The 144179-nt window shown below is 36.6% G+C and overlaps 8 long non-coding RNA genes across 8 annotated transcripts in view; all 8 read right to left on the bottom strand.

The window, feature by feature from the left end:
• Positions 1 to 30896: 30896 nt before the first annotated feature.
• On the bottom strand, positions 30897 to 35093 carry LOC146785687 (uncharacterized). The gene is made up of 9 exons (XR_014970716.1): positions 34975 to 35093; positions 34465 to 34583; positions 33958 to 34076; positions 33445 to 33568; positions 32935 to 33056; positions 32428 to 32546; positions 31918 to 32036; positions 31404 to 31528; positions 30897 to 31015 (listed from the first exon to the last, which is right to left on the bottom strand). It is a non-coding gene; the product is annotated as an uncharacterized LOC146785687 (long non-coding RNA).
• A 1405-nt stretch (positions 35094 to 36498) lies between these two features.
• Positions 36499 to 43704, bottom strand: LOC146785686 (uncharacterized). Its single transcript, XR_014970715.1, has 15 exons — positions 43628 to 43704; positions 43121 to 43239; positions 42614 to 42731; positions 42101 to 42224; positions 41591 to 41712; positions 41083 to 41204; positions 40576 to 40694; positions 40063 to 40186; positions 39557 to 39674; positions 39046 to 39167; positions 38539 to 38657; positions 38029 to 38147; positions 37522 to 37640; positions 37009 to 37132; positions 36499 to 36620 (listed from the first exon to the last, which is right to left on the bottom strand). It is a non-coding gene; the product is annotated as an uncharacterized LOC146785686 (long non-coding RNA).
• Positions 43705 to 48790: 5086 nt separating this feature from the next.
• LOC146785685 (uncharacterized) lies at positions 48791 to 54456 on the bottom strand. The gene is made up of 12 exons (XR_014970714.1): positions 54338 to 54456; positions 53828 to 53949; positions 53321 to 53439; positions 52811 to 52929; positions 52297 to 52421; positions 51790 to 51908; positions 51277 to 51400; positions 50765 to 50887; positions 50259 to 50376; positions 49753 to 49870; positions 49243 to 49364; positions 48791 to 48854 (listed from the first exon to the last, which is right to left on the bottom strand). It is a non-coding gene; the product is annotated as an uncharacterized LOC146785685 (long non-coding RNA).
• A 2482-nt stretch (positions 54457 to 56938) lies between these two features.
• On the bottom strand, positions 56939 to 66180 carry LOC146785684 (uncharacterized). The gene is made up of 19 exons (XR_014970713.1): positions 66055 to 66180; positions 65545 to 65666; positions 65038 to 65156; positions 64528 to 64646; positions 64014 to 64138; positions 63507 to 63625; positions 62994 to 63117; positions 62482 to 62604; positions 61976 to 62093; positions 61470 to 61587; positions 60960 to 61081; positions 60453 to 60571; positions 59940 to 60063; positions 59430 to 59551; positions 58923 to 59041; positions 58413 to 58531; positions 57899 to 58023; positions 57392 to 57510; positions 56939 to 57002 (listed from the first exon to the last, which is right to left on the bottom strand). It is a non-coding gene; the product is annotated as an uncharacterized LOC146785684 (long non-coding RNA).
• An 8026-nt stretch (positions 66181 to 74206) lies between these two features.
• Positions 74207 to 86029, bottom strand: LOC146785683 (uncharacterized). The gene is made up of 24 exons (XR_014970757.1): positions 85922 to 86029; positions 85409 to 85532; positions 84903 to 85020; positions 84391 to 84514; positions 83883 to 84002; positions 83370 to 83493; positions 82858 to 82980; positions 82351 to 82469; positions 81841 to 81959; positions 81329 to 81452; positions 80822 to 80940; positions 80315 to 80432; positions 79809 to 79926; positions 79299 to 79420; positions 78788 to 78910; positions 78282 to 78399; positions 77770 to 77892; positions 77264 to 77381; positions 76754 to 76875; positions 76243 to 76365; positions 75736 to 75854; positions 75223 to 75346; positions 74714 to 74835; positions 74207 to 74324 (listed from the first exon to the last, which is right to left on the bottom strand). It is a non-coding gene; the product is annotated as an uncharacterized LOC146785683 (long non-coding RNA).
• A 4015-nt stretch (positions 86030 to 90044) lies between these two features.
• On the bottom strand, positions 90045 to 97758 carry LOC146785682 (uncharacterized). The gene is made up of 16 exons (XR_014970758.1): positions 97636 to 97758; positions 97125 to 97247; positions 96614 to 96735; positions 96101 to 96224; positions 95592 to 95713; positions 95085 to 95202; positions 94572 to 94695; positions 94061 to 94182; positions 93554 to 93672; positions 93042 to 93165; positions 92529 to 92652; positions 92023 to 92140; positions 91511 to 91634; positions 91005 to 91122; positions 90498 to 90616; positions 90045 to 90108 (listed from the first exon to the last, which is right to left on the bottom strand). It is a non-coding gene; the product is annotated as an uncharacterized LOC146785682 (long non-coding RNA).
• A 1916-nt stretch (positions 97759 to 99674) lies between these two features.
• LOC146785681 (uncharacterized) lies at positions 99675 to 127796 on the bottom strand. The gene is made up of 56 exons (XR_014970756.1): positions 127678 to 127796; positions 127165 to 127288; positions 126659 to 126776; positions 126147 to 126270; positions 125640 to 125758; positions 125127 to 125250; positions 124621 to 124738; positions 124109 to 124232; positions 123597 to 123719; positions 123090 to 123207; positions 122577 to 122700; positions 122067 to 122188; positions 121555 to 121678; positions 121042 to 121165; positions 120536 to 120653; positions 120024 to 120147; positions 119518 to 119635; positions 119011 to 119129; positions 118498 to 118621; positions 117992 to 118109; positions 117485 to 117603; positions 116979 to 117096; positions 116467 to 116590; positions 115959 to 116078; positions 115452 to 115570; positions 114939 to 115062; positions 114433 to 114550; positions 113926 to 114044; positions 113413 to 113536; positions 112907 to 113024; positions 112400 to 112518; positions 111887 to 112010; positions 111381 to 111498; positions 110874 to 110992; positions 110368 to 110485; positions 109856 to 109979; positions 109348 to 109467; positions 108841 to 108959; positions 108328 to 108451; positions 107822 to 107939; positions 107315 to 107433; positions 106802 to 106925; positions 106296 to 106413; positions 105784 to 105907; positions 105276 to 105395; positions 104763 to 104886; positions 104251 to 104373; positions 103744 to 103862; positions 103234 to 103352; positions 102722 to 102845; positions 102215 to 102333; positions 101708 to 101825; positions 101202 to 101319; positions 100692 to 100813; positions 100181 to 100303; positions 99675 to 99792 (listed from the first exon to the last, which is right to left on the bottom strand). It is a non-coding gene; the product is annotated as an uncharacterized LOC146785681 (long non-coding RNA).
• An 11599-nt stretch (positions 127797 to 139395) lies between these two features.
• The window catches only part of LOC146785680 (uncharacterized), a 7750-nt gene continuing 2966 nt past the window's right edge, over positions 139396 to 144179 (bottom strand). Inside the window, exons 7-16 of the long non-coding RNA XR_014970755.1 lie at positions 143992 to 144109; positions 143481 to 143603; positions 142970 to 143091; positions 142458 to 142581; positions 141951 to 142069; positions 141439 to 141561; positions 140932 to 141050; positions 140419 to 140542; positions 139907 to 140030; positions 139396 to 139518 (exon numbers count right to left, since the gene is read on the bottom strand). This is a non-coding gene — a long non-coding RNA (uncharacterized LOC146785680). The remainder of the gene's footprint in view (positions 139519 to 139906; positions 140031 to 140418; positions 140543 to 140931; positions 141051 to 141438; positions 141562 to 141950; positions 142070 to 142457; positions 142582 to 142969; positions 143092 to 143480; positions 143604 to 143991; positions 144110 to 144179) is intronic.

The following is a 144179-nucleotide window of genomic DNA, read 5'->3' as shown; positions in this document are numbered from 1 at the left end:
GTCTTTTATTGTGAAAATCAAAAGCTCATTAGAAAATCAAATCTCAATTTTAGTTTTTAACCTCACATACTTCTCTGCAACATTGCTAGTTCCAGGATATAAAGCAGGGTTTAGTAGCGTTGGAGGCAGCCAGGCTTTTATGAACTATCATGACCAACACAATGTGATCCATATTACTCTCATCTTGACAGAAATTATGTTCAGGCACAGTCTCCCACTATAAGGTAGTGAGGACATGCTGATGCTGTGAGCGTCTTTTTAATGCATAAAGGAATTATTGTGAGTTAAACTTGCCTTGTATATTGGTAAAATGATGCCGTATGCCGGAAGACTTCCTTGTTTTTTTTTGTTCTTCAGTCTCGGCAATTCAGAGAAACTCGGTTGTGAAACACTGCCACCTCTGGTCATTCAGTATAATCTGTAGATGGAAAAGTCCACTGTTAGCACATTTTCTATAAGCAATACAAAAAAAATCTTGATTTTTAGAAAGGGTAAACAGATCAATACTATGGAGTCTTTTATTGTGAAAATCAAAAGCTCATTAGAAAATCAAATCTCAATTTTAGTTTTTAACCTCACATACTTCTCTGCAACATTGCTAGTTCCAGGATATAAAGCAGGGTTTAGTAGCGTTGGAGGCAGCCAGGCTTTTATGAACTATCATGACCAACACAATGTGATCCATATTACTCTCATCTTGACAGAAATTATGTTCAAGCTCAGTCTCACACTATAAGGTAGTGAGGACATGCTGATGCTGTGAGCGTCTTTTTAATGCATAAAGGAATTATTGTGAGTTTTACTTGCCTTATAAGTTGGTAAAATGATCCCGTATGCCGGAAGACTTCCTTTTTTTGTTCTTCAGTCTCGGCAATTCAGAGAAACTCGGTTGTGAAACACTGCCACCTCTGGTCATTCAGTATAATCTGTAGATGGAAAAGTCTACTGTTAGCACATTTTCTGTAAGCAATACAAAAAAATCTTGATTTTTAGAAAGGGTAAACAGATCAATACTATGGAGACTTTTATTGTGAAAATCAACAGCTCATTAGAAAATCAAATCTCAATTTTAGTTTTAAACCTCACATACTTCTCTGCAACATTGCTAGCTCCAGGATATAAAGCAGGCTTTAGTAGCGTTGGAGGCAGCCAGGCTTTTATGAACTATCATGACCAACACAATGTGATCCATATTACTCTCATCTTGACAGAAATTATGTTCAGGCACAGTCTCCCACTATAAGGTAGTGAGGACATGCTGATGCTGTGAGCGTCTTTTTAATGCATAAAGGAATTATTGTGAGTTAAACTTGCCTTGTATATTGGTAAAATGATGCCGTATGCCGGAAGACTTCCTTTTTTTTTTTTGTTCTTCAGTCTCGGCAATTCAGAGAAACTCGGTTGTGAAACACTGCCACCTCTGGTCATTCAGTATAATCTGTAGATGGAAAAGTCCACTGTTAGCACATTTTCTATAAGCAATACAAAAAAATCTTGATTTTTAGAAAGGGTAAACAGATCAATACTATGGAGTCTTTTATTGTGAAAATCAACAGCTCATTAGAAAATCAAATCTCAATTTTAGTTTTTAACCTCACATACTTCTCTGCAACATTGCTAGTTCCAGGATATAAAGCAGGCTTTAGTAGCGTTGGAGGCAGCCAGGCTTTTATGAACTATCATGACCAACACAATGTGATCCATATTACTTTCATCTTGATAGAAATTATGTTCAGGCACAGTCTCCCACTGTAAGGTAGTGAGGACATGCTGATGCTGTGAGCGTCTTTTTAATGCATAAAGGAATTATTGTGAGTTTTACTTGCCTTATAAATTGGTAAAATGATGCCGTATGCCGGAAGACTTCCTTTTTTTTTTGTTCTTCAGTCTCGGCAATTCAGAGAAACTCGGTTGTGAAACACTGCCACCTCTGGTCATTCAGTATATTCTGTAGATGGAAAAGTCCACTGTTAGCACATTTTCTATAAGCAATACAATAAAATCTTGATTTTTAGAAAGGGTAAACAGATCAATACTATGGAGTCTTTTATTGTGAAAATCAAAAGCTCATTAGAAAATCAAATCTCAATTTTAGTTTTTAACCTCACATACTTCTCTGCAACATTGCTAGTTCCAGGATATAAAGCAGGGTTTAGTAGCGTTGGAGGCAGCCAGGCTTTTATGAACTATCATGACCAACACAATGTGATCCATATTACTCTCATCTTGACAGAAATTATGTTCAGGCACAGTCTCCCACTATAAGGTAGTGAGGACATGCTGATGCTGTGAACGTCTTTTTAATGCATAAAGGAATTATTGTGAGTTAAACTTGCCTTGTATATTGGTAAAATGATGCCGTATGCCGGAAGACTTCATTTTTTTTTTTTGTTCTTCAGTCTCGGCAATTCAGAGAAACTCGGTTGTGAAACACTGCCACCTCTGGTCATTCAGTATAATCTGTAGATGGAAAAGTCCACTGTTAGCACATTTTCTATAAGCAATACAAAAAAATCTTGATTTTTAGAAAGGGTAAACAGATCAATACTATGGAGTCTTTTATTGTGAAAATCAAAAGCTCATTAGAAAATCAAATCTCAATTTTAGTTTTTAACCTCACATACTTCTCTGCAACATTGCTAGTTCCAGGATATAAAGCAGGGTTTAGTAGCGATGGAGGCAGCCAGGCTTTTATGAACTATCATGACCAACACAATGTGATCCATATTACTCTCATCTTGACAGAAATTATGTTCAGGCACAGTCTCCCACTATAAGGTAGTGAGGACATGCTGATGCTGTGAGCGTCTTTTTAATGCATAAAGGAATTATTGTGAGTTAAACTTGCCTTGTATATTGGTAAAATGATGGCGTATGCCGGAAGACTTCCTTTTTTTTTTTTGTTCTTCAGTCTCGGCAATTCAGAGAAACTCGGTTGTGAAACACTGCCACCTCTGGTCATTCAGTATAATCTGTAGATGGAAAAGTCCACTGTTAGCACATTTTCTATAAGCAATACAAAAAAAATCTTGATTTTTAGAAAGCGTAAACAGATCAATACTATGGAGTCTTTTATTGTGAAAATCAACAGCTCATTAGAAAATCAAATCTCAATATTAGTTTTTAACCTCACATACTTCTCTGCAACATTGCTAGTTCCAGGATATAAAGCAGGCTTTAGTAGCGTTGGAGGCAGCCAGGCTTTTATGAACTATCATGACCAACACAATGTGATCCATATTACTCTCATCTTGACAGAAATTATGTTCAGGCACAGTCTCCCACTGTAAGGTAGTGAGGACATGCTGATGCTGTGAGCGTCTTTTTAATGCATAAAGGAATTATTGTGAGTTTTACTTGCCTTATAAATTGGTAAAATGATGCCGTATGCCGGAAGACTTCCTTTTTTTTTTGTTCTTCAGTCTCGGCAATTCAGAGAAACTCGGTTGTGAAACACTGCCACCTCTGGTCATTCAGTATAATCTGTAGATGGAAAAGTCCACTGTTAGCACATTTTCTATAAGCAATACAATAAAATCTTGATTTTTAGAAAGGGTAAACAGATCAATACTATGGAGTCTTTTATTGTGAAAATCAAAAGCTCATTAGAAAATCAAATCTCAATTTTAGTTTTTAACCTCACATACTTCTCTGCAACATTGCTAGTTCCAGGATATAAAGCAGGGTTTAGTAGCGTTGGAGGCAGCCAGGCTTTTATGAACTATCATGACCAACACAATGTGATCCATATTACTCTCATCTTGACAGAAATTATGTTCAGGCACAGTCTCCCACTATAAGGTAGTGAGGACATGCTGATGCTGTGAACGTCTTTTTAATGCATAAAGGAATTATTGTGAGTTAAACTTGCCTTGTATATTGGTAAAATGATGCCGTATGCCGGAAGACTTCATTTTTTTTTTTTGTTCTTCAGTCTCGGCAATTCAGAGAAACTCGGTTGTGAAACACTGCCACCTCTGGTCATTCAGTATAATCTGTAGATGGAAAAGTCCACTGTTAGCACATTTTCTATAAGCAATACAAAAAAATCTTGATTTTTAGAAAGGGTAAACAGATCAATACTATGGAGTCTTTTATTGTGAAAATCAAAAGCTCATTAGAAAATCAAATCTCAATTTTAGTTTTTAACCTCACATACTTCTCTGCAACATTGCTAGTTCCAGGATATAAAGCAGGGTTTAGTAGCGATGGAGGCAGCCAGGCTTTTATGAACTATCATGACCAACACAATGTGATCCATATTACTCTCATCTTGACAGAAATTATGTTCAGGCACAGTCTCCCACTATAAGGTAGTGAGGACATGCTGATGCTGTGAGCGTCTTTTTAATGCATAAAGGAATTATTGTGAGTTTTACTTGCCTTGCATATTGGTAAAATGATGGCGTATGCCGGAAGACTTCCTTTTTTGTTCTTCAGTCTCGGCAATTCAGAGAAACTCGGTTGTGAAACACTGCCACCTCTGGTCATTCAGTATAATCTGTAGATGGAAAAGTCCACTGTTAGCACATTTTCTATAAGCAATACAAAAAAATCTTGATTTTTAGAAAGGGTAAACAGATCAATACTATGGAGTCTTTTATTGTGAAAATCAAAAGCTCATTAGAAAATCAAATCTCAATTTTAGTTTTTAACCTCACATACTTCTCTGCAACATTGCTAGTTCCAGGATATAAAGCAGGGTTTAGTAGCGATGGAGGCAGCCAGGCTTTTATGAACTATCATGACCAACACAATGTGATCCATATTACTCTCATCTTGACAGAAATTATGTTCAGGCACAGTCTCCCACTATAAGGTAGTGAGGACATGCTGATGCTGTGAGCGTCTTTTTAATGCATAAAGGAATTATTGTGAGTTAAACTTGCCTTGTATATTGGCAAAATGATGGCGTATGCCGGAAGACTTCCTTTTTTTTTTTTTGTTCTTCAGTCTCGGCAATTCAGAGAAACTCGGTTGTGAAACACTGCCACCTCTGGTCATTCAGTATAATCTGTAGATGGAAAAGTCCACTGTTAGCACATTTTCTATAAGCAATACAAAAAAAATCTTGATTTTTAGAAAGCGTAAACAGATCAATACTATGGAGTCTTTTATTGTGAAAATCAACAGCTCATTAGAAAATCAAATCTCAATTTTAGTTTTTAACCTCACATACTTCTCTGCAACATTGCTAGTTCCAGGATATAAAGCAGGCTTTAGTAGCGTTGGAGGCAGCCAGGCTTTTATGAACTATCATGACCAACACAATGTGATCCATATTACTCTCATCTTGACAGAAATTATGTTCAGGCACAGTCTCCCACTATAAGGTAGTGAGGACATGCTGATGCTGTGAGCGTCTTTTTAATGCATAAAGGAATTATTGTGAGTTTTACTTGCCTTGCATATTGGTAAAATGATGGCGTATGCCGGAAGACTTCCTTTTTTGTTCTTGAGTCTCGGCAATTCAGAGAAACTCGGTTGTGAAACACTGCCACCTCTGGTCATTCAGTATAATCTGTAGATGGAAAAGTCCACTGTTAGCACATTTTCTATAAGCAATACAAAAAAATCTTGATTTTTAGAAAGGGTAAACAGATCAATACTATGGAGTCTTTTATTGTGAAAATCAAAAGCTCATTAGAAAATCAAATCTCAATTTTAGTTTTTAACCTCACATACTTCTCTGCAACATTGCTAGTTCCAGGATATAAAGCAGGGTTTAGTAGCGATGGAGGCAGCCAGGCTTTTATGAACTATCATGACCAACACAATGTGATCCATATTACTCTCATCTTGACAGAAATTATGTTCAGGCACAGTCTCCCACTATAAGGTAGTGAGGACATGCTGATGCTGTGAGCGTCTTTTTAATGCATAAAGGAATTATTGTGAGTTAAACTTGCCTTGCATATTGGTAAAATGATGCCGTATGCCGGAAGACTTCCTTTTTTTTTTTGTTCTTCAGTCTCGGCAATTCAGAGAAACTCGGTTGTGAAACACTGCCACCTCTGGTCATTCAGTATAATCTGCAGATGGAAAAGTCCACTGTTAGCACATTTTCTATAAGCAATACAAAAAAAATCTTGATTTTTAGAAAGCGTAAACAGATCAATACTATGGAGCCTTTTATTGTGAAAATCAACAGCTAATTAGAAAATCAAATCTCAATTTTAGTTTTTAACCTCACATACTTCTCTGCAACATTGCTAGTTCCAGGATATAAAGCAGGCTTTAGTAGCGTTGGAGGCAGCCAGATTTTTATGAACTATCATGACCAACACAATGTGATCCATATTACTCTCATCTTGACAGAAATTATGTTCAGGCACAGTCTCCCACTATAAGGTAGTGAGGACATGCTGATGCTGTGAGCGTCTTTTTAATGCATAAAGGAATTATTGTGAGTTTTACTTGCCTTGCATATTGGTAAAATGATGCCGTATGCCGGAAGACTTCCTTTTTTTTTTTTTTTCTTCAGTCTCGGCAATTCAGAGAAACTCGGTTGTGAAACACTGCCACCTCTGGTCATTCAGTATAATCTGCAGATGGAAAAGTCCACTGTTAGCACATTTTCTATAAGCAATACAAAAAAATCTTGATTTTTAGAAAGGGTAAACAGATCAATACTATGGAGTCTTTTATTGTGAAAATCAACAGCTCATTAGAAAATCAAATCTCAATTTTAGTTTTTAACCTCACATACTTCTCTGCAACATTGCTAGTTCCAGGATATAAAGCAGGCTTTAGTAGCGTTGGAGGCAGCCAGGCTTTTATGAACTATCATGACCAACACAATGTGATCCATATTACTCTCATCTTGACAGAAATTATGTTCAGGCACAGTCTCCCACTATAAGGTAGTGAGGACATGCTGATGCTGTGAGCGTCTTTTTAATGCATAAAGGAATTATTGTGAGTTTTACTTGCCTAGCATATTGGTAAAATGATGGCGTATGCCGGAAGACTTCCTTTTTTGTTCTTCAGTCTCGGCAATTCAGAGAAACTCGGTTGTGAAACACTGCCACCTCTGGTCATTCAGTATAATCTGTAGATGGAAAAGTCCACTGTTAGCACATTTTCTATAAGCAATACAAAAAAATCTTGATTTTTAGAAAGGGTAAACAGATCAATACTATGGAGTCTTTTATTGTGAAAATCAAAAGCTCATTAGAAAATCAAATCTCAATTTTAGTTTTTAACCTCACATACTTCTCTGCAACATTGCTAGTTCCAGGATATAAAGCAGGGTTAGGTAGCGATGGAGGCAGCCAGGCTTTTATGAACTATCATGACCAACACAATGTGATCCATATTACTCTCATCTTGACAGAAATTATGTTCAGGCACAGTCTCCCACTATAAGGTAGTGAGGACATGCTGATGCTGTGAGCGTCTTTTTAATGCATAAAGGAATTATTGTGAGTTAAACTTGCCTTGTATATTGGTAAAATGATGGCGTATGCCGGAAGACTTCCTTTTTTTTTTTTGTTCTTCAGTCTCGGCAATTCAGAGAAACTCGGTTGTGAAACACTGCCACCTCTGGTCATTCAGTATAATCTGTAGATGGAAAAGTCCACTGTTAGCACATTTTCTATAAGCAATACAAAAAAATCTTGATTTTTAGAAAGGGTAAACAGATCAATACTATGGAGTCTTTTATTGTGAAAATCAACAGCTCATTAGAAAATCAAATCTCAATTTTAGTTTTTAACCTCACATACTTCTCTGCAACATTGCTAGTTCCAGGATATAAAGCAGGCTTTAGTAGCGATGGAGGCAGCCAGGCTTTTATGAACTATCATGACCAACACAATGTGATCCATATTACTCTCATCTTGACAGAAATTATGTTCAGGCACAGTCTCCCACTATAAGGTAGTGAGGACATGCTGATGCTGTGAGCGTCTTTTTAATGCATAAAGGAATTATTGTGAGTTTTACTTGCCTTGCATATTGGTAAAATGATGGCGTATGCCGGAAGACTTCCTTTTTTTTTTTTGTTCTTCAGTCTCGGCAATTCAGAGAAACTCGGTTGTGAAACACTGCCACCTCTGGTCATTCAGTATAATCTGTAGATGGAAAAGTCCACTGTTAGCACATTTTCTATAAGCAATACAAAAAAATCTTGATTTTTAGAAAGGGTAAACAGATCAATACTATGGAGTCTTTTATTGTGAAAATCAAAAGCTCATTAGAAAATCAAATCTCAATTTTAGTTTTTAACCTCACATACTTCTCTGCAACATTGCTAGTTCCAGGATATAAAGCAGGGTTTAGTAGCGATGGAGGCAGCCAGGCTTTTATGAACTATCATGACCAACACAATGTGATCCATATTACTCTCATCTTGACAGAAATTATGTTCAGGCACAGTCTCCCACTATAAGGTAGTGAGGACATGCTGATGCTGTGAGCGTCTTTTTAATGCATAAAGGAATTATTGTGAGTTAAACTTGCCTTGTATATTGGTAAAATGATGGCGTATGCCGGAAGACTTCCTTTTTTTTTTTGTTCTTCAGTCTCGGCAATTCAGAGAAACTCGGTTGTGAAACACTGCCACCTCTGGTCATTCAGTATAATCTGTAGATGGAAAAGTCCACTGTTAGCACATTTTCTATAAGCAATACAAAAAAAATCTTGATTTTTAGAAAGCGTAAACAGATCAATACTATGGAGTCTTTTATTGTGAAAATCAACAGCTCATTAGAAAATCAAATCTCAATTTTAGTTTTTAACCTCACATACTTCTCTGCAACATTGCTAGTTCCAGGATATAAAGCAGGCTTTAGTAGCGTTGGAGGCAGCCAGGCTTTTATGAACTATCATGACCAACACAATGTGATCCATATTACTCTCATCTTGACAGAAATTATGTTCAGGCACAGTCTCCCACTATAAGGTAGTGAGGACATGCTGATGCTGTGAGCGTCTTTTTAATGCATAAAGGAATTATTGTGAGTTAAACTTGCCTTGTATATTGGTAAAATGATGCCGTATGCCGGAAGACTTCCTTTTTTTTTTTTGTTCTTCAGTCTCGGCAATTCAGAGAAACTCGGTTGTGAAACACTGCCACCTCTGGTCATTCAGTATAATCTGTAGATGGAAAAGTCCACTGTTAGCACATTTTCTATAAGCAATACAAAAAAATCTTGATTTTTAGAAAGGGTAAACAGATCAATACTATGGAGTCTTTTATTGTGAAAATCAACAGCTCATTAGAAAATCAAATCTCAATTTTAGTTTTTAACCTCACATACTTCTCTGCAACATTGCTAGTTCCAGGATATAAAGCAGGCTTTAGTAGTGTTGGAGGCAGCCAGGCTTTTATGAACTATCATGACCAACACAATGTGATCCATATTACTCTCATCTTGACAGAAATTATGTTCAGGCACAGTCTCCCACTATAAGGTAGTGAGGACATGCTGATGCTGTGAGCGTCTTTTTAATGCATAAAGGAATTATTGTGAGTTTTACTTGCCTTATAAATTGGTAAAATGATGCCGTATGCCGGAAGACTTCCTTTTTTTTTTTTCTTCAGTCTCGGCAATTCAGAGAAACTCGGTTGTGAAACACTGCCACCTTTGGTCATTCAGTATAATCTGTAGATGGAAAAGTCCACTGTTAGCACATTTTCTATAAGCAATACAAAAAAATCTTGATTTTTAGAAAGGGTAAACAGATCAATACTATGGAGTCTTTTATTGTGAAAATCAACAGCTCATTAGAAAATCAAATCTCAATTTTAGGTTTTAACCTCACATACTTCTCTGCAACATTGCTAGTTCCAGGATATAAAGCAGGCTTTAGTAGCGTTGGAGGCAGCCAGGCTTTTATGAACTATCATGACCAACACAATGTGATCCATATTACTCTCATCTTGACAGAAATTATGTTCAGGCACAGTCTCCCACTATAAGGTAGTGAGGACATGCTGATGCTGTGAGCGTCTTTTTAATGCATAAAGGAATTATTGTGAGTTTTACTTGCCTTGTATATTGGTAAAATGATGGCGTATGCCGGAAGACTTCCTTTTTTGTTCTTTAGTCTCGGCAATTCAGAGAAACTCGGTTGTGAAACACTGCCACCTCTGGTCATTCAGTATAATCTGTAGATGGAAAAGTCCACTGTTAGCACATTTTCTATAAGCAATACAAAAAAAATCTTGATTTTTAGAAAGCGTAAACAGATCAATACTATGGAGTCTTTTATTGTGAAAATCAACAGCTCATTAGAAAATCAAATCTCAATTTTAGTTTTTAACCTCACATACTTCTCTGCAACATTGCTAGTTCCAGGATATAAAGCAGGCTTTAGTAGCGTTGGAGGCAGCCAGGCTTTTATGAACTATCATGACCAACACAATGTGATCCATATTACTCTCATCTTGACAGAAATTATGTTCAGGCACAGTCTCCCACTATAAGGTAGTGAGGACATGCTGATGCTGTGAGCGTCTTTTTAATGCATAAAGGAATTATTGTGAGTTTTACTTGCCTTATAAATTGGTAAAATGATCCCGTATGCCGGAAGACTTCCTTTTTTTTTTCTTCAGTCTCGGCAATTCAGAGAAACTCGGTTGTGAAACACTGCCACCTCTGGTCATTCAGTATAATCTGTAGATGGAAAAGTCTACTGTTAGCACATTTTCTATAAGCAATACAAAAAAATCTTGATTTTTAGAAAGGGTAAACAGATCAATACTATGGAGTCTTTTATTGTGAAAATCAACAGCTCATTAGAAAATCAAATGTCAATTTTAGTTTTAAACCTCACATACTTCTCTGCAACATTGCTAGCTCCAGGATATAAAGCAGGCTTTAGTAGCGTTGGAGGCAGCCAGGCTTTTATGAACTATCATGACCAACACAATGTGATCCATATTACTTTCATCTTGATAGAAATTATGTTCAGGCACAGTCTCCCACTGTAAGGTAGTGAGGACATGCTGATGCTGTGAGCGTCTTTTTAATGCATAAAGGAATTATTGTGAGTTTTACTTGCCTTATAAATTGGTAAAATGATCCCGTATGCCGGAAGACTTCCTTTTTTTTTTCTTCAGTCTCGGCAATTCAGAGAAACTAGGTTGTGAAACACTGCCACCTCTGGTCATTCAGTATAATCTGTAGATGGAAAAGTCCACTGTTAGCACATTTTCTATAAGCAATACAAAAAAATCTTGATTTTTAGAAAGCGTAAACAGATCAATACTATGGAGTCTTTTATTGTGAAAATCAAAAGCTCATTAGAAAATCAAATCTCAATTTTAGTTTTTAACCTCACATACTTCTCTGCAACATTGCTAGTTCCAGGATATAAAGCAGGGTTTAGTAGCGTTGGAGGCAGCCAGGCTTTTATGAACTATCATGACCAACACAATGTGATCCATATTACTCTCATCTTGACAGAAATTATGTTCAGGCACAGTCTCCCACTATAAGGTAGTGAGGACATGCTGATGCTGTGAGCGTCTTTTTAATGCATAAAGGAAATATTGTGAGTTAAACTTGCCTTGTATATTGGTAAAATGATGCCGTATGCCGGAAGACTTCCTTTTTTTTTTTGTTCTTCAGTCTCGGCAATTCAGAGAAACTCGGTTGTGAAACACTGCCACCTCTGGTCATTCAGTATAATCTGTAGATGGAAAAGTCCACTGTTAGCACATTTTCTATAAGCAATACAAAAAAATCTTGATTTTTAGAAAGGGTAAACAGATCAATACTATGGAGTCTTTTATTGTGAAAATCAACAGCTCATTAGAAAATCAAATGTCAATTTTAGTTTTAAACCTCACATACTTCTCTGCAACATTGCTAGTTCCAGGATATAAAGCAGGCTTTAGTAGCGTTGGAGGCAGCCAGGCTTTTATGAACTATCATGACCAACACAATGTGATCCATATTACTTTCATCTTGATAGAAATTATGTTCAGGCACAGTCTCCCACTGTAAGGTAGTGAGGACATGCTGATGCTGTGAGCGTCTTTTTAATGCATAAAGGAATTATTGTGAGTTTTACTTGCCTTATAAATTGGTAAAATGATGCCGTATGCCGGAAGACTTCCTTTTTTTTTTGTTCTTCAGTCTCGGCAATTCAGAGAAACTCGGTTGTGAAACACTGCCACCTCTGGTCATTCAGTATAATCTGTAGATGGAAAAGTCCACTGTTAGCACATTTTCTATAAGCAATACAAAAAAATCTTGATTTTTAGAAAGGGTAAACAGATCAATACTATGGAGTCTTTTATTGTGAAAATCAAAAGCTCATTAGAAAATCAAATCTCAATTTTAGTTTTTAACCTCACATACTTCTCTGCAACATTGCTAGTTCCAGGATATAAAGCAGGGTTTAGTAGCGATGGAGGCAGCCAGGCTTTTATGAACTATCATGACCAACACAATGTGATCCATATTACTCTCATCTTGACAGAAATTATGTTCAGGCACAGTCTCCCACTATAAGGTAGTGAGGACATGCTGATGCTGTGAGCGTCTTTTTAATGCATAAAGGAATTATTGTGAGTTAAACTTGCCTTGTATATTGGTAAAATGATGGCGTATGCCGGAAGACTTCCTTTTTTTTTTTTGTTCTTCAGTCTCGGCAATTCAGAGAAACTCGGTTGTGAAACACTGCCACCTCTGGTCATTCAGTATAATCTGTAGATGGAAAAGTCCACTGTTAGCACATTTTCTATAAGCAATACAAAAAAAAATCTTGATTTTTAGAAAGTGTAAACAGATCAATACTATGGAGTCTTTTATTGTGAAAATCAACAGCTCATTAGAAAATCAAATCTCAATTTTAGTTTTTAACCTCACACACTTCTCTGCAACATTGCTAGTTCCAGGATATAAAGCAGGCTTTAGTAGTGTTGGAGGCAGCCAGGCTTTTATGAACTATCATGACCAACACAATGTGATCCATATTACTCTCATCTTGACAGAAATTATGTTCAGGCACAGTCTCCCACTATAAGGTAGTGAGGACATGCTGATGCTGTGAGCGTCTTTTTAATGCATAAAGGAATTATTGTGAGTTTTACTTGCCTTGCATATTGGTAAAATGATGCCGTATGCCGGAAGACTTCCTTTTTTTTTTTTGTTCTTCAGTCTCGGCAATTCAGAGAAACTCGGTTGTGAAACACTGCCACCTCTGGTCATTCAGTATAATCTGTAGATGGAAAAGTCCACTGTTAGCACATTTTCTATAAGCAATACAAAAAAATCTTGATTTTTAGAAAGGGTAAACAGATCAATACTATGGAGTCTTTTATTGTGAAAATCAAAAGCTCATTAGAAAATCAAATCTCAATTTTAGTTTTTAACCTCACATACTTCTCTGCAACATTGCTAGTTCCAGGATATAAAGCAGGGTTTAGTAGCGATGGAGGCAGCCAGGCTTTTATGAACTATCATGACCAACACAATGTGATCCATATTACTCTCATCTTGACAGAAATTATGTTCAGGCACAGTCTCCCACTATAAGGTAGTGAGGACATGCTGATGCTGTGAGCGTCTTTTTAATGCATAAAGGAATTATTGTGAGTTAAACTTGCCTTGTATATTGGTAAAATGATGGCGTATGCCGGAAGACTTCCTTTTTTTTTTGTTCTTCAGTCTCGGCAATTCAGAGAAACTCGGTTGTGAAACACTGCCACCTCTGGTCATTCAGTATAATCTGTAGATGGAAAAGTCCACTGTTAGCACATTTTCTATAAGCAATACAAAAAAAAAATCCTGATTTTTAGAAAGCGTAAACAGATCAATACTATGGAGTCTTTTATTGTGAAAATCAACAGCTCATTAGAAAATCAAATCTCAATTTTAGTTTTAAACCTCACATACTTCTCTGCAACATTGCTAGCTCCAGGATATAAAGCAGGCTTTAGTAGCGTTGGAGGCAGCCAGGCTTTTATGAACTATCATGACCAACACAATGTGATCCATATTACTTTCATCTTGATAGAAATTATGTTCAGGCACAGTCTCCCACTGTAAGGTAGTGAGGACATGCTGATGCTGTGAGCGTCTTTTTAATGCATAAAGGAATTATTGTGAGTTTTACTTGCCTTATAAATTGGTAAAATGATCCCGTATGCCGGAAGACTTCCTTTTTTTTTTCTTCAGTCTCGGCAATTCAGAGAAACTAGGTTGTGAAACACTGCCACCTCTGGTCATTCAGTATAATCTGCAGATGGAAAAGTCCACTGTTAGCACATTTTCTATAAGCAATACAAAAAAATCTTGATTTTTAGAAAGGGTAAACAGATCAATACTATGGAGTCTTTTATTGTGAAAATCAAAAGCTCATTAGAAAATCAAATCTCAATTTTAGTTTTTAACCTCACATACTTCTCTGCAACATTGCTAGTTCCAGGATATAAAGCAGGGTTTAGTAGCGTTGGAGGCAGCCAGGCTTTTATGAACTATCATGACCAACACAATGTGATCCATATTACTCTCATCTTGACAGAAATTATGTTCAGGCACAGTCTCCCACTATAAGGTAGTGTGGACATGCTGATGCTGTGAGCGTCTTTTTAATGCATAAAGGAATTATTGTGAGTTTTACTTGCCTTATAAATTGGTAAAATGATCCCGTATGCCGGAAGACGTCCTTTTTTTTTTCTTCAGTCTCGGCAATTCAGAGAAACTCGGTTGTGAAACACTGCCACCTCTGGTCATTCAGTATAATCTGTAGATGGAAAAGTCCACTGTTAGCACATTTTCTATAAGCAATACAAAAAAAAAATCCTGATTTTTAGAAAGCGTAAACAGATCAATACTATGGAGTCTTTTATTGTGAAAATCAACAGCTCATTAGAAAATCAAATCTCAATTTTAGTTTTAAACCTCACATACTTCTCTGCAACATTGCTAGCTCCAGGATATAAAGCAGGCTTTAGTAGCGTTGGAGGCAGCCAGGCTTTTATGAACTATCATGACCAACACAATGTGATCCATATTACTTTCATCTTGATAGAAATTATGTTCAGGCACAGTCTCCCACTGTAAGGTAGTGAGGACATGCTGATGCTGTGAGCGTCTTTTTAATGCATAAAGGAATTATTGTGAGTTTTACTTGCCTTATAAATTGGTAAAATGATCCCGTATGCCGGAAGACTTCCTTTTTTTTTTCTTCAGTCTCGGCAATTCAGAGAAACTAGGTTGTGAAACACTGCCACCTCTGGTCATTCAGTATAATCTGTAGATGGAAAAGTCCACTGTTAGCACATTTTCTATAAGCAATACAAAAAAATCTTGATTTTTAGAAAGGGTAAACAGATCAATACTATGGAGTCTTTTATTGTGAAAATCAAAAGCTCATTAGAAAATCAAATCTCAATTTTAGTTTTTAACCTCACATACTTCTCTGCAACATTGCTAGTTCCAGGATATAAAGCAGGGTTTAGTAGCGATGGAGGCAGCCAGGCTTTTATGAACTATCATGACCAACACAATGTGATCCATATTACTCTCATCTTGACAGAAATTATGTTCAGGCACAGTCTTCCACTATAAGGTAGTGAGAACATGCTGATGCTGTGAGCGTCTTTTTAATGCATAAAGGAATTATTGTGAGTTAAACTTGCCTTGTATATTGGTAAAATGATGGCGTATGCCGGAAGACTTCCTTTTTTTTTTGTTCTTCAGTCTCGGCAATTCAGAGAAACTCAGTTGTGAAACACTGCCACCTCTGGTCATTCAGTATAATCTGTAGATGGAAAAGTCCACTGTTAGCACATTTTCTATAAGCAATACAAAAAAAATCTTGATTTTTAGAAAGCGTAAACAGATCAATACTATGGAGTCTTTTATTGTGAAAATCAACAGCTCATTAGAAAATCAAATCTCAATTTTAGTTTTTAACCTCACATACTTCTCTGCAACATTGCTAGTTCCAGGATATAAAGCAGGCTTTAGTAGCGTTGGAGGCAGCCAGATTTTTATGAACTATCATGACCAACACAATGTGATCCATATTACTCTCATCTTGACAGAAATTATGTTCAGGCACAGTCTCCCACTATAAGGTAGTGAGGACATGCTGATGCTGTGAGCGTCTTTTTAATGCATAAAGGAATTATTGTGAGTTTTACTTGCCTTGCATATTGGTAAAATGATGCCGTATGCCGGAAGACTTCCTTTTTTTTTTTTTTTCTTCAGTCTCGGCAATTCAGAGAAACTCGGTTGTGAAACACTGCCACCTCTGGTCATTCAGTATAATCTGCAGATGGAAAAGTCCACTGTTAGCACATTTTCTATAAGCAATACAAAAAAATCTTGATTTTTAGAAAGGGTAAACAGATCAATACTATGGAGTCTTTTATTGTGAAAATCAACAGCTCATTAGAAAATCAAATCTCAATTTTAGTTTTTAACCTCACATACTTCTCTGCAACATTGCTAGTTCCAGGATATAAAGCAGGCTTTAGTAGCGTTGGAGGCAGCCAGGCTTTTATGAACTATCATGACCAACACAATGTGATCCATATTACTCTCATCTTGACAGAAATTATGTTCAGGCACAGTCTCCCACTATAAGGTAGTGAGGACATGCTGATGCTGTGAGCGTCTTTTTAATGCATAAAGGAATTATTGTGAGTTTTACTTGCCTTGCATATTGGTAAAATGATCCCGTATGCCGGAAGACTTCCTTTTTTTTTTCTTCAGTCTCGGCAATTCAGAGAAACTAGGTTGTGAAACACTGCCACCTCTGGTCATTCAGTATAATCTGTAGATGGAAAAGTCCACTGTTAGCACATTTTCTATAAGCAATACAAAAAAATCTTGATTTTTAGAAAGGGTAAACAGATCAATACTATGGAGTCTTTTATTGTGAAAATCAAAAGCTCATTAGAAAATCAAATTTCAATTTTAGTTTTTAACCTCACATACTTCTCTGCAACATTGCTAGTTCCAGGATATAAAGCAGGGTTTAGTAGCGTTGGAGGCAGCCAGGCTTTTATGAACTATCATGACCAACACAATGTGATCCATATTACTCTCATCTTGACAGAAATTATGTTCAGGCACAGTCTCCCACTATAAGGTAGTGAGGACATGCTGATGCTGTGAGCGTCTTTTTAATGCATAAAGGAATTATTGTGAGTTAAACTTGCCTTGTATATTGGTAAAATGATGCCGTATGCCGGAAGACTTCCTTTTTTTTTTTTGTTCTTCAGTCTCGGCAATTCAGAGAAACTCGGTTGTGAAACACTGCCACCTCTGGTCATTCAGTATAATCTGTAGATGGAAAAGTCCACTGTTAGCACATTTTCTATAAGCAATACAAAAAAAAAATCCTGATTTTTAGAAAGCGTAAACAGATCAATACTATGGAGTCTTTTATTGTGAAAATCAACAGCTCATTAGAAAATCAAATCTCAATTTTAGTTTTAAACCTCACATACTTCTCTGCAACATTGCTAGCTCCAGGATATAAAGCAGGCTTTAGTAGCGTTGGAGGCAGCCAGGCTTTTATGAACTATCATGACCAACACAATGTGATCCATATTACTTTCATCTTGATAGAAATTATGTTCAGGCACAGTCTCCCACTGTAAGGTAGTGAGGACATGCTGATGCTGTGAGCGTCTTTTTAATGCATAAAGGAATTATTGTGAGTTTTACTTGCCTTATAAATTGGTAAAATGATCCCGTATGCCGGAAGACTTCCTTTTTTTTTTCTTCAGTCTCGGCAATTCAGAGAAACTAGGTTGTGAAACACTGCCACCTCTGGTCATTCAGTATAATCTGCAGATGGAAAAGTCCACTGTTAGCACATTTTCTATAAGCAATACAAAAAAATCTTGATTTTTAGAAAGGGTAAACAGATCAATACTATGGAGTCTTTTATTGTGAAAATCAAAAGCTCATTAGAAAATCAAATCTCAATTTTAGTTTTTAACCTCACATACTTCTCTGCAACATTGCTAGTTCCAGGATATAAAGCAGGGTTTAGTAGCGTTGGAGGCAGCCAGGCTTTTATGAACTATCATGACCAACACAATGTGATCCATATTACTCTCATCTTGACAGAAATTATGTTCAGGCACAGTCTCCCACTATAAGGTAGTGTGGACATGCTGATGCTGTGAGCGTCTTTTTAATGCATAAAGGAATTATTGTGAGTTTTACTTGCCTTATAAATTGGTAAAATGATCCCGTATGCCGGAAGACGTCCTTTTTTTTTTCTTCAGTCTCGGCAATTCAGAGAAACTCGGTTGTGAAACACTGCCACCTCTGGTCATTCAGTATAATCTGTAGATGGAAAAGTCCACTGTTAGCACATTTTCTATAAGCAATACAAAAAAAAAATCCTGATTTTTAGAAAGCGTAAACAGATCAATACTATGGAGTCTTTTATTGTGAAAATCAACAGCTCATTAGAAAATCAAATCTCAATTTTAGTTTTAAACCTCACATACTTCTCTGCAACATTGCTAGCTCCAGGATATAAAGCAGGCTTTAGTAGCGTTGGAGGCAGCCAGGCTTTTATGAACTATCATGACCAACACAATGTGATCCATATTACTTTCATCTTGATAGAAATTATGTTCAGGCACAGTCTCCCACTGTAAGGTAGTGAGGACATGCTGATGCTGTGAGCGTCTTTTTAATGCATAAAGGAATTATTGTGAGTTTTACTTGCCTTATAAATTGGTAAAATGATCCCGTATGCCGGAAGACTTCCTTTTTTTTTTCTTCAGTCTCGGCAATTCAGAGAAACTAGGTTGTGAAACACTGCCACCTCTGGTCATTCAGTATAATCTGTAGATGGAAAAGTCCACTGTTAGCACATTTTCTATAAGCAATACAAAAAAATCTTGATTTTTAGAAAGGGTAAACAGATCAATACTATGGAGTCTTTTATTGTGAAAATCAAAAGCTCATTAGAAAATCAAATCTCAATTTTAGTTTTTAACCTCACATACTTCTCTGCAACATTGCTAGTTCCAGGATATAAAGCAGGGTTTAGTAGCGATGGAGGCAGCCAGGCTTTTATGAACTATCATGACCAACACAATGTGATCCATATTACTCTCATCTTGACAGAAATTATGTTCAGGCACAGTCTTCCACTATAAGGTAGTGAGAACATGCTGATGCTGTGAGCGTCTTTTTAATGCATAAAGGAATTATTGTGAGTTAAACTTGCCTTGTATATTGGTAAAATGATGGCGTATGCCGGAAGACTTCCTTTTTTTTTTGTTCTTCAGTCTCGGCAATTCAGAGAAACTCAGTTGTGAAACACTGCCACCTCTGGTCATTCAGTATAATCTGTAGATGGAAAAGTCCACTGTTAGCACATTTTCTATAAGCAATACAAAAAAAATCTTGATTTTTAGAAAGCGTAAACAGATCAATACTATGGAGTCTTTTATTGTGAAAATCAACAGCTCATTAGAAAATCAAATCTCAATTTTAGTTTTTAACCTCACATACTTCTCTGCAACATTGCTAGTTCCAGGATATAAAGCAGGCTTTAGTAGCGTTGGAGGCAGCCAGATTTTTATGAACTATCATGACCAACACAATGTGATCCATATTACTCTCATCTTGACAGAAATTATGTTCAGGCACAGTCTCCCACTATAAGGTAGTGAGGACATGCTGATGCTGTGAGCGTCTTTTTAATGCATAAAGGAATTATTGTGAGTTTTACTTGCCTTGCATATTGGTAAAATGATGCCGTATGCCGGAAGACTTCCTTTTTTTTTTTTTTTCTTCAGTCTCGGCAATTCAGAGAAACTCGGTTGTGAAACACTGCCACCTCTGGTCATTCAGTATAATCTGCAGATGGAAAAGTCCACTGTTAGCACATTTTCTATAAGCAATACAAAAAAATCTTGATTTTTAGAAAGGGTAAACAGATCAATACTATGGAGTCTTTTATTGTGAAAATCAACAGCTCATTAGAAAATCAAATCTCAATTTTAGTTTTTAACCTCACATACTTCTCTGCAACATTGCTAGTTCCAGGATATAAAGCAGGCTTTAGTAGCGTTGGAGGCAGCCAGGCTTTTATGAACTATCATGACCAACACAATGTGATCCATATTACTCTCATCTTGACAGAAATTATGTTCAGGCACAGTCTCCCACTATAAGGTAGTGAGGACATGCTGATGCTGTGAGCGTCTTTTTAATGCATAAAGGAATTATTGTGAGTTTTACTTGCCTTGCATATTGGTAAAATGATCCCGTATGCCGGAAGACTTCCTTTTTTTTTTCTTCAGTCTCGGCAATTCAGAGAAACTAGGTTGTGAAACACTGCCACCTCTGGTCATTCAGTATAATCTGTAGATGGAAAAGTCCACTGTTAGCACATTTTCTATAAGCAATACAAAAAAATCTTGATTTTTAGAAAGGGTAAACAGATCAATACTATGGAGTCTTTTATTGTGAAAATCAAAAGCTCATTAGAAAATCAAATTTCAATTTTAGTTTTTAACCTCACATACTTCTCTGCAACATTGCTAGTTCCAGGATATAAAGCAGGGTTTAGTAGCGTTGGAGGCAGCCAGGCTTTTATGAACTATCATGACCAACACAATGTGATCCATATTACTCTCATCTTGACAGAAATTATGTTCAGGCACAGTCTCCCACTATAAGGTAGTGAGGACATGCTGATGCTGTGAGCGTCTTTTTAATGCATAAAGGAATTATTGTGAGTTAAACTTGCCTTGTATATTGGTAAAATGATGCCGTATGCCGGAAGACTTCCTTTTTTTTTTTTGTTCTTCAGTCTCGGCAATTCAGAGAAACTCGGTTGTGAAACACTGCCACCTCTGGTCATTCAGTATAATCTGTAGATGGAAAAGTCCACTGTTAGCACATTTTCTATAAGCAATACAAAAAAAAAATCCTGATTTTTAGAAAGCGTAAACAGATCAATACTATGGAGTCTTTTATTGTGAAAATCAACAGCTCATTAGAAAATCAAATCTCAATTTTAGTTTTAAACCTCACATACTTCTCTGCAACATTGCTAGCTCCAGGATATAAAGCAGGCTTTAGTAGCGTTGGAGGCAGCCAGGCTTTTATGAACTATCATGACCAACACAATGTGATCCATATTACTTTCATCTTGATAGAAATTATGTTCAGGCACAGTCTCCCACTGTAAGGTAGTGAGGACATGCTGATGCTGTGAGCGTCTTTTTAATGCATAAAGGAATTATTGTGAGTTTTACTTGCCTTATAAATTGGTAAAATGATCCCGTATGCCGGAAGACTTCCTTTTTTTTTTCTTCAGTCTCGGCAATTCAGAGAAACTAGGTTGTGAAACACTGCCACCTCTGGTCATTCAGTATAATCTGCAGATGGAAAAGTCCACTGTTAGCACATTTTCTATAAGCAATACAAAAAAATCTTGATTTTTAGAAAGGGTAAACAGATCAATACTATGGAGTCTTTTATTGTGAAAATCAAAAGCTCATTAGAAAATCAAATCTCAATTTTAGTTTTTAACCTCACATACTTCTCTGCAACATTGCTAGTTCCAGGATATAAAGCAGGGTTTAGTAGCGTTGGAGGCAGCCAGGCTTTTATGAACTATCATGACCAACACAATGTGATCCATATTACTCTCATCTTGACAGAAATTATGTTCAGGCACAGTCTCCCACTATAAGGTAGTGTGGACATGCTGATGCTGTGAGCGTCTTTTTAATGCATAAAGGAATTATTGTGAGTTTTACTTGCCTTATAAATTGGTAAAATGATCCCGTATGCCGGAAGACGTCCTTTTTTTTTTCTTCAGTCTCGGCAATTCAGAGAAACTCGGTTGTGAAACACTGCCACCTCTGGTCATTCAGTATAATCTGTAGATGGAAAAGTCCACTGTTAGCACATTTTCTATAAGCAATACAAAAAAAAAATCCTGATTTTTAGAAAGCGTAAACAGATCAATACTATGGAGTCTTTTATTGTGAAAATCAACAGCTCATTAGAAAATCAAATCTCAATTTTAGTTTTAAACCTCACATACTTCTCTGCAACATTGCTAGCTCCAGGATATAAAGCAGGCTTTAGTAGCGTTGGAGGCAGCCAGGCTTTTATGAACTATCATGACCAACACAATGTGATCCATATTACTTTCATCTTGATAGAAATTATGTTCAGGCACAGTCTCCCACTGTAAGGTAGTGAGGACATGCTGATGCTGTGAGCGTCTTTTTAATGCATAAAGGAATTATTGTGAGTTTTACTTGCCTTATAAATTGGTAAAATGATCCCGTATGCCGGAAGACTTCCTTTTTTTTTTCTTCAGTCTCGGCAATTCAGAGAAACTAGGTTGTGAAACACTGCCACCTCTGGTCATTCAGTATAATCTGTAGATGGAAAAGTCCACTGTTAGCACATTTTCTATAAGCAATACAAAAAAATCTTGATTTTTAGAAAGGGTAAACAGATCAATACTATGGAGTCTTTTATTGTGAAAATCAAAAGCTCATTAGAAAATCAAATCTCAATTTTAGTTTTTAACCTCACATACTTCTCTGCAACATTGCTAGTTCCAGGATATAAAGCAGGCTTTAGTAGCGTTGGAGGCAGCCAGATTTTTATGAACTATCATGACCAACACAATGTGATCCATATTACTCTCATCTTGACAGAAATTATGTTCAGGCACAGTCTCCCACTATAAGGTAGTGAGGACATGCTGATGCTGTGAGCGTCTTTTTAATGCATAAAGGAATTATTGTGAGTTTTACTTGCCTTGCATATTGGTAAAATGATGCCGTATGCCGGAAGACTTCCTTTTTTTTTTTTTTTCTTCAGTCTCGGCAATTCAGAGAAACTCGGTTGTGAAACACTGCCACCTCTGGTCATTCAGTATAATCTGCAGATGGAAAAGTCCACTGTTAGCACATTTTCTATAAGCAATACAAAAAAATCTTGATTTTTAGAAAGGGTAAACAGATCAATACTATGGAGTCTTTTATTGTGAAAATCAACAGCTCATTAGAAAATCAAATCTCAATTTTAGTTTTTAACCTCACATACTTCTCTGCAACATTGCTAGTTCCAGGATATAAAGCAGGCTTTAGTAGCGTTGGAGGCAGCCAGGCTTTTATGAACTATCATGACCAACACAATGTGATCCATATTACTCTCATCTTGACAGAAATTATGTTCAGGCACAGTCTCCCACTATAAGGTAGTGAGGACATGCTGATGCTGTGAGCGTCTTTTTAATGCATAAAGGAATTATTGTGAGTTTTACTTGCCTTGCATATTGGTAAAATGATCCCGTATGCCGGAAGACTTCCTTTTTTTTTTCTTCAGTCTCGGCAATTCAGAGAAACTAGGTTGTGAAACACTGCCACCTCTGGTCATTCAGTATAATCTGTAGATGGAAAAGTCCACTGTTAGCACATTTTCTATAAGCAATACAAAAAAATCTTGATTTTTAGAAAGGGTAAACAGATCAATACTATGGAGTCTTTTATTGTGAAAATCAAAAGCTCATTAGAAAATCAAATCTCAATTTTAGTTTTTAACCTCACATACTTCTCTGCAACATTGCTAGTTCCAGGATATAAAGCAGGGTTTAGTAGCGTTGGAGGCAGCCAGGCTTTTATGAACTATCATGACCAACACAATGTGATCCATATTACTCTCATCTTGACAGAAATTATGTTCAGGCACAGTCTCCCACTATAAGGTAGTGAGGACATGCTGATGCTGTGAGCGTCTTTTTAATGCATAAAGGAATTATTGTGAGTTAAACTTGCCTTGTATATTGGTAAAATGATGCCGTATGCCGGAAGACTTCCTTTTTTTTTTTTGTTCTTCAGTCTCGGCAATTCAGAGAAACTCGGTTGTGAAACACTGCCACCTCTGGTCATTCAGTATAATCTGCAGATGGAAAAGTCCACTGTTAGCACATTTTCTATAAGCAATACAAAAAAATCTTGATTTTTAGAAAGGGTAAACAGATCAATACTATGGAGTCTTTTATTGTGAAAATCAACAGCTCATTAGAAAATCAAATCTCAATTTTAGTTTTTAACCTCACATACTTCTCTGCAACATTGCTAGTTCCAGGATATAAAGCAGGCTTTAGTAGCGTTGGAGGCAGCCAGGCTTTTATGAACTATCATGACCAACACAATGTGATCCATATTACTCTCATCTTGACAGAAATTATGTTCAGGCACAGTCTCCCACTATAAGGTAGTGAGGACATGCTGATGCTGTGAGCGTCTTTTTAATGCATAAAGGAATTATTGTGAGTTTTACTTGCCTTGCATATTGGTAAAATGATCCCGTATGCCGGAAGACGTCCTTTTTTTTTTCTTCAGTCTCGGCAATTCAGAGAAACTCGGTTGTGAAACACTGCCACCTCTGGTCATTCAGTATAATCTGTAGATGGAAAAGTCCACTGTTAGCACATTTTCTATAAGCAATACAAAAAAATCTTGATTTTTAGAAAGGGTAAACAGATCAATACTATGGAGTCTTTTATTGTGAAAATCAACAGCTCATTAGAAAATCAAATCTCAATTTTAGTTTTTAACCTCACATACTTCTCTGCAACATTGCTAGTTCCAGGATATAAAGCAGGCTTTAGTAGCGTTGGAGGCAGCCAGGCTTTTATGAACTATCATGACCAACACAATGTGATCCATATTACTCTCATCTTGACAGAAATTATGTTCAGGCACAGTCTCCCACTATAAGGTAGTGAGGACATGCTGATGCTGTGAGCGTCTGTTTAATGCATAAAGGAATTATTGTGAGTTAAACTTGCCTTGCATATTGGTAAAATGATGCCGTATGCCGGAAGACTTCCTTTTTTTTTTTTGTTCTTCAGTCTCGGCAATTCAGAGAAACTCGGTTGTGAAACACTGCCACCTCTGGTCATTCAGTATAATCTGTAGATGGAAAAGTCCACTGTTAGCACATTTTCTATAAGCAATACAAAAAAATCTTGATTTTTAGAAAGGGTAAACAGATCAATACTATGGAGTCTTTTATTGTGAAAATCAACAGCTCATTAGAAAATCAAATCTCAATTTTAGTTTTTAACCTCACATACTTCTCTGCAACATTGCTAGTTCCAGGATATAAAGCAGGCTTTAGTAGCGTTGGAGGCAGCCAGGCTTTTATGAACTATCATGACCAACACAATGTGATCCATATTACTCTCATCTTGACAGAAATTATGTTCAGGCACAGTCTCCCACTATAAGGTAGTGAGGACATGCTGATGCTGTGAGCGTCTTTTTAATGCATAAAGGAATTATTGTGAGTTTTACTTGCCTTGCATATTGGTAAAATGATGGCGTATGCCGGAAGACTTCCTTTTTTGTTCTTCAGTCTCTGCAATTCAGAGAAACTCGGTTGTGAAACACTGCCACCTCTGGTCATTCAGTATAATCTGTAGATGGAAAAGTCCACTGTTAGCACATTTTCTATAAGCAATACAAAAAAATCTTGATTTTTAGAAAGGGTAAACAGATCAATACTATGGAGTCTTTTATTGTGAGAATCAAAAGCTCATTAGAAAATCAAATCTCAATTTTAGTTTTTAACCTCACATACTTCTCTGCAACATTGCTAGTTCCAGGATATAACGCAGGGTTTAGTAGCGATGGAGGCAGCCAGGCTTTTATGAACTATCATGACCAACACAATGTGATCCATATTACTCTCATCTTGACAGAAATTATGTTCAGGCACAGTCTCCCACTATAAGTTAGTGAGGACATGCTGATGCTGTGAGCGTCTTTTTAATGCATAAAGGAATTATTGTGAGTTAAACTTGCCTTGTATATTGGTAAAATGATGGCGTATGCCGGAAGACTTCCTTTTTTTTTTTTTGTTCTTCAGTCTCGGCAATTCAGAGAAACTCGGTTGTGAAACACTGCCACCTCTGGTCATTCAGTATAATCTGTAGATGGAAAAGTCCACTGTTAGCACATTTTCTATAAGCAATACAAAAAAAATCTTGATTTTTAGAAAGGGTAAACAGATCAATACTATGGAGTCTTTTATTGTGAAAATCAACAGCTCATTAGAAAATCAAATCTCAATTTTAGTTTTTAACCTCACATACTTCTCTGCAACATTGCTAGTTCCAGGATATAAAGCAGGCTTTAGTAGCGTTGGAGGCAGCCAGGCTTTTATGAACTATCATGACCAACACAATGTGATCCATATTACTCTCATCTTGACAGAAATTATGTTCAGGCACAGTCTCCCACTATGAGGTAGTGAGGACATGCTGATGCTGTGAGCGTCTTTTTAATGCATAAAGGAATTATTGTGAGTTTTACTTGCCTTGCATATTGGTAAAATGATCCCGTATGCCGGAAGACTTCCTTTTTTTTTTCTTCAGTCTCGGCAATTCAGAGAAACTAGGTTGTGAAACACTGCCACCTCTGGTCATTCAGTATAATCTGTAGATGGAAAAGTCCACTGTTAGCACATTTTCTATAAGCAATACAAAAAAATCTTGATTTTTAGAAAGGGTAAACAGATCAATACTATGGAGTCTTTTATTGTGAAAATCAAAAGCTCATTAGAAAATCAAATCTCAATTTTAGTTTTTAACCTCACATACTTCTCTGCAACATTGCTAGTTCCAGGATATAAAGCAGGGTTTAGTAGCGTTGGAGGCAGCCAGGCTTTTATGAACTATCATGACCAACACAATGTGATCCATATTACTCTCATCTTGACAGAAATTATGTTCAGGCACAGTCTCCCACTATAAGGTAGTGAGGACATGCTGATGCTGTGAGCGTCTTTTTAATGCATAAAGGAATTATTGTGAGTTAAACTTGCCTTGTATATTGGTAAAATGATGCCGTATGCCGGAAGACTTCCTTTTTTTTTTTTGTTCTTCAGTCTCGGCAATTCAGAGAAACTCGGTTGTGAAACACTGCCACCTCTGGTCATTCAGTATAATCTGTAGATGGAAAAGTCCACTGTTAGCACATTTTCTATAAGCAATACAAAAAAATCTTGATTTTTAGAAAGGGTAAACAGATCAATACTATGGAGTCTTTTATTGTGAAAATCAAAAGCTCATTAGAAAATCAAATCTCAATTTTAGTTTTTAACCTCACATACTTCTCTGCAACATTGCTAGTTCCAGGATATAAAGCAGGGTTTAGTAGCGTTGGAGGCAGCCAGGCTTTTATGAACTATCATGACCAACACAATGTGATCCATATTACTCTCATCTTGACAGAAATTATGTTCAGGCACAGTCTCCCACTATAAGGTAGTGTGGACATGCTGATGCTGTGAGCGTCTTTTTAATGCATAAAGGAATTATTGTGAGTTTTACTTGCCTTATAAATTGGTAAAATGATCCCGTATGCCGGAAGACGTCCTTTTTTTTTTCTTCAGTCTCGGCAATTCAGAGAAACTCGGTTGTGAAACACTGCCACCTCTGGTCATTCAGTATAATCTGTAGATGGAAAAGTCCACTGTTAGCACATTTTCTATAAGCAATACAAAAAAATCTTGATTTTTAGAAAGGGTAAACAGATCAATACTATGGAGTCTTTTATTGTGAAAATCAACAGCTCATTAGAAAATCAAATCTCAATTTTAGTTTTTAACCTCACATACTTCTCTGCAACATTGCTAGTTCCAGGATATAAAGCAGGCTTTAGTAGCGTTGGAGGCAGCCAGGCTTTTATGAACTATCATGACCAACACAATGTGATCCATATTACTCTCATCTTGACAGAAATTATGTTCAGGCACAGTCTCCCACTATAAGGTAGTGAGGACATGCTGATGCTGTGAGCGTCTGTTTAATGCATAAAGGAATTATTGTGAGTTAAACTTGCCTTGCATATTGGTAAAATGATGCCGTATGCCGGAAGACTTCCTTTTTTTTTTTGTTCTTCAGTCTCGGCAATTCAGAGAAACTCGGTTGTGAAACACTGCCACCTCTGGTCATTCAGTATAATCTGTAGATGGAAAAGTCCACTGTTAGCACATTTTCTATAAGCAATACAAAAAAATCTTGATTTTTAGAAAGGGTAAACAGATCAATACTATGGAGTCTTTTATTGTGAAAATCAACAGCTCATTAGAAAATCAAATCTCAATTTTAGTTTTTAACCTCACATACTTCTCTGCAACATTGCTAGTTCCAGGATATAAAGCAGGCTTTAGTAGCGTTGGAGGCAGCCAGGCTTTTATGAACTATCATGACCAACACAATGTGATCCATATTACTCTCATCTTGACAGAAATTATGTTCAGGCACAGTCTCCCACTATAAGGTAGTGAGGACATGCTGATGCTGTGAGCGTCTTTTTAATGCATAAAGGAATTATTGTGAGTTTTACTTGCCTTGCATATTGGTAAAATGATGGCGTATGCCGGAAGACTTCCTTTTTTGTTCTTCAGTCTCTGCAATTCAGAGAAACTCGGTTGTGAAACACTGCCACCTCTGGTCATTCAGTATAATCTGTAGATGGAAAAGTCCACTGTTAGCACATTTTCTATAAGCAATACAAAAAAATCTTGATTTTTAGAAAGGGTAAACAGATCAATACTATGGAGTCTTTTATTGTGAGAATCAAAAGCTCATTAGAAAATCAAATCTCAATTTTAGTTTTTAACCTCACATACTTCTCTGCAACATTGCTAGTTCCAGGATATAACGCAGGGTTTAGTAGCGATGGAGGCAGCCAGGCTTTTATGAACTATCATGACCAACACAATGTGATCCATATTACTCTCATCTTGACAGAAATTATGTTCAGGCACAGTCTCCCACTATAAGTTAGTGAGGACATGCTGATGCTGTGAGCGTCTTTTTAATGCATAAAGGAATTATTGTGAGTTAAACTTGCCTTGTATATTGGTAAAATGATGGCGTATGCCGGAAGACTTCCTTTTTTTTTTTTTGTTCTTCAGTCTCGGCAATTCAGAGAAACTCGGTTGTGAAACACTGCCACCTCTGGTCATTCAGTATAATCTGTAGATGGAAAAGTCCACTGTTAGCACATTTTCTATAAGCAATACAAAAAAAATCTTGATTTTTAGAAAGCGTAAACAGATCAATACTATGGAGTCTTTTATTGTGAAAATCAACAGCTCATTAGAAAATCAAATCTCAATTTTAGTTTTAAACCTCACATACTTCTCTGCAACATTGCTATCTCCAGGATATAAAGCAGGCTTTAGTAGCGTTGGAGGCAGCCAGGCTTTTATGAACTATCATGACCAACACAATGTGATCCATATTACTTTCATCTTGATAGAAATTATGTTCAGGCACAGTCTCCCACTGTAAGGTAGTGAGGACATGCTGATGCTGTGAGCGTCTTTTTAATGCATAAAGGAATTATTGTGAGTTTTACTTGCCTTATAAATTGGTAAAATGATCCCGTATGCCGGAAGACTTCCTTTTTTTTTTCTTCAGTCTCGGCAATTCAGAGAAACTAGGTTGTGAAACACTGCCACCTCTGGTCATTCAGTATAATCTGTAGATGGAAAAGTCCACTGTTAGCACATTTTCTATAAGCAATACAAAAAAATCTTGATTTTTAGAAAGGGTAAACAGATCAATACTATGGAGTCTTTTATTGTGAAAATCAAAAGCTCATTAGAAAATCAAATCTCAATTTTAGTTTTTAACCTCACATACTTCTCTGCAACATTGCTAGTTCCAGGATATAAAGCAGGGTTTAGTAGCGTTGGAGGCAGCCAGGCTTTTATGAACTATCATGACCAACACAATGTGATCCATATTACTCTCATCTTGACAGAAATTATGTTCAGGCACAGTCTCCCACTATAAGGTAGTGAGGACATGCTGATGCTGTGAGCGTCTTTTTAATGCATAAAGGAATTATTGTGAGTTAAACTTGCCTTGTATATTGGTAAAATGATGCCGTATGCCGGAAGACTTCCTTTTTTTTTTTTGTTCTTCAGTCTCGGCAATTCAGAGAAACTCGGTTGTGAAACACTGCCACCTCTGGTCATTCAGTATAATCTGTAGATGGAAAAGTCCACTGTTAGCACATTTTCTATAAGCAATACAAAAAAAATCTTGATTTTTAGAAAGCGTAAACAGATCAATACTATGGAGTCTTTTATTGTGAAAATCAACAGCTCATTAGAAAATCAAATCTCAATTTTAGTTTTTAACCTCACATACTTCTCTGCAACATTGCTAGTTCCAGGATATAAAGCAGGCTTTAGTAGCGTTGGAGGCAGCCAGGCTTTTATGAACTATCATGACCAACACAATGTGATCCATATTACTCTCATCTTGACAGAAATTATGTTCAGGCACAGTCTCCCACTATAAGGTAGTGTGGACATGCTGATGCTGTGAGCGTCTTTTTAATGCATAAAGGAATTATTGTGAGTTTTACTTGCCTTATAAATTGGTAAAATGATCCCGTATGCCGGAAGACTTCCTTTTTTTTTTCTTCAGTCTCGGCAATTCAGAGAAACTCGGTTGTGAAACACTGCCACCTCTGGTCATTCAGTATAATCTGTAGATGGAAAAGTCCACTGTTAGCACATTTTCTATAAGCAATACAAAAAAAAAATCCTGATTTTTAGAAAGCGTAAACAGATCAATACTATGGAGTCTTTTATTGTGAAAATCAACAGCTCATTAGAAAATCAAATCTCAATTTTAGTTTTAAACCTCACATACTTCTCTGCAACATTGCTAGCTCCAGGATATAAAGCAGGCTTTAGTAGCGTTGGAGGCAGCCAGGCTTTTATGAACTATCATGACCAACACAATGTGATCCATATTACTTTCATCTTGATAGAAATTATGTTCAGGCACAGTCTCCCACTGTAAGGTAGTGAGGACATGCTGATGCTGTGAGCGTCTTTTTAATGCATAAAGGAATTATTGTGAGTTTTACTTGCCTTATAAATTGGTAAAATGATCCCGTATGCCGGAAGACTTCCTTTTTTTTTTCTTCAGTCTCGGCAATTCAGAGAAACTAGGTTGTGAAACACTGCCACCTCTGGTCATTCAGTATAATCTGTAGATGGAAAAGTCCACTGTTAGCACATTTTCTATAAGCAATACAAAAAAATCTTGATTTTTAGAAAGGGTAAACAGATCAATACTATGGAGTCTTTTATTGTGAAAATCAAAAGCTCATTAGAAAATCAAATCTCAATTTTAGTTTTTAACCTCACATACTTCTCTGCAACATTGCTAGTTCCAGGATATAAAGCAGGGTTTAGTAGCGTTGGAGGCAGCCAGGCTTTTATGAACTATCATGACCAACACAATGTGATCCATATTACTCTCATCTTGACAGAAATTATGTTCAGGCACAGTCTCCCACTATAAGGTAGTGAGAACATGCTGATGCTGTGAGCGTCTTTTTAATGCATAAAGGAATTATTGTGAGTTAAACTTGCCTTGTATATTGGTAAAATGATGCCGTATGCCGGAAGACTTCCTTTTTTTTTTTTTGTTCTTCAGTCTCGGCAATTCAGAGAAACTCGGTTGTGAAACACTGCCACCTCTGGTCATTCAGTATAATCTGTAGATGGAAAAGTCCACTGTTAGCACATTTTCTATAAGCAATACAAAAAAAATCTTGATTTTTAGAAAGGGTAAACAGATCAATACTATGGAGTCTTTTATTGTGAAAATCAAAAGCTCATTAGAAAATCAAATCTCAATTTTAGTTTTTAACCTCACATACTTCTCTGCAACATTGCTAGTTCCAGGATATAAAGCAGGGTTTAGTAGCGTTGGAGGCAGCCAGGCTTTTATGAACTATCATGACCAACACAATGTGATCCATATTACTCTCATCTTGACAGAAATTATGTTCAGGCACAGTCTCCCACTATAAGGTAGTGTGGACATGCTGATGCTGTGAGCGTCTTTTTAATGCATAAAGGAATTATTGTGAGTTTTACTTGCCTTATAAATTGGTAAAATGATCCCGTATGCCGGAAGACGTCCTTTTTTTTTTCTTCAGTCTCGGCAATTCAGAGAAACTCGGTTGTGAAACACTGCCACCTCTGGTCATTCAGTATAATCTGTAGATGGAAAAGTCCACTGTTAGCACATTTTCTATAAGCAATACAAAAAAAAAATCCTGATTTTTAGAAAGCGTAAACAGATCAATACTATGGAGTCTTTTATTGTGAAAATCAACAGCTCATTAGAAAATCAAATCTCAATTTTAGTTTTAAACCTCACATACTTCTCTGCAACATTGCTAGCTCCAGGATATAAAGCAGGCTTTAGTAGCGTTGGAGGCAGCCAGGCTTTTATGAACTATCATGACCAACACAATGTGATCCATATTACTTTCATCTTGATAGAAATTATGTTCAGGCACAGTCTCCCACTGTAAGGTAGTGAGGACATGCTGATGCTGTGAGCGTCTTTTTAATGCATAAAGGAATTATTGTGAGTTTTACTTGCCTTATAAATTGGTAAAATGATCCCGTATGCCGGAAGACTTCCTTTTTTTTTTCTTCAGTCTCGGCAATTCAGAGAAACTAGGTTGTGAAACACTGCCACCTCTGGTCATTCAGTATAATCTGTAGATGGAAAAGTCCACTGTTAGCACATTTTCTATAAGCAATACAAAAAAATCTTGATTTTTAGAAAGGGTAAACAGATCAATACTATGGAGTCTTTTATTGTGAAAATCAAAAGCTCATTAGAAAATCAAATCTCAATTTTAGTTTTTAACCTCACATACTTCTCTGCAACATTGCTAGTTCCAGGATATAAAGCAGGGTTTAGTAGCGATGGAGGCAGCCAGGCTTTTATGAACTATCATGACCAACACAATGTGATCCATATTACTCTCATCTTGACAGAAATTATGTTCAGGCACAGTCTCCCACTATAATGTAGTGAGAACATGCTGATGCTGTGAGCGTCTTTTTAATGCATAAAGGAATTATTGTGAGTTAAACTTGCCTTGTATATTGGTAAAATGATGGCGTATGCCGGAAGACTTCCTTTTTTTTTTGTTCTTCAGTCTCGGCAATTCAGAGAAGCTCAGTTGTGAAACACTGCCACCTCTGGTCATTCAGTATAATCTGTAGATGGAAAAGTCCACTGTTAGCACATTTTCTATAAGCAATACAAAAAAATCTTGATTTTTAGAAAGGGTAAACAGATCAATACTATGGAGTCTTTTATTGTGAAAATCAAAAGCTCATTAGAAAATCAAATCTCAATTTTAGTTTTTAACCTCACATACTTCTCTGCAACATTGCTAGTTCCAGGATATAAAGCAGGGTTTAGTAGCGATGGAGGCAGCCAGGCTTTTATGAACTATCATGACCAACACAATGTGATCCATACTACTCTCATCTTGACAGAAATTATGTTCAGGCACAGTCTCCCACTATAAGGTAGTGAGGACATGCTGATGCTGTGAGCGTCTTTTTAATGCATAAAGGAATTATTGTGAGTTAAACTTGCCTTGTATATTGGTAAAATGATGGCGTATGCCGGAAGACTTCCTTTTTTTTTTTTGTTCTTCAGTCTCGGCAATTCAGAGAAACTCGGTTGTGAAACACTGCCACCTCTGGTCATTCAGTATAATCTGTAGATGGAAAAGTCCACTGTTAGCACATTTTCTATAAGCAATACAAAAAAAATCTTGATTTTTAGAAAGCGTAAACAGATCAATACTATGGAGTCTTTTATTGTGAAAATCAACAGCTCATTAGAAAATCAAATCTCAATTTTAGTTTTAAACCTCACATACTTCTCTGCAACATTGCTATCTCCAGGATATAAAGCAGGCTTTAGTAGCGTTGGAGGCAGCCAGGCTTTTATGAACTATCATGACCAACACAATGTGATCCATATTACTTTCATCTTGATAGAAATTATGTTCAGGCACAGTCTCCCACTGTAAGGTAGTGAGGACATGCTGATGCTGTGAGCGTCTTTTTAATGCATAAAGGAATTATTGTGAGTTTTACTTGCCTTATAAATTGGTAAAATGATCCCGTATGCCGGAAGACTTCCTTTTTTTTTTCTTCAGTCTCGGTAATTCAGAGAAACTAGGTTGTGAAACACTGCCACCTCTGGTCATTCAGTATAATCTGTAGATGGAAAAGTCCACTGTTAGCACATTTTCTATAAGCAATACAAAAAAATCTTGATTTTTAGAAAGGGTAAACAGATCAATACTATGGAGTCTTTTATTGTGAAAATCAAAAGCTCATTAGAAAATCAAATCTCAATTTTAGTTTTTAACCTCACATACTTCTCTGCAACATTGCTAGTTCCAGGATATAAAGCAGGGTTTAGTAGCGTTGGAGGCAGCCAGGCTTTTATGAACTATCATGACCAACACAATGTGATCCATATTACTCTCATCTTGACAGAAATTATGTTCAGGCACAGTCTCCCACTATAAGGTAGTGTGGACATGCTGATGCTGTGAGCGTCTTTTTAATGCATAAAGGAATTATTGTGAGTTTTACTTGCCTTATAAATTGGTAAAATGATCCCGTATGCCGGAAGACGTCCTTTTTTTTTTCTTCAGTCTCGGCAATTCAGAGAAACTCGGTTGTGAAACACTGCCACCTCTGGTCATTCAGTATAATCTGTAGATGGAAAAGTCCACTGTTAGCACATTTTCTATAAGCAATACAAAAAAAAAATCCTGATTTTTAGAAAGCGTAAACAGATCAATACTATGGAGTCTTTTATTGTGAAAATCAACAGCTCCTTAGAAAATCAAATCTCAATTTTAGTTTTAAACCTCACATACTTCTCTGCAACATTGCTAGCTCCAGGATATAAAGCAGGCTTTAGTAGCGTTGGAGGCAGCCAGGCTTTTATGAACTATCATGACCAACACAATGTGATCCATATTACTTTCATCTTGATAGAAATTATGTTCAGGCACAGTCTCCCACTGTAAGGTAGTGAGGACATGCTGATGCTGTGAGCGTCTTTTTAATGCATAAAGGAATTATTGTGAGTTTTACTTGCCTTATAAATTGGTAAAATGATCCCGTATGCCGGAAGACTTCCTTTTTTTTTTCTTCAGTCTCGGCAATTCAGAGAAACTAGGTTGTGAAACACTGCCACCTCTGGTCATTCAGTATAATCTGTAGATGGAAAAGTCCACTGTTAGCACATTTTCTATAAGCAATACAAAAAAATCTTGATTTTTAGAAAGGGTAAACAGATCAATACTATGGAGTCTTTTATTGTGAAAATCAAAAGCTCATTAGAAAATCAAATCTCAATTTTAGTTTTTAACCTCACATACTTCTCTGCAACATTGCTAGTTCCAGGATATAAAGCAGGGTTTAGTAGCGTTGGAGGCAGCCAGGCTTTTATGAACTATCATGACCAACACAATGTGATCCATATTACTCTCATCTTGACAGAAATTATGTTCAGGCACAGTCTCCCACTATAAGGTAGTGTGGACATGCTGATGCTGTGAGCGTCTTTTTAATGCATAAAGGAATTATTGTGAGTTTTACTTGCCTTATAAATTGGTAAAATGATCCCGTATGCCGGAAGACGTCCTTTTTTTTTTCTTCAGTCTCGGCAATTCAGAGAAACTCGGTTGTGAAACACTGCCACCTCTGGTCATTCAGTATAATCTGTAGATGGAAAAGTCCACTGTTAGCACATTTTCTATAAGCAATACAAAAAAAAAATCCTGATTTTTAGAAAGCGTAAACAGATCAATACTATGGAGTCTTTTATTGTGAAAATCAACAGCTCATTAGAAAATCAAATCTCAATTTTAGTTTTAAACCTCACATACTTCTCTGCAACATTGCTAGCTCCAGGATATAAAGCAGGCTTTAGTAGCGTTGGAGGCAGCCAGGCTTTTATGAACTATCATGACCAACACAATGTGATCCATATTACTTTCATCTTGATAGAAATTATGTTCAGGCACAGTCTCCCACTGTAAGGTAGTGAGGACATGCTGATGCTGTGAGCGTCTTTTTAATGCATAAAGGAATTATTGTGAGTTTTACTTGCCTTATAAATTGGTAAAATGATCCCGTATGCCGGAAGACTTCCTTTTTTTTTTCTTCAGTCTCGGCAATTCAGAGAAACTAGGTTGTGAAACACTGCCACCTCTGGTCATTCAGTATAATCTGTAGATGGAAAAGTCCACTGTTAGCACATTTTCTATAAGCAATACAAAAAAATCTTGATTTTTAGAAAGGGTAAACAGATCAATACTATGGAGTCTTTTATTGTGAAAATCAAAAGCTCATTAGAAAATCAAATCTCAATTTTAGTTTTTAACCTCACATACTTCTCTGCAACATTGCTAGTTCCAGGATATAAAGCAGGGTTTAGTAGCGATGGAGGCAGCCAGGCTTTTATGAACTATCATGACCAACACAATGTGATCCATATTACTCTCATCTTGACAGAAATTATGTTCAGGCACAGTCTCCCACTATAATGTAGTGAGAACATGCTGATGCTGTGAGCGTCTTTTTAATGCATAAAGGAATTATTGTGAGTTAAACTTGCCTTGTATATTGGTAAAATGATGGCGTATGCCGGAAGACTTCCTTTTTTTTTTGTTCTTCAGTCTCGGCAATTCAGAGAAGCTCAGTTGTGAAACACTGCCACCTCTGGTCATTCAGTATAATCTGTAGATGGAAAAGTCCACTGTTAGCACATTTTCTATAAGCAATACAAAAAAATCTTGATTTTTAGAAAGGGTAAACAGATCAATACTATGGAGTCTTTTATTGTGAAAATCAAAAGCTCATTAGAAAATCAAATCTCAATTTTAGTTTTTAACCTCACATACTTCTCTGCAACATTGCTAGTTCCAGGATATAAAGCAGGGTTTAGTAGCGATGGAGGCAGCCAGGCTTTTATGAACTATCATGACCAACACAATGTGATCCATATTACTCTCATCTTGACAGAAATTATGTTCAGGCACAGTCTCCCACTATAAGGTAGTGAGGACATGCTGATGCTGTGAGCGTCTTTTTAATGCATAAAGGAATTATTGTGAGTTAAACTTGCCTTGTATATTGGTAAAATGATGGCGTATGCCGGAAGACTTCCTTTTTTTTTTTTGTTCTTCAGTCTCGGCAATTCAGAGAAACTCGGTTGTGAAACACTGCCACCTCTGGTCATTCAGTATAATCTGTAGATGGAAAAGTCCACTGTTAGCACATTTTCTATAAGCAATACAAAAAAAATCTTGATTTTTAGAAAGCGTAAACAGATCAATACTATGGAGTCTTTTATTGTGAAAATCAACAGCTCATTAGAAAATCAAATCTCAATTTTAGTTTTAAACCTCACATACTTCTCTGCAACATTGCTATCTCCAGGATATAAAGCAGGCTTTAGTAGCGTTGGAGGCAGCCAGGCTTTTATGAACTATCATGACCAACACAATGTGATCCATATTACTTTCATCTTGATAGAAATTATGTTCAGGCACAGTCTCCCACTGTAAGGTAGTGAGGACATGCTGATGCTGTGAGCGTCTTTTTAATGCATAAAGGAATTATTGTGAGTTTTACTTGCCTTATAAATTGGTAAAATGATCCCGTATGCCGGAAGACTTCCTTTTTTTTTTCTTCAGTCTCGGTAATTCAGAGAAACTAGGTTGTGAAACACTGCCACCTCTGGTCATTCAGTATAATCTGTAGATGGAAAAGTCCACTGTTAGCACATTTTCTATAAGCAATACAAAAAAATCTTGATTTTTAGAAAGGGTAAACAGATCAATACTATGGAGTCTTTTATTGTGAAAATCAAAAGCTCATTAGAAAATCAAATCTCAATTTTAGTTTTTAACCTCACATACTTCTCTGCAACATTGCTAGTTCCAGGATATAAAGCAGGGTTTAGTAGCGTTGGAGGCAGCCAGGCTTTTATGAACTATCATGACCAACACAATGTGATCCATATTACTCTCATCTTGACAGAAATTATGTTCAGGCACAGTCTCCCACTATAAGGTAGTGTGGACATGCTGATGCTGTGAGCGTCTTTTTAATGCATAAAGGAATTATTGTGAGTTTTACTTGCCTTATAAATTGGTAAAATGATCCCGTATGCCGGAAGACGTCCTTTTTTTTTTCTTCAGTCTCGGCAATTCAGAGAAACTCGGTTGTGAAACACTGCCACCTCTGGTCATTCAGTATAATCTGTAGATGGAAAAGTCCACTGTTAGCACATTTTCTATAAGCAATACAAAAAAAAAATCCTGATTTTTAGAAAGCGTAAACAGATCAATACTATGGAGTCTTTTATTGTGAAAATCAACAGCTCCTTAGAAAATCAAATCTCAATTTTAGTTTTAAACCTCACATACTTCTCTGCAACATTGCTAGCTCCAGGATATAAAGCAGGCTTTAGTAGCGTTGGAGGCAGCCAGGCTTTTATGAACTATCATGACCAACACAATGTGATCCATATTACTTTCATCTTGATAGAAATTATGTTCAGGCACAGTCTCCCACTGTAAGGTAGTGAGGACATGCTGATGCTGTGAGCGTCTTTTTAATGCATAAAGGAATTATTGTGAGTTTTACTTGCCTTATAAATTGGTAAAATGATCCCGTATGCCGGAAGACTTCCTTTTTTTTTTCTTCAGTCTCGGCAATTCAGAGAAACTAGGTTGTGAAACACTGCCACCTCTGGTCATTCAGTATAATCTGTAGATGGAAAAGTCCACTGTTAGCACATTTTCTATAAGCAATACAAAAAAATCTTGATTTTTAGAAAGGGTAAACAGATCAATACTATGGAGTCTTTTATTGTGAAAATCAAAAGCTCATTAGAAAATCAAATCTCAATTTTAGTTTTTAACCTCACATACTTCTCTGCAACATTGCTAGTTCCAGGATATAAAGCAGGGTTTAGTAGCGATGGAGGCAGCCAGGCTTTTATGAACTATCATGACCAACACAATGTGATCCATATTACTCTCATCTTGACAGAAATTATGTTCAGGCACAGTCTTCCACTATAAGGTAGTGAGAACATGCTGATGCTGTGAGCGTCTTTTTAATGCATAAAGGAATTATTGTGAGTTAAACTTGCCTTGTATATTGGTAAAATGATGGCGTATGCCGGAAGACTTCCTTTTTTTTTTGTTCTTCAGTCTCGGCAATTCAGAGAAACTCAGTTGTGAAACACTGCCACCTCTGGTCATTCAGTATAATCTGTAGATGGAAAAGTCCACTGTTAGCACATTTTCTATAAGCAATACAAAAAAAATCTTGATTTTTAGAAAGCGTAAACAGATCAATACTATGGAGTCTTTTATTGTGAAAATCAACAGCTCATTAGAAAATCAAATCTCAATTTTAGTTTTTAACCTCACATACTTCTCTGCAACATTGCTAGTTCCAGGATATAAAGCAGGCTTTAGTAGCGTTGGAGGCAGCCAGGCTTTTATGAACTATCATGACCAACACAATGTGATCCATATTACTCTCATCTTGACAGAAATTATGTTCAGGCACAGTCTCCCACTATAAGGTAGTGAGGACATGCTGATGCTGTGAGCGTCTTTTTAATGCATAAAGGAATTATTGTGAGTTTTACTTGCCTTGCATATTGGTAAAATGATGGCGTATGCCGGAAGACTTCCTTTTTTGTTCTTCAGTCTCTGCAATTCAGAGAAACTCGGTTGTGAAACACTGCCACCTCTGGTCATTCAGTATAATCTGTAGATGGAAAAGTCCACTGTTAGCACATTTTCTATAAGCAATACAAAAAAATCTTGATTTTTAGAAAGGGTAAACAGATCAATACTATGGAGTCTTTTATTGTGAGAATCAAAAGCTCATTAGAAAATCAAATCTCAATTTTAGTTTTTAACCTCACATACTTCTCTGCAACATTGCTAGTTCCAGGATATAAAGCAGGGTTTAGTAGCGATGGAGGCAGCCAGGCTTTTATGAACTATCATGACCAACACAATGTGATCCATATTACTCTCATCTTGACAGAAATTATGTTCAGGCACAGTCTCCCACTATAAGTTAGTGAGGACATGCTGATGCTGTGAGCGTCTTTTTAATGCATAAAGGAATTATTGTGAGTTAAACTTGCCTTGTATATTGGTAAAATGATGGCGTATGCCGGAAGACTTCCTTTTTTTTTTTTGTTCTTCAGTCTCGGCAATTCAGAGAAACTCGGTTGTGAAACACTGCCACCTCTGGTCATTCAGTATAATCTGTAGATGGAAAAGTCCACTGTTAGCACATTTTCTATAAGCAATACAAAAAAAATCTTGATTTTTAGAAAGCGTAAACAGATCAATACTATGGAGTCTTTTATTGTGAAAATCAACAGCTCATTAGAAAATCAAATCTCAATTTTAGTTTTAAACCTCACATACTTCTCTGCAACATTGCTATCTCCAGGATATAAAGCAGGCTTTAGTAGCGTTGGAGGCAGCCAGGCTTTTATGAACTATCATGACCAACACAATGTGATCCATATTACTTTCATCTTGATAGAAATTATGTTCAGGCACAGTCTCCCACTGTAAGGTAGTGAGGACATGCTGATGCTGTGAGCGTCTTTTTAATGCATAAAGGAATTATTGTGAGTTTTACTTGCCTTATAAATTGGTAAAATGATCCCGTATGCCGGAAGACTTCCTTTTTTTTTTCTTCAGTCTCGGCAATTCAGAGAAACTAGGTTGTGAAACACTGCCACCTCTGGTCATTCAGTATAATCTGTAGATGGAAAAGTCCACTGTTAGCACATTTTCTATAAGCAATACAAAAAAATCTTGATTTTTAGAAAGGGTAAACAGATCAATACTATGGAGTCTTTTATTGTGAAAATCAAAAGCTCATTAGAAAATCAAATCTCAATTTTAGTTTTTAACCTCACATACTTCTCTGCAACATTGCTAGTTCCAGGATATAAAGCAGGGTTTAGTAGCGTTGGAGGCAGCCAGGCTTTTATGAACTATCATGACCAACACAATGTGATCCATATTACTCTCATCTTGACAGAAATTATGTTCAGGCACAGTCTCCCACTATAAGGTAGTGAGAACATGCTGATGCTGTGAGCGTCTTTTTAATGCATAAAGGAATTATTGTGAGTTAAACTTGCCTTGTATATTGGTAAAATGATGCCGTATGCCGGAAGACTTCCTTTTTTTTTTGTTCTTCAGTCTCGGCAATTCAGAGAAACTCAGTTGTGAAACACTGCCACCTCTGGTCATTCAGTATAATCTGTAGATGGAAAAGTCCACTGTTAGCACATTTTCTATAAGCAATACAAAAAAAAATCTTGATTTTTAGAAAGCGTAAACAGATCAATACTATGGAGTCTTTTATTGTGAAAATCAACAGCTCATTAGAAAATCAAATGTCAATTTTAGTTTTAAACCTCACATCTCTGCAACATTGCTAGCTCCAGGATATAAAGCAGGCTTTAGTAGCGTTGGAGGCAGCCAGGCTTTTATGAACTATCATGACCAACACAATGTGATCCATATTACTTTCATCTTGATAGAAATTATGTTCAGGCACAGTCTCCCACTGTAAGGTAGTGAGGACATGCTGATGCTGTGAGCGTCTTTTTAATGCATAAAGGAATTATTGTGAGTTTTACTTGCCTTATAAATTGGTAAAATGATGCCGTATGCCGGAAGACTTCCTTTTTTTTTTGTTCTTCAGTCTCGGCAATTCAGAGAAACTCGGTTGTGAAACACTGCCACCTCTGGTCATTCAGTATAATCTGTAGATGGAAAAGTCCACTGTTAGCACATTTTCTATAAGCAATACAAAAAAATCTTGATTTTTAGAAAGGGTAAACAGATCAATACTATGGAGTCTTTTATTGTGAAAATCAAAAGCTCATTAGAAAATCAAATCTCAATTTTAGTTTTTAACCTCACATACTTCTCTGCAACATTGCTAGTTCCAGGATATAAAGCAGGGTTTAGTAGCGATGGAGGCAGCCAGGCTTTTATGAACTATCATGACCAACACAATGTGATCCATATTACTCTCATCTTGACAGAAATTATGTTCAGGCACAGTCTCCCACTATAAGGTAGTGAGGACATGCTGATGCTGTGAGCGTCTTTTTAATGCATAAAGGAATTATTGTGAGTTAAACTTGCCTTGTATATTGGTAAAATGATGGCGTATGCCGGAAGACTTCCTTTTTTTTTTTTGTTCTTCAGTCTCGGCAATTCAGAGAAACTCGGTTGTGAAACACTGCCACCTCTGGTCATTCAGTATAATCTGTAGATGGAAAAGTCCACTGTCAGCACATTTTCTATAAGCAATACAAAAAAAATCTTGATTTTTAGAAAGGGTAAACAGATCAATACTATGGAGTCTTTTATTGTGAAAATCAACAGCTCATTAGAAAATCAAATCTCAATTTTAGTTTTTAACCTCACATACTTCTCTGCAACATTGCTAGTTCCAGGATATAAAGCAGGCTTTAGTAGCGTTGGAGGCAGCCAGGCTTTTATGAACTATCATGACCAACACAATGTGATCCATATTACTCTCATCTTGACAGAAATTATGTTCAGGCACAGTCTCCCACTATAAGGTAGTGAGGACATGCTGATGCTGTGAGCGTCTTTTTAATGCATAAAGGAATTATTGTGAGTTTTACTTGCCTTGCATATTGGTAAAATGATGGCGTATGCCGTAAGACTTCCTTTTTTGTTCTTCAGTCTCGGCAATTCAGAGAAACTCGGTTGTGAAACACTGCCACCTCTGGTCATTCAGTATAATCTGTAGATGGAAAAGTCCACTGTTAGCACATTTTCTATAAGCAATACAAAAAAAATCTTGATTTTTAGAAAGCGTAAACAGATCAATACTATGGAGTCTTTTATTGTGAAAATCAACAGCTCATTAGAAAATCAAATCTCAATTTTAGTTTTTAACCTCACATACTTCTCTGCAACATTGCTAGTTCCAGGATATAAAGCAGGCTTTAGTAGCGTTGGAGGCAGCCAGGCTTTTATGAACTATCATGACCAACACAATGTGATCCATATTACTCTCATCTTGACAGAAATTATGTTCAGGCACAGTCTCCCACTATAAGGTAGTGAGGACATGCTGATGCTGTGAGCGTCTTTTTAATGCATAAAGGAATTATTGTGAGTTTTACTTGCCTTATAAATTGGTAAAATGATCCCGTATGCCGGAAGACTTCCTTTTTTTTTTCTTCAGTCTCGGCAATTCAGAGAAACTAGGTTGTGAAACACTGCCACCTCTGGTCATTCAGTATAATCTGCAGATGGAAAAGTCCACTGTTAGCACATTTTCTATAAGCAATACAAAAAAATCTTGATTTTTAGAAAGGGTAAACAGATCAATACTATGGAGTCTTTTATTGTGAAAATCAAAAGCTCATTAGAAAATCAAATCTCAATTTTAGTTTTTAACCTCACATACTTCTCTGCAACATTGCTAGTTCCAGGATATAAAGCAGGGTTTAGTAGCGATGGAGGCAGCCAGGCTTTTATGAACTATCATGACCAACACAATGTGATCCATATTACTCTCATCTTGACAGAAATTATGTTCAGGCACAGTCTCCCACTATAAGGTAGTGAGGACATGCTGATGCTGTGAGCGTCTTTTTAATGCATAAAGGAATTATTGTGAGTTAAACTTGCCTTGTATATTGGTAAAATGATGGCGTATGCCGGAAGACTTCCTTTTTTTTTTGTTCTTCAGTCTCGGCAATTCAGAGAAACTCGGTTGTGAAACACTGCCACCTCTGGTCATTCAGTATAATCTGTAGATGGAAAAGTCCACTGTTAGCACATTTTCTATAAGCAATACAAAAAAAATCTTGATTTTTAGAAAGCGTAAACAGATCAATACTATGGAGTCTTTTATTGTGAAAATCAACAGCTCATTAGAAAATCAAATCTCAATTTTAGTTTTTAACCTCACATACTTCTCTGCAACATTGCTAGTTCCAGGATATAAAGCAGGCTTTAGTAGCGTTGGAGGCAGCCAGGCTTTTATGAACTATCATGACCAACACAATGTGATCCATATTACTCTCATCTTGACAGAAATTATGTTCAGGCACAGTCTCCCACTATAAGGTAGTGAGGACATGCTGATGCTGTGAGCGTCTTTTTAATGCATAAAGGAATTATTGTGAGTTAAACTTGCCTTGTATATTGGTAAAATGATGGCGTATGCCGGAAGACTTCCTTTTTTTTTTTTGTTCTTCAGTCTCGGCAATTCAGAGAAACTCGGTTGTGAAACACTGCCACCTCTGGTCATTCAGTATAATCTGTAGATGGAAAAGTCCACTGTCAGCACATTTTCTATAAGCAATACAAAAAAAATCTTGATTTTTAGAAAGGGTAAACAGATCAATACTATGGAGTCTTTTATTGTGAAAATCAACAGCTCATTAGAAAATCAAATCTCAATTTTAGTTTTTAACCTCACATACTTCTCTGCAACATTGCTAGTTCCAGGATATAAAGCAGGCTTTAGTAGCGTTGGAGGCAGCCAGGCTTTTATGAACTATCATGACCAACACAATGTGATCCATATTACTCTCATCTTGACAGAAATTATGTTCAGGCACAGTCTCCCACTATAAGGTAGTGAGGACATGCTGATGCTGTGAGCGTCTTTTTAATGCATAAAGGAATTATTGTGAGTTTTACTTGCCTTGCATATTGGTAAAATGATGGCGTATGCCGTAAGACTTCCTTTTTTGTTCTTCAGTCTCGGCAATTCAGAGAAACTCGGTTGTGAAACACTGCCACCTCTGGTCATTCAGTATAATCTGTAGATGGAAAAGTCCACTGTTAGCACATTTTCTATAAGCAATACAAAAAAAATCTTGATTTTTAGAAAGCGTAAACAGATCAATACTATGGAGTCTTTTATTGTGAAAATCAACAGCTCATTAGAAAATCAAATCTCAATTTTAGTTTTTAACCTCACATACTTCTCTGCAACATTGCTAGTTCCAGGATATAAAGCAGGCTTTAGTAGCGTTGGAGGCAGCCAGGCTTTTATGAACTATCATGACCAACACAATGTGATCCATATTACTTTCATCTTGATAGAAATTATGTTCAGGCACAGTCTCCCACTGTAAGGTAGTGAGGACATGCTGATGCTGTGAGCGTCTTTTTAATGCATAAAGGAATTATTGTGAGTTTTACTTGCCTTATAAATTGGTAAAATGATGCCGTATGCCGGAAGACTTCCTTTTTTTTTTGTTCTTCAGTCTCGGCAATTCAGAGAAACTCGGTTGTGAAACACTGCCACCTCTGGTCATTCAGTATAATCTGTAGATGGAAAAGTCCACTGTTAGCACATTTTCTATAAGCAATACAAAAAAATCTTGATTTTTAGAAAGGGTAAACAGATCAATACTATGGAGTCTTTTATTGTGAAAATCAAAAGCTCATTAGAAAATCAAATCTCAATTTTAGTTTTTAACCTCACATACTTCTCTGCAACATTGCTAGTTCCAGGATATAAAGCAGGGTTTAGTAGCGATGGAGGCAGCCAGGCTTTTATGAACTATCATGACCAACACAATGTGATCCATATTACTCTCATCTTGACAGAAATTATGTTCAGGCACAGTCTCCCACTATAAGGTAGTGAGGACATGCTGATGCTGTGAGCGTCTTTTTAATGCATAAAGGAATTATTGTGAGTTAAACTTGCCTTGTATATTGGTAAAATGATGGCGTATGCCGGAAGACTTCCTTTTTTTTTTTTGTTCTTCAGTCTCGGCAATTCAGAGAAACTCGGTTGTGAAACACTGCCACCTCTGGTCATTCAGTATAATCTGTAGATGGAAAAGTCCACTGTTAGCACATTTTCTATAAGCAATACAAAAAAAATCTTGATTTTTAGAAAGCGTAAACAGATCAATACTATGGAGTCTTTTATTGTGAAAATCAACAGCTCATTAGAAAATCAAATCTCAATTTTAGTTTTTAACCTCACATACTTCTCTGCAACATTGCTAGTTCCAGGATATAAAGCAGGCTTTAGTAGCGTTGGAGGCAGCCAGGCTTTTATGAACTATCATGACCAACACAATGTGATCCATATTACTCTCATCTTGACAGAAATTATGTTCAGGCACAGTCTCCCACTATAAGGTAGTGAGGACATGCTGATGCTGTGAGCGTCTTTTTAATGCATAAAGGAATTATTGTGAGTTTTACTTGCCTTGCATATTGGTAAAATGATGGCGTATGCCGGAAGACTTCCTTTTTTTTTTTGTTCTTCAGTCTCGGCAATTCAGAGAAACTCGGTTGTGAAACACTGCCACCTCTGGTCATTCAGTATAATCTGTAGATGGAAAAGTCCACTGTTAGCACATTTTCTATAAGCAATACAAAAAAATCTTGATTTTTAGAAAGGGTAAACAGATCAATACTATGGAGTCTTTTATTGTGAAAATCAACAGCTCATTAGAAAATCAAATGTCAATTTTAGTTTTAAACCTCACATACTTCTCTGCAACATTGCTAGCTCCAGGATATAAAGCAGGCTTTAGTAGCGTTGGAGGCAGCCAGGCTTTTATGAACTATCATGACCAACACAATGTGATCCATATTACTTTCATCTTGACAGAAATTATGTTCAGGCACAGTCTCCCACTATAAGGTAGTGAGGACATGCTGATGCTGTGAGCGTCTTTTTAATGCATAAAGGAATTATTGTGAGTTAAACTTGCCTTGTATATTGGTAAAATGATGGCGTATGCCGGAAGACTTCCTTTTTTTTTTTGTTCTTCAGTCTCGGCAATTCAGAGAAACTCGGTTGTGAAACACTGCCACCTCTGGTCATTCAGTATAATCTGTAGATGGAAAAGTCCACTGTTAGCACATTTTCTATAAGCAATACAAAAAAATCTTGATTTTTAGAAAGGGTAAACAGATCAATACTATGGAGTCTTTTATTGTGAAAATCAAAAGCTCATTAGAAAATCAAATCTCAATTTTAGTTTTTAACCTCACATACTTCTCTGCAACATTGCTAGTTCCAGGATATAAAGCAGGGTTTAGTAGCGATGGAGGCAGCCAGGCTTTTATGAACTATCATGACCAACACAATGTGATCCATATTACTCTCATCTTGACAGAAATTATGTTCAGGCACAGTCTCCCACTATAAGGTAGTGAGGACATGCTGATGCTGTGAGCGTCTTTTTAATGCATAAAGGAATTATTGTGAGTTAAACTTGCCTTGTATATTGGTAAAATGATGGCGTATGCCGGAAGACTTCCTTTTTTTTTTTTTCTTCAGTCTCGGCAATTCAGAGAAACTCGGTTGTGAAACACTGCCACCTCTGGTCATTCAGTATAATCTGTAGATGGAAAAGTCCACTGATAGCACATTTTCTATAAGCAATACAAAAAAATCTTGATTTTTAGAAAGGGTAAACAGATCAATACTATGGAGTCTTTTATTGTGAAAATCAACAGCTCATTAGAAAATCAAATCTCAATTTTAGTTTTTAACCTCACATACTTCTCTGCAACATTGCTAGTTCCAGGATATAAAGCAGGCTTTAGTAGCGTTGGAGGCAGCCAGGCTTTTATGAACTATCATGACCAACACAATGTGATCCATATTACTCTCATCTTGACAGAAATTATGTTCAGGCACAGTCTCCCACTATAAGGTAGTGAGGACATGCTGATGCTGTGAGCGTCTTTTTAATGCATAAAGGAATTATTGTGAGTTTTACTTGCCTTGCATATTGGTAAAATGATGGCGTATGCCGGAAGACTTCCTTTTTTGTTCTTCAGTCTCGGCAATTCAGAGAAACTCGGTTGTGAAACACTGCCACCTCTGGTCATTCAGTATAATCTGTAGATGGAAAAGTCCACTGTTAGCACATTTTCTATAAGCAATACAAAAAAATCTTGATTTTTAGAAAGGGTAAACAGATCAATACTATGGAGTCTTTTATTGTGAAAATCAAAAGCTCATTAGAAAATCAAATCTCAATTTTAGTTTTTAACCTCACATACTTCTCTGCAACATTGCTAGTTCCAGGATATAAAGCAGGCTTTAGTAGCGTTGGAGGCAGCCAGGCTTTTATGAACTATCATGACCAACACAATGTGATCCATATTACTCTCATCTTGACAGAAATTATGTTCAGGCACAGTCTCCCACTATAAGGTAGTGAGGACATGCTGATGCTGTGAGCGTCTTTTTAATGCATAAAGGAATTATTGTGAGTTAAACTTGCCTTGCATATTGGTAAAATGATGCCGTATGCCGGAAGACTTCCTTTTTTTTTTTGTTCTTCAGTCTCGGCAATTCAGAGAAACTAGGTTGTGAAACACTGCCACCTCTGGTCATTCAGTATAATCTGTAGATGGAAAAGTCCACTGTTAGCACATTTTCTATAAGCAATACAAAAAAAATCTTGATTTTTAGAAAGCGTAAACAGATCAATACTATGGAGCCTTTTATTGTGAAAATCAACAGCTAATTAGAAAATCAAATCTCAATTTTAGTTTTTAACCTCACATACTTCTCTGCAACATTGCTAGTTCCAGGATATAAAGCAGGCTTTAGTAGCGTTGGAGGCAGCCAGGCTTTTATGAACTATCATGACCAACACAATGTGATCCATATTACTTTCATCTTGACAGAAATTATGTTCAGGCACAGTCTCCCACTATTAGGTAGTGAGGACATGCTGATGCTGTGAGCGTCTTTTTAATGCATAAAGGAATTATTGTGAGTTAAACTTGCCTTGTATATTGGTAAAATGATGGCGTATGCCGGAAGACTTCCTTTTTTTTTTTGTTCTTCAGTCTCGGCAATTCAGAGAAACTCGGTTGTGAAACACTGCCACCTCTGGTCATTCAGTATAATCTGTAGATGGAAAAGTCCACTGTTAGCACATTTTCTATAAGCAATACAAAAAAATCTTGATTTTTAGAAAGGGTAAACAGATCAATACTATGGAGTCTTTTATTGTGAAAATCAAAAGCTCATTAGAAAATCAAATCTCAATTTTAGTTTTTAACCTCACATACTTCTCTGCAACATTGCTAGTTCCAGGATATAAAGCAGGGTTTAGTAGCGATGGAGGCAGCCAGGCTTTTATGAACTATCATGACCAACACAATGTGATCCATATTACTCTCATCTTGACAGAAATTATGTTCAGGCACAGTCTCCCACTATAAGGTAGTGAGGACATGCTGATGCTGTGAGCGTCTTTTTAATGCATAAAGGAATTATTGTGAGTTAAACTTGCCTTGTATATTGGTAAAATGATGGCGTATGCCGGAAGACTTCCTTTTTTTTTTGTTCTTCAGTCTCGGCAATTCAGAGAAACTCGGTTGTGAAACACTGCCACCTCTGGTCATTCAGTATAATCTGTAGATGGAAAAGTCCACTGTTAGCACATTTTCTATAAGCAATACAAAAAAATCTTGATTTTTAGAAAGGGTAAACAGATCAATACTATGGAGTCTTTTATTGTGAAAATCAACAGCTCATTAGAAAATCAAATCTCAATTTTAGTTTTTAACCTCACATACTTCTCTGCAACATTGCTAGTTCCAGGATATAAAGCAGGCTTTAGTAGCGTTGGAGGCAGCCAGGCTTTTATGAACTATCATGACCAACACAATGTGATCCATATTACTCTCATCTTGACAGAAATTATGTTCAGGCACAGTCTCCCACTATAAGGTAGTGAGGACATGCTGATGCTGTGAGCGTCTTTTTAATGCATAAAGGAATTATTGTGAGTTTTACTTGCCTTGCATATTGGTAAAATGATGGCGTATGCCGGAAGACTTCCTTTTTTGTTCTTCAGTCTCGGCAATTCAGAGAAACTCGGTTGTGAAACACTGCCACCTCTGGTCATTCAGTATAATCTGTAGATGGGAAAGTCCACTGTTAGCACATTTTCTATAAGCAATACAAAAAAATCTTGATTTTTAGAAAGGGTAAACAGATCAATACTATGGAGTCTTTTATTGTGAAAATCAACAGCTCATTAGAAAATCAAATCTCAATTTTAGTTTTTAACCTCACATACTTCTCTGCAACATTGCTAGTTCCAGGATATAAAGCAGGCTTTAGTAGCGTTGGAGGCAGCCAGGCTTTTATGAACTATCATGACCAACACAATGTGATCCATATTACTCTCATCTTGACAGAAATTATGTTCAGGCACAGTCTCCCACAATAAGGTAGTGAGGACATGCTGATGCTGTGAGCGTCTTTTTAATGCATAAAGGAATTATTGTGAGTTTTACTTGCCTTGCATATTGGTAAAATGATGGCGTATGCCGGAAGACTTCCTTTTTTGTTCTTCAGTCTCGGCAATTCAGAGAAACTAGGTTGTGAAACACTGCCACCTCTGGTCATTCAGTATAATCTGTAGATGGAAAAGTCCACTGTTAGCACATTTTCTATAAGCAATACAAAAAAATCTTGATTTTTAGAAAGGGTAAACAGATCAATACTATGGAGTCTTTTATTGTGAAAATCAAAAGCTCATTAGAAAATCAAATCTCAACTTTAGTTTTTAACCTCACATACTTCTCTGCAACATTGCTAGTTCCAGGATATAAAGCAGGCTTTAGTAGCGTTGGAGGCAGCCAGGCTTTTATGAACTATCATGACCAACACAATGTGATCCATATTACTCTCATCTTGACAGAAATTATGTTCAGGCACAGTCTCCCACTATAAGGTAGTGAGGACATGCTGATGCTGTGAGCGTCTTTTTAATGCATAAAGGAATTATTGTGAGTTAAACTTGCCTTGCATATTGGCAAAATGATGCCGTATGCCGGAAGACTTCCTTTTTTTTTTTGTTCTTCAGTCTCGGCAATTCAGAGAAACTCGGTTGTGAAACACTGCCACCTCTGGTCATTCAGTATAATCTGCAGATGGAAAAGTCCACTGTTAGCACATTTTCTATAAGCAATACAAAAAAAATCTTGATTTTTAGAAAGCGTAAACAGATCAATACTATGGAGTCTTTTATTGTGAAAATCAACAGCTCATTAGAAAATCAAATCTCAATTTTAGTTTTTAACCTCACATACTTCTCTGCAACATTGCTAGTTCCAGGATATAAAGCAGGCTTTAGTAGCGTTGGAGGCAGCCAGATTTTTATGAACTATCATGACCAACACAATGTGATCCATATTACTCTCATCTTGACAGAAATTATGTTCAGGCACAGTCTCCCACTATAAGGTAGTGAGGACATGCTGATGCTGTGAGCGTCTTTTTAATGCATAAAGGAATTATTGTGAGTTTTACTTGCCTTGCATATTGGTAAAATGATGCCGTATGCCGGAAGACTTCCTTTTTTTTTTTTGTTCTTCAGTCTCGGCAATTCAGAGAAACTTGGTTGTGAAACACTGCCACCTCTGGTCATTCAGTATAATCTGTAGACGGAAAAGTCCACTGTTAGCACATTTTCTATAAGCAATACAAAAAAAATCTTGATTTTTAGAAAGCGTAAACAGATCAATACTATGGAGTCTTTTATTGTGAAAATCAACAGCTCATTAGAAAATCAAATCTCAATTTTAGTTTTTAACCTCACATACTTCTCTGCAACATTGCTAGCTCCAGGATATAAAGCAGGCTTTAGTAGCGTTGGAGGCAGCCAGGCTTTTATGAACTATCATGACCAACACAATGTGATCCATATTACTTTCATCTTGATAGAAATTATGTTCAGGCACAGTCTCCCACTGTAAGGTAGTGAGGACATGCTGATGCTGTGAGCGTCTTTTTAATGCATAAAGGAATTATTGTGAGTTTTACTTGCCTTATAAATTGGTAAAATGATCCCGTATGCCGGAAGACTTCCTTTTTTTTTTCTTCAGTCTCGGCAATTCAGAGAAACTAGGTTGTGAAACACTGCCACCTCTGGTCATTCAGTATAATCTGTAGATGGAAAAGTCCACTGTTAGCACATTTTCTATAAGCAATACAAAAAAATCTTGATTTTTAGAAAGGGTAAACAGATCAATACTATGGAGTCTTTTATTGTGAAAATCAAAAGCTCATTAGAAAATCAAATCTCAATTTTAGTTTTTAACCTCACATACTTCTCTGCAACATTGCTAGTTCCAGGATATAAAGCAGGGTTTAGTAGCGTTGGAGGCAGCCAGGCTTTTATGAACTATCATGACCAACACAATGTGATCCATATTACTCTCATCTTGACAGAAATTATGTTCAGGCACAGTCTCCCACTATAAGGTAGTGAGAACATGCTGATGCTGTGAGCGTCTTTTTAATGCATAAAGGAATTATTGTGAGTTAAACTTGCCTTGTATATTGGTAAAATGATGCCGTATGCCGGAAGACTTCCTTTTTTTTTTTTTGTTCTTCAGTCTCGGCAATTCAGAGAAACTCGGTTGTGAAACACTGCCACCTCTGGTCATTCAGTATAATCTGTAGATGGAAAAGTCCACTGTTAGCACATTTTCTATAAGCAATACAAAAAAAATCTTGATTTTTAGAAAGGGTAAACAGATCAATACTATGGAGTCTTTTATTGTGAAAATCAAAAGCTCATTAGAAAATCAAATCTCAATTTTAGTTTTTAACCTCACATACTTCTCTGCAACATTGCTAGTTCCAGGATATAAAGCAGGGTTTAGTAGCGTTGGAGGCAGCCAGGCTTTTATGAACTATCATGACCAACACAATGTGATCCATATTACTCTCATCTTGACAGAAATTATGTTCAGGCACAGTCTCCCACTATAAGGTAGTGTGGACATGCTGATGCTGTGAGCGTCTTTTTAATGCATAAAGGAATTATTGTGAGTTTTACTTGCCTTATAAATTGGTAAAATGATCCCGTATGCCGGAAGACGTCCTTTTTTTTTTCTTCAGTCTCGGCAATTCAGAGAAACTCGGTTGTGAAACACTGCCACCTCTGGTCATTCAGTATAATCTGTAGATGGAAAAGTCCACTGTTAGCACATTTTCTATAAGCAATACAAAAAAAAAATCCTGATTTTTAGAAAGCGTAAACAGATCAATACTATGGAGTCTTTTATTGTGAAAATCAACAGCTCATTAGAAAATCAAATCTCAATTTTAGTTTTAAACCTCACATACTTCTCTGCAACATTGCTAGCTCCAGGATATAAAGCAGGCTTTAGTAGCGTTGGAGGCAGCCAGGCTTTTATGAACTATCATGACCAACACAATGTGATCCATATTACTTTCATCTTGATAGAAATTATGTTCAGGCACAGTCTCCCACTGTAAGGTAGTGAGGACATGCTGATGCTGTGAGCGTCTTTTTAATGCATAAAGGAATTATTGTGAGTTTTACTTGCCTTATAAATTGGTAAAATGATCCCGTATGCCGGAAGACTTCCTTTTTTTTTTCTTCAGTCTCGGCAATTCAGAGAAACTAGGTTGTGAAACACTGCCACCTCTGGTCATTCAGTATAATCTGTAGATGGAAAAGTCCACTGTTAGCACATTTTCTATAAGCAATACAAAAAAATCTTGATTTTTAGAAAGGGTAAACAGATCAATACTATGGAGTCTTTTATTGTGAAAATCAAAAGCTCATTAGAAAATCAAATCTCAATTTTAGTTTTTAACCTCACATACTTCTCTGCAACATTGCTAGTTCCAGGATATAAAGCAGGGTTTAGTAGCGATGGAGGCAGCCAGGCTTTTATGAACTATCATGACCAACACAATGTGATCCATATTACTCTCATCTTGACAGAAATTATGTTCAGGCACAGTCTCCCACTATAATGTAGTGAGAACATGCTGATGCTGTGAGCGTCTTTTTAATGCATAAAGGAATTATTGTGAGTTAAACTTGCCTTGTATATTGGTAAAATGATGGCGTATGCCGGAAGACTTCCTTTTTTTTTTGTTCTTCAGTCTCGGCAATTCAGAGAAGCTCAGTTGTGAAACACTGCCACCTCTGGTCATTCAGTATAATCTGTAGATGGAAAAGTCCACTGTTAGCACATTTTCTATAAGCAATACAAAAAAATCTTGATTTTTAGAAAGGGTAAACAGATCAATACTATGGAGTCTTTTATTGTGAAAATCAACAGCTCATTAGAAAATCAAATCTCAATTTTAGTTTTAAACCTCACATACTTCTCTGCAACATTGCTATCTCCAGGATATAAAGCAGGCTTTAGTAGCGTTGGAGGCAGCCAGGCTTTTATGAACTATCATGACCAACACAATGTGATCCATATTACTTTCATCTTGATAGAAATTATGTTCAGGCACAGTCTCCCACTGTAAGGTAGTGAGGACATGCTGATGCTGTGAGCGTCTTTTTAATGCATAAAGGAATTATTGTGAGTTTTACTTGCCTTATAAATTGGTAAAATGATCCCGTATGCCGGAAGACTTCCTTTTTTTTTTCTTCAGTCTCGGCAATTCAGAGAAACTCGGTTGTGAAACACTGCCACCTCTGGTCATTCAGTATAATCTGTAGATGGAAAAGTCCACTGTTAGCACATTTTCTATAAGCAATACAAAAAAATCTTGATTTTTAGAAAGGGTAAACAGATCAATACTATGGAGTCTTTTATTGTGAAAATCAAAAGCTCATTAGAAAATCAAATCTCAATTTTAGTTTTTAACCTCACATACTTCTCTGCAACATTGCTAGTTCCAGGATATAAAGCAGGGTTTAGTAGCGATGGAGGCAGCCAGGCTTTTATGAACTATCATGACCAACACAATGTGATCCATATTACTCTCATCTTGACAGAAATTATGTTCAGGCACAGTCTCCCACTATAAGGTAGTGAGGACATGCTGATGCTGTGAGCGTCTTTTTAATGCATAAAGGAATTATTGTGAGTTAAACTTGCCTTGTATATTGGTAAAATGATGGCGTATGCCGGAAGACTTCCTTTTTTTTTTGTTCTTCAGTCTCGGCAATTCAGAGAAACTCGGTTGTGAAACACTGCCACCTCTGGTCATTCAGTATAATCTGTAGATGGAAAAGTCCACTGTTAGCACATTTTCTATAAGCAATACAAAAAAATCTTGATTTTTAGAAAGGGTAAACAGATCAATACTATGGAGTCTTTTATTGTGAAAATCAACAGCTCATTAGAAAATCAAATCTCAATTTTAGTTTTTAACCTCACATACTTCTCTGCAACATTGCTAGTTCCAGGATATAAAGCAGGCTTTAGTAGCGTTGGAGGCAGCCAGGCTTTTATGAACTATCATGACCAACACAATGTGATCCATATTACTCTCATCTTGACAGAAATTATGTTCAGGCACAGTCTCCCACTATAAGGTAGTGAGGACATGCTGATGCTGTGAGCGTCTTTTTAATGCATAAAGGAATTATTGTGAGTTTTACTTGCCTTGCATATTGGTAAAATGATGGCGTATGCCGGAAGACTTCCTTTTTTGTTCTTCAGTCTCGGCAATTCAGAGAAACTCGGTTGTGAAACACTGCCACCTCTGGTCATTCAGTATAATCTGTAGATGGGAAAGTCCACTGTTAGCACATTTTCTATAAGCAATACAAAAAAATCTTGATTTTTAGAAAGGGTAAACAGATCAATACTATGGAGTCTTTTATTGTGAAAATCAACAGCTCATTAGAAAATCAAATCTCAATTTTAGTTTTTAACCTCACATACTTCTCTGCAACATTGCTAGTTCCAGGATATAAAGCAGGCTTTAGTAGCGTTGGAGGCAGCCAGGCTTTTATGAACTATCATGACCAACACAATGTGATCCATATTACTCTCATCTTGACAGAAATTATGTTCAGGCACAGTCTCCCACAATAAGGTAGTGAGGACATGCTGATGCTGTGAGCGTCTTTTTAATGCATAAAGGAATTATTGTGAGTTTTACTTGCCTTGCATATTGGTAAAATGATGGCGTATGCCGGAAGACTTCCTTTTTTGTTCTTCAGTCTCGGCAATTCAGAGAAACTAGGTTGTGAAACACTGCCACCTCTGGTCATTCAGTATAATCTGTAGATGGAAAAGTCCACTGTTAGCACATTTTCTATAAGCAATACAAAAAAATCTTGATTTTTAGAAAGGGTAAACAGATCAATACTATGGAGTCTTTTATTGTGAAAATCAAAAGCTCATTAGAAAATCAAATCTCAACTTTAGTTTTTAACCTCACATACTTCTCTGCAACATTGCTAGTTCCAGGATATAAAGCAGGCTTTAGTAGCGTTGGAGGCAGCCAGGCTTTTATGAACTATCATGACCAACACAATGTGATCCATATTACTCTCATCTTGACAGAAATTATGTTCAGGCACAGTCTCCCACTATAAGGTAGTGAGGACATGCTGATGCTGTGAGCGTCTTTTTAATGCATAAAGGAATTATTGTGAGTTAAACTTGCCTTGCATATTGGCAAAATGATGCCGTATGCCGGAAGACTTCCTTTTTTTTTTTGTTCTTCAGTCTCGGCAATTCAGAGAAACTCGGTTGTGAAACACTGCCACCTCTGGTCATTCAGTATAATCTGCAGATGGAAAAGTCCACTGTTAGCACATTTTCTATAAGCAATACAAAAAAAATCTTGATTTTTAGAAAGCGTAAACAGATCAATACTATGGAGTCTTTTATTGTGAAAATCAACAGCTCATTAGAAAATCAAATCTCAATTTTAGTTTTTAACCTCACATACTTCTCTGCAACATTGCTAGTTCCAGGATATAAAGCAGGCTTTAGTAGCGTTGGAGGCAGCCAGATTTTTATGAACTATCATGACCAACACAATGTGATCCATATTACTCTCATCTTGACAGAAATTATGTTCAGGCACAGTCTCCCACTATAAGGTAGTGAGGACATGCTGATGCTGTGAGCGTCTTTTTAATGCATAAAGGAATTATTGTGAGTTTTACTTGCCTTGCATATTGGTAAAATGATGGCGTATGCCGGAAGACTTCCTTTTTTTTTTTTGTTCTTCAGTCTCGGCAATTCAGAGAAACTTGGTTGTGAAACACTGCCACCTCTGGTCATTCAGTATAATCTGTAGACGGAAAAGTCCACTGTTAGCACATTTTCTATAAGCAATACAAAAAAAATCTTGATTTTTAGAAAGCGTAAACAGATCAATACTATGGAGTCTTTTATTGTGAAAATCAACAGCTCATTAGAAAATCAAATCTCAATTTTAGTTTTTAACCTCACATACTTCTCTGCAACATTGCTAGCTCCAGGATATAAAGCAGGCTTTAGTAGCGTTGGAGGCAGCCAGGCTTTTATGAACTATCATGACCAACACAATGTGATCCATATTACTTTCATCTTGATAGAAATTATGTTCAGGCACAGTCTCCCACTGTAAGGTAGTGAGGACATGCTGATGCTGTGAGCGTCTTTTTAATGCATAAAGGAATTATTGTGAGTTTTACTTGCCTTATAAATTGGTAAAATGATCCCGTATGCCGGAAGACTTCCTTTTTTTTTTCTTCAGTCTCGGCAATTCAGAGAAACTAGGTTGTGAAACACTGCCACCTCTGGTCATTCAGTATAATCTGTAGATGGAAAAGTCCACTGTTAGCACATTTTCTATAAGCAATACAAAAAAATCTTGATTTTTAGAAAGGGTAAACAGATCAATACTATGGAGTCTTTTATTGTGAAAATCAAAAGCTCATTAGAAAATCAAATCTCAATTTTAGTTTTTAACCTCACATACTTCTCTGCAACATTGCTAGTTCCAGGATATAAAGCAGGGTTTAGTAGCGTTGGAGGCAGCCAGGCTTTTATGAACTATCATGACCAACACAATGTGATCCATATTACTCTCATCTTGACAGAAATTATGTTCAGGCACAGTCTCCCACTATAAGGTAGTGAGAACATGCTGATGCTGTGAGCGTCTTTTTAATGCATAAAGGAATTATTGTGAGTTAAACTTGCCTTGTATATTGGTAAAATGATGCCGTATGCCGGAAGACTTCCTTTTTTTTTTTTTGTTCTTCAGTCTCGGCAATTCAGAGAAACTCGGTTGTGAAACACTGCCACCTCTGGTCATTCAGTATAATCTGTAGATGGAAAAGTCCACTGTTAGCACATTTTCTATAAGCAATACAAAAAAAATCTTGATTTTTAGAAAGGGTAAACAGATCAATACTATGGAGTCTTTTATTGTGAAAATCAAAAGCTCATTAGAAAATCAAATCTCAATTTTAGTTTTTAACCTCACATACTTCTCTGCAACATTGCTAGTTCCAGGATATAAAGCAGGGTTTAGTAGCGTTGGAGGCAGCCAGGCTTTTATGAACTATCATGACCAACACAATGTGATCCATATTACTCTCATCTTGACAGAAATTATGTTCAGGCACAGTCTCCCACTATAAGGTAGTGTGGACATGCTGATGCTGTGAGCGTCTTTTTAATGCATAAAGGAATTATTGTGAGTTTTACTTGCCTTATAAATTGGTAAAATGATCCCGTATGCCGGAAGACGTCCTTTTTTTTTTCTTCAGTCTCGGCAATTCAGAGAAACTCGGTTGTGAAACACTGCCACCTCTGGTCATTCAGTATAATCTGTAGATGGAAAAGTCCACTGTTAGCACATTTTCTATAAGCAATACAAAAAAAAAATCCTGATTTTTAGAAAGCGTAAACAGATCAATACTATGGAGTCTTTTATTGTGAAAATCAACAGCTCATTAGAAAATCAAATCTCAATTTTAGTTTTAAACCTCACATACTTCTCTGCAACATTGCTAGCTCCAGGATATAAAGCAGGCTTTAGTAGCGTTGGAGGCAGCCAGGCTTTTATGAACTATCATGACCAACACAATGTGATCCATATTACTTTCATCTTGATAGAAATTATGTTCAGGCACAGTCTCCCACTGTAAGGTAGTGAGGACATGCTGATGCTGTGAGCGTCTTTTTAATGCATAAAGGAATTATTGTGAGTTTTACTTGCCTTATAAATTGGTAAAATGATCCCGTATGCCGGAAGACTTCCTTTTTTTTTTCTTCAGTCTCGGCAATTCAGAGAAACTAGGTTGTGAAACACTGCCACCTCTGGTCATTCAGTATAATCTGTAGATGGAAAAGTCCACTGTTAGCACATTTTCTATAAGCAATACAAAAAAATCTTGATTTTTAGAAAGGGTAAACAGATCAATACTATGGAGTCTTTTATTGTGAAAATCAAAAGCTCATTAGAAAATCAAATCTCAATTTTAGTTTTTAACCTCACATACTTCTCTGCAACATTGCTAGTTCCAGGATATAAAGCAGGGTTTAGTAGCGATGGAGGCAGCCAGGCTTTTATGAACTATCATGACCAACACAATGTGATCCATATTACTCTCATCTTGACAGAAATTATGTTCAGGCACAGTCTCCCACTATAATGTAGTGAGAACATGCTGATGCTGTGAGCGTCTTTTTAATGCATAAAGGAATTATTGTGAGTTAAACTTGCCTTGTATATTGGTAAAATGATGGCGTATGCCGGAAGACTTCCTTTTTTTTTTGTTCTTCAGTCTCGGCAATTCAGAGAAGCTCAGTTGTGAAACACTGCCACCTCTGGTCATTCAGTATAATCTGTAGATGGAAAAGTCCACTGTTAGCACATTTTCTATAAGCAATACAAAAAAATCTTGATTTTTAGAAAGGGTAAACAGATCAATACTATGGAGTCTTTTATTGTGAAAATCAAAAGCTCATTAGAAAATCAAATCTCAATTTTAGTTTTTAACCTCACATACTTCTCTGCAACATTGCTAGTTCCAGGATATAAAGCAGGGTTTAGTAGCGATGGAGGCAGCCAGGCTTTTATGAACTATCATGACCAACACAATGTGATCCATATTACTCTCATCTTGACAGAAATTATGTTCAGGCACAGTCTCCCACTATAAGGTAGTGAGGACATGCTGATGCTGTGAGCGTCTTTTTAATGCATAAAGGAATTATTGTGAGTTAAACTTGCCTTGTATATTGGTAAAATGATGGCGTATGCCGGAAGACTTCCTTTTTTTTTTTTGTTCTTCAGTCTCGGCAATTCAGAGAAACTCGGTTGTGAAACACTGCCACCTCTGGTCATTCAGTATAATCTGTAGATGGAAAAGTCCACTGTTAGCACATTTTCTATAAGCAATACAAAAAAAATCTTGATTTTTAGAAAGCGTAAACAGATCAATACTATGGAGTCTTTTATTGTGAAAATCAACAGCTCATTAGAAAATCAAATCTCAATTTTAGTTTTAAACCTCACATACTTCTCTGCAACATTGCTATCTCCAGGATATAAAGCAGGCTTTAGTAGCGTTGGAGGCAGCCAGGCTTTTATGAACTATCATGACCAACACAATGTGATCCATATTACTTTCATCTTGATAGAAATTATGTTCAGGCACAGTCTCCCACTGTAAGGTAGTGAGGACATGCTGATGCTGTGAGCGTCTTTTTAATGCATAAAGGAATTATTGTGAGTTTTACTTGCCTTATAAATTGGTAAAATGATCCCGTATGCCGGAAGACTTCCTTTTTTTTTTCTTCAGTCTCGGTAATTCAGAGAAACTAGGTTGTGAAACACTGCCACCTCTGGTCATTCAGTATAATCTGTAGATGGAAAAGTCCACTGTTAGCACATTTTCTATAAGCAATACAAAAAAATCTTGATTTTTAGAAAGGGTAAACAGATCAATACTATGGAGTCTTTTATTGTGAAAATCAACAGCTCATTAGAAAATCAAATGTCAATTTTAGTTTTAAACCTCACATACTTCTCTGCAACATTGCTAGCTCCAGGATATAAAGCAGGCTTTAGTAGCGTTGGAGGCAGCCAGGCTTTTATGAACTATCATGACCAACACAATGTGATCCATATTACTTTCATCTTGACAGAAATTATGTTCAGGCACAGTCTCCCACTATAAGGTAGTGAGGACATGCTGATGCTGTGAGCGTCTTTTTAATGCATAAAGGAATTATTGTGAGTTAAACTTGCCTTGTATATTGGTAAAATGATGGCGTATGCCGGAAGACTTCCTTTTTTTTTTGTTCTTCAGTCTCGGCAATTCAGAGAAACTCGGTTGTGAAACACTGCCACCTCTGGTCATTCAGTATAATCTGTAGATGGAAAAGTCCACTGTTAGCACATTTTCTATAAGCAATACAAAAAAATCTTGATTTTTAGAAAGGGTAAACAGATCAATACTATGGAGTCTTTTATTGTGAAAATCAACAGCTCATTAGAAAATCAAATCTCAATTTTAGTTTTTAACCTCACATACTTCTCTGCAACATTGCTAGTTCCAGGATATAAAGCAGGCTTTAGTAGCGTTGGAGGCAGCCAGGCTTTTATGAACTATCATGACCAACACAATGTGATCCATATTACTCTCATCTTGACAGAAATTATGTTCAGGCACAGTCTCCCACTATAAGGTAGTGAGGACATGCTGATGCTGTGAGCGTCTTTTTAATGCATAAAGGAATTATTGTGAGTTTTACTTGCCTTGCATATTGGTAAAATGATGGCGTATGCCGGAAGACTTCCTTTTTTGTTCTTCAGTCTCGGCAATTCAGAGAAACTCGGTTGTGAAACACTGCCACCTCTGGTCATTCAGTATAATCTGTAGATGGGAAAGTCCACTGTTAGCACATTTTCTATAAGCAATACAAAAAAATCTTGATTTTTAGAAAGGGTAAACAGATCAATACTATGGAGTCTTTTATTGTGAAAATCAACAGCTCATTAGAAAATCAAATCTCAATTTTAGTTTTTAACCTCACATACTTCTCTGCAACATTGCTAGTTCCAGGATATAAAGCAGGCTTTAGTAGCGTTGGAGGCAGCCAGGCTTTTATGAACTATCATGACCAACACAATGTGATCCATATTACTCTCATCTTGACAGAAATTATGTTCAGGCACAGTCTCCCACAATAAGGTAGTGAGGACATGCTGATGCTGTGAGCGTCTTTTTAATGCATAAAGGAATTATTGTGAGTTTTACTTGCCTTGCATATTGGTAAAATGATGGCGTATGCCGGAAGACTTCCTTTTTTGTTCTTCAGTCTCGGCAATTCAGAGAAACTAGGTTGTGAAACACTGCCACCTCTGGTCATTCAGTATAATCTGTAGATGGAAAAGTCCACTGTTAGCACATTTTCTATAAGCAATACAAAAAAATCTTGATTTTTAGAAAGGGTAAACAGATCAATACTATGGAGTCTTTTATTGTGAAAATCAAAAGCTCATTAGAAAATCAAATCTCAACTTTAGTTTTTAACCTCACATACTTCTCTGCAACATTGCTAGTTCCAGGATATAAAGCAGGCTTTAGTAGCGTTGGAGGCAGCCAGGCTTTTATGAACTATCATGACCAACACAATGTGATCCATATTACTCTCATCTTGACAGAAATTATGTTCAGGCACAGTCTCCCACTATAAGGTAGTGAGGACATGCTGATGCTGTGAGCGTCTTTTTAATGCATAAAGGAATTATTGTGAGTTAAACTTGCCTTGCATATTGGCAAAATGATGCCGTATGCCGGAAGACTTCCTTTTTTTTTTTGTTCTTCAGTCTCGGCAATTCAGAGAAACTCGGTTGTGAAACACTGCCACCTCTGGTCATTCAGTATAATCTGCAGATGGAAAAGTCCACTGTTAGCACATTTTCTATAAGCAATACAAAAAAAATCTTGATTTTTAGAAAGCGTAAACAGATCAATACTATGGAGTCTTTTATTGTGAAAATCAACAGCTCATTAGAAAATCAAATCTCAATTTTAGTTTTTAACCTCACATACTTCTCTGCAACATTGCTAGTTCCAGGATATAAAGCAGGCTTTAGTAGCGTTGGAGGCAGCCAGATTTTTATGAACTATCATGACCAACACAATGTGATCCATATTACTCTCATCTTGACAGAAATTATGTTCAGGCACAGTCTCCCACTATAAGGTAGTGAGGACATGCTGATGCTGTGAGCGTCTTTTTAATGCATAAAGGAATTATTGTGAGTTTTACTTGCCTTGCATATTGGTAAAATGATGCCGTATGCCGGAAGACTTCCTTTTTTTTTTTTGTTCTTCAGTCTCGGCAATTCAGAGAAACTTGGTTGTGAAACACTGCCACCTCTGGTCATTCAGTATAATCTGTAGACGGAAAAGTCCACTGTTAGCACATTTTCTATAAGCAATACAAAAAAAATCTTGATTTTTAGAAAGCGTAAACAGATCAATACTATGGAGTCTTTTATTGTGAAAATCAACAGCTCATTAGAAAATCAAATCTCAATTTTAGTTTTTAACCTCACATACTTCTCTGCAACATTGCTAGCTCCAGGATATAAAGCAGGCTTTAGTAGCGTTGGAGGCAGCCAGGCTTTTATGAACTATCATGACCAACACAATGTGATCCATATTACTTTCATCTTGATAGAAATTATGTTCAGGCACAGTCTCCCACTGTAAGGTAGTGAGGACATGCTGATGCTGTGAGCGTCTTTTTAATGCATAAAGGAATTATTGTGAGTTTTACTTGCCTTATAAATTGGTAAAATGATCCCGTATGCCGGAAGACTTCCTTTTTTTTTTCTTCAGTCTCGGCAATTCAGAGAAACTAGGTTGTGAAACACTGCCACCTCTGGTCATTCAGTATAATCTGTAGATGGAAAAGTCCACTGTTAGCACATTTTCTATAAGCAATACAAAAAAATCTTGATTTTTAGAAAGGGTAAACAGATCAATACTATGGAGTCTTTTATTGTGAAAATCAAAAGCTCATTAGAAAATCAAATCTCAATTTTAGTTTTTAACCTCACATACTTCTCTGCAACATTGCTAGTTCCAGGATATAAAGCAGGGTTTAGTAGCGTTGGAGGCAGCCAGGCTTTTATGAACTATCATGACCAACACAATGTGATCCATATTACTCTCATCTTGACAGAAATTATGTTCAGGCACAGTCTCCCACTATAAGGTAGTGAGAACATGCTGATGCTGTGAGCGTCTTTTTAATGCATAAAGGAATTATTGTGAGTTAAACTTGCCTTGTATATTGGTAAAATGATGCCGTATGCCGGAAGACTTCCTTTTTTTTTTTTTGTTCTTCAGTCTCGGCAATTCAGAGAAACTCGGTTGTGAAACACTGCCACCTCTGGTCATTCAGTATAATCTGTAGATGGAAAAGTCCACTGTTAGCACATTTTCTATAAGCAATACAAAAAAAATCTTGATTTTTAGAAAGGGTAAACAGATCAATACTATGGAGTCTTTTATTGTGAAAATCAAAAGCTCATTAGAAAATCAAATCTCAATTTTAGTTTTTAACCTCACATACTTCTCTGCAACATTGCTAGTTCCAGGATATAAAGCAGGGTTTAGTAGCGTTGGAGGCAGCCAGGCTTTTATGAACTATCATGACCAACACAATGTGATCCATATTACTCTCATCTTGACAGAAATTATGTTCAGGCACAGTCTCCCACTATAAGGTAGTGTGGACATGCTGATGCTGTGAGCGTCTTTTTAATGCATAAAGGAATTATTGTGAGTTTTACTTGCCTTATAAATTGGTAAAATGATCCCGTATGCCGGAAGACGTCCTTTTTTTTTTCTTCAGTCTCGGCAATTCAGAGAAACTCGGTTGTGAAACACTGCCACCTCTGGTCATTCAGTATAATCTGTAGATGGAAAAGTCCACTGTTAGCACATTTTCTATAAGCAATACAAAAAAAAAATCCTGATTTTTAGAAAGCGTAAACAGATCAATACTATGGAGTCTTTTATTGTGAAAATCAACAGCTCATTAGAAAATCAAATCTCAATTTTAGTTTTAAACCTCACATACTTCTCTGCAACATTGCTAGCTCCAGGATATAAAGCAGGCTTTAGTAGCGTTGGAGGCAGCCAGGCTTTTATGAACTATCATGACCAACACAATGTGATCCATATTACTTTCATCTTGATAGAAATTATGTTCAGGCACAGTCTCCCACTGTAAGGTAGTGAGGACATGCTGATGCTGTGAGCGTCTTTTTAATGCATAAAGGAATTATTGTGAGTTTTACTTGCCTTATAAATTGGTAAAATGATCCCGTATGCCGGAAGACTTCCTTTTTTTTTTCTTCAGTCTCGGCAATTCAGAGAAACTAGGTTGTGAAACACTGCCACCTCTGGTCATTCAGTATAATCTGTAGATGGAAAAGTCCACTGTTAGCACATTTTCTATAAGCAATACAAAAAAATCTTGATTTTTAGAAAGGGTAAACAGATCAATACTATGGAGTCTTTTATTGTGAAAATCAAAAGCTCATTAGAAAATCAAATCTCAATTTTAGTTTTTAACCTCACATACTTCTCTGCAACATTGCTAGTTCCAGGATATAAAGCAGGGTTTAGTAGCGATGGAGGCAGCCAGGCTTTTATGAACTATCATGACCAACACAATGTGATCCATATTACTCTCATCTTGACAGAAATTATGTTCAGGCACAGTCTCCCACTATAATGTAGTGAGAACATGCTGATGCTGTGAGCGTCTTTTTAATGCATAAAGGAATTATTGTGAGTTAAACTTGCCTTGTATATTGGTAAAATGATGGCGTATGCCGGAAGACTTCCTTTTTTTTTTGTTCTTCAGTCTCGGCAATTCAGAGAAGCTCAGTTGTGAAACACTGCCACCTCTGGTCATTCAGTATAATCTGTAGATGGAAAAGTCCACTGTTAGCACATTTTCTATAAGCAATACAAAAAAATCTTGATTTTTAGAAAGGGTAAACAGATCAATACTATGGAGTCTTTTATTGTGAAAATCAAAAGCTCATTAGAAAATCAAATCTCAATTTTAGTTTTTAACCTCACATACTTCTCTGCAACATTGCTAGTTCCAGGATATAAAGCAGGGTTTAGTAGCGATGGAGGCAGCCAGGCTTTTATGAACTATCATGACCAACACAATGTGATCCATATTACTCTCATCTTGACAGAAATTATGTTCAGGCACAGTCTCCCACTATAAGGTAGTGAGGACATGCTGATGCTGTGAGCGTCTTTTTAATGCATAAAGGAATTATTGTGAGTTAAACTTGCCTTGTATATTGGTAAAATGATGGCGTATGCCGGAAGACTTCCTTTTTTTTTTTTGTTCTTCAGTCTCGGCAATTCAGAGAAACTCGGTTGTGAAACACTGCCACCTCTGGTCATTCAGTATAATCTGTAGATGGAAAAGTCCACTGTTAGCACATTTTCTATAAGCAATACAAAAAAAATCTTGATTTTTAGAAAGCGTAAACAGATCAATACTATGGAGTCTTTTATTGTGAAAATCAACAGCTCATTAGAAAATCAAATCTCAATTTTAGTTTTAAACCTCACATACTTCTCTGCAACATTGCTATCTCCAGGATATAAAGCAGGCTTTAGTAGCGTTGGAGGCAGCCAGGCTTTTATGAACTATCATGACCAACACAATGTGATCCATATTACTTTCATCTTGATAGAAATTATGTTCAGGCACAGTCTCCCACTGTAAGGTAGTGAGGACATGCTGATGCTGTGAGCGTCTTTTTAATGCATAAAGGAATTATTGTGAGTTTTACTTGCCTTATAAATTGGTAAAATGATCCCGTATGCCGGAAGACTTCCTTTTTTTTTTCTTCAGTCTCGGTAATTCAGAGAAACTAGGTTGTGAAACACTGCCACCTCTGGTCATTCAGTATAATCTGTAGATGGAAAAGTCCACTGTTAGCACATTTTCTATAAGCAATACAAAAAAATCTTGATTTTTAGAAAGGGTAAACAGATCAATACTATGGAGTCTTTTATTGTGAAAATCAAAAGCTCATTAGAAAATCAAATCTCAATTTTAGTTTTTAACCTCACATACTTCTCTGCAACATTGCTAGTTCCAGGATATAAAGCAGGGTTTAGTAGCGTTGGAGGCAGCCAGGCTTTTATGAACTATCATGACCAACACAATGTGATCCATATTACTCTCATCTTGACAGAAATTATGTTCAGGCACAGTCTCCCACTATAAGGTAGTGTGGACATGCTGATGCTGTGAGCGTCTTTTTAATGCATAAAGGAATTATTGTGAGTTTTACTTGCCTTATAAATTGGTAAAATGATCCCGTATGCCGGAAGACGTCCTTTTTTTTTTCTTCAGTCTCGGCAATTCAGAGAAACTCGGTTGTGAAACACTGCCACCTCTGGTCATTCAGTATAATCTGTAGATGGAAAAGTCCACTGTTAGCACATTTTCTATAAGCAATACAAAAAAAAAATCCTGATTTTTAGAAAGCGTAAACAGATCAATACTATGGAGTCTTTTATTGTGAAAATCAACAGCTCATTAGAAAATCAAATCTCAATTTTAGTTTTAAACCTCACATACTTCTCTGCAACATTGCTAGCTCCAGGATATAAAGCAGGCTTTAGTAGCGTTGGAGGCAGCCAGGCTTTTATGAACTATCATGACCAACACAATGTGATCCATATTACTTTCATCTTGATAGAAATTATGTTCAGGCACAGTCTCCCACTGTAAGGTAGTGAGGACATGCTGATGCTGTGAGCGTCTTTTTAATGCATAAAGGAATTATTGTGAGTTTTACTTGCCTTATAAATTGGTAAAATGATCCCGTATGCCGGAAGACTTCCTTTTTTTTTTCTTCAGTCTCGGCAATTCAGAGAAACTAGGTTGTGAAACACTGCCACCTCTGGTCATTCAGTATAATCTGTAGATGGAAAAGTCCACTGTTAGCACATTTTCTATAAGCAATACAAAAAAATCTTGATTTTTAGAAAGGGTAAACAGATCAATACTATGGAGTCTTTTATTGTGAAAATCAAAAGCTCATTAGAAAATCAAATCTCAATTTTAGTTTTTAACCTCACATACTTCTCTGCAACATTGCTAGTTCCAGGATATAAAGCAGGGTTTAGTAGCGATGGAGGCAGCCAGGCTTTTATGAACTATCATGACCAACACAATGTGATCCATATTACTCTCATCTTGACAGAAATTATGTTCAGGCACAGTCTCCCACTATAATGTAGTGAGAACATGCTGATGCTGTGAGCGTCTTTTTAATGCATAAAGGAATTATTGTGAGTTAAACTTGCCTTGTATATTGGTAAAATGATGGCGTATGCCGGAAGACTTCCTTTTTTTTTTGTTCTTCAGTCTCGGCAATTCAGAGAAGCTCAGTTGTGAAACACTGCCACCTCTGGTCATTCAGTATAATCTGTAGATGGAAAAGTCCACTGTTAGCACATTTTCTATAAGCAATACAAAAAAATCTTGATTTTTAGAAAGGGTAAACAGATCAATACTATGGAGTCTTTTATTGTGAAAATCAAAAGCTCATTAGAAAATCAAATCTCAATTTTAGTTTTTAACCTCACATACTTCTCTGCAACATTGCTAGTTCCAGGATATAAAGCAGGGTTTAGTAGCGATGGAGGCAGCCAGGCTTTTATGAACTATCATGACCAACACAATGTGATCCATATTACTCTCATCTTGACAGAAATTATGTTCAGGCACAGTCTCCCACTATAAGGTAGTGAGGACATGCTGATGCTGTGAGCGTCTTTTTAATGCATAAAGGAATTATTGTGAGTTAAACTTGCCTTGTATATTGGTAAAATGATGGCGTATGCCGGAAGACTTCCTTTTTTTTTTTTGTTCTTCAGTCTCGGCAATTCAGAGAAACTCGGTTGTGAAACACTGCCACCTCTGGTCATTCAGTATAATCTGTAGATGGAAAAGTCCACTGTTAGCACATTTTCTATAAGCAATACAAAAAAAATCTTGATTTTTAGAAAGCGTAAACAGATCAATACTATGGAGTCTTTTATTGTGAAAATCAACAGCTCATTAGAAAATCAAATCTCAATTTTAGTTTTAAACCTCACATACTTCTCTGCAACATTGCTATCTCCAGGATATAAAGCAGGCTTTAGTAGCGTTGGAGGCAGCCAGGCTTTTATGAACTATCATGACCAACACAATGTGATCCATATTACTTTCATCTTGATAGAAATTATGTTCAGGCACAGTCTCCCACTGTAAGGTAGTGAGGACATGCTGATGCTGTGAGCGTCTTTTTAATGCATAAAGGAATTATTGTGAGTTTTACTTGCCTTATAAATTGGTAAAATGATCCCGTATGCCGGAAGACTTCCTTTTTTTTTTCTTCAGTCTCGGTAATTCAGAGAAACTAGGTTGTGAAACACTGCCACCTCTGGTCATTCAGTATAATCTGTAGATGGAAAAGTCCACTGTTAGCACATTTTCTATAAGCAATACAAAAAAATCTTGATTTTTAGAAAGGGTAAACAGATCAATACTATGGAGTCTTTTATTGTGAAAATCAAAAGCTCATTAGAAAATCAAATCTCAATTTTAGTTTTTAACCTCACATACTTCTCTGCAACATTGCTAGTTCCAGGATATAAAGCAGGGTTTAGTAGCGTTGGAGGCAGCCAGGCTTTTATGAACTATCATGACCAACACAATGTGATCCATATTACTCTCATCTTGACAGAAATTATGTTCAGGCACAGTCTCCCACTATAAGGTAGTGTGGACATGCTGATGCTGTGAGCGTCTTTTTAATGCATAAAGGAATTATTGTGAGTTTTACTTGCCTTATAAATTGGTAAAATGATCCCGTATGCCGGAAGACGTCCTTTTTTTTTTCTTCAGTCTCGGCAATTCAGAGAAACTCGGTTGTGAAACACTGCCACCTCTGGTCATTCAGTATAATCTGTAGATGGAAAAGTCCACTGTTAGCACATTTTCTATAAGCAATACAAAAAAAAAATCCTGATTTTTAGAAAGCGTAAACAGATCAATACTATGGAGTCTTTTATTGTGAAAATCAACAGCTCCTTAGAAAATCAAATCTCAATTTTAGTTTTAAACCTCACATACTTCTCTGCAACATTGCTAGCTCCAGGATATAAAGCAGGCTTTAGTAGCGTTGGAGGCAGCCAGGCTTTTATGAACTATCATGACCAACACAATGTGATCCATATTACTTTCATCTTGATAGAAATTATGTTCAGGCACAGTCTCCCACTGTAAGGTAGTGAGGACATGCTGATGCTGTGAGCGTCTTTTTAATGCATAAAGGAATTATTGTGAGTTTTACTTGCCTTATAAATTGGTAAAATGATCCCGTATGCCGGAAGACTTCCTTTTTTTTTTCTTCAGTCTGGGCAATTCAGAGAAACTAGGTTGTGAAACACTGCCACCTCTGGTCATTCAGTATAATCTGTAGATGGAAAAGTCCACTGTTAGCACATTTTCTATAAGCAATACAAAAAAATCTTGATTTTTAGAAAGGGTAAACAGATCAATACTATGGAGTCTTTTATTGTGAAAATCAAAAGCTCATTAGAAAATCAAATCTCAATTTTAGTTTTTAACCTCACATACTTCTCTGCAACATTGCTAGTTCCAGGATATAAAGCAGGGTTTAGTAGCGATGGAGGCAGCCAGGCTTTTATGAACTATCATGACCAACACAATGTGATCCATATTACTCTCATCTTGACAGAAATTATGTTCAGGCACAGTCTTCCACTATAAGGTAGTGAGAACATGCTGATGCTGTGAGCGTCTTTTTAATGCATAAAGGAATTATTGTGAGTTAAACTTGCCTTGTATATTGGTAAAATGATGGCGTATGCCGGAAGACTTCCTTTTTTTTTTGTTCTTCAGTCTCGGCAATTCAGAGAAACTCAGTTGTGAAACACTGCCACCTCTGGTCATTCAGTATAATCTGTAGATGGAAAAGTCCACTGTTAGCACATTTTCTATAAGCAATACAAAAAAAATCTTGATTTTTAGAAAGCGTAAACAGATCAATACTATGGAGTCTTTTATTGTGAAAATCAACAGCTCATTAGAAAATCAAATCTCAATTTTAGTTTTTAACCTCACATACTTCTCTGCAACATTGCTAGTTCCAGGATATAAAGCAGGCTTTAGTAGCGTTGGAGGCAGCCAGGCTTTTATGAACTATCATGACCAACACAATGTGATCCATATTACTCTCATCTTGACAGAAATTATGTTCAGGCACAGTCTCCCACTATAAGGTAGTGAGGACATGCTGATGCTGTGAGCGTCTTTTTAATGCATAAAGGAATTATTGTGAGTTTTACTTGCCTTGCATATTGGTAAAATGATGGCGTATGCCGGAAGACTTCCTTTTTTGTTCTTCAGTCTCTGCAATTCAGAGAAACTCGGTTGTGAAACACTGCCACCTCTGGTCATTCAGTATAATCTGTAGATGGAAAAGTCCACTGTTAGCACATTTTCTATAAGCAATACAAAAAAATCTTGATTTTTAGAAAGGGTAAACAGATCAATACTATGGAGTCTTTTATTGTGAAAATCAAAAGCTCATTAGAAAATCAAATCTCAATTTTAGTTTTTAACCTCACATACTTCTCTGCAACATTGCTAGTTCCAGGATATAAAGCAGGGTTTAGTAGCGATGGAGGCAGCCAGGCTTTTATGAACTATCATGACCAACACAATGTGATCCATATTACTCTCATCTTGACAGAAATTATGTTCAGGCACAGTCTCCCACTATAAGGTAGTGAGGACATGCTGATGCTGTGAGCGTCTTTTTAATGCATAAAGGAATTATTGTGAGTTAAACTTGCCTTGTATATTGGTAAAATGATGGCGTATGCCGGAAGACTTCCTTTTTTTTTTTTGTTCTTCAGTCTCGGCAATTCAGAGAAACTCGGTTGTGAAACACTGCCACCTCTGGTCATTCAGTATAATCTGTAGATGGAAAAGTCCACTGTCAGCACATTTTCTATAAGCAATACAAAAAAAATCTTGATTTTTAGAAAGGGTAAACAGATCAATACTATGGAGTCTTTTATTGTGAAAATCAACAGCTCATTAGAAAATCAAATCTCAATTTTAGTTTTTAACCTCACATACTTCTCTGCAACATTGCTAGTTCCAGGATATAAAGCAGGCTTTAGTAGCGTTGGAGGCAGCCAGGCTTTTATGAACTATCATGACCAACACAATGTGATCCATATTACTCTCATCTTGACAGAAATTATGTTCAGGCACAGTCTCCCACTATAAGGTAGTGAGGACATGCTGATGCTGTGAGCGTCTTTTTAATGCATAAAGGAATTATTGTGAGTTTTACTTGCCTTGCATATTGGTAAAATGATGGCGTATGCCGTAAGACTTCCTTTTTTGTTCTTCAGTCTCGGCAATTCAGAGAAACTCGGTTGTGAAACACTGCCACCTCTGGTCATTCAGTATAATCTGTAGATGGAAAAGTCCACTGTTAGCACATTTTCTATAAGCAATACAAAAAAAATCTTGATTTTTAGAAAGCGTAAACAGATCAATACTATGGAGTCTTTTATTGTGAAAATCAACAGCTCATTAGAAAATCAAATCTCAATTTTAGTTTTTAACCTCACATACTTCTCTGCAACATTGCTAGTTCCAGGATATAAAGCAGGCTTTAGTAGCGTTGGAGGCAGCCAGGCTTTTATGAACTATCATGACCAACACAATGTGATCCATATTACTCTCATCTTGACAGAAATTATGTTCAGGCACAGTCTCCCACTATAAGGTAGTGAGGACATGCTGATGCTGTGAGCGTCTTTTTAATGCATAAAGGAATTATTGTGAGTTTTACTTGCCTTATAAATTGGTAAAATGATCCCGTATGCCGGAAGACTTCCTTTTTTTTTTCTTCAGTCTCGGCAATTCAGAGAAACTAGGTTGTGAAACACTGCCACCTCTGGTCATTCAGTATAATCTGCAGATGGAAAAGTCCACTGTTAGCACATTTTCTATAAGCAATACAAAAAAATCTTGATTTTTAGAAAGGGTAAACAGATCAATACTATGGAGTCTTTTATTGTGAAAATCAAAAGCTCATTAGAAAATCAAATCTCAATTTTAGTTTTTAACCTCACATACTTCTCTGCAACATTGCTAGTTCCAGGATATAAAGCAGGGTTTAGTAGCGATGGAGGCAGCCAGGCTTTTATGAACTATCATGACCAACACAATGTGATCCATATTACTCTCATCTTGACAGAAATTATGTTCAGGCACAGTCTCCCACTATAAGGTAGTGAGGACATGCTGATGCTGTGAGCGTCTTTTTAATGCATAAAGGAATTATTGTGAGTTAAACTTGCCTTGTATATTGGTAAAATGATGGCGTATGCCGGAAGACTTCCTTTTTTTTTTGTTCTTCAGTCTCGGCAATTCAGAGAAACTCGGTTGTGAAACACTGCCACCTCTGGTCATTCAGTATAATCTGTAGATGGAAAAGTCCACTGTTAGCACATTTTCTATAAGCAATACAAAAAAAATCTTGATTTTTAGAAAGCGTAAACAGATCAATACTATGGAGTCTTTTATTGTGAAAATCAACAGCTCATTAGAAAATCAAATCTCAATTTTAGTTTTTAACCTCACATACTTCTCTGCAACATTGCTAGTTCCAGGATATAAAGCAGGCTTTAGTAGCGTTGGAGGCAGCCAGGCTTTTATGAACTATCATGACCAACACAATGTGATCCATATTACTCTCATCTTGACAGAAATTATGTTCAGGCACAGTCTCCCACTATAAGGTAGTGAGGACATGCTGATGCTGTGAGCGTCTTTTTAATGCATAAAGGAATTATTGTGAGTTAAACTTGCCTTGTATATTGGTAAAATGATGGCGTATGCCGGAAGACTTCCTTTTTTTTTTTTGTTCTTCAGTCTCGGCAATTCAGAGAAACTCGGTTGTGAAACACTGCCACCTCTGGTCATTCAGTATAATCTGTAGATGGAAAAGTCCACTGTCAGCACATTTTCTATAAGCAATACAAAAAAAATCTTGATTTTTAGAAAGGGTAAACAGATCAATACTATGGAGTCTTTTATTGTGAAAATCAACAGCTCATTAGAAAATCAAATCTCAATTTTAGTTTTTAACCTCACATACTTCTCTGCAACATTGCTAGTTCCAGGATATAAAGCAGGCTTTAGTAGCGTTGGAGGCAGCCAGGCTTTTATGAACTATCATGACCAACACAATGTGATCCATATTACTCTCATCTTGACAGAAATTATGTTCAGGCACAGTCTCCCACTATAAGGTAGTGAGGACATGCTGATGCTGTGAGCGTCTTTTTAATGCATAAAGGAATTATTGTGAGTTTTACTTGCCTTGCATATTGGTAAAATGATGGCGTATGCCGTAAGACTTCCTTTTTTGTTCTTCAGTCTCGGCAATTCAGAGAAACTCGGTTGTGAAACACTGCCACCTCTGGTCATTCAGTATAATCTGTAGATGGAAAAGTCCACTGTTAGCACATTTTCTATAAGCAATACAAAAAAAATCTTGATTTTTAGAAAGCGTAAACAGATCAATACTATGGAGTCTTTTATTGTGAAAATCAACAGCTCATTAGAAAATCAAATCTCAATTTTAGTTTTTAACCTCACATACTTCTCTGCAACATTGCTAGTTCCAGGATATAAAGCAGGCTTTAGTAGCGTTGGAGGCAGCCAGGCTTTTATGAACTATCATGACCAACACAATGTGATCCATATTACTTTCATCTTGATAGAAATTATGTTCAGGCACAGTCTCCCACTGTAAGGTAGTGAGGACATGCTGATGCTGTGAGCGTCTTTTTAATGCATAAAGGAATTATTGTGAGTTTTACTTGCCTTATAAATTGGTAAAATGATGCCGTATGCCGGAAGACTTCCTTTTTTTTTTGTTCTTCAGTCTCGGCAATTCAGAGAAACTCGGTTGTGAAACACTGCCACCTCTGGTCATTCAGTATAATCTGTAGATGGAAAAGTCCACTGTTAGCACATTTTCTATAAGCAATACAAAAAAATCTTGATTTTTAGAAAGGGTAAACAGATCAATACTATGGAGTCTTTTATTGTGAAAATCAAAAGCTCATTAGAAAATCAAATCTCAATTTTAGTTTTTAACCTCACATACTTCTCTGCAACATTGCTAGTTCCAGGATATAAAGCAGGGTTTAGTAGCGATGGAGGCAGCCAGGCTTTTATGAACTATCATGACCAACACAATGTGATCCATATTACTCTCATCTTGACAAAATTATGTTCAGGCACAGTCTCCCACTATAAGGTAGTGAGGACATGCTGATGCTGTGAGCGTCTTTTTAATGCATAAAGGAATTATTGTGAGTTAAACTTGCCTTGTATATTGGTAAAATGATGGCGTATGCCGGAAGACTTCCTTTTTTTTTTTTGTTCTTCAGTCTCGGCAATTCAGAGAAACTCGGTTGTGAAACACTGCCACCTCTGGTCATTCAGTATAATCTGTAGATGGAAAAGTCCACTGTTAGCACATTTTCTATAAGCAATACAAAAAAAATCTTGATTTTTAGAAAGCGTAAACAGATCAATACTATGGAGTCTTTTATTGTGAAAATCAACAGCTCATTAGAAAATCAAATCTCAATTTTAGTTTTTAACCTCACATACTTCTCTGCAACATTGCTAGTTCCAGGATATAAAGCAGGCTTTAGTAGCGTTGGAGGCAGCCAGGCTTTTATGAACTATCATGACCAACACAATGTGATCCATATTACTCTCATCTTGACAGAAATTATGTTCAGGCACAGTCTCCCACTATAAGGTAGTGAGGACATGCTGATGCTGTGAGCGTCTTTTTAATGCATAAAGGAATTATTGTGAGTTTTACTTGCCTTATAAATTGGTAAAATGATCCCGTATGCCGGAAGACTTCCTTTTTTTTTTCTTCAGTCTCGGCAATTCAGAGAAACTAGGTTGTGAAACACTGCCACCTCTGGTCATTCAGTATAATCTGCAGATGGAAAAGTCCACTGTTAGCACATTTTCTATAAGCAATACAAAAAAATCTTGATTTTTAGAAAGGGTAAACAGATCAATACTATGGAGTCTTTTATTGTGAAAATCAACAGCTCATTAGAAAATCAAATGTCAATTTTAGTTTTAAACCTCACATACTTCTCTGCAACATTGCTAGCTCCAGGATATAAAGCAGGCTTTAGTAGCGTTGGAGGCAGCCAGGCTTTTATGAACTATCATGACCAACACAATGTGATCCATATTACTTTCATCTTGACAGAAATTATGTTCAGGCACAGTCTCCCACTATAAGGTAGTGAGGACATGCTGATGCTGTGAGCGTCTTTTTAATGCATAAAGGAATTATTGTGAGTTAAACTTGCCTTGTATATTGGTAAAATGATGGCGTATGCCGGAAGACTTCCTTTTTTTTTTTGTTCTTCAGTCTCGGCAATTCAGAGAAACTCGGTTGTGAAACACTGCCACCTCTGGTCATTCAGTATAATCTGTAGATGGAAAAGTCCACTGTTAGCACATTTTCTATAAGCAATACAAAAAAATCTTGATTTTTAGAAAGGGTAAACAGATCAATACTATGGAGTCTTTTATTGTGAAAATCAAAAGCTCATTAGAAAATCAAATCTCAATTTTAGTTTTTAACCTCACATACTTCTCTGCAACATTGCTAGTTCCAGGATATAAAGCAGGGTTTAGTAGCGATGGAGGCAGCCAGGCTTTTATGAACTATCATGACCAACACAATGTGATCCATATTACTCTCATCTTGACAGAAATTATGTTCAGGCACAGTCTCCCACTATAAGGTAGTGAGGACATGCTGATGCTGTGAGCGTCTTTTTAATGCATAAAGGAATTATTGTGAGTTAAACTTGCCTTGTATATTGGTAAAATGATGGCGTATGCCGGAAGACTTCCTTTTTTTTTTTTTCTTCAGTCTCGGCAATTCAGAGAAACTCGGTTGTGAAACACTGCCACCTCTGGTCATTCAGTATAATCTGTAGATGGAAAAGTCCACTGTTAGCACATTTTCTATAAGCAATACAAAAAAATCTTGATTTTTAGAAAGGGTAAACAGATCAATACTATGGAGTCTTTTATTGTGAAAATCAACAGCTCATTAGAAAATCAAATCTCAATTTTAGTTTTTAACCTCACATACTTCTCTGCAACATTGCTAGTTCCAGGATATAAAGCAGGCTTTAGTAGCGTTGGAGGCAGCCAGGCTTTTATGAACTATCATGACCAACACAATGTGATCCATATTACTCTCATCTTGACAGAAATTATGTTCAGGCACAGTCTCCCACTATAAGGTAGTGAGGACATGCTGATGCTGTGAGCGTCTTTTTAATGCATAAAGGAATTATTGTGAGTTTTACTTGCCTTGCATATTGGTAAAATGATGGCGTATGCCGGAAGACTTCCTTTTTTGTTCTTCAGTCTCGGCAATTCAGAGAAACTCGGTTGTGAAACACTGCCACCTCTGGTCATTCAGTATAATCTGTAGATGGAAAAGTCCACTGTTAGCACATTTTCTATAAGCAATACAAAAAAATCTTGATTTTTAGAAAGGGTAAACAGATCAATACTATGGAGTCTTTTATTGTGAAAATCAAAAGCTCATTAGAAAATCAAATCTCAATTTTAGTTTTTAACCTCACATACTTCTCTGCAACATTGCTAGTTCCAGGATATAAAGCAGGCTTTAGTAGCGTTGGAGGCAGCCAGGCTTTTATGAACTATCATGACCAACACAATGTGATCCATATTACTCTCATCTTGACAGAAATTATGTTCAGGCACAGTCTCCCACTATAAGGTAGTGAGGACATGCTGATGCTGTGAGCGTCTTTTTAATGCATAAAGGAATTATTGTGAGTTAAACTTGCCTTGCATATTGGTAAAATGATGCCGTATGCCGGAAGACTTCCTTTTTTTTTTTGTTCTTCAGTCTCGGCAATTCAGAGAAACTAGGTTGTGAAACACTGCCACCTCTGGTCATTCAGTATAATCTGTAGATGGAAAAGTCCACTGTTAGCACATTTTCTATAAGCAATACAAAAAAAATCTTGATTTTTAGAAAGCGTAAACAGATCAATACTATGGAGCCTTTTATTGTGAAAATCAACAGCTAATTAGAAAATCAAATCTCAATTTTAGTTTTTAACCTCACATACTTCTCTGCAACATTGCTAGTTCCAGGATATAAAGCAGGCTTTAGTAGCGTTGGAGGCAGCCAGATTTTTATGAACTATCATGACCAACACAATGTGATCCATATTACTCTCATCTTGACAGAAATTATGTTCAGGCACAGTCTCCCACTATAAGGTAGTGAGGACATGCTGATGCTGTGAGCGTGTTTTTAATGCATAAAGGAATTATTGTGAGTTTTACTTGCCTTGCATATTGGTAAAATGATGCCGTATGCCGGAAGACTTCCTTTTTTGTTCTTCAGTCTCGGCAATTCAGAGAAACTCGGTTGTGAAACACTGCCACCTCTGGTCATTCAGTATAATCTGTAGATGGAAAAGTCCACTGTTAGCACATTTTCTATAAGCAATACAAAAAAATCTTGATTTTTAGAAAGGGTAAACAGATCAATACTATGGAGTCTTTTATTGTGAAAATCAACAGCTCATTAGAAAATCAAATGTCAATTTTAGTTTTAAACCTCACATACTTCTCTGCAACATTGCTAGCTCCAGGATATAAAGCAGGCTTTAGTAGCGTTGGAGGCAGCCAGGCTTTTATGAACTATCATGACCAACACAATGTGATCCATATTACTTTCATCTTGACAGAAATTATGTTCAGGCACAGTCTCCCACTATAAGGTAGTGAGGACATGCTGATGCTGTGAGCGTCTTTTTAATGCATAAAGGAATTATTGTGAGTTAAACTTGCCTTGTATATTGGTAAAATGATGGCGTATGCCGGAAGACTTCCTTTTTTTTTTTGTTCTTCAGTCTCGGCAATTCAGAGAAACTCGGTTGTGAAACACTGCCACCTCTGGTCATTCAGTATAATCTGTAGATGGAAAAGTCCACTGTTAGCACATTTTCTATAAGCAATACAAAAAAATCTTGATTTTTAGAAAGGGTAAACAGATCAATACTATGGAGTCTTTTATTGTGAAAATCAAAAGCTCATTAGAAAATCAAATCTCAATTTTAGTTTTTAACCTCACATACTTCTCTGCAACATTGCTAGTTCCAGGATATAAAGCAGGGTTTAGTAGCGATGGAGGCAGCCAGGCTTTTATGAACTATCATGACCAACACAATGTGATCCATATTACTCTCATCTTGACAGAAATTATGTTCAGGCACAGTCTCCCACTATAAGGTAGTGAGGACATGCTGATGCTGTGAGCGTCTTTTTAATGCATAAAGGAATTATTGTGAGTTAAACTTGCCTTGTATATTGGTAAAATGATGGCGTATGCCGGAAGACTTCCTTTTTTTTTTGTTCTTCAGTCTCGGCAATTCAGAGAAACTCGGTTGTGAAACACTGCCACCTCTGGTCATTCAGTATAATCTGTAGATGGAAAAGTCCACTGTTAGCACATTTTCTATAAGCAATACAAAAAAATCTTGATTTTTAGAAAGGGTAAACAGATCAATACTATGGAGTCTTTTATTGTGAAAATCAACAGCTCATTAGAAAATCAAATCTCAATTTTAGTTTTTAACCTCACATACTTCTCTGCAACATTGCTAGTTCCAGGATATAAAGCAGGCTTTAGTAGCGTTGGAGGCAGCCAGGCTTTTATGAACTATCATGACCAACACAATGTGATCCATATTACTCTCATCTTGACAGAAATTATGTTCAGGCACAGTCTCCCACTATAAGGTAGTGAGGACATGCTGATGCTGTGAGCGTCTTTTTAATGCATAAAGGAATTATTGTGAGTTTTACTTGCCTTGCATATTGGTAAAATGATGGCGTATGCCGGAAGACTTCCTTTTTTGTTCTTCAGTCTCGGCAATTCAGAGAAACTCGGTTGTGAAACACTGCCACCTCTGGTCATTCAGTATAATCTGTAGATGGGAAAGTCCACTGTTAGCACATTTTCTATAAGCAATACAAAAAAATCTTGATTTTTAGAAAGGGTAAACAGATCAATACTATGGAGTCTTTTATTGTGAAAATCAACAGCTCATTAGAAAATCAAATCTCAATTTTAGTTTTTAACCTCACATACTTCTCTGCAACATTGCTAGTTCCAGGATATAAAGCAGGCTTTAGTAGCGTTGGAGGCAGCCAGGCTTTTATGAACTATCATGACCAACACAATGTGATCCATATTACTCTCATCTTGACAGAAATTATGTTCAGGCACAGTCTCCCACTATAAGGTAGTGAGGACATGCTGATGCTGTGAGCGTCTTTTTAATGCATAAAGGAATTATTGTGAGTTTTACTTGCCTTGCATATTGGTAAAATGATGGCGTATGCCGGAAGACTTCCTTTTTTGTTCTTCAGTCTCGGCAATTCAGAGAAACTCGGTTGTGAAACACTGCCACCTCTGGTCATTCAGTATAATCTGTAGATGGAAAAGTCCACTGTTAGCACATTTTCTATAAGCAATACAAAAAAAATCTTGATTTTTAGAAAGCGTAAACAGATCAATACTATGGAGTCTTTTATTGTGAAAATCAACAGCTCATTAGAAAATCAAATCTCAATTTTAGTTTTAAACCTCACATACTTCTCTGCAACATTGCTATCTCCAGGATATAAAGCAGGCTTTAGTAGCGTTGGAGGCAGCCAGGCTTTTATGAACTATCATGACCAACACAATGTGATCCATATTACTTTCATCTTGATAGAAATTATGTTCAGGCACAGTCTCCCACTGTAAGGTAGTGAGGACATGCTGATGCTGTGAGCGTCTTTTTAATGCATAAAGGAATTATTGTGAGTTTTACTTGCCTTATAAATTGGTAAAATGATCCCGTATGCCGGAAGACTTCCTTTTTTTTTTCTTCAGTCTCGGCAATTCAGAGAAACTAGGTTGTGAAACACTGCCACCTCTGGTCATTCAGTATAATCTGTAGATGGAAAAGTCCACTGTTAGCACATTTTCTATAAGCAATACAAAAAAATCTTGATTTTTAGAAAGGGTAAACAGATCAATACTATGGAGTCTTTTATTGTGAAAATCAAAAGCTCATTAGAAAATCAAATCTCAATTTTAGTTTTTAACCTCACATACTTCTCTGCAACATTGCTAGTTCCAGGATATAAAGCAGGGTTTAGTAGCGTTGGAGGCAGCCAGGCTTTTATGAACTATCATGACCAACACAATGTGATCCATATTACTCTCATCTTGACAGAAATTATGTTCAGGCACAGTCTCCCACTATAAGGTAGTGAGGACATGCTGATGCTGTGAGCGTCTTTTTAATGCATAAAGGAATTATTGTGAGTTAAACTTGCCTTGTATATTGGTAAAATGATGCCGTATGCCGGAAGACTTCCTTTTTTTTTTTTGTTCTTCAGTCTCGGCAATTCAGAGAAACTCGGTTGTGAAACACTGCCACCTCTGGTCATTCAGTATAATCTGTAGATGGAAAAGTCCACTGTTAGCACATTTTCTATAAGCAATACAAAAAAATCTTGATTTTTAGAAAGGGTAAACAGATCAATACTATGGAGTCTTTTATTGTGAAAATCAAAAGCTCATTAGAAAATCAAATCTCAATTTTAGTTTTTAACCTCACATACTTCTCTGCAACATTGCTAGTTCCAGGATATAAAGCAGGGTTTAGTAGCGTTGGAGGCAGCCAGGCTTTTATGAACTATCATGACCAACACAATGTGATCCATATTACTCTCATCTTGACAGAAATTATGTTCAGGCACAGTCTCCCACTATAAGGTAGTGTGGACATGCTGATGCTGTGAGCGTCTTTTTAATGCATAAAGGAATTATTGTGAGTTTTACTTGCCTTATAAATTGGTAAAATGATCCCGTATGCCGGAAGACGTCCTTTTTTTTTTCTTCAGTCTCGGCAATTCAGAGAAACTCGGTTGTGAAACACTGCCACCTCTGGTCATTCAGTATAATCTGTAGATGGAAAAGTCCACTGTTAGCACATTTTCTATAAGCAATACAAAAAAAAAATCCTGATTTTTAGAAAGCGTAAACAGATCAATACTATGGAGTCTTTTATTGTGAAAATCAACAGCTCATTAGAAAATCAAATCTCAATTTTAGTTTTAAACCTCACATACTTCTCTGCAACATTGCTAGCTCCAGGATATAAAGCAGGCTTTAGTAGCGTTGGAGGCAGCCAGGCTTTTATGAACTATCATGACCAACACAATGTGATCCATATTACTTTCATCTTGATAGAAATTATGTTCAGGCACAGTCTCCCACTGTAAGGTAGTGAGGACATGCTGATGCTGTGAGCGTCTTTTTAATGCATAAAGGAATTATTGTGAGTTTTACTTGCCTTATAAATTGGTAAAATGATCCTGTATGCCGGAAGACTTCCTTTTTTTTTTCTTCAGTCTCGGCAATTCAGAGAAACTAGGTTGTGAAACACTGCCACCTCTGGTCATTCAGTATAATCTGTAGATGGAAAAGTCCACTGTTAGCACATTTTCTATAAGCAATACAAAAAAATCTTGATTTTTAGAAAGGGTAAACAGATCAATACTATGGAGTCTTTTATTGTGAAAATCAAAAGCTCATTAGAAAATCAAATCTCAATTTTAGTTTTTAACCTCACATACTTCTCTGCAACATTGCTAGTTCCAGGATATAAAGCAGGCTTTAGTAGCGTTGGAGGCAGCCAGGCTTTTATGAACTATCATGACCAACACAATGTGATCCATATTACTCTCATCTTGACAGAAATTATGTTCAGGCACAGTCTCCCACTATAAGGTAGTGAGGACATGCTGATGCTGTGAGCGTCTTTTTAATGCATAAAGGAATTATTGTGAGTTAAACTTGCCTTGCATATTGGCAAAATGATGCCGTATGCCGGAAGACTTCCTTTTTTTTTTTGTTCTTCAGTCTCGGCAATTCAGAGAAACTCGGTTGTGAAACACTGCCACCTCTGGTCATTCAGTATAATCTGCAGATGGAAAAGTCCACTGTTAGCACATTTTCTATAAGCAATACAAAAAAAATCTTGATTTTTAGAAAGCGTAAACAGATCAATACTATGGAGTCTTTTATTGTGAAAATCAACAGCTCATTAGAAAATCAAATCTCAATTTTAGTTTTTAACCTCACATACTTCTCTGCAACATTGCTAGTTCCAGGATATAAAGCAGGCTTTAGTAGCGTTGGAGGCAGCCAGATTTTTATGAACTATCATGACCAACACAATGTGATCCATATTACTCTCATCTTGACAGAAATTATGTTCAGGCACAGTCTCCCACTATAAGGTAGTGAGGACATGCTGATGCTGTGAGCGTCTTTTTAATGCATAAAGGAATTATTGTGAGTTTTACTTGCCTTGCATATTGGTAAAATGATGCCGTATGCCGGAAGACTTCCTTTTTTTTTTTTGTTCTTCAGTCTCGGCAATTCAGAGAAACTTGGTTGTGAAACACTGCCACCTCTGGTCATTCAGTATAATCTGTAGACGGAAAAGTCCACTGTTAGCACATTTTCTATAAGCAATACAAAAAAAATCTTGATTTTTAGAAAGCGTAAACAGATCAATACTATGGAGTCTTTTATTGTGAAAATCAACAGCTCATTAGAAAATCAAATCTCAATTTTAGTTTTAAACCTCACATACTTCTCTGCAACATTGCTATCTCCAGGATATAAAGCAGGCTTTAGTAGCGTTGGAGGCAGCCAGACTTTTATGAACTATCATGACCAACACAATGTGATCCATATTACTTTCATCTTGATAGAAATTATGTTCAGGCACAGTCTCCCACTGTAAGGTAGTGAGGACATGCTGATGCTGTGAGCGTCTTTTTAATGCATAAAGGAATTATTGTGAGTTTTACTTGCCTTATAAATTGGTAAAATGATCCCGTATGCCGGAAGACTTCCTTTTTTTTTTTCTTCAGTCTCGGCAATTCAGAGAAACTAGGTTGTGAAACACTGCCACCTCTGGTCATTCAGTATAATCTGTAGATGGAAAAGTCCACTGTTAGCACATTTTCTATAAGCAATACAAAAAAATCTTGATTTTTAGAAAGGGTAAACAGATCAATACTATGGAGTCTTTTATTGTGAAAATCAAAAGCTCATTAGAAAATCAAATCTCAATTTTAGTTTTTAACCTCACATACTTCTCTGCAACATTGCTAGTTCCAGGATATAAAGCAGGGTTTAGTAGCGTTGGAGGCAGCCAGGCTTTTATGAACTATCATGACCAACACAATGTGATCCATATTACTCTCATCTTGACAGAAATTATGTTCAGGCACAGTCTCCCACTATAAGGTAGTGAGGACATGCTGATGCTGTGAGCGTCTTTTTAATGCATAAAGGAATTATTGTGAGTTAAACTTGCCTTGTATATTGGTAAAATGATGCCGTATGCCGGAAGACTTCCTTTTTTTTTTTTGTTCTTCAGTCTCGGCAATTCAGAGAAACTCGGTTGTGAAACACTGCCACCTCTGGTCATTCAGTATAATCTGTAGATGGAAAAGTCCACTGTTAGCACATTTTCTATAAGCAATACAAAAAAATCTTGATTTTTAGAAAGGGTAAACAGATCAATACTATGGAGTCTTTTATTGTGAAAATCAACAGCTCATTAGAAAATCAAATCTCAATTTTAGTTTTAAACCTCACATACTTCTCTGCAACATTGCTAGTTCCAGGATATAAAGCAGGCTTTAGTAGCGTTGGAGGCAGCCAGACTTTTATGAACTATCATGACCAACACAATGTGATCCATATTACTCTCATCTTGACAGAAATTATGTTCAGGCACAGTCTCCCACTATAAGGTAGTGAGGACATGCTGATGCTGTGAGCGTCTTTTTAATGCATAAAGGAATTATTGTGAGTTTTACTTGCCTTGCATATTGGTAAAATGATGGCGTATGCCGGAAGACTTCCTTTTTTGTTCTTCAGTCTCGGCAATTCAGAGAAACTCGGTTGTGAAACACTGCCACCTCTGGTCATTCAGTATAATCTGTAGATGGAAAAGTCCACTGTTAGCACATTTTCTATAAGCAATACAAAAAAATCTTGATTTTTAGAAAGGGTAAACAGATCAATACTATGGAGTCTTTTATTGTGAAAATCAAAAGCTCATTAGAAAATCAAATCTCAATTTTAGTTTTTAACCTCACATACTTCTCTGCAACATTGCTAGTTCCAGGATATAAAGCAGGGTTTAGTAGCGATGGAGGCAGCCAGGCTTTTATGAACTATCATGACCAACACAATGTGATCCATATTACTCTCATCTTGACAGAAATTATGTTCAGGCACAGTCTCCCACTATAAGGTAGTGAGGACATGCTGATGCTGTGAGCGTCTTTTTAATGCATAAAGGAATTATTGTGAGTTAAACTTGCCTTGTATATTGGTAAAATGATGGCGTATGCCGGAAGACTTCCTTTTTTTTTTTTGTTCTTCAGTCTCGGCAATTCAGAGAAACTCGGTTGTGAAACACTGCCACCTCTGGTCATTCAGTATAATCTGTAGATGGAAAAGTCCACTGTTAGCACATTTTCTATAAGCAATACAAAAAAAATCTTGATTTTTAGAAAGCGTAAACAGATCAATACTATGGAGTCTTTTATTGTGAAAATCAACAGCTCATTAGAAAATCAAATCTCAATTTTAGTTTTAAACCTCACATACTTCTCTGCAACATTGCTATCTCCAGGATATAAAGCAGGCTTTAGTAGCGTTGGAGGCAGCCAGGCTTTTATGAACTATCATGACCAACACAATGTGATCCATATTACTTTCATCTTGATAGAAATTATGTTCAGGCACAGTCTCCCACTGTAAGGTAGTGAGGACATGCTGATGCTGTGAGCGTCTTTTTAATGCATAAAGGAATTATTGTGAGTTTTACTTGCCTTATAAATTGGTAAAATGATCCCGTATGCCGGAAGACTTCCTTTTTTTTTTCTTCAGTCTCGGCAATTCAGAGAAACTAGGTTGTGAAACACTGCCACCTCTGGTCATTCAGTATAATCTGTAGATGGAAAAGTCCACTGTTAACACATTTTCTATAAGCAATACAAAAAAATCTTGATTTTTAGAAAGGGTAAACAGATCAATACTATGGAGTCTTTTATTGTGAAAATCAAAAGCTCATTAGAAAATCAAATCTCAATTTTAGTTTTTAACCTCACATACTTCTCTGCAACATTGCTAGTTCCAGGATATAAAGCAGGGTTTAGTAGCGTTGGAGGCAGCCAGGCTTTTATGAACTATCATGACCAACACAATGTGATCCATATTACTCTCATCTTGACAGAAATTATGTTCAGGCACAGTCTCCCACTATAAGGTAGTGAGGACATGCTGATGCTGTGAGCGTCTTTTTAATGCATAAAGGAATTATTGTGAGTTAAACTTGCCTTGTATATTGGTAAAATGATGCCGTATGCCGGAAGACTTCCTTTTTTGTTCTTCAGTCTCGGCAATTCAGAGAAACTCGGTTGTGAAACACTGCCACCTCTGGTCATTCAGTATAATCTGTAGATGGAAAAGTCCACTGTTAGCACATTTTCTATAAGCAATACAAAAAAATCTTGATTTTTAGAAAGGGTAAACAGATCAATACTATGGAGTCTTTTATTGTGAAAATCAAAAGCTCATTAGAAAATCAAATCTCAATTTTAGTTTTTAACCTCACATACTTCTCTGCAACATTGCTAGTTCCAGGATATAAAGCAGGGTTTAGTAGCGATGGAGGCAGCCAGGCTTTTATGAACTATCATGACCAACACAATGTGATCCATATTACTCTCATCTTGACAGAAATTATGTTCAGGCACAGTCTCCCACTATAAGTTAGTGAGGACATGCTGATGCTGTGAGCGTCTTTTTAATGCATAAAGGAATTATTGTGAGTTAAACTTGCCTTGTATATTGGTAAAATGATGCCGTATGCCGGAAGACTTCCTTTTTTTTTTTTGTTCTTCAGTCTCGGCAATTCAGAGAAACTCGGTTGTGAAACACTGCCACCTCTGGTCATTCAGTATAATCTGTAGATGGAAAAGTCCACTGTTAGCACATTTTCTATAAGCAATACAAAAAAAATCTTGATTTTTAGAAAGGGTAAACAGATCAATACTATGGAGTCTTTTATTGTGAAAATCAAAAGCTCATTAGAAAATCAAATCTCAATTTTAGTTTTTAACCTCACATACTTCTCTGCAACATTGCTAGTTCCAGGATATAAAGCAGGGTTTAGTAGCGTTGGAGGCAGCCAGGCTTTTATGAACTATCATGACCAACACAATGTGATCCATATTACTCTCATCTTCACAGAAATTACGTTCAGGCACAGTCTCCCACTATAAGGTAGTGTGGACATGCTGATGCTGTGAGCGTCTTTTTAATGCATAAAGGAATTATTGTGAGTTTTACTTGCCTTATAAATTGGTAAAATGATCCCGTATGCCGGAAGACGTCCTTTTTTTTTTCTTCAGTCTCGGCAATTCAGAGAAACTCGGTTGTGAAACACTGCCACCTCTGGTCATTCAGTATAATCTGTAGATGGAAAAGTCCACTGTTAGCACATTTTCTATAAGCAATACAAAAAAATCTTGATTTTTAGAAAGGGTAAACAGATCAATACTATGGAGTCTTTTATTGTGAAAATCAAAAGCTCATTAGAAAATCAAATCTCAATTTTAGTTTTTAACCTCACATACTTCTCTGCAACATTGCTAGTTCCAGGATATAAAGCAGGGTTTAGTAGCGTTGGAGGCAGCCAGGCTTTTATGAACTATCATGACCAACACAATGTGATCCATATTACTCTCATCTTGACAGAAATTATGTTCAGGCACAGTCTCCCACTATAAGGTAGTGAGGACATGCTGATGCTGTGAGCGTCTTTTTAATGCATAAAGGAATTATTGTGAGTTAAACTTGCCTTGTATATTGGTAAAATGATGCCGTATGCCGGAAGACTTCCTTTTTTTTTTTTGTTCTTCAGTCTCGGCAATTCAGAGAAACTCGGTTGTGAAACACTGCCACCTCTGGTCATTCAGTATAATCTGTAGATGGAAAAGTCCACTGTTAGCACATTTTCTATAAGCAATACAAAAAAATCTTGATTTTTAGAAAGGGTAAACAGATCAATACTATGGAGTCTTTTATTGTGAAAATCAACAGCTCATTAGAAAATCAAATCTCAATTTTAGTTTTAAACCTCACATACTTCTCTGCAACATTGCTAGTTCCAGGATATAAAGCAGGCTTTAGTAGCGTTGGAGGCAGCCAGACTTTTATGAACTATCATGACCAACACAATGTGATCCATATTACTCTCATCTTGACAGAAATTATGTTCAGGCACAGTCTCCCACTATAAGGTAGTGAGGACATGCTGATGCTGTGAGCGTCTTTTTAATGCATAAAGGAATTATTGTGAGTTTTACTTGCCTTGCATATTGGTAAAATGATGGCGTATGCCGGAAGACTTCCTTTTTTGTTCTTCAGTCTCGGCAATTCAGAGAAACTCGGTTGTGAAACACTGCCACCTCTGGTCATTCAGTATAATCTGTAGATGGAAAAGTCCACTGTTAGCACATTTTCTATAAGCAATACAAAAAAATCTTGATTTTTAGAAAGGGTAAACAGATCAATACTATGGAGTCTTTTATTGTGAAAATCAAAAGCTCATTAGAAAATCAAATCTCAATTTTAGTTTTAAACCTCACATACTTCTCTGCAACATTGCTATCTCCAGGATATAAAGCAGGCTTTAGTAGCGTTGGAGGCAGCCAGGCTTTTATGAACTATCATGACCAACACAATGTGATCCATATTACTTTCATCTTGATAGAAATTATGTTCAGGCACAGTCTCCCACTGTAAGGTAGTGTGGACATGCTGATGCTGTGAGCGTCTTTTTAATGCATAAAGGAATTATTGTGAGTTTTACTTGCCTTGCATATTGGTAAAATGATGGCGTATGCCGGAAGACTTCCTTTTTTGTTCTTCAGTCTCGGCAATTCAGAGAAACTCGGTTGTGAAACACTGCCTCCTCTGGTCATTCAGTATAATCTGTAGATGGAAAAGTCCACTGTTAGCACATTTTCTATAAGCAATACAAAAAAATCTTGATTTTTAGAAAGGGTAAACAGATCAATACTATGGAGTCTTTTATTGTGAAAATCAAAAGCTCATTAGAAAATCAAATCTCAATTTTAGTTTTTAACCTCACATACTTCTCTGCAACATTGCTAGTTCCAGGATATAAAGCAGGGTTTAGTAGCGTTGGAGGCAGCCAGGCTTTTATGAACTATCATGACCAACACAATGTGATCCATATTACTCTCATCTTGACAGAAATTATGTTCAGGCACAGTCTCCCATTATAAGGTAGTGAGGACATGCTGATGCTGTGAGCGTCTTTTTAATGCATAAAGGAATTATTGTGAGTTAAACTTGCCTTGTATATTGGTAAAATGATGCCGTATGCCGGAAGACTTCCTTTTTTGTTCTTCAGTCTCGGCAATTCAGAGAAACTCGGTTGTGAAACACTGCCACCTCTGGTCATTCAGTATAATCTGTAGATGGAAAAGTCCACTGTTAGCACATTTTCTATAAGCAATACAAAAAAATCTTGATTTTTAGAAAGGGTAAACAGATCAATACTATGGAGTCTTTTATTGTGAAAATCAACAGCTCATTAGAAAATTAAATCTCAATTTTAGTTTTTAACCTCACATACTTCTCTGCAACATTGCTAGTTCCAGGATATAAAGCAGGGTTTAGTAGCGATGGAGGCAGCCAGGCTTTTATGAACTATCATGACCAACACAATGTGATCCATATTACTCTCATCTTGACAGAAATTATGTTCAGGCACAGTCTCCCACTATAAGTTAGTGAGGACATGCTGATGCTGTGAGCGTCTTTTTAATGCATAAAGGAATTATTGTGAGTTAAACTTGCCTTGTATATTGGTAAAATGATGCCGTATGCCGGAAGACTTCCTTTTTTTTTTTTGTTCTTCAGTCTCGGCAATTCAGAGAAACTCGGTTGTGAAACACTGCCACCTCTGGTCATTCAGTATAATCTGTAGATGGAAAAGTCCACTGTTAGCACATTTTCTATAAGCAATACAAAAAAAATCTTGATTTTTAGAAAGGGTAAACAGATCAATACTATGGAGTCTTTTATTGTGAAAATCAAAAGCTCATTAGAAAATCAAATCTCAATTTTAGTTTTTAACCTCACATACTTCTCTGCAACATTGCTAGTTCCAGGATATAAAGCAGGGTTTAGTAGCGTTGGAGGCAGCCAGGCTTTTATGAACTATCATGACCAACACAATGTGATCCATATTACTCTCATCTTCACAGAAATTATGTTCAGGCACAGTCTCCCACTATAAGGTAGTGTGGACATGCTGATGCTGTGAGCGTCTTTTTAATGCATAAAGGAATTATTGTGAGTTTTACTTGCCTTATAAATTGGTAAAATGATCCCGTATGCCGGAAGACGTCCTTTTTTTTTTCTTCAGTCTCGGCAATTCAGAGAAACTCGGTTGTGAAACACTGCCACCTCTGGTCATTCAGTATAATCTGTAGATGGAAAAGTCCACTGTTAGCACATTTTCTATAAGCAATACAAAAAAATCTTGATTTTTAGAAAGGGTAAACAGATCAATACTATGGAGTCTTTTATTGTGAAAATCAAAAGCTCATTAGAAAATCAAATCTCAATTTTAGTTTTTAACCTCACATACTTCTCTGCAACATTGCTAGTTCCAGGATATAAAGCAGGCTTTAGTAGCGTTGGAGGCAGCCAGGCTTTTATGAACTATCATGACCAACACAATGTGATCCATATTACTCTCATCTTGACAGAAATTATGTTCAGGCACAGTCTCCCACTATAAGGTAGTGAGGACATGCTGATGCTGTGAGCGTCTTTTTAATGCATAAAGGAATTATTGTGAGTTTTACTTGCCTTGCATATTGGTAAAATGATGGCGTATGCCGGAAGACTTCCTTTTTTGTTCTTCAGTCTCGGCAATTCAGAGAAACTCGGTTGTGAAACACTGCCACCTCTGGTCATTCAGTATAATCTGTAGATGGAAAAGTCCACTGTTAGCACATTTTCTATAAGCAATACAAAAAAATCTTGATTTTTAGAAAGGGTAAACAGATCAATACTATGGAGTCTTTTATTGTGAAAATCAAAAGCTCATTAGAAAATCAAATCTCAATTTTAGTTTTTAACCTCACATACTTCTCTGCAACATTGCTAGTTCCAGGATATAAAGCAGGGTTTAGTAGCGATGGAGGCAGCCAGGCTTTTATGAACTATCATGACCAACACAATGTGATCCATATTACTCTCATCTTGACAGAAATTATGTTCAGGCACAGTCTCCCACTATAAGGTAGTGAGGACATGCTGATGCTGTGAGCGTCTTTTTAATGCATAAAGGAATTATTGTGAGTTAAACTTGCCTTGTATATTGGTAAAATGATGGCGTATGCCGGAAGACTTCCTTTTTTTTTTTTGTTCTTCAGTCTCGGCAATTCAGAGAAACTCGGTTGTGAAACACTGCCACCTCTGGTCATTCAGTATAATCTGTAGATGGAAAAGTCCACTGTTAGCACATTTTCTATAAGCAATACAAAAAAATCTTGATTTTTAGAAAGGGTAAACAGATCAATACTATGGAGTCTTTTATTGTGAAAATCAACAGCTCATTAGAAAATCAAATCTCAATTTTAGTTTTAAACCTCACATACTTCTCTGCAACATTGCTAGTTCCAGGATATAAAGCAGGCTTTAGTAGCGTTGGAGGCAGCCAGACTTTTATGAACTATCATGACCAACACAATGTGATCCATATTACTCTCATCTTGACAGAAATTATGTTCAGGCACAGTCTCCCACTATAAGGTAGTGAGGACATGCTGATGCTGTGAGCGTCTTTTTAATGCATAAAGGAATTATTGTGAGTTTTACTTGCCTTGCATATTGGTAAAATGATGGCGTATGCCGGAAGACTTCCTTTTTTGTTCTTCAGTCTCGGCAATTCAGAGAAACTCGGTTGTGAAACACTGCCACCTCTGGTCATTCAGTATAATCTGTAGATGGAAAAGTCCACTGTTAGCACATTTTCTATAAGCAATACAAAAAAATCTTGATTTTTAGAAAGGGTAAACAGATCAATACTATGGAGTCTTTTATTGTGAAAATCAAAAGCTCATTAGAAAATCAAATCTCAATTTTAGTTTTTAACCTCACATACTTCTCTGCAACATTGCTAGTTCCAGGATATAAAGCAGGGTTTAGTAGCGATGGAGGCAGCCAGGCTTTTATGAACTATCATGACCAACACAATGTGATCCATATTACTCTCATCTTGACAGAAATTATGTTCAGGCACAGTCTCCCACTATAAGGTAGTGAGGACATGCTGATGCTGTGAGCGTCTTTTTAATGCATAAAGGAATTATTGTGAGTTAAACTTGCCTTGTATATTGGTAAAATGATGGCGTATGCCGGAAGACTTCCTTTTTTTTTTTTGTTCTTCAGTCTCGGCAATTCAGAGAAACTCGGTTGTGAAACACTGCCACCTCTGGTCATTCAGTATAATCTGTAGATGGAAAGGTCCACTGTTAGCACATTTTCTATAAGCAATACAAAAAAAATCTTGATTTTTAGAAAGCGTAAACAGATCAATACTATGGAGTCTTTTATTGTGAAAATCAACAGCTCATTAGAAAATCAAATCTCAATTTTAGTTTTAAACCTCACATACTTCTCTGCAACATTGCTATCTCCAGGATATAAAGCAGGCTTTAGTAGCGTTGGAGGCAGCCAGGCTTTTATGAACTATCATGACCAACACAATGTGATCCATATTACTTTCATCTTGATAGAAATTATGTTCAGGCACAGTCTCCCACTGTAAGGTAGTGAGGACATGCTGATGCTGTGAGCGTCTTTTTAATGCATAAAGGAATTATTGTGAGTTAAACTTGCCTTGTATATTGGTAAAATGATGCCGTATGCCGGAAGACTTCCTTTTTTTTTTTTGTTCTTCAGTCTCGGCAATTCAGAGAAACTCGGTTGTGAAACACTGCCACCTCTGGTCATTCAGTATAATCTGTAGATGGAAAAGTCCACTGTTAGCACATTTTCTATAAGCAATACAAAAAAATCTTGATTTTTAGAAAGGGTAAACAGATCAATACTATGGAGTCTTTTATTGTGAAAATCAACAGCTCATTAGAAAATCAAATCTCAATTTTAGTTTTAAACCTCACATACTTCTCTGCAACATTGCTAGCTCCAGGATATAAAGCAGGCTTTAGTAGCGTTGGAGGCAGCCAGGCTTTTATGAACTATCATGACCAACACAATGTGATCCATATTACTCTCATCTTGACAGAAATTATGTTCAGGCACAGTCTCCCACTATAAGGTAGTGAGGACATGCTGATGCTGTGAGCGTCTTTTTAATGCATAAAGGAATTATTGTGAGTTTTACTTGCCTTATAAATTGGTAAAATGATCCCGTATGCCGGAAGACTTCCTTTTTTTTTTCTTCAGTCTCGGCAATTCAGAGAAACTAGGTTGTGAAACACTGCCACCTCTGGTCATTCAGTATAATCTGCAGATGGAAAAGTCCACTGTTAGCACATTTTCTATAAGCAATACAAAAAAATCTTGATTTTTAGAAAGGGTAAACAGATCAATACTATGGAGTCTTTTATTGTGAAAATCAAAAGCTCATTAGAAAATCAAATCTCAATTTTAGTTTTTAACCTCACATACTTCTCTGCAACATTGCTAGTTCCAGGATATAAAGCAGGGTTTAGTAGCGATGGAGGCAGCCAGGCTTTTATGAACTATCATGACCAACACAATGTGATCCATATTACTCTCATCTTGACAGAAATTATGTTCAGGCACAGTCTCCCACTATAAGGTAGTGAGGACATGCTGATGCTGTGAGCGTCTTTTTAATGCATAAAGGAATTATTGTGAGTTAAACTTGCCTTGTATATTGGTAAAATGATGGCGTATGCCGGAAGACTTCCTTTTTTTTTTGTTCTTCAGTCTCGGCAATTCAGAGAAACTCGGTTGTGAAACACTGCCACCTCTGGTCATTCAGTATAATCTGTAGATGGAAAAGTCCACTGTTAGCACATTTTCTATAAGCAATACAAAAAAAATCTTGATTTTTAGAAAGCGTAAACAGATCAATACTATGGAGTCTTTTATTGTGAAAATCAACAGCTCATTAGAAAATCAAATCTCAATTTTAGTTTTTAACCTCACATACTTCTCTGCAACATTGCTAGTTCCAGGATATAAAGCAGGCTTTAGTAGCGTTGGAGGCAGCCAGGCTTTTATGAACTATCATGACCAACACAATGTGATCCATATTACTCTCATCTTGACAGAAATTATGTTCAGGCACAGTCTCCCACTATAAGGTAGTGAGGACATGCTGATGCTGTGAGCGTCTTTTTAATGCATAAAGGAATTATTGTGAGTTAAACTTGCCTTGTATATTGGTAAAATGATGGCGTATGCCGGAAGACTTCCTTTTTTTTTTTTGTTCTTCAGTCTCGGCAATTCAGAGAAACTCGGTTGTGAAACACTGCCACCTCTGGTCATTCAGTATAATCTGTAGATGGAAAAGTCCACTGTCAGCACATTTTCTATAAGCAATACAAAAAAAATCTTGATTTTTAGAAAGGGTAAACAGATCAATACTATGGAGTCTTTTATTGTGAAAATCAACAGCTCATTAGAAAATCAAATCTCAATTTTAGTTTTTAACCTCACATACTTCTCTGCAACATTGCTAGTTCCAGGATATAAAGCAGGCTTTAGTAGCGTTGGAGGCAGCCAGGCTTTTATGAACTATCATGACCAACACAATGTGATCCATATTACTCTCATCTTGACAGAAATTATGTTCAGGCACAGTCTCCCACTATAAGGTAGTGAGGACATGCTGATGCTGTGAGCGTCTTTTTAATGCATAAAGGAATTATTGTGAGTTTTACTTGCCTTGCATATTGGTAAAATGATGGCGTATGCCGTAAGACTTCCTTTTTTGTTCTTCAGTCTCTGCAATTCAGAGAAACTCGGTTGTGAAACACTGCCACCTCTGGTCATTCAGTATAATCTGTAGATGGAAAAGTCCACTGTTAGCACATTTTCTATAAGCAATACAAAAAAAATCTTGATTTTTAGAAAGCGTAAACAGATCAATACTATGGAGTCTTTTATTGTGAAAATCAACAGCTCATTAGAAAATCAAATCTCAATTTTAGTTTTTAACCTCACATACTTCTCTGCAACATTGCTAGTTCCAGGATATAAAGCAGGCTTTAGTAGCGTTGGAGGCAGCCAGGCTTTTATGAACTATCATGACCAACACAATGTGATCCATATTACTTTCATCTTGATAGAAATTATGTTCAGGCACAGTCTCCCACTGTAAGGTAGTGAGGACATGCTGATGCTGTGAGCGTCTTTTTAATGCATAAAGGAATTATTGTGAGTTTTACTTGCCTTATAAATTGGTAAAATGATGCCGTATGCCGGAAGACTTCCTTTTTTTTTTGTTCTTCAGTCTCGGCAATTCAGAGAAACTCGGTTGTGAAACACTGCCACCTCTGGTCATTCAGTATAATCTGTAGATGGAAAAGTCCACTGTTAGCACATTTTCTATAAGCAATACAAAAAAATCTTGATTTTTAGAAAGGGTAAACAGATCAATACTATGGAGTCTTTTATTGTGAAAATCAAAAGCTCATTAGAAAATCAAATCTCAATTTTAGTTTTTAACCTCACATACTTCTCTGCAACATTGCTAGTTCCAGGATATAAAGCAGGGTTTAGTAGCGATGGAGGCAGCCAGGCTTTTATGAACTATCATGACCAACACAATGTGATCCATATTACTCTCATCTTGACAAAATTATGTTCAGGCACAGTCTCCCACTATAAGGTAGTGAGGACATGCTGATGCTGTGAGCGTCTTTTTAATGCATAAAGGAATTATTGTGAGTTAAACTTGCCTTGTATATTGGTAAAATGATGGCGTATGCCGGAAGACTTCCTTTTTTTTTTTTGTTCTTCAGTCTCGGCAATTCAGAGAAACTCGGTTGTGAAACACTGCCACCTCTGGTCATTCAGTATAATCTGTAGATGGAAAAGTCCACTGTTAGCACATTTTCTATAAGCAATACAAAAAAAATCTTGATTTTTAGAAAGCGTAAACAGATCAATACTATGGAGTCTTTTATTGTGAAAATCAACAGCTCATTAGAAAATCAAATCTCAATTTTAGTTTTTAACCTCACATACTTCTCTGCAACATTGCTAGTTCCAGGATATAAAGCAGGCTTTAGTAGCGTTGGAGGCAGCCAGGCTTTTATGAACTATCATGACCAACACAATGTGATCCATATTACTCTCATCTTGACAGAAATTATGTTCAGGCACAGTCTCCCACTATAAGGTAGTGAGGACATGCTGATGCTGTGAGCGTCTTTTTAATGCATAAAGGAATTATTGTGAGTTAAACTTGCCTTGTATATTGGTAAAATGATGGCGTATGCCGGAAGACTTCCTTTTTTTTTTGTTCTTCAGTCTCGGCAATTCAGAGAAACTCGGTTGTGAAACACTGCCACCTCTGGTCATTCAGTATAATCTGTAGATGGAAAAGTCCACTGTTAGCACATTTTCTATAAGCAATACAAAAAAAATCTTGATTTTTAGAAAGCGTAAACAGATCAATACTATGGAGTCTTTTATTGTGAAAATCAACAGCTCATTAGAAAATCAAATCTCAATTTTAGTTTTTAACCTCACATACTTCTCTGCAACATTGCTAGTTCCAGGATATAAAGCAGGCTTTAGTAGCGTTGGAGGCAGCCAGGCTTTTATGAACTATCATGACCAACACAATGTGATCCATATTACTCTCATCTTGACAGAAATTATGTTCAGGCACAGTCTCCCACTATAAGGTAGTGAGGACATGCTGATGCTGTGAGCGTCTTTTTAATGCATAAAGGAATTATTGTGAGTTTTACTTGCCTTGCATATTGGTAAAATGATGGCGTATGCCGGAAGACTTCCTTTTTTTTTTTGTTCTTCAGTCTCGGCAATTCAGAGAAACTCGGTTGTGAAACACTGCCACCTCTGGTCATTCAGTATAATCTGTAGATGGAAAAGTCCACTGTTAGCACATTTTCTATAAGCAATACAAAAAAATCTTGATTTTTAGAAAGGGTAAACAGATCAATACTATGGAGTCTTTTATTGTGAAAATCAACAGCTCATTAGAAAATCAAATGTCAATTTTAGTTTTAAACCTCACATACTTCTCTGCAACATTGCTAGCTCCAGGATATAAAGCAGGCTTTAGTAGCGTTGGAGGCAGCCAGGCTTTTATGAACTATCATGACCAACACAATGTGATCCATATTACTTTCATCTTGACAGAAATTATGTTCAGGCACAGTCTCCCACTATAAGGTAGTGAGGACATGCTGATGCTGTGAGCGTCTTTTTAATGCATAAAGGAATTATTGTGAGTTAAACTTGCCTTGTATATTGGTAAAATGATGGCGTATGCCGGAAGACTTCCTTTTTTTTTTTGTTCTTCAGTCTCGGCAATTCAGAGAAACTCGGTTGTGAAACACTGCCACCTCTGGTCATTCAGTATAATCTGTAGATGGAAAAGTCCACTGTTAGCACATTTTCTATAAGCAATACAAAAAAATCTTGATTTTTAGAAAGGGTAAACAGATCAATACTATGGAGTCTTTTATTGTGAAAATCAAAAGCTCATTAGAAAATCAAATCTCAATTTTAGTTTTTAACCTCACATACTTCTCTGCAACATTGCTAGTTCCAGGATATAAAGCAGGGTTTAGTAGCGATGGAGGCAGCCAGGCTTTTATGAACTATCATGACCAACACAATGTGATCCATATTACTCTCATCTTGACAGAAATTATGTTCAGGCACAGTCTCCCACTATAAGGTAGTGAGGACATGCTGATGCTGTGAGCGTCTTTTTAATGCATAAAGGAATTATTGTGAGTTAAACTTGCCTTGTATATTGGTAAAATGATGGCGTATGCCGGAAGACTTCCTTTTTTTTTTTTTCTTCAGTCTCGGCAATTCAGAGAAACTCGGTTGTGAAACACTGCCACCTCTGGTCATTCAGTATAATCTGTAGATGGAAAAGTCCACTGTTAGCACATTTTCTATAAGCAATACAAAAAAATCTTGATTTTTAGAAAGGGTAAACAGATCAATACTATGGAGTCTTTTATTGTGAAAATCAACAGCTCATTAGAAAATCAAATCTCAATTTTAGTTTTTAACCTCACATACTTCTCTGCAACATTGCTAGTTCCAGGATATAAAGCAGGCTTTAGTAGCGTTGGAGGCAGCCAGGCTTTTATGAACTATCATGACCAACACAATGTGATCCATATTACTCTCATCTTGACAGAAATTATGTTCAGGCACAGTCTCCCACTATAAGGTAGTGAGGACATGCTGATGCTGTGAGCGTCTTTTTAATGCATAAAGGAATTATTGTGAGTTTTACTTGCCTTGCATATTGGTAAAATGATGGCGTATGCCGGAAGACTTCCTTTTTTGTTCTTCAGTCTCGGCAATTCAGAGAAACTCGGTTGTGAAACACTGCCACCTCTGGTCATTCAGTATAATCTGTAGATGGAAAAGTCCACTGTTAGCACATTTTCTATAAGCAATACAAAAAAATCTTGATTTTTAGAAAGGGTAAACAGATCAATACTATGGAGTCTTTTATTGTGAAAATCAAAAGCTCATTAGAAAATCAAATCTCAATTTTAGTTTTTAACCTCACATACTTCTCTGCAACATTGCTAGTTCCAGGATATAAAGCAGGCTTTAGTAGCGTTGGAGGCAGCCAGGCTTTTATGAACTATCATGACCAACACAATGTGATCCATATTACTCTCATCTTGACAGAAATTATGTTCAGGCACAGTCTCCCACTATAAGGTAGTGAGGACATGCTGATGCTGTGAGCGTCTTTTTAATGCATAAAGGAATTATTGTGAGTTAAACTTGCCTTGCATATTGGTAAAATGATGCCGTATGCCGGAAGACTTCCTTTTTTTTTTTGTTCTTCAGTCTCGGCAATTCAGAGAAACTAGGTTGTGAAACACTGCCACCTCTGGTCATTCAGTATAATCTGTAGATGGAAAAGTCCACTGTTAGCACATTTTCTATAAGCAATACAAAAAAAATCTTGATTTTTAGAAAGCGTAAACAGATCAATACTATGGAGCCTTTTATTGTGAAAATCAACAGCTAATTAGAAAATCAAATCTCAATTTTAGTTTTTAACCTCACATACTTCTCTGCAACATTGCTAGTTCCAGGATATAAAGCAGGCTTTAGTAGCGTTGGAGGCAGCCAGATTTTTATGAACTATCATGACCAACACAATGTGATCCATATTACTCTCATCTTGACAGAAATTATGTTCAGGCACAGTCTCCCACTATAAGGTAGTGAGGACATGCTGATGCTGTGAGCGTGTTTTTAATGCATAAAGGAATTATTGTGAGTTTTACTTGCCTTGCATATTGGTAAAATGATGCCGTATGCCGGAAGACTTCCTTTTTTGTTCTTCAGTCTCGGCAATTCAGAGAAACTCGGTTGTGAAACACTGCCACCTCTGGTCATTCAGTATAATCTGTAGATGGAAAAGTCCACTGTTAGCACATTTTCTATAAGCAATACAAAAAAATCTTGATTTTTAGAAAGGGTAAACAGATCAATACTATGGAGTCTTTTATTGTGAAAATCAACAGCTCATTAGAAAATCAAATGTCAATTTTAGTTTTAAACCTCACATACTTCTCTGCAACATTGCTAGCTCCAGGATATAAAGCAGGCTTTAGTAGCGTTGGAGGCAGCCAGGCTTTTATGAACTATCATGACCAACACAATGTGATCCATATTACTTTCATCTTGACAGAAATTATGTTCAGGCACAGTCTCCCACTATAAGGTAGTGAGGACATGCTGATGCTGTGAGCGTCTTTTTAATGCATAAAGGAATTATTGTGAGTTAAACTTGCCTTGTATATTGGTAAAATGATGGCGTATGCCGGAAGACTTCCTTTTTTTTTTTGTTCTTCAGTCTCGGCAATTCAGAGAAACTCGGTTGTGAAACACTGCCACCTCTGGTCATTCAGTATAATCTGTAGATGGAAAAGTCCACTGTTAGCACATTTTCTATAAGCAATACAAAAAAATCTTGATTTTTAGAAAGGGTAAACAGATCAATACTATGGAGTCTTTTATTGTGAAAATCAAAAGCTCATTAGAAAATCAAATCTCAATTTTAGTTTTTAACCTCACATACTTCTCTGCAACATTGCTAGTTCCAGGATATAAAGCAGGGTTTAGTAGCGATGGAGGCAGCCAGGCTTTTATGAACTATCATGACCAACACAATGTGATCCATATTACTCTCATCTTGACAGAAATTATGTTCAGGCACAGTCTCCCACTATAAGGTAGTGAGGACATGCTGATGCTGTGAGCGTCTTTTTAATGCATAAAGGAATTATTGTGAGTTAAACTTGCCTTGTATATTGGTAAAATGATGGCGTATGCCGGAAGACTTCCTTTTTTTTTTGTTCTTCAGTCTCGGCAATTCAGAGAAACTCGGTTGTGAAACACTGCCACCTCTGGTCATTCAGTATAATCTGTAGATGGAAAAGTCCACTGTTAGCACATTTTCTATAAGCAATACAAAAAAATCTTGATTTTTAGAAAGGGTAAACAGATCAATACTATGGAGTCTTTTATTGTGAAAATCAACAGCTCATTAGAAAATCAAATCTCAATTTTAGTTTTTAACCTCACATACTTCTCTGCAACATTGCTAGTTCCAGGATATAAAGCAGGCTTTAGTAGCGTTGGAGGCAGCCAGGCTTTTATGAACTATCATGACCAACACAATGTGATCCATATTACTCTCATCTTGACAGAAATTATGTTCAGGCACAGTCTCCCACTATAAGGTAGTGAGGACATGCTGATGCTGTGAGCGTCTTTTTAATGCATAAAGGAATTATTGTGAGTTTTACTTGCCTTGCATATTGGTAAAATGATGGCGTATGCCGGAAGACTTCCTTTTTTGTTCTTCAGTCTCGGCAATTCAGAGAAACTCGGTTGTGAAACACTGCCACCTCTGGTCATTCAGTATAATCTGTAGATGGGAAAGTCCACTGTTAGCACATTTTCTATAAGCAATACAAAAAAATCTTGATTTTTAGAAAGGGTAAACAGATCAATACTATGGAGTCTTTTATTGTGAAAATCAACAGCTCATTAGAAAATCAAATCTCAATTTTAGTTTTTAACCTCACATACTTCTCTGCAACATTGCTAGTTCCAGGATATAAAGCAGGCTTTAGTAGCGTTGGAGGCAGCCAGGCTTTTATGAACTATCATGACCAACACAATGTGATCCATATTACTCTCATCTTGACAGAAATTATGTTCAGGCACAGTCTCCCACTATAAGGTAGTGAGGACATGCTGATGCTGTGAGCGTCTTTTTAATGCATAAAGGAATTATTGTGAGTTTTACTTGCCTTGCATATTGGTAAAATGATGGCGTATGCCGGAAGACTTCCTTTTTTGTTCTTCAGTCTCGGCAATTCAGAGAAACTCGGTTGTGAAACACTGCCACCTCTGGTCATTCAGTATAATCTGTAGATGTAAAAGTCCACTGTTAGCACATTTTCTATAAGCAATACAAAAAAAATCTTGATTTTTAGAAAGCGTAAACAGATCAATACTATGGAGTCTTTTATTGTGAAAATCAACAGCTCATTAGAAAATCAAATCTCAATTTTAGTTTTAAACCTCACATACTTCTCTGCAACATTGCTATCTCCAGGATATAAAGCAGGCTTTAGTAGCGTTGGAGGCAGCCAGGCTTTTATGAACTATCATGACCAACACAATGTGATCCATATTACTTTCATCTTGATAGAAATTATGTTCAGGCACAGTCTCCCACTGTAAGGTAGTGAGGACATGCTGATGCTGTGAGCGTCTTTTTAATGCATAAAGGAATTATTGTGAGTTTTACTTGCCTTATAAATTGGTAAAATGATCCCGTATGCCGGAAGACTTCCTTTTTTTTTTCTTCAGTCTCGGCAATTCAGAGAAACTAGGTTGTGAAACACTGCCACCTCTGGTCATTCAGTATAATCTGTAGATGGAAAAGTCCACTGTTAGCACATTTTCTATAAGCAATACAAAAAAATCTTGATTTTTAGAAAGGGTAAACAGATCAATACTATGGAGTCTTTTATTGTGAAAATCAAAAGCTCATTAGAAAATCAAATCTCAATTTTAGTTTTTAACCTCACATACTTCTCTGCAACATTGCTAGTTCCAGGATATAAAGCAGGGTTTAGTAGCGTTGGAGGCAGCCAGGCTTTTATGAACTATCATGACCAACACAATGTGATCCATATTACTCTCATCTTGACAGAAATTATGTTCAGGCACAGTCTCCCACTATAAGGTAGTGAGGACATGCTGATGCTGTGAGCGTCTTTTTAATGCATAAAGGAATTATTGTGAGTTAAACTTGCCTTGTATATTGGTAAAATGATGCCGTATGCCGGAAGACTTCCTTTTTTTTTTTTGTTCTTCAGTCTCGGCAATTCAGAGAAACTCGGTTGTGAAACACTGCCACCTCTGGTCATTCAGTATAATCTGTAGATGGAAAAGTCCACTGTTAGCACATTTTCTATAAGCAATACAAAAAAATCTTGATTTTTAGAAAGGGTAAACAGATCAATACTATGGAGTCTTTTATTGTGAAAATCAAAAGCTCATTAGAAAATCAAATCTCAATTTTAGTTTTTAACCTCACATACTTCTCTGCAACATTGCTAGTTCCAGGATATAAAGCAGGGTTTAGTAGCGTTGGAGGCAGCCAGGCTTTTATGAACTATCATGACCAACACAATGTGATCCATATTACTCTCATCTTGACAGAAATTATGTTCAGGCACAGTCTCCCACTATAAGGTAGTGTGGACATGCTGATGCTGTGAGCGTCTTTTTAATGCATAAAGGAATTATTGTGAGTTTTACTTGCCTTATAAATTGGTAAAATGATCCCGTATGCCGGAAGACGTCCTTTTTTTTTTCTTCAGTCTCGGCAATTCAGAGAAACTCGGTTGTGAAACACTGCCACCTCTGGTCATTCAGTATAATCTGTAGATGGAAAAGTCCACTGTTAGCACATTTTCTATAAGCAATACAAAAAAAAAATCCTGATTTTTAGAAAGCGTAAACAGATCAATACTATGGAGTCTTTTATTGTGAAAATCAACAGCTCATTAGAAAATCAAATCTCAATTTTAGTTTTAAACCTCACATACTTCTCTGCAACATTGCTAGCTCCAGGATATAAAGCAGGCTTTAGTAGCGTTGGAGGCAGCCAGGCTTTTATGAACTATCATGACCAACACAATGTGATCCATATTACTTTCATCTTGATAGAAATTATGTTCAGGCACAGTCTCCCACTGTAAGGTAGTGAGGACATGCTGATGCTGTGAGCGTCTTTTTAATGCATAAAGGAATTATTGTGAGTTTTACTTGCCTTATAAATTGGTAAAATGATCCTGTATGCCGGAAGACTTCCTTTTTTTTTTCTTCAGTCTCGGCAATTCAGAGAAACTAGGTTGTGAAACACTGCCACCTCTGGTCATTCAGTATAATCTGTAGATGGAAAAGTCCACTGTTAGCACATTTTCTATAAGCAATACAAAAAAATCTTGATTTTTAGAAAGGGTAAACAGATCAATACTATGGAGTCTTTTATTGTGAAAATCAAAAGCTCATTAGAAAATCAAATCTCAATTTTAGTTTTTAACCTCACATACTTCTCTGCAACATTGCTAGTTCCAGGATATAAAGCAGGCTTTAGTAGCGTTGGAGGCAGCCAGGCTTTTATGAACTATCATGACCAACACAATGTGATCCATATTACTCTCATCTTGACAGAAATTATGTTCAGGCACAGTCTCCCACTATAAGGTAGTGAGGACATGCTGATGCTGTGAGCGTCTTTTTAATGCATAAAGGAATTATTGTGAGTTAAACTTGCCTTGCATATTGGCAAAATGATGCCGTATGCCGGAAGACTTCCTTTTTTTTTTTGTTCTTCAGTCTCGGCAATTCAGAGAAACTCGGTTGTGAAACACTGCCACCTCTGGTCATTCAGTATAATCTGCAGATGGAAAAGTCCACTGTTAGCACATTTTCTATAAGCAATACAAAAAAAATCTTGATTTTTAGAAAGCGTAAACAGATCAATACTATGGAGTCTTTTATTGTGAAAATCAACAGCTCATTAGAAAATCAAATCTCAATTTTAGTTTTTAACCTCACATACTTCTCTGCAACATTGCTAGTTCCAGGATATAAAGCAGGCTTTAGTAGCGTTGGAGGCAGCCAGATTTTTATGAACTATCATGACCAACACAATGTGATCCATATTACTCTCATCTTGACAGAAATTATGTTCAGGCACAGTCTCCCACTATAAGGTAGTGAGGACATGCTGATGCTGTGAGCGTCTTTTTAATGCATAAAGGAATTATTGTGAGTTTTACTTGCCTTGCATATTGGTAAAATGATGCCGTATGCCGGAAGACTTCCTTTTTTTTTTTTGTTCTTCAGTCTCGGCAATTCAGAGAAACTTGGTTGTGAAACACTGCCACCTCTGGTCATTCAGTATAATCTGTAGACGGAAAAGTCCACTGTTAGCACATTTTCTATAAGCAATACAAAAAAAATCTTGATTTTTAGAAAGCGTAAACAGATCAATACTATGGAGTCTTTTATTGTGAAAATCAACAGCTCATTAGAAAATCAAATCTCAATTTTAGTTTTAAACCTCACATACTTCTCTGCAACATTGCTATCTCCAGGATATAAAGCAGGCTTTAGTAGCGTTGGAGGCAGCCAGACTTTTATGAACTATCATGACCAACACAATGTGATCCATATTACTTTCATCTTGATAGAAATTATGTTCAGGCACAGTCTCCCACTGTAAGGTAGTGAGGACATGCTGATGCTGTGAGCGTCTTTTTAATGCATAAAGGAATTATTGTGAGTTTTACTTGCCTTATAAATTGGTAAAATGATCCCGTATGCCGGAAGACTTCCTTTTTTTTTTTCTTCAGTCTCGGCAATTCAGAGAAACTAGGTTGTGAAACACTGCCACCTCTGGTCATTCAGTATAATCTGTAGATGGAAAAGTCCACTGTTAGCACATTTTCTATAAGCAATACAAAAAAATCTTGATTTTTAGAAAGGGTAAACAGATCAATACTATGGAGTCTTTTATTGTGAAAATCAAAAGCTCATTAGAAAATCAAATCTCAATTTTAGTTTTTAACCTCACATACTTCTCTGCAACATTGCTAGTTCCAGGATATAAAGCAGGGTTTAGTAGCGTTGGAGGCAGCCAGGCTTTTATGAACTATCATGACCAACACAATGTGATCCATATTACTCTCATCTTGACAGAAATTATGTTCAGGCACAGTCTCCCACTATAAGGTAGTGAGGACATGCTGATGCTGTGAGCGTCTTTTTAATGCATAAAGGAATTATTGTGAGTTAAACTTGCCTTGTATATTGGTAAAATGATGCCGTATGCCGGAAGACTTCCTTTTTTTTTTTTGTTCTTCAGTCTCGGCAATTCAGAGAAACTCGGTTGTGAAACACTGCCACCTCTGGTCATTCAGTATAATCTGTAGATGGAAAAGTCCACTGTTAGCACATTTTCTATAAGCAATACAAAAAAATCTTGATTTTTAGAAAGGGTAAACAGATCAATACTATGGAGTCTTTTATTGTGAAAATCAACAGCTCATTAGAAAATCAAATCTCAATTTTAGTTTTAAACCTCACATACTTCTCTGCAACATTGCTAGTTCCAGGATATAAAGCAGGCTTTAGTAGCGTTGGAGGCAGCCAGACTTTTATGAACTATCATGACCAACACAATGTGATCCATATTACTCTCATCTTGACAGAAATTATGTTCAGGCACAGTCTCCCACTATAAGGTAGTGAGGACATGCTGATGCTGTGAGCGTCTTTTTAATGCATAAAGGAATTATTGTGAGTTTTACTTGCCTTGCATATTGGTAAAATGATGGCGTATGCCGGAAGACTTCCTTTTTTGTTCTTCAGTCTCGGCAATTCAGAGAAACTCGGTTGTGAAACACTGCCACCTCTGGTCATTCAGTATAATCTGTAGATGGAAAAGTCCACTGTTAGCACATTTTCTATAAGCAATACAAAAAAATCTTGATTTTTAGAAAGGGTAAACAGATCAATACTATGGAGTCTTTTATTGTGAAAATCAAAAGCTCATTAGAAAATCAAATCTCAATTTTAGTTTTTAACCTCACATACTTCTCTGCAACATTGCTAGTTCCAGGATATAAAGCAGGGTTTAGTAGCGATGGAGGCAGCCAGGCTTTTATGAACTATCATGACCAACACAATGTGATCCATATTACTCTCATCTTGACAGAAATTATGTTCAGGCACAGTCTCCCACTATAAGGTAGTGAGGACATGCTGATGCTGTGAGCGTCTTTTTAATGCATAAAGGAATTATTGTGAGTTAAACTTGCCTTGTATATTGGTAAAATGATGGCGTATGCCGGAAGACTTCCTTTTTTTTTTTTGTTCTTCAGTCTCGGCAATTCAGAGAAACTCGGTTGTGAAACACTGCCACCTCTGGTCATTCAGTATAATCTGTAGATGGAAAAGTCCACTGTTAGCACATTTTCTATAAGCAATACAAAAAAAATCTTGATTTTTAGAAAGCGTAAACAGATCAATACTATGGAGTCTTTTATTGTGAAAATCAACAGCTCATTAGAAAATCAAATCTCAATTTTAGTTTTAAACCTCACATACTTCTCTGCAACATTGCTATCTCCAGGATATAAAGCAGGCTTTAGTAGCGTTGGAGGCAGCCAGGCTTTTATGAACTATCATGACCAACACAATGTGATCCATATTACTTTCATCTTGATAGAAATTATGTTCAGGCACAGTCTCCCACTGTAAGGTAGTGAGGACATGCTGATGCTGTGAGCGTCTTTTTAATGCATAAAGGAATTATTGTGAGTTTTACTTGCCTTATAAATTGGTAAAATGATCCCGTATGCCGGAAGACTTCCTTTTTTTTTTCTTCAGTCTCGGCAATTCAGAGAAACTAGGTTGTGAAACACTGCCACCTCTGGTCATTCAGTATAATCTGTAGATGGAAAAGTCCACTGTTAACACATTTTCTATAAGCAATACAAAAAAATCTTGATTTTTAGAAAGGGTAAACAGATCAATACTATGGAGTCTTTTATTGTGAAAATCAAAAGCTCATTAGAAAATCAAATCTCAATTTTAGTTTTTAACCTCACATACTTCTCTGCAACATTGCTAGTTCCAGGATATAAAGCAGGGTTTAGTAGCGTTGGAGGCAGCCAGGCTTTTATGAACTATCATGACCAACACAATGTGATCCATATTACTCTCATCTTGACAGAAATTATGTTCAGGCACAGTCTCCCACTATAAGGTAGTGAGGACATGCTGATGCTGTGAGCGTCTTTTTAATGCATAAAGGAATTATTGTGAGTTAAACTTGCCTTGTATATTGGTAAAATGATGCCGTATGCCGGAAGACTTCCTTTTTTGTTCTTCAGTCTCGGCAATTCAGAGAAACTCGGTTGTGAAACACTGCCACCTCTGGTCATTCAGTATAATCTGTAGATGGAAAAGTCCACTGTTAGCACATTTTCTATAAGCAATACAAAAAAATCTTGATTTTTAGAAAGGGTAAACAGATCAATACTATGGAGTCTTTTATTGTGAAAATCAAAAGCTCATTAGAAAATCAAATCTCAATTTTAGTTTTTAACCTCACATACTTCTCTGCAACATTGCTAGTTCCAGGATATAAAGCAGGGTTTAGTAGCGATGGAGGCAGCCAGGCTTTTATGAACTATCATGACCAACACAATGTGATCCATATTACTCTCATCTTGACAGAAATTATGTTCAGGCACAGTCTCCCACTATAAGTTAGTGAGGACATGCTGATGCTGTGAGCGTCTTTTTAATGCATAAAGGAATTATTGTGAGTTAAACTTGCCTTGTATATTGGTAAAATGATGCCGTATGCCGGAAGACTTCCTTTTTTTTTTTTGTTCTTCAGTCTCGGCAATTCAGAGAAACTCGGTTGTGAAACACTGCCACCTCTGGTCATTCAGTATAATCTGTAGATGGAAAAGTCCACTGTTAGCACATTTTCTATAAGCAATACAAAAAAAATCTTGATTTTTAGAAAGGGTAAACAGATCAATACTATGGAGTCTTTTATTGTGAAAATCAAAAGCTCATTAGAAAATCAAATCTCAATTTTAGTTTTTAACCTCACATACTTCTCTGCAACATTGCTAGTTCCAGGATATAAAGCAGGGTTTAGTAGCGTTGGAGGCAGCCAGGCTTTTATGAACTATCATGACCAACACAATGTGATCCATATTACTCTCATCTTCACAGAAATTACGTTCAGGCACAGTCTCCCACTATAAGGTAGTGTGGACATGCTGATGCTGTGAGCGTCTTTTTAATGCATAAAGGAATTATTGTGAGTTTTACTTGCCTTATAAATTGGTAAAATGATCCCGTATGCCGGAAGACGTCCTTTTTTTTTTCTTCAGTCTCGGCAATTCAGAGAAACTCGGTTGTGAAACACTGCCACCTCTGGTCATTCAGTATAATCTGTAGATGGAAAAGTCCACTGTTAGCACATTTTCTATAAGCAATACAAAAAAATCTTGATTTTTAGAAAGGGTAAACAGATCAATACTATGGAGTCTTTTATTGTGAAAATCAAAAGCTCATTAGAAAATCAAATCTCAATTTTAGTTTTTAACCTCACATACTTCTCTGCAACATTGCTATCTCCAGGATATAAAGCAGGCTTTAGTAGCGTTGGAGGCAGCCAGACTTTTATGAACTATCATGACCAACACAATGTGATCCATATTACTTTCATCTTGATAGAAATTATGTTCAGGCACAGTCTCCCACTGTAAGGTAGTGAGGACATGCTGATGCTGTGAGCGTCTTTTTAATGCATAAAGGAATTATTGTGAGTTTTACTTGCCTTATAAATTGGTAAAATGATCCCGTATGCCGGAAGACTTCCTTTTTTTTTTTCTTCAGTCTCGGCAATTCAGAGAAACTAGGTTGTGAAACACTGCCACCTCTGGTCATTCAGTATAATCTGTAGATGGAAAAGTCCACTGTTAGCACATTTTCTATAAGCAATACAAAAAAATCTTGATTTTTAGAAAGGGTAAACAGATCAATACTATGGAGTCTTTTATTGTGAAAATCAAAAGCTCATTAGAAAATCAAATCTCAATTTTAGTTTTTAACCTCACATACTTCTCTGCAACATTGCTAGTTCCAGGATATAAAGCAGGGTTTAGTAGCGTTGGAGGCAGCCAGGCTTTTATGAACTATCATGACCAACACAATGTGATCCATATTACTCTCATCTTGACAGAAATTATGTTCAGGCACAGTCTCCCACTATAAGGTAGTGAGGACATGCTGATGCTGTGAGCGTCTTTTTAATGCATAAAGGAATTATTGTGAGTTAAACTTGCCTTGTATATTGGTAAAATGATGCCGTATGCCGGAAGACTTCCTTTTTTTTTTTTGTTCTTCAGTCTCGGCAATTCAGAGAAACTCGGTTGTGAAACACTGCCACCTCTGGTCATTCAGTATAATCTGTAGATGGAAAAGTCCACTGTTAGCACATTTTCTATAAGCAATACAAAAAAATCTTGATTTTTAGAAAGGGTAAACAGATCAATACTATGGAGTCTTTTATTGTGAAAATCAACAGCTCATTAGAAAATCAAATCTCAATTTTAGTTTTAAACCTCACATACTTCTCTGCAACATTGCTAGTTCCAGGATATAAAGCAGGCTTTAGTAGCGTTGGAGGCAGCCAGACTTTTATGAACTATCATGACCAACACAATGTGATCCATATTACTCTCATCTTGACAGAAATTATGTTCAGGCACAGTCTCCCACTATAAGGTAGTGAGGACATGCTGATGCTGTGAGCGTCTTTTTAATGCATAAAGGAATTATTGTGAGTTTTACTTGCCTTGCATATTGGTAAAATGATGGCGTATGCCGGAAGACTTCCTTTTTTGTTCTTCAGTCTCGGCAATTCAGAGAAACTCGGTTGTGAAACACTGCCACCTCTGGTCATTCAGTATAATCTGTAGATGGAAAAGTCCACTGTTAGCACATTTTCTATAAGCAATACAAAAAAATCTTGATTTTTAGAAAGGGTAAACAGATCAATACTATGGAGTCTTTTATTGTGAAAATCAAAAGCTCATTAGAAAATCAAATCTCAATTTTAGTTTTAAACCTCACATACTTCTCTGCAACATTGCTATCTCCAGGATATAAAGCAGGCTTTAGTAGCGTTGGAGGCAGCCAGGCTTTTATGAACTATCATGACCAACACAATGTGATCCATATTACTTTCATCTTGATAGAAATTATGTTCAGGCACAGTCTCCCACTGTAAGGTAGTGTGGACATGCTGATGCTGTGAGCGTCTTTTTAATGCATAAAGGAATTATTGTGAGTTTTACTTGCCTTATAAATTGGTAAAATGATCCCGTATGCCGGAAGACGTCCTTTTTTTTTTCTTCAGTCTCGGCAATTCAGAGAAACTCGGTTGTGAAACACTGCCACCTCTGGTCATTCAGTATAATCTGTAGATGGAAAAGTCCACTGTTAGCACATTTTCTATAAGCAATACAAAAAAATCTTGATTTTTAGAAAGGGTAAACAGATCAATACTATGGAGTCTTTTATTGTGAAAATCAAAAGCTCATTAGAAAATCAAATCTCAATTTTAGTTTTTAACCTCACATACTTCTCTGCAACATTGCTAGTTCCAGGATATAAAGCAGGGTTTAGTAGCGTTGGAGGCAGCCAGGCTTTTATGAACTATCATGACCAACACAATGTGATCCATATTACTCTCATCTTGACAGAAATTATGTTCAGGCACAGTCTCCCACTATAAGGTAGTGAGGACATGCTGATGCTGTGAGCGTCTTTTTAATGCATAAAGGAATTATTGTGAGTTAAACTTGCCTTGTATATTGGTAAAATGATGCCGTATGCCGGAAGACTTCCTTTTTTGTTCTTCAGTCTCGGCAATTCAGAGAAACTCGGTTGTGAAACACTGCCACCTCTGGTCATTCAGTATAATCTGTAGATGGAAAAGTCCACTGTTAGCACATTTTCTATAAGCAATACAAAAAAATCTTGATTTTTAGAAAGGGTAAACAGATCAATACTATGGAGTCTTTTATTGTGAAAATCAACAGCTCATTAGAAAATTAAATCTCAATTTTAGTTTTTAACCTCACATACTTCTCTGCAACATTGCTAGTTCCAGGATATAAAGCAGGGTTTAGTAGCGATGGAGGCAGCCAGGCTTTTATGAACTATCATGACCAACACAATGTGATCCATATTACTCTCATCTTGACAGAAATTATGTTCAGGCACAGTCTCCCACTATAAGTTAGTGAGGACATGCTGATGCTGTGAGCGTCTTTTTAATGCATAAAGGAATTATTGTGAGTTAAACTTGCCTTGTATATTGGTAAAATGATGCCGTATGCCGGAAGACTTCCTTTTTTTTTTTTGTTCTTCAGTCTCGGCAATTCAGAGAAACTCGGTTGTGAAACACTGCCACCTCTGGTCATTCAGTATAATCTGTAGATGGAAAAGTCCACTGTTAGCACATTTTCTATAAGCAATACAAAAAAAATCTTGATTTTTAGAAAGGGTAAACAGATCAATACTATGGAGTCTTTTATTGTGAAAATCAAAAGCTCATTAGAAAATCAAATCTCAATTTTAGTTTTTAACCTCACATACTTCTCTGCAACATTGCTAGTTCCAGGATATAAAGCAGGGTTTAGTAGCGTTGGAGGCAGCCAGGCTTTTATGAACTATCATGACCAACACAATGTGATCCATATTACTCTCATCTTCACAGAAATTATGTTCAGGCACAGTCTCCCACTATAAGGTAGTGTGGACATGCTGATGCTGTGAGCGTCTTTTTAATGCATAAAGGAATTATTGTGAGTTTTACTTGCCTTATAAATTGGTAAAATGATCCCGTATGCCGGAAGACGTCCTTTTTTTTTTCTTCAGTCTCGGCAATTCAGAGAAACTCGGTTGTGAAACACTGCCACCTCTGGTCATTCAGTATAATCTGTAGATGGAAAAGTCCACTGTTAGCACATTTTCTATAAGCAATACAAAAAAATCTTGATTTTTAGAAAGGGTAAACAGATCAATACTATGGAGTCTTTTATTGTGAAAATCAAAAGCTCATTAGAAAATCAAATCTCAATTTTAGTTTTTAACCTCACATACTTCTCTGCAACATTGCTAGTTCCAGGATATAAAGCAGGCTTTAGTAGCGTTGGAGGCAGCCAGGCTTTTATGAACTATCATGACCAACACAATGTGATCCATATTACTCTCATCTTGACAGAAATTATGTTCAGGCACAGTCTCCCACTATAAGGTAGTGAGGACATGCTGATGCTGTGAGCGTCTTTTTAATGCATAAAGGAATTATTGTGAGTTTTACTTGCCTTGCATATTGGTAAAATGATGGCGTATGCCGGAAGACTTCCTTTTTTGTTCTTCAGTCTCGGCAATTCAGAGAAACTCGGTTGTGAAACACTGCCACCTCTGGTCATTCAGTATAATCTGTAGATGGAAAAGTCCACTGTTAGCACATTTTCTATAAGCAATACAAAAAAATCTTGATTTTTAGAAAGGGTAAACAGATCAATACTATGGAGTCTTTTATTGTGAAAATCAAAAGCTCATTAGAAAATCAAATCTCAATTTTAGTTTTTAACCTCACATACTTCTCTGCAACATTGCTAGTTCCAGGATATAAAGCAGGGTTTAGTAGCGATGGAGGCAGCCAGGCTTTTATGAACTATCATGACCAACACAATGTGATCCATATTACTCTCATCTTGACAGAAATTATGTTCAGGCACAGTCTCCCACTATAAGGTAGTGAGGACATGCTGATGCTGTGAGCGTCTTTTTAATGCATAAAGGAATTATTGTGAGTTAAACTTGCCTTGTATATTGGTAAAATGATGGCGTATGCCGGAAGACTTCCTTTTTTTTTTTTGTTCTTCAGTCTCGGCAATTCAGAGAAACTCGGTTGTGAAACACTGCCACCTCTGGTCATTCAGTATAATCTGTAGATGGAAAAGTCCACTGTTAGCACATTTTCTATAAGCAATACAAAAAAAATCTTGATTTTTAGAAAGCGTAAACAGATCAATACTATGGAGTCTTTTATTGTGAAAATCAACAGCTCATTAGAAAATCAAATCTCAATTTTAGTTTTAAACCTCACATACTTCTCTGCAACATTGCTATCTCCAGGATATAAAGCAGGCTTTAGTAGCGTTGGAGGCAGCCAGGCTTTTATGAACTATCATGACCAACACAATGTGATCCATATTACTTTCATCTTGATAGAAATTATGTTCAGGCACAGTCTCCCACTGTAAGGTAGTGAGGACATGCTGATGCTGTGAGCGTCTTTTTAATGCATAAAGGAATTATTGTGAGTTTTACTTGCCTTATAAATTGGTAAAATGATCCCGTATGCCGGAAGACTTCCTTTTTTTTTTCTTCAGTCTCGGCAATTCAGAGAAACTAGGTTGTGAAACACTGCCACCTCTGGTCATTCAGTATAATCTGTAGATGGAAAAGTCCACTGTTAACACATTTTCTATAAGCAATACAAAAAAATCTTGATTTTTAGAAAGGGTAAACAGATCAATACTATGGAGTCTTTTATTGTGAAAATCAAAAGCTCATTAGAAAATCAAATCTCAATTTTAGTTTTTAACCTCACATACTTCTCTGCAACATTGCTAGTTCCAGGATATAAAGCAGGGTTTAGTAGCGTTGGAGGCAGCCAGGCTTTTATGAACTATCATGACCAACACAATGTGATCCATATTACTCTCATCTTGACAGAAATTATGTTCAGGCACAGTCTCCCACTATAAGGTAGTGAGGACATGCTGATGCTGTGAGCGTCTTTTTAATGCATAAAGGAATTATTGTGAGTTAAACTTGCCTTGTATATTGGTAAAATGATGCCGTATGCCGGAAGACTTCCTTTTTTGTTCTTCAGTCTCGGCAATTCAGAGAAACTCGGTTGTGAAACACTGCCACCTCTGGTCATTCAGTATAATCTGTAGATGGAAAAGTCCACTGTTAGCACATTTTCTATAAGCAATACAAAAAAATCTTGATTTTTAGAAAGGGTAAACAGATCAATACTATGGAGTCTTTTATTGTGAAAATCAAAAGCTCATTAGAAAATCAAATCTCAATTTTAGTTTTTAACCTCACATACTTCTCTGCAACATTGCTAGTTCCAGGATATAAAGCAGGGTTTAGTAGCGATGGAGGCAGCCAGGCTTTTATGAACTATCATGACCAACACAATGTGATCCATATTACTCTCATCTTGACAGAAATTATGTTCAGGCACAGTCTCCCACTATAAGTTAGTGAGGACATGCTGATGCTGTGAGCGTCTTTTTAATGCATAAAGGAATTATTGTGAGTTAAACTTGCCTTGTATATTGGTAAAATGATGCCGTATGCCGGAAGACTTCCTTTTTTTTTTTTGTTCTTCAGTCTCGGCAATTCAGAGAAACTCGGTTGTGAAACACTGCCACCTCTGGTCATTCAGTATAATCTGTAGATGGAAAAGTCCACTGTTAGCACATTTTCTATAAGCAATACAAAAAAAATCTTGATTTTTAGAAAGGGTAAACAGATCAATACTATGGAGTCTTTTATTGTGAAAATCAAAAGCTCATTAGAAAATCAAATCTCAATTTTAGTTTTTAACCTCACATACTTCTCTGCAACATTGCTAGTTCCAGGATATAAAGCAGGGTTTAGTAGCGTTGGAGGCAGCCAGGCTTTTATGAACTATCATGACCAACACAATGTGATCCATATTACTCTCATCTTCACAGAAATTACGTTCAGGCACAGTCTCCCACTATAAGGTAGTGTGGACATGCTGATGCTGTGAGCGTCTTTTTAATGCATAAAGGAATTATTGTGAGTTTTACTTGCCTTATAAATTGGTAAAATGATCCCGTATGCCGGAAGACGTCCTTTTTTTTTTCTTCAGTCTCGGCAATTCAGAGAAACTCGGTTGTGAAACACTGCCACCTCTGGTCATTCAGTATAATCTGTAGATGGAAAAGTCCACTGTTAGCACATTTTCTATAAGCAATACAAAAAAATCTTGATTTTTAGAAAGGGTAAACAGATCAATACTATGGAGTCTTTTATTGTGAAAATCAAAAGCTCATTAGAAAATCAAATCTCAATTTTAGTTTTTAACCTCACATACTTCTCTGCAACATTGCTATCTCCAGGATATAAAGCAGGCTTTAGTAGCGTTGGAGGCAGCCAGACTTTTATGAACTATCATGACCAACACAATGTGATCCATATTACTTTCATCTTGATAGAAATTATGTTCAGGCACAGTCTCCCACTGTAAGGTAGTGAGGACATGCTGATGCTGTGAGCGTCTTTTTAATGCATAAAGGAATTATTGTGAGTTTTACTTGCCTTATAAATTGGTAAAATGATCCCGTATGCCGGAAGACTTCCTTTTTTTTTTTCTTCAGTCTCGGCAATTCAGAGAAACTAGGTTGTGAAACACTGCCACCTCTGGTCATTCAGTATAATCTGTAGATGGAAAAGTCCACTGTTAGCACATTTTCTATAAGCAATACAAAAAAATCTTGATTTTTAGAAAGGGTAAACAGATCAATACTATGGAGTCTTTTATTGTGAAAATCAAAAGCTCATTAGAAAATCAAATCTCAATTTTAGTTTTTAACCTCACATACTTCTCTGCAACATTGCTAGTTCCAGGATATAAAGCAGGGTTTAGTAGCGTTGGAGGCAGCCAGGCTTTTATGAACTATCATGACCAACACAATGTGATCCATATTACTCTCATCTTGACAGAAATTATGTTCAGGCACAGTCTCCCACTATAAGGTAGTGAGGACATGCTGATGCTGTGAGCGTCTTTTTAATGCATAAAGGAATTATTGTGAGTTAAACTTGCCTTGTATATTGGTAAAATGATGCCGTATGCCGGAAGACTTCCTTTTTTTTTTTTGTTCTTCAGTCTCGGCAATTCAGAGAAACTCGGTTGTGAAACACTGCCACCTCTGGTCATTCAGTATAATCTGTAGATGGAAAAGTCCACTGTTAGCACATTTTCTATAAGCAATACAAAAAAATCTTGATTTTTAGAAAGGGTAAACAGATCAATACTATGGAGTCTTTTATTGTGAAAATCAACAGCTCATTAGAAAATCAAATCTCAATTTTAGTTTTAAACCTCACATACTTCTCTGCAACATTGCTAGTTCCAGGATATAAAGCAGGCTTTAGTAGCGTTGGAGGCAGCCAGACTTTTATGAACTATCATGACCAACACAATGTGATCCATATTACTCTCATCTTGACAGAAATTATGTTCAGGCACAGTCTCCCACTATAAGGTAGTGAGGACATGCTGATGCTGTGAGCGTCTTTTTAATGCATAAAGGAATTATTGTGAGTTTTACTTGCCTTGCATATTGGTAAAATGATGGCGTATGCCGGAAGACTTCCTTTTTTGTTCTTCAGTCTCGGCAATTCAGAGAAACTCGGTTGTGAAACACTGCCACCTCTGGTCATTCAGTATAATCTGTAGATGGAAAAGTCCACTGTTAGCACATTTTCTATAAGCAATACAAAAAAATCTTGATTTTTAGAAAGGGTAAACAGATCAATACTATGGAGTCTTTTATTGTGAAAATCAAAAGCTCATTAGAAAATCAAATCTCAATTTTAGTTTTAAACCTCACATACTTCTCTGCAACATTGCTATCTCCAGGATATAAAGCAGGCTTTAGTAGCGTTGGAGGCAGCCAGGCTTTTATGAACTATCATGACCAACACAATGTGATCCATATTACTTTCATCTTGATAGAAATTATGTTCAGGCACAGTCTCCCACTGTAAGGTAGTGTGGACATGCTGATGCTGTGAGCGTCTTTTTAATGCATAAAGGAATTATTGTGAGTTTTACTTGCCTTATAAATTGGTAAAATGATCCCGTATGCCGGAAGACGTCCTTTTTTTTTTCTTCAGTCTCGGCAATTCAGAGAAACTCGGTTGTGAAACACTGCCACCTCTGGTCATTCAGTATAATCTGTAGATGGAAAAGTCCACTGTTAGCACATTTTCTATAAGCAATACAAAAAAATCTTGATTTTTAGAAAGGGTAAACAGATCAATACTATGGAGTCTTTTATTGTGAAAATCAAAAGCTCATTAGAAAATCAAATCTCAATTTTAGTTTTTAACCTCACATACTTCTCTGCAACATTGCTAGTTCCAGGATATAAAGCAGGGTTTAGTAGCGTTGGAGGCAGCCAGGCTTTTATGAACTATCATGACCAACACAATGTGATCCATATTACTCTCATCTTGACAGAAATTATGTTCAGGCACAGTCTCCCACTATAAGGTAGTGAGGACATGCTGATGCTGTGAGCGTCTTTTTAATGCATAAAGGAATTATTGTGAGTTAAACTTGCCTTGTATATTGGTAAAATGATGCCGTATGCCGGAAGACTTCCTTTTTTGTTCTTCAGTCTCGGCAATTCAGAGAAACTCGGTTGTGAAACACTGCCACCTCTGGTCATTCAGTATAATCTGTAGATGGAAAAGTCCACTGTTAGCACATTTTCTATAAGCAATACAAAAAAATCTTGATTTTTAGAAAGGGTAAACAGATCAATACTATGGAGTCTTTTATTGTGAAAATCAACAGCTCATTAGAAAATTAAATCTCAATTTTAGTTTTTAACCTCACATACTTCTCTGCAACATTGCTAGTTCCAGGATATAAAGCAGGGTTTAGTAGCGATGGAGGCAGCCAGGCTTTTATGAACTATCATGACCAACACAATGTGATCCATATTACTCTCATCTTGACAGAAATTATGTTCAGGCACAGTCTCCCACTATAAGTTAGTGAGGACATGCTGATGCTGTGAGCGTCTTTTTAATGCATAAAGGAATTATTGTGAGTTAAACTTGCCTTGTATATTGGTAAAATGATGCCGTATGCCGGAAGACTTCCTTTTTTTTTTTTGTTCTTCAGTCTCGGCAATTCAGAGAAACTCGGTTGTGAAACACTGCCACCTCTGGTCATTCAGTATAATCTGTAGATGGAAAAGTCCACTGTTAGCACATTTTCTATAAGCAATACAAAAAAAATCTTGATTTTTAGAAAGGGTAAACAGATCAATACTATGGAGTCTTTTATTGTGAAAATCAAAAGCTCATTAGAAAATCAAATCTCAATTTTAGTTTTTAACCTCACATACTTCTCTGCAACATTGCTAGTTCCAGGATATAAAGCAGGGTTTAGTAGCGTTGGAGGCAGCCAGGCTTTTATGAACTATCATGACCAACACAATGTGATCCATATTACTCTCATCTTCACAGAAATTATGTTCAGGCACAGTCTCCCACTATAAGGTAGTGTGGACATGCTGATGCTGTGAGCGTCTTTTTAATGCATAAAGGAATTATTGTGAGTTTTACTTGCCTTATAAATTGGTAAAATGATCCCGTATGCCGGAAGACGTCCTTTTTTTTTTCTTCAGTCTCGGCAATTCAGAGAAACTCGGTTGTGAAACACTGCCACCTCTGGTCATTCAGTATAATCTGTAGATGGAAAAGTCCACTGTTAGCACATTTTCTATAAGCAATACAAAAAAATCTTGATTTTTAGAAAGGGTAAACAGATCAATACTATGGAGTCTTTTATTGTGAAAATCAAAAGCTCATTAGAAAATCAAATCTCAATTTTAGTTTTTAACCTCACATACTTCTCTGCAACATTGCTAGTTCCAGGATATAAAGCAGGCTTTAGTAGCGTTGGAGGCAGCCAGGCTTTTATGAACTATCATGACCAACACAATGTGATCCATATTACTCTCATCTTGACAGAAATTATGTTCAGGCACAGTCTCCCACTATAAGGTAGTGAGGACATGCTGATGCTGTGAGCGTCTTTTTAATGCATAAAGGAATTATTGTGAGTTTTACTTGCCTTGCATATTGGTAAAATGATGGCGTATGCCGGAAGACTTCCTTTTTTGTTCTTCAGTCTCGGCAATTCAGAGAAACTCGGTTGTGAAACACTGCCACCTCTGGTCATTCAGTATAATCTGTAGATGGAAAAGTCCACTGTTAGCACATTTTCTATAAGCAATACAAAAAAATCTTGATTTTTAGAAAGGGTAAACAGATCAATACTATGGAGTCTTTTATTGTGAAAATCAAAAGCTCATTAGAAAATCAAATCTCAATTTTAGTTTTTAACCTCACATACTTCTCTGCAACATTGCTAGTTCCAGGATATAAAGCAGGGTTTAGTAGCGATGGAGGCAGCCAGGCTTTTATGAACTATCATGACCAACACAATGTGATCCATATTACTCTCATCTTGACAGAAATTATGTTCAGGCACAGTCTCCCACTATAAGGTAGTGAGGACATGCTGATGCTGTGAGCGTCTTTTTAATGCATAAAGGAATTATTGTGAGTTAAACTTGCCTTGTATATTGGTAAAATGATGCCGTATGCCGGAAGACTTCCTTTTTTTTTTTTGTTCTTCAGTCTCGGCAATTCAGAGAAACTCGGTTGTGAAACACTGCCACCTCTGGTCATTCAGTATAATCTGTAGATGGAAAAGTCCACTGTTAGCACATTTTCTATAAGCAATACAAAAAAATCTTGATTTTTAGAAAGGGTAAACAGATCAATACTATGGAGTCTTTTATTGTGAAAATCAACAGCTCATTAGAAAATCAAATCTCAATTTTAGTTTTAAACCTCACATACTTCTCTGCAACATTGCTAGTTCCAGGATATAAAGCAGGCTTTAGTAGCGTTGGAGGCAGCCAGACTTTTATGAACTATCATGACCAACACAATGTGATCCATATTACTCTCATCTTGACAGAAATTATGTTCAGGCACAGTCTCCCACTATAAGGTAGTGAGGACATGCTGATGCTGTGAGCGTCTTTTTAATGCATAAAGGAATTATTGTGAGTTTTACTTGCCTTGCATATTGGTAAAATGATGGCGTATGCCGGAAGACTTCCTTTTTTGTTCTTCAGTCTCGGCAATTCAGAGAAACTCGGTTGTGAAACACTGCCACCTCTGGTCATTCAGTATAATCTGTAGATGGAAAAGTCCACTGTTAGCACATTTTCTATAAGCAATACAAAAAAATCTTGATTTTTAGAAAGGGTAAACAGATCAATACTATGGAGTCTTTTATTGTGAAAATCAAAAGCTCATTAGAAAATCAAATCTCAATTTTAGTTTTTAACCTCACATACTTCTCTGCAACATTGCTAGTTCCAGGAATTAAAGCAGGGTTTAGTAGCGATGGAGGCAGCCAGGCTTTTATGAACTATCATGACCAACACAATGTGATCCATATTACTCTCATCTTGACAGAAATTATGTTCAGGCACAGTCTCCCACTATAAGGTAGTGAGGACATGCTGATGCTGTGAGCGTCTTTTTAATGCATAAAGGAATTATTGTGAGTTAAACTTGCCTTGTATATTGGTAAAATGATGGCGTATGCCGGAAGACTTCCTTTTTTTTTTTTGTTCTTCAGTCTCGGCAATTCAGAGAAACTCGGTTGTGAAACACTGCCACCTCTGGTCATTCAGTATAATCTGTAGATGGAAAAGTCCACTGTTAGCACATTTTCTATAAGCAATACAAAAAAAATCTTGATTTTTAGAAAGCGTAAACAGATCAATACTATGGAGTCTTTTATTGTGAAAATCAACAGCTCATTAGAAAATCAAATCTCAATTTTAGTTTTAAACCTCACATACTTCTCTGCAACATTGCTATCTCCAGGATATAAAGCAGGCTTTAGTAGCGTTGGAGGCAGCCAGGCTTTTATGAACTATCATGACCAACACAATGTGATCCATATTACTTTCATCTTGATAGAAATTATGTTCAGGCACAGTCTCCCACTGTAAGGTAGTGAGGACATGCTGATGCTGTGAGCGTCTTTTTAATGCATAAAGGAATTATTGTGAGTTAAACTTGCCTTGTATATTGGTAAAATGATGCCGTATGCCGGAAGACTTCCTTTTTTTTTTTTGTTCTTCAGTCTCGGCAATTCAGAGAAACTCGGTTGTGAAACACTGCCACCTCTGGTCATTCAGTATAATCTGTAGATGGAAAAGTCCACTGTTAGCACATTTTCTATAAGCAATACAAAAAAATCTTGATTTTTAGAAAGGGTAAACAGATCAATACTATGGAGTCTTTTATTGTGAAAATCAACAGCTCATTAGAAAATCAAATCTCAATTTTAGTTTTAAACCTCACATACTTCTCTGCAACATTGCTAGCTCCAGGATATAAAGCAGGCTTTAGTAGCGTTGGAGGCAGCCAGGCTTTTATGAACTATCATGACCAACACAATGTGATCCATATTACTTTCATCTTGATAGAAATTATGTTCAGGCACAGTCTCCCACTGTAAGGTAGTGAGGACATGCTGATGCTGTGAGCGTCTTTTTAATGCATAAAGGAATTATTGTGAGTTTTACTTGCCTTATAAATTGGTAAAATGATGCCGTATGCCGGAAGACTTCCTTTTTTTTTTGTTCTTCAGTCTCGGCAATTCAGAGAAACTCGGTTGTGAAACACTGCCACCTCTGGTCATTCAGTATAATCTGTAGATGGAAAAGTCCACTGTTAGCACATTTTCTATAAGCAATACAAAAAAATCTTGATTTTTAGAAAGGGTAAACAGATCAATACTATGGAGTCTTTTATTGTGAAAATCAAAAGCTCATTAGAAAATCAAATCTCAATTTTAGTTTTTAACCTCACATACTTCTCTGCAACATTGCTAGTTCCAGGATATAAAGCAGGGTTTAGTAGCGATGGAGGCAGCCAGGCTTTTATGAACTATCATGACCAACACAATGTGATCCATATTACTCTCATCTTGACAGAAATTATGTTCAGGCACAGTCTCCCACTATAAGGTAGTGAGGACATGCTGATGCTGTGAGCGTCTTTTTAATGCATAAAGGAATTATTGTGAGTTAAACTTGCCTTGTATATTGGTAAAATGATGGCGTATGCCGGAAGACTTCCTTTTTTTTTTTTGTTCTTCAGTCTCGGCAATTCAGAGAAACTCGGTTGTGAAACACTGCCACCTCTGGTCATTCAGTATAATCTGTAGATGGAAAAGTCCACTGTCAGCACATTTTCTATAAGCAATACAAAAAAAATCTTGATTTTTAGAAAGGGTAAACAGATCAATACTATGGAGTCTTTTATTGTGAAAATCAACAGCTCATTAGAAAATCAAATCTCAATTTTAGTTTTTAACCTCACATACTTCTCTGCAACATTGCTAGTTCCAGGATATAAAGCAGGCTTTAGTAGCCTTGGAGGCAGCCAGGCTTTTATGAACTATCATGACCAACACAATGTGATCCATATTACTCTCATCTTGACAGAAATTATGTTCAGGCACAGTCTCCCACTATAAGGTAGTGAGGACATGCTGATGCTGTGAGCGTCTTTTTAATGCATAAAGGAATTATTGTGAGTTTTACTTGCCTTGCATATTGGTAAAATGATGGCGTATGCCGTAAGACTTCCTTTTTTGTTCTTCAGTCTCGGCAATTCAGAGAAACTCGGTTGTGAAACACTGCCACCTCTGGTCATTCAGTATAATCTGTAGATGGAAAAGTCCACTGTTAGCACATTTTCTATAAGCAATACAAAAAAAATCTTGATTTTTAGAAAGCGTAAACAGATCAATACTATGGAGTCTTTTATTGTGAAAATCAACAGCTCATTAGAAAATCAAATCTCAATTTTAGTTTTTAACCTCACATACTTCTCTGCAACATTGCTAGTTCCAGGATATAAAGCAGGCTTTAGTAGCGTTGGAGGCAGCCAGGCTTTTATGAACTATCATGACCAACACAATGTGATCCATATTACTCTCATCTTGACAGAAATTATGTTCAGGCACAGTCTCCCACTATAAGGTAGTGAGGACATGCTGATGCTGTGAGCGTCTTTTTAATGCATAAAGGAATTATTGTGAGTTAAACTTGCCTTGCATATTGGTAAAATGATGCCGTATGCCGGAAGACTTCCTTTTTTTTTTTGTTCTTCAGTCTCGGCAATTCAGAGAAACTCGGTTGTGAAACACTGCCACCTCTGGTCATTCAGTATAATCTGTAGATGGAAAAGTCCACTGTTAGCACATTTTCTATAAGCAATACAAAAAAAATCTTGATTTTTAGAAAGCGTAAACAGATCAATACTATGGAGCCTTTTATTGTGAAAATCAACAGCTAATTAGAAAATCAAATCTCAATTTTAGTTTTTAACCTCACATACTTCTCTGCAACATTGCTAGTTCCAGGATATAAAGCAGGCTTTAGTAGCGTTGGAGGCAGCCAGATTTTTATGAACTATCATGACCAACACAATGTGATCCATATTACTCTCATCTTGACAGAAATTATGTTCAGGCACAGTCTCCCACTATAAGGTAGTGAGGACATGCTGATGCTGTGAGCGTCTTTTTAATGCATAAAGGAATTATTGTGAGTTTTACTTGCCTTGCATATTGGTAAAATGATGCCGTATGCCGGAAGACTTCCTTTTTTTTTTTTTTTCTTCAGTCTCGGCAATTCAGAGAAACTTGGTTGTGAAACACTGCCACCTCTGGTCATTCAGTATAATCTGCAGATGGAAAAGTCCACTGTTAGCACATTTTCTATAAGCAATACAAAAAAATCTTGATTTTTAGAAAGGGTAAACAGATCAATACTATGGAGTCTTTTATTGTGAAAATCAACAGCTCATTAGAAAATCAAATCTCAATTTTAGTTTTTAACCTCACATACTTTTCTGCAACATTGCTAGTTCCAGGATATAAAGCAGGCTTTAGTAGCGTTGGAGGCAGCCAGGCTTTTATGAACTATCATGACCAACACAATGTGATCCATATTACTCTCATCTTGACAGAAATTATGTTCAGGCACAGTCTCCCACTATAAGGTAGTGAGGACATGCTGATGCTGTGAGCGTCTTTTTAATGCATAAAGGAATTATTGTGAGTTTTACTTGCCTTGCATATTGGTAAAATGATGGCGTATGCCGGAAGACTTCCTTTTTTGTTCTTCAGTCTCGGCAATTCAGAGAAACTCGGTTGTGAAACACTGCCACCTCTGGTCATTCAGTATAATCTGTAGATGGAAAAGTCCACTGTTAGCACATTTTCTATAAGCAATACAAAAAAATCTTGATTTTTAGAAAGGGTAAACAGATCAATACTATGGAGTCTTTTATTGTGAAAATCAAAAGCTCATTAGAAAATCAAATCTCAATTTTAGTTTTTAACCTCACATACTTCTCTGCAACATTGCTAGTTCCAGGATATAAAGCAGGGTTTAGTAGCGATGGAGGCAGCCAGGCTTTTATGAACTATCATGACCAACACAATGTGATCCATATTACTCTCATCTTGACAGAAATTATGTTCAGGCACAGTCTCCCACTATAAGGTAGTGAAGACATGCTGATGCTGTGAGCGTCTTTTTAATGCATAAAGGAATTATTGTGAGTTAAACTTGCCTTGTATATTGGTAAAATGATGGCGTATGCCGGAAGACTTCCTTTTTTTTTTTTGTTCTTCAGTCTCGGCAATTCAGAGAAACTCGGTTGTGAAACACTGCCACCTCTGGTCATTCAGTATAATCTGTAGACGGAAAAGTCCACTGTTAGCACATTTTCTATAAGCAATACAAAAAAAATCTTGATTTTTAGAAAGCGTAAACAGATCAATACTATGGAGTCTTTTATTGTGAAAATCAACAGCTCATTAGAAAATCAAATCTCAATTTTAGTTTTAAACCTCACATACTTCTCTGCAACATTGCTATCTCCAGGATATAAAGCAGGCTTTAGTAGCGTTGGAGGCAGCCAGACTTTTATGAACTATCATGACCAACACAATGTGATCCATATTACTTTCATCTTGATAGAAATTATGTTCAGGCACAGTCTCCCACTGTAAGGTAGTGAGGACATGCTGATGCTGTGAGCGTCTTTTTAATGCATAAAGGAATTATTGTGAGTTTTACTTGCCTTATAAATTGGTAAAATGATCCCGTATGCCGGAAGACTTCCTTTTTTTTTTCTTCAGTCTCGGCAATTCAGAGAAACTAGGTTGTGAAACACTGCCACCTCTGGTCATTCAGTATAATCTGTAGATGGAAAAGTCCACTGTTAGCACATTTTCTATAAGCAATACAAAAAAATCTTGATTTTTAGAAAGGGTAAACAGATCAATACTATGGAGTCTTTTATTGTGAAAATCAAAAGCTCATTAGAAAATCAAATCTCAATTTTAGTTTTTAACCTCACATACTTCTCTGCAACATTGCTAGTTCCAGGATATAAAGCAGGGTTTAGTAGCGTTGGAGGCAGCCAGGCTTTTATGAACTATCATGACCAACACAATGTGATCCATATTACTCTCATCTTGACAGAAATTATGTTCAGGCACAGTCTCCCACTATAAGGTAGTGAGGACATGCTGATGCTGTGAGCGTCTTTTTAATGCATAAAGGAATTATTGTGAGTTAAACTTGCCTTGTATATTGGTAAAATGATGCCGTATGCCGGAAGACTTCCTTTTTTTTTTTTGTTCTTCAGTCTCGGCAATTCAGAGAAACTCGGTTGTGAAACACTGCCACCTCTGGTCATTCAGTATAATCTGTAGATGGAAAAGTCCACTGTTAGCACATTTTCTATAAGCAATACAAAAAAATCTTGATTTTTAGAAAGGGTAAACAGATCAATACTATGGAGTCTTTTATTGTGAAAATCAACAGCTCATTAGAAAATCAAATCTCAATTTTAGTTTTTAACCTCACATACTTTTCTGCAACATTGCTAGTTCCAGGATATAAAGCAGGCTTTAGTAGCGTTGGAGGCAGCCAGGCTTTTATGAACTATCATGACCAACACAATGTGATCCATATTACTCTCATCTTGACAGAAATTATGTTCAGGCACAGTCTCCCACTATAAGGTAGTGAGGACATGCTGATGCTGTGAGCGTCTTTTTAATGCATAAAGGAATTATTGTGAGTTTTACTTGCCTTGCATATTGGTAAAATGATGGCGTATGCCGGAAGACTTCCTTTTTTGTTCTTCAGTCTCGGCAATTCAGAGAAACTCGGTTGTGAAACACTGCCACCTCTGGTCATTCAGTATAATCTGTAGATGGAAAAGTCCACTGTTAGCACATTTTCTATAAGCAATACAAAAAAATCTTGATTTTTAGAAAGGGTAAACAGATCAATACTATGGAGTCTTTTATTGTGAAAATCAAAAGCTCATTAGAAAATCAAATCTCAATTTTAGTTTTTAACCTCACATACTTCTCTGCAACATTGCTAGTTCCAGGATATAAAGCAGGGTTTAGTAGCGATGGAGGCAGCCAGGCTTTTATGAACTATCATGACCAACACAATGTGATCCATATTACTCTCATCTTGACAGAAATTATGTTCAGGCACAGTCTCCCACTATAAGGTAGTGAGGACATGCTGATGCTGTGAGCGTCTTTTTAATGCATAAAGGAATTATTGTGAGTTAAACTTGCCTTGTATATTGGTAAAATGATGGCGTATGCCGGAAGACTTCCTTTTTTTTTTTTGTTCTTCAGTCTCGGCAATTCAGAGAAACTCGGTTGTGAAACACTGCCACCTCTGGTCATTCAGTATAATCTGTAGACGGAAAAGTCCACTGTTAGCACATTTTCTATAAGCAATACAAAAAAAATCTTGATTTTTAGAAAGCGTAAACAGATCAATACTATGGAGTCTTTTATTGTGAAAATCAACAGCTCATTAGAAAATCAAATCTCAATTTTAGTTTTAAACCTCACATACTTCTCTGCAACATTGCTATCTCCAGGATATAAAGCAGGCTTTAGTAGCGTTGGAGGCAGCCAGACTTTTATGAACTATCATGACCAACACAATGTGATCCATATTACTTTCATCTTGATAGAAATTATGTTCAGGCACAGTCTCCCACTGTAAGGTAGTGAGGACATGCTGATGCTGTGAGCGTCTTTTTAATGCATAAAGGAATTATTGTGAGTTTTACTTGCCTTATAAATTGGTAAAATGATCCCGTATGCCGGAAGACTTCCTTTTTTTTTTCTTCAGTCTCGGCAATTCAGAGAAACTAGGTTGTGAAACACTGCCACCTCTGGTCATTCAGTATAATCTGTAGATGGAAAAGTCCACTGTTAGCACATTTTCTATAAGCAATACAAAAAAATCTTGATTTTTAGAAAGGGTAAACAGATCAATACTATGGAGTCTTTTATTGTGAAAATCAACAGCTCATTAGAAAATCAAATCTCAATTTTAGTTTTAAACCTCACATACTTCTCTGCAACATTGCTAGCTCCAGGATATAAAGCAGGCTTTAGTAGCGTTGGAGGCAGCCAGGCTTTTATGAACTATCATGACCAACACAATGTGATCCATATTACTTTCATCTTGATAGAAATTATGTTCAGGCACAGTCTCCCACTGTAAGGTAGTGAGGACATGCTGATGCTGTGAGCGTCTTTTTAATGCATAAAGGAATTATTGTGAGTTTTACTTGCCTTATAAATTGGTAAAATGATGCCGTATGCCGGAAGACTTCCTTTTTTTTTTGTTCTTCAGTCTCGGCAATTCAGAGAAACTCGGTTGTGAAACACTGCCACCTCTGGTCATTCAGTATAATCTGTAGATGGAAAAGTCCACTGTTAGCACATTTTCTATAAGCAATACAAAAAAATCTTGATTTTTAGAAAGGGTAAACAGATCAATACTATGGAGTCTTTTATTGTGAAAATCAAAAGCTCATTAGAAAATCAAATCTCAATTTTAGTTTTTAACCTCACATACTTCTCTGCAACATTGCTAGTTCCAGGATATAAAGCAGGGTTTAGTAGCGATGGAGGCAGCCAGGCTTTTATGAACTATCATGACCAACACAATGTGATCCATATTACTCTCATCTTGACAGAAATTATGTTCAGGCACAGTCTCCCACTATAAGGTAGTGAGGACATGCTGATGCTGTGAGCGTCTTTTTAATGCATAAAGGAATTATTGTGAGTTAAACTTGCCTTGTATATTGGTAAAATGATGGCGTATGCCGGAAGACTTCCTTTTTTTTTTTTGTTCTTCAGTCTCGGCAATTCAGAGAAACTCGGTTGTGAAACACTGCCACCTCTGGTCATTCAGTATAATCTGTAGATGGAAAAGTCCACTGTCAGCACATTTTCTATAAGCAATACAAAAAAAATCTTGATTTTTAGAAAGGGTAAACAGATCAATACTATGGAGTCTTTTATTGTGAAAATCAACAGCTCATTAGAAAATCAAATCTCAATGTTAGTTTTTAACCTCACATACTTCTCTGCAACATTGCTAGTTCCAGGATATAAAGCAGGCTTTAGTAGCGTTGGAGGCAGCCAGGCTTTTATGAACTATCATGACCAACACAATGTGATCCATATTACTCTCATCTTGACAGAAATTATGTTCAGGCACAGTCTCCCACTATAAGGTAGTGAGGACATGCTGATGCTGTGAGCGTCTTTTTAATGCATAAAGGAATTATTGTGAGTTTTACTTGCCTTGCATATTGGTAAAATGATGGCGTATGCCGTAAGACTTCCTTTTTTGTTCTTCAGTCTCGGCAATTCAGAGAAACTCGGTTGTGAAACACTGCCACCTCTGGTCATTCAGTATAATCTGTAGATGGAAAAGTCCACTGTTAGCACATTTTCTATAAGCAATACAAAAAAAATCTTGATTTTTAGAAAGCGTAAACAGATCAATACTATGGAGTCTTTTATTGTGAAAATCAACAGCTCATTAGAAAATCAAATCTCAATTTTAGTTTTTAACCTCACATACTTCTCTGCAACATTGCTAGTTCCAGGATATAAAGCAGGCTTTAGTAGCGTTGGAGGCAGCCAGGCTTTTATGAACTATCATGACCAACACAATGTGATCCATATTACTCTCATCTTGACAGAAATTATGTTCAGGCACAGTCTCCCACTATAAGGTAGTGAGGACATGCTGATGCTGTGAGCGTCTTTTTAATGCATAAAGGAATTATTGTGAGTTAAACTTGCCTTGCATATTGGTAAAATGATGCCGTATGCCGGAAGACTTCCTTTTTTTTTTTGTTCTTCAGTCTCGGCAATTCAGAGAAACTCGGTTGTGAAACACTGCCACCTCTGGTCATTCAGTATAATCTGTAGATGGAAAAGTCCACTGTTAGCACATTTTCTATAAGCAATACAAAAAAAATCTTGATTTTTAGAAAGCGTAAACAGATCAATACTATGGAGCCTTTTATTGTGAAAATCAACAGCTAATTAGAAAATCAAATCTCAATTTTAGTTTTTAACCTCACATACTTCTCTGCAACATTGCTAGTTCCAGGATATAAAGCAGGCTTTAGTAGCGTTGGAGGCAGCCAGATTTTTATGAACTATCATGACCAACACAATGTGATCCATATTACTCTCATCTTGACAGAAATTATGTTCAGGCACAGTCTCCCACTATAAGGTAGTGAGGACATGCTGATGCTGTGAGCGTCTTTTTAATGCATAAAGGAATTATTGTGAGTTTTACTTGCCTTGCATATTGGTAAAATGATGCCGTATGCCGGAAGACTTCCTTTTTTTTTTTTTTTCTTCAGTCTCGGCAATTCAGAGAAACTTGGTTGTGAAACACTGCCACCTCTGGTCATTCAGTATAATCTGCAGATGGAAAAGTCCACTGTTAGCACATTTTCTATAAGCAATACAAAAAAATCTTGATTTTTAGAAAGGGTAAACAGATCAATACTATGGAGTCTTTTATTGTGAAAATCAACAGCTCATTAGAAAATCAAATCTCAATTTTAGTTTTTAACCTCACATACTTTTCTGCAACATTGCTAGTTCCAGGATATAAAGCAGGCTTTAGTAGCGTTGGAGGCAGCCAGGCTTTTATGAACTATCATGACCAACACAATGTGATCCATATTACTCTCATCTTGACAGAAATTATGTTCAGGCACAGTCTCCCACTATAAGGTAGTGAGGACATGCTGATGCTGTGAGCGTCTTTTTAATGCATAAAGGAATTATTGTGAGTTTTACTTGCCTTGCATATTGGTAAAATGATGGCGTATGCCGGAAGACTTCCTTTTTTGTTCTTCAGTCTCGGCAATTCAGAGAAACTCGGTTGTGAAACACTGCCACCTCTGGTCATTCAGTATAATCTGTAGATGGAAAAGTCCACTGTTAGCACATTTTCTATAAGCAATACAAAAAAATCTTGATTTTTAGAAAGGGTAAACAGATCAATACTATGGAGTCTTTTATTGTGAAAATCAAAAGCTCATTAGAAAATCAAATCTCAATTTTAGTTTTTAACCTCACATACTTCTCTGCAACATTGCTAGTTCCAGGATATAAAGCAGGGTTTAGTAGCGATGGAGGCAGCCAGGCTTTTATGAACTATCATGACCAACACAATGTGATCCATATTACTCTCATCTTGACAGAAATTATGTTCAGGCACAGTCTCCCACTATAAGGTAGTGAGGACATGCTGATGCTGTGAGCGTCTTTTTAATGCATAAAGGAATTATTGTGAGTTAAACTTGCCTTGTATATTGGTAAAATGATGGCGTATGCCGGAAGACTTCCTTTTTTTTTTTTGTTCTTCAGTCTCGGCAATTCAGAGAAACTCGGTTGTGAAACACTGCCACCTCTGGTCATTCAGTATAATCTGTAGACGGAAAAGTCCACTGTTAGCACATTTTCTATAAGCAATACAAAAAAAATCTTGATTTTTAGAAAGCGTAAACAGATCAATACTATGGAGTCTTTTATTGTGAAAATCAACAGCTCATTAGAAAATCAAATCTCAATTTTAGTTTTAAACCTCACATACTTCTCTGCAACATTGCTATCTCCAGGATATAAAGCAGGCTTTAGTAGCGTTGGAGGCAGCCAGACTTTTATGAACTATCATGACCAACACAATGTGATCCATATTACTTTCATCTTGATAGAAATTATGTTCAGGCACAGTCTCCCACTGTAAGGTAGTGAGGACATGCTGATGCTGTGAGCGTCTTTTTAATGCATAAAGGAATTATTGTGAGTTTTACTTGCCTTATAAATTGGTAAAATGATCCCGTATGCCGGAAGACTTCCTTTTTTTTTTCTTCAGTCTCGGCAATTCAGAGAAACTAGGTTGTGAAACACTGCCACCTCTGGTCATTCAGTATAATCTGTAGATGGAAAAGTCCACTGTTAGCACATTTTCTATAAGCAATACAAAAAAATCTTGATTTTTAGAAAGGGTAAACAGATCAATACTATGGAGTCTTTTATTGTGAAAATCAAAAGCTCATTAGAAAATCAAATCTCAATTTTAGTTTTTAACCTCACATACTTCTCTGCAACATTGCTAGTTCCAGGATATAAAGCAGGGTTTAGTAGCGTTGGAGGCAGCCAGGCTTTTATGAACTATCATGACCAACACAATGTGATCCATATTACTCTCATCTTGACAGAAATTATGTTCAGGCACAGTCTCCCACTATAAGGTAGTGAGGACATGCTGATGCTGTGAGCGTCTTTTTAATGCATAAAGGAATTATTGTGAGTTTTACTTGCCTTGCATATTGGTAAAATGATGGCGTATGCCGGAAGACTTCCTTTTTTGTTCTTCAGTCTCGGCAATTCAGAGAAACTCGGTTGTGAAACACTGCCACCTCTGGTCATTCAGTATAATCTGTAGATGGAAAAGTCCACTGTTAGCACATTTTCTATAAGCAATACAAAAAAATCTTGATTTTTAGAAAGGGTAAACAGATCAATACTATGGAGTCTTTTATTGTGAAAATCAAAAGCTCATTAGAAAATCAAATCTCAATTTTAGTTTTTAACCTCACATACTTCTCTGCAACATTGCTAGTTCCAGGATATAAAGCAGGGTTTAGTAGCGATGGAGGCAGCCAGGCTTTTATGAACTATCATGACCAACACAATGTGATCCATATTACTCTCATCTTGACAGAAATTATGTTCAGGCACAGTCTCCCACTATAAGGTAGTGAGGACATGCTGATGCTGTGAGCGTCTTTTTAATGCATAAAGGAATTATTGTGAGTTAAACTTGCCTTGTATATTGGTAAAATGATGGCGTATGCCGGAAGACTTCCTTTTTTTTTTTTGTTCTTCAGTCTCGGCAATTCAGAGAAACTCGGTTGTGAAACACTGCCACCTCTGGTCATTCAGTATAATCTGTAGACGGAAAAGTCCACTGTTAGCACATTTTCTATAAGCAATACAAAAAAAATCTTGATTTTTAGAAAGCGTAAACAGATCAATACTATGGAGTCTTTTATTGTGAAAATCAACAGCTCATTAGAAAATCAAATCTCAATTTTAGTTTTAAACCTCACATACTTCTCTGCAACATTGCTATCTCCAGGATATAAAGCAGGCTTTAGTAGCGTTGGAGGCAGCCAGACTTTTATGAACTATCATGACCAACACAATGTGATCCATATTACTTTCATCTTGATAGAAATTATGTTCAGGCACAGTCTCCCACTGTAAGGTAGTGAGGACATGCTGATGCTGTGAGCGTCTTTTTAATGCATAAAGGAATTATTGTGAGTTTTACTTGCCTTATAAATTGGTAAAATGATCCCGTATGCCGGAAGACTTCCTTTTTTTTTTCTTCAGTCTCGGCAATTCAGAGAAACTAGGTTGTGAAACACTGCCACCTCTGGTCATTCAGTATAATCTGTAGATGGAAAAGTCCACTGTTAGCACATTTTCTATAAGCAATACAAAAAAATCTTGATTTTTAGAAAGGGTAAACAGATCAATACTATGGAGTCTTTTATTGTGAAAATCAAAAGCTCATTAGAAAATCAAATCTCAATTTTAGTTTTTAACCTCACATACTTCTCTGCAACATTGCTAGTTCCAGGATATAAAGCAGGGTTTAGTAGCGTTGGAGGCAGCCAGGCTTTTATGAACTATCATGACCAACACAATGTGATCCATATTACTCTCATCTTGACAGAAATTATGTTCAGGCACAGTCTCCCACTATAAGGTAGTGAGGACATGCTGATGCTGTGAGCGTCTTTTTAATGCATAAAGGAATTATTGTGAGTTAAACTTGCCTTGTATATTGGTAAAATGATGCCGTATGCCGGAAGACTTCCTTTTTTTTTTTTGTTCTTCAGTCTCGGCAATTCAGAGAAACTCGGTTGTGAAACACTGCCACCTCTGGTCATTCAGTATAATCTGTAGATGGAAAAGTCCACTGTTAGCACATTTTCTATAAGCAATACAAAAAAATCTTGATTTTTAGAAAGGGTAAACAGATCAATACTATGGAGTCTTTTATTGTGAAAATCAACAGCTCATTAGAAAATCAAATCTCAATTTTAGTTTTTAACCTCACATACTTTTCTGCAACATTGCTAGTTCCAGGATATAAAGCAGGCTTTAGTAGCGTTGGAGGCAGCCAGGCTTTTATGAACTATCATGACCAACACAATGTGATCCATATTACTCTCATCTTGACAGAAATTATGTTCAGGCACAGTCTCCCACTATAAGGTAGTGAGGACATGCTGATGCTGTGAGCGTCTTTTTAATGCATAAAGGAATTATTGTGAGTTTTACTTGCCTTGCATATTGGTAAAATGATGGCGTATGCCGGAAGACTTCCTTTTTTGTTCTTCAGTCTCGGCAATTCAGAGAAACTCGGTTGTGAAACACTGCCACCTCTGGTCATTCAGTATAATCTGTAGATGGAAAAGTCCACTGTTAGCACATTTTCTATAAGCAATACAAAAAAATCTTGATTTTTAGAAAGGGTAAACAGATCAATACTATGGAGTCTTTTATTGTGAAAATCAAAAGCTCATTAGAAAATCAAATCTCAATTTTAGTTTTTAACCTCACATACTTCTCTGCAACATTGCTAGTTCCAGGATATAAAGCAGGGTTTAGTAGCGATGGAGGCAGCCAGGCTTTTATGAACTATCATGACCAACACAATGTGATCCATATTACTCTCATCTTGACAGAAATTATGTTCAGGCACAGTCTCCCACTATAAGGTAGTGAGGACATGCTGATGCTGTGAGCGTCTTTTTAATGCATAAAGGAATTATTGTGAGTTAAACTTGCCTTGTATATTGGTAAAATGATGGCGTATGCCGGAAGACTTCCTTTTTTTTTTTTGTTCTTCAGTCTCGGCAATTCAGAGAAACTCGGTTGTGAAACACTGCCACCTCTGGTCATTCAGTATAATCTGTAGACGGAAAAGTCCACTGTTAGCACATTTTCTATAAGCAATACAAAAAAAATCTTGATTTTTAGAAAGCGTAAACAGATCAATACTATGGAGTCTTTTATTGTGAAAATCAACAGCTCATTAGAAAATCAAATCTCAATTTTAGTTTTAAACCTCACATACTTCTCTGCAACATTGCTATCTCCAGGATATAAAGCAGGCTTTAGTAGCGTTGGAGGCAGCCAGACTTTTATGAACTATCATGACCAACACAATGTGATCCATATTACTTTCATCTTGATAGAAATTATGTTCAGGCACAGTCTCCCACTGTAAGGTAGTGAGGACATGCTGATGCTGTGAGCGTCTTTTTAATGCATAAAGGAATTATTGTGAGTTTTACTTGCCTTATAAATTGGTAAAATGATCCCGTATGCCGGAAGACTTCCTTTTTTTTTTCTTCAGTCTCGGCAATTCAGAGAAACTAGGTTGTGAAACACTGCCACCTCTGGTCATTCAGTATAATCTGTAGATGGAAAAGTCCACTGTTAGCACATTTTCTATAAGCAATACAAAAAAATCTTGATTTTTAGAAAGGGTAAACAGATCAATACTATGGAGTCTTTTATTGTGAAAATCAAAAGCTCATTAGAAAATCAAATCTCAATTTTAGTTTTTAACCTCACATACTTCTCTGCAACATTGCTAGTTCCAGGATATAAAGCAGGGTTTAGTAGCGTTGGAGGCAGCCAGGCTTTTATGAACTATCATGACCAACACAATGTGATCCATATTACTCTCATCTTGACAGAAATTATGTTCAGGCACAGTCTCCCACTATAAGGTAGTGAGGACATGCTGATGCTGTGAGCGTCTTTTTAATGCATAAAGGAATTATTGTGAGTTAAACTTGCCTTGTATATTGGTAAAATGATGCCGTATGCCGGAAGACTTCCTTTTTTTTTTTTGTTCTTCAGTCTCGGCAATTCAGAGAAACTCGGTTGTGAAACACTGCCACCTCTGGTCATTCAGTATAATCTGTAGATGGAAAAGTCCACTGTTAGCACATTTTCTATAAGCAATACAAAAAAATCTTGATTTTTAGAAAGGGTAAACAGATCAATACTATGGAGTCTTTTATTGTGAAAATCAACAGCTCATTAGAAAATCAAATCTCAATTTTAGTTTTAAACCTCACATACTTCTCTGCAACATTGCTAGTTCCAGGATATAAAGCAGGCTTTAGTAGCGTTGGAGGCAGCCAGACTTTTATGAACTATCATGACCAACACAATGTGATCCATATTACTCTCATCTTGACAGAAATTATGTTCAGGCACAGTCTCCCACTATAAGGTAGTGAGGACATGCTGATGCTGTGAGCGTCTTTTTAATGCATAAAGGAATTATTGTGAGTTTTACTTGCCTTGCATATTGGTAAAATGATGGCGTATGCCGGAAGACTTCCTTTTTTGTTCTTCAGTCTCGGCAATTCAGAGAAACTCGGTTGTGAAACACTGCCACCTCTGGTCATTCAGTATAATCTGTAGATGGAAAAGTCCACTGTTAGCACATTTTCTATAAGCAATACAAAAAAATCTTGATTTTTAGAAAGGGTAAACAGATCAATACTATGGAGTCTTTTATTGTGAAAATCAAAAGCTCATTAGAAAATCAAATCTCAATTTTAGTTTTTAACCTCACATACTTCTCTGCAACATTGCTAGTTCCAGGATATAAAGCAGGGTTTAGTAGCGATGGAGGCAGCCAGGCTTTTATGAACTATCATGACCAACACAATGTGATCCATATTACTCTCATCTTGACAGAAATTATGTTCAGGCACAGTCTCCCACTATAAGGTAGTGAGGACATGCTGATGCTGTGAGCGTCTTTTTAATGCATAAAGGAATTATTGTGAGTTAAACTTGCCTTGTATATTGGTAAAATGATGGCGTATGCCGGTAGACTTCCTTTTTTTTTTTTGTTCTTCAGTCTCGGCAATTCAGAGAAACTCGGTTGTGAAACACTGCCAAATCTGGTCATTCAGTATAATCTGTAGATGGAAAAGTCCACTGTTAGCACATTTTCTATAAGCAATACAAAAAAAATCTTGATTTTTAGAAAGCGTAAACAGATCAATACTATGGAGTCTTTTATTGTGAAAATCAACAGCTCATTAGAAAATCAAATCTCAATTTTAGTTTTAAACCTCACATACTTCTCTGCAACATTGCTATCTCCAGGATATAAAGCAGGCTTTAGTAGCGTTGGAGGCAGCCAGGCTTTTATGAACTATCATGACCAACACAATGTGATCCATATTACTTTCATCTTGATAGAAATTATGTTCAGGCACAGTCTCCCACTGTAAGGTAGTGAGGACATGCTGATGCTGTGAGGGTCTTTTTAATGCATAAAGGAATTATTGTGAGTTTTACTTGCCTTATAAATTGGTAAAATGATCCCGTATGCCGGAAGACTTCCTTTTTTTTTTCTTCAGTCTCGGCAATTCAGAGAAACTAGGTTGTGAAACACTGCCACCTCTGGTCATTCAGTATAATCTGTAGATGGAAAAGTCCACTGTTAACACATTTTCTATAAGCAATACAAAAAAATCTTGATTTTTAGAAAGGGTAAACAGATCAATACTATGGAGTCTTTTATTGTGAAAATCAAAAGCTCATTAGAAAATCAAATCTCAATTTTAGTTTTTAACCTCACATACTTCTCTGCAACATTGCTAGTTCCAGGATATAAAGCAGGGTTTAGTAGCGTTGGAGGCAGCCAGGCTTTTATGAACTATCATGACCAACACAATGTGATCCATATTACTCTCATCTTGACAGAAATTATGTTCAGGCACAGTCTCCCACTATAAGGTAGTGAGGACATGCTGATGCTGTGAGCGTCTTTTTAATGCATAAAGGAATTATTGTGAGTTAAACTTGCCTTGTATATTGGTAAAATGATGCCGTATGCCGGAAGACTTCCTTTTTTGTTCTTCAGTCTCGGCAATTCAGAGAAACTCGGTTGTGAAACACTGCCACCTCTGGTCATTCAGTATAATCTGTAGATGGAAAAGTCCACTGTTAGCACATTTTCTATAAGCAATACAAAAAAATCTTGATTTTTAGAAAGGGTAAACAGATCAATACTATGGAGTCTTTTATTGTGAAAATCAAAAGCTCATTAGAAAATCAAATCTCAATTTTAGTTTTTAACCTCACATACTTCTCTGCAACATTGCTAGTTCCAGGATATAAAGCAGGGTTTAGTAGCGATGGAGGCAGCCAGGCTTTTATGAACTATCATGACCAACACAATGTGATCCATATTACTCTCATCTTGACAGAAATTATGTTCAGGCACAGTCTCCCACTATAAGGTAGTGAGGACATGCTGATGCTGTGAGCGTCTTTTTAATGCATAAAGGAATTATTGTGAGTTAAACTTGCCTTGTATATTGGTAAAATGATGGCGTATGCCGGAAGACTTCCTTTTTTTTTTGTTCTTCAGTCTCGGCAATTCAGAGAAACTCAGTTGTGAAACACTGCCACCTCTGGTCATTCAGTATAATCTGTAGATGGAAAAGTCCACTGTTAGCACATTTTCTATAAGCAATACAAAAAAAATCTTGATTTTTAGAAAGCGTAAACAGATCAATACTATGGAGTCTTTTATTGTGAAAATCAACAGCTCATTAGAAAATCAAATCTCAATTTTAGTTTTTAACCTCACATACTTCTCTGCAACATTGCTAGTTCCAGGATATAAAGCAGGCTTTAGTAGCGTTGGAGGCAGCCAGGCTTTTATGAACTATCATGACCAACACAATGTGATCCATATTACTCTCATCTTGACAGAAATTATGTTCAGGCACAGTCTCCCACTATAAGGTAGTGAGGACATGCTGATGCTGTGAGCGTCTTTTTAATGCATAAAGGAATTATTGTGAGTTAAACTTGCCTTGCATATTGGTAAAATGATGCCGTATGCCGGAAGACTTCCTTTTTTTTTTTGTTCTTCAGTCTCGGCAATTCAGAGAAACTCGGTTGTGAAACACTGCCACCTCTGGTCATTCAGTATAATCTGCAGATGGAAAAGTCCACTGTTAGCACATTTTCTATAAGCAATACAAAAAAAATCTTGATTTTTAGAAAGCGTAAACAGATCAATACTATGGAGCCTTTTATTGTGAAAATCAACAGCTAATTAGAAAATCAAATCTCAATTTTAGTTTTTAACCTCACATACTTCTCTGCAACATTGCTAGTTCCAGGATATAAAGCAGGCTTTAGTAGCGTTGGAGGCAGCCAGATTTTTATGAACTATCATGACCAACACAATGTGATCCATATTACTCTCATCTTGACAGAAATTATGTTCAGGCACAGTCTCCCACTATAAGGTAGTGAGGACATGCTGATGCTGTGAGCGTCTTTTTAATGCATAAAGGAATTATTGTGAGTTTTACTTGCCTTGCATATTGGTAAAATGATGCCGTATGCCGGAAGACTTCCTTTTTTTTTTTTTTCTTCAGTCTCGGCAATTCAGAGAAACTCGGTTGTGAAACACTGCCACCTCTGGTCATTCAGTATAATCTGCAGATGGAAAAGTCCACTGTTAGCACATTTTCTATAAGCAATACAAAAAAATCTTGATTTTTAGAAAGGGTAAACAGATCAATACTATGGAGTCTTTTATTGTGAAAATCAACAGCTCATTAGAAAATCAAATCTCAATTTTAGTTTTTAACCTCACATACTTCTCTGCAACATTGCTAGTTCCAGGATATAAAGCAGGCTTTAGTAGCGTTGGAGGCAGCCAGATTTTTATGAACTATCATGACCAACACAATGTGATCCATATTACTCTCATCTTGACAGAAATTATGTTCAGGCACAGTCTCCCACTATAAGGTAGTGAGGACATGCTGATGCTGTGAGCGTCTTTTTAATGCATAAAGGAATTATTGTGAGTTTTACTTGCCTTGCATATTGGTAAAATGATGGCGTATGCCGGAAGACTTCCTTTTTTTTTTTTGTTCTTCAGTCTCGGCAATTCAGAGAAACTCGGTTGTGAAACACTGCCACCTCTGGTCATTCAGTATAATCTGTAGATGGAAAAGTCCACTGTTAGCACATTTTCTATAAGCAATACAAAAAAATCTTGATTTTTAGAAAGGGTAAACAGATCAATACTATGGAGTCTTTTATTGTGAAAATCAAAAGCTCATTAGAAAATCAAATCTCAATTTTAGTTTTTAACCTCACATACTTCTCTGCAACATTGCTAGTTCCAGGATATAAAGCAGGGTTTAGTAGCGATGGAGGCAGCCAGGCTTTTATGAACTATCATGACCAACACAATGTGATCCATATTACTCTCATCTTGACAGAAATTATGTTCAGGCACAGTCTCCCACTATAAGGTAGTGAGGACATGCTGATGCTGTGAGCGTCTTTTTAATGCATAAAGGAATTATTGTGAGTTAAACTTGCCTTGTATATTGGTAAAATGATGGCGTATGCCGGAAGACTTCCTTTTTTTTTTTTGTTCTTCAGTCTCGGCAATTCAGAGAAACTCGGTTGTGAAACACTGCCACCTCTGGTCATTCAGTATAATCTGTAGATGGAAAAGTCCACTGTTAGCACATTTTCTATAAGCAATACAAAAAAAATCTTGATTTTTAGAAAGCGTAAACAGATCAATACTATGGAGTCTTTTATTGTGAAAATCAACAGCTCATTAGAAAATCAAATCTCAATTTTAGTTTTAAACCTCACATACTTCTCTGCAACATTGCTATCTCCAGGATATAAAGCAGGCTTTAGTAGCGTTGGAGGCAGCCAGGCTTTTATGAACTATCATGACCAACACAATGTGATCCATATTACTTTCATCTTGATAGAAATTATGTTCAGGCACAGTCTCCCACTGTAAGGTAGTGAGGACATGCTGATGCTGTGAGCGTCTTTTTAATGCATAAAGGAATTATTGTGAGTTTTACTTGCCTTATAAATTGGTAAAATGATCCCGTATGCCGGAAGACTTCCTTTTTTTTTTCTTCAGTCTCGGCAATTCAGAGAAACTCGGTTGTGAAACACTGCCACCTCTGGTCATTCAGTATAATCTGTAGATGGAAAAGTCCACTGTTAGCACATTTTCTATAAGCAATACAAAAAAATCTTGATTTTTAGAAAGGGTAAACAGATCAATACTATGGAGTCTTTTATTGTGAAAATCAAAAGCTCATTAGAAAATCAAATCTCAATTTTAGTTTTTAACCTCACATACTTCTCTGCAACATTGCTAGTTCCAGGATATAAAGCAGGGTTTAGTAGCGATGGAGGCAGCCAGGCTTTTATGAACTATCATGACCAACACAATGTGATCCATATTACTCTCATCTTGACAGAAATTATGTTCAGGCACAGTCTCCCACTATAAGTTAGTGAGGACATGCTGATGCTGTGAGCGTCTTTTTAATGCATAAAGGAATTATTGTGAGTTAAACTTGCCTTGTATATTGGTAAAATGATGCCGTATGCCGGAAGACTTCCTTTTTTTTTTTGTTCTTCAGTCTCGGCAATTCAGAGAAACTCGGTTGTGAAACACTGCCACCTCTGGTCATTCAGTATAATCTGTAGATGGAAAAGTCCACTGTTAGCACATTTTCTATAAGCAATACAAAAAAAATCTTGATTTTTAGAAAGGGTAAACAGATCAATACTATGGAGTCTTTTATTGTGAAAATCAAAAGCTCATTAGAAAATCAAATCTCAATTTTAGTTTTTAACCTCACATACTTCTCTGCAACATTGCTAGTTCCAGGATATAAAGCAGGGTTTAGTAGCGTTGGAGGCAGCCAGGCTTTTATGAACTATCATGACCAACACAATGTGATCCATATTACTCTCATCTTCACAGAAATTATGTTCAGGCACAGTCTCCCACTATAAGGTAGTGTGGACATGCTGATGCTGTGAGCGTCTTTTTAATGCATAAAGGAATTATTGTGAGTTTTACTTGCCTTATAAATTGGTAAAATGATCCCGTATGCCGGAAGACGTCCTTTTTTTTTTCTTCAGTCTCGGCAATTCAGAGAAACTCGGTTGTGAAACACTGCCACCTCTGGTCATTCAGTATAATCTGTAGATGGAAAAGTCCACTGTTAGCACATTTTCTATAAGCAATACAAAAAAATCTTGATTTTTAGAAAGGGTAAACAGATCAATACTATGGAGTCTTTTATTGTGAAAATCAAAAGCTCATTAGAAAATCAAATCTCAATTTTAGTTTTTAACCTCACATACTTCTCTGCAACATTGCTAGTTCCAGGATATAAAGCAGGGTTTAGTAGCGTTGGAGGCAGCCAGGCTTTTATGAACTATCATGACCAACACAATGTGATCCATATTACTCTCATCTTGACAGAAATTATGTTCAGGCACAGTCTCCCACTATAAGGTAGTGAGGACATGCTGATGCTGTGAGCGTCTTTTTAATGCATAAAGGAATTATTGTGAGTTAAACTTGCCTTGTATATTGGTAAAATGATGCCGTATGCCGGAAGACTTCCTTTTTTTTTTTTGTTCTTCAGTCTCGGCAATTCAGAGAAACTCGGTTGTGAAACACTGCCACCTCTGGTCATTCAGTATAATCTGTAGATGGAAAAGTCCACTGTTAGCACATTTTCTATAAGCAATACAAAAAAATCTTGATTTTTAGAAAGGGTAAACAGATCAATACTATGGAGTCTTTTATTGTGAAAATCAAAAGCTCATTAGAAAATCAAATCTCAATTTTAGTTTTTAACCTCACATACTTCTCTGCAACATTGCTAGTTCCAGGATATAAAGCAGGGTTTAGTAGCGTTGGAGGCAGCCAGGCTTTTATGAACTATCATGACCAACACAATGTGATCCATATTACTCTGATCTTGACAGAAATTATGTTCAGGCACAGTCTCCCACTATAAGGTAGTGAGAACATGCTGATGCTGTGAGCGTCTTTTTAATGCATAAAGGAATTATTGTGAGTTAAACTTGCCTTGTATATTGGTAAAATGATGGCGTATGCCGGAAGACTTCCTTTTTTTTTTGTTCTTCAGTCTCGGCAATTCAGAGAAACTCAGTTGTGAAACACTGCCACCTCTGGTCATTCAGTATAATCTGTAGATGGAAAAGTCCACTGTTAGCACATTTTCTATAAGCAATACAAAAAAAATCTTGATTTTTAGAAAGCGTAAACAGATCAATACTATGGAGCCTTTTATTGTGAAAATCAACAGCTAATTAGAAAATCAAATCTCAATTTTAGTTTTTAACCTCACATACTTCTCTGCAACATTGCTAGTTCCAGGATATAAAGCAGGCTTTAGTAGCGTTGGAGGCAGCCAGATTTTTATGAACTATCATGACCAACACAATGTGATCCATATTACTCTCATCTTGACAGAAATTATGTTCAGGCACAGTCTCCCACTATAAGGTAGTGAGGACATGCTGATGCTGTGAGCGTCTTTTTAATGCATAAAGGAATTATTGTGAGTTTTACTTGCCTTGCATATTGGTAAAATGATGCCGTATGCCGGAAGACTTCCTTTTTTTTTTTTTTCTTCAGTCTCGGCAATTCAGAGAAACTCGGTTGTGAAACACTGCCACCTCTGGTCATTCAGTATAATCTGCAGATGGAAAAGTCCACTGTTAGCACATTTTCTATAAGCAATACAAAAAAATCTTGATTTTTAGAAAGGGTAAACAGATCAATACTATGGAGTCTTTTATTGTGAAAATCAACAGCTCATTAGAAAATCAAATCTCAATTTTAGTTTTTAACCTCACATACTTCTCTGCAACATTGCTAGTTCCAGGATATAAAGCAGGCTTTAGTAGCGTTGGAGGCAGCCAGGCTTTTATGAACTATCATGACCAACACAATGTGATCCATATTACTCTCATCTTGACAGAAATTATGTTCAGGCACAGTCTCCCACTATAAGGTAGTGAGGACATGCTGATGCTGTGAGCGTCTTTTTAATGCATAAAGGAATTATTGTGAGTTTTACTTGCCTTGCATATTGGTAAAATGATGGCGTATGCCGGAAGACTTCCTTTTTTGTTCTTCAGTCTCGGCAATTCAGAGAAACTCGGTTGTGAAACACTGCCACCTCTGGTCATTCAGTATAATCTGTAGATGGAAAAGTCCACTGTTAGCACATTTTCTATAAGCAATACAAAAAAATCTTGATTTTTAGAAA

The sequence above is a fragment of the Triturus cristatus genome, chromosome 11 (assembly GCF_964204655.1).
Source record: "Triturus cristatus chromosome 11, aTriCri1.1, whole genome shotgun sequence".
Lineage (NCBI taxonomy): Eukaryota > Metazoa > Chordata > Amphibia > Caudata > Salamandridae > Triturus > Triturus cristatus.
Note: the sequence above shows the minus strand (reverse complement) of the source record. Positions and strands in the feature narration are given on the sequence as shown.